The sequence below is a fragment of the Orbicella faveolata genome, unplaced genomic scaffold, assembly GCF_042242905.1.
Source record: "Orbicella faveolata isolate gen_17 unplaced genomic scaffold, um_ofav_v1 contig_48, whole genome shotgun sequence".
NCBI classification, from domain to species: domain Eukaryota; kingdom Metazoa; phylum Cnidaria; class Anthozoa; order Scleractinia; family Merulinidae; genus Orbicella; species Orbicella faveolata.
Genome location: NW_028301578.1, coordinates 1,308,547 through 1,451,588, shown reverse-complemented (window position 1 = coordinate 1,451,588; position 143,042 = coordinate 1,308,547). Strand labels below are relative to the sequence as shown.

Sequence of the window (143,042 nt, the reverse complement as noted above, 5' to 3'; positions counted from 1 at the left end):
ATTTCACCAATAAGCAAGAACTAATCTAAATATCAAATAGTCACGTCGAGTCACGTAATAGTGCGTTCTTATTCTGTTGCCAACTTTGGTGTTAACAATAAAATCATGTTAAACTAATACACAATGCTACTGAGTAATACAACTGAGGAGCATTTCAATGAGAAGTATTGAAGTTAGAGATCTTTACTTGACCGATATCATATCCAACATCGGTGAGTGAGTCACTTCATCGACTGATGAAATTAACTGCCAGTTTCAGTAAGTGCCACAGAGTCCATGGCAATAATTGCGAAGTTTCTTTTGTCACAAATTTCCTAGTTTTACATGTAACTAACGTGGGAAAGTCATGGCTGAATAAAAGAACTTTTGGCTCTCTTTCATATATAGAGAGGAAACAAACAAGCTGCTAAGGAGAAGCAATATGTTTCCATTCTTCACTTGAGCCTCGGCAAACACACAATAGTTATAAAACAGCAGATGACATTTCTTGAATTGAGAATTCCAGATGGTATGCAGTCACAGTTGCGTTCTTTGCACTAAAAGAAGGAGAACCGACATTAATTACCTGAAATATGGCTGCTATTCACAGCCAAAACGGGAGTATGTTATCTGACTCAATACAAAAAATATAAAAAAGCGTGCATCTGAACTAGAGAACAGAGTTTATCACACTAGTAATGCTAGAACGCATGCGTCTTACATGTTATTTTCTACCACAAGGAAAAGCACTCAATGTTCGTGGGTAGTCCTGTATGAAATGTATCTTTCACCTAACATAGAGTCGACTTTGACACTAACTTATCTGTGTATGCATTTGGAGCAAATTGCTTTTGTTATTAAGAGAATAGCACCACAAGAATAACATGAGATTTGCAAAACCATATATATATTTTTGTCCTGTTAGCATAGAAAGCATGTTAGCATGTTTTGTGTAAAGGACACAGGTACCTTTAGCCACCCCACCCAGCCCCCCTTCCCGCAAGGCTAATTGATTAATAATTAATTAAACAAACATTCAAGTTTACACCTTATGGCGTTATTACGTTATTGCGTTTATGTATTATATTGATAATAATGATAATTCCTCGTAGCATCATTTGCATCCTTTCTCCGCTCGAGCACAAATGATGCAACTTGGGCCACAAATAAACTGTGTGCCCTCCAAAAGTCATGCTATTGTCCTATTGTTTTGACTAATAGAGTCAGCTGTTGATAATGAAAACAAACATGTATATCGCAGACAAAACTTCCAGGTTTTCCAGTTGTGCAGTGGTGAGAGGGTTCGCCTCCCACCAGTGTGGCCCGGGTTCGATTCCTGCCTGGTGTCATATAAGCGTCGAGTTTGTTGTTGGTTCTGATCGCCTTGCTTCGAGGGTTTTTCTCTGGGTACTCTGGTTTTACTCCCTCCTGAAAAACCAACATTTCCAAATTCTAATTTGTTGAGCATAGAGAACCCGCATGAAAACCAGCTAGAGCTGATGTGGCTTCCTCTCTAAATATTATAATTTAATTATTATAATTTATTTACTTATTTATTTGTAAGCAGCAGTAAACAAGACTAAAAAATCAATGGAAACTTTGCTCTGCGTGTATTTGGAGTGGGCTACTTACAGTTACCAACATATTATTGAAAGGGAATCGCTCCTTTTTTTCAAAACAATCAGGGTTAAGTCAATGTGCAAGTTGTCTTTATTTAGGCAGGATAGCCCCCTCAGCCATAGGCTGGTATCAAAAGGGGCCCTGTACTTGTGAACACATGATGTAAGTTTTGCAATTTTCACTCATGGCTGTGAGAGCCACTTGTGGAGTGGAGTGCGATCTGTTCACATGAACAATTACTCACACCAGCAGGAATACCTGAAGTTTGCATTTTTACAGCGGGTTGTCTCGATGTAGCTTATGGTTAATGGTATGATCAGTCTAACGTAGCTTAGAATCAAATCTGTCAGTCAAAAAAACGTTAAGAAAATGAGATATCTGGGGGTAACCAGCTCAAAAGCCTGAATGGCTACTCTGGTCCTCCCCCTCCCCCCCCCCCCCCCCCAATTTATTTATTTTTTCTCCATAGCCATATGCAACATTTATTTCTTTTCCCATATATATTTTATAATCCTGATGCAAATTTTAAAATTCTGTCAATAGTGCACAGTATTTAAAAAATTAATAATTGATTGATTGAATTTGATTGATTGATTGAACAACATGTATGTGTTCACCAATTTTTTTGTCTAGCTAGAATATGTTTATCATTTCAATTTGCCAATAATTATAAACTTCACTCTGGTTAGATGCTAAGGTTTACAGTCAATGAGATCATCGCAAGAGTTATGATCTAATGATGATGATCTCACTGAATGAAAACCTGTAGTGTACATAATAAGTTTTAACAGTTTTTCCTCATAAATTTGCCCACTGCCAGGTAGATGATGGCTGGCTCTTCAGCATCATTTTCCTCCACTAAGGAAACCACAAACTATGCAAGACTTTGTCGTCTTCTGGTAGATGTCGGGTCTCAAGTATTAAGAGAAACATTTGACAAGATCCATCCTCCTGCTGGCCTTCACAATGTCCTAGTGAGAAATCATTCTGCTCTTCAGGTACTTCAAAAGAAGAGAGTTTTAAATGCAACACAGTGGGGAAAGTTGTACCCTGCAATACGTTCTTCAGTATCATCAAGGGATTTTGACATCACACTCCTGACGGTCCTCCTGAGGAACATATGCGGGTTAATCCCCCCAACAACTGGTTGGGATGCACTTCCTCCTGTCACTGACACAAGCGTGGTGGCAGACATTGCCCGTGTAAAGTATTTCAGAAATACTGTGTATGCTCATGCTGACCAAGCCTGTGTTGATGACACAGCATTTAATGCTTACTGGCAGGACATCCGGGATGCACTGGTGAGATTGGGAGGAGCCTGTTATGGAGTGGCAATTGATGATCTCAAGAATGAATGCATGGATCCTGAAATTGAGGACCACTATGAAGAGCTTTTAAAGCAATGGAAAAAAGATGATGACAACATAAAAGATATTCTTCAAGAAATTGACAGAAAGCTGGAAGAATTGAAGGCATCAGCCACTAGTGCGTCACAGGCTAAAGGTACATTTTTTAAAAATCATGTGTTAAATAAAATAAAATATAATTTATGGTCAATTAGTTGGTTGGTTGGTTAAGGTTACTTCCCATCTTCGCGGGTGTCCTTCGGGAAAAAATCACACGCGGGCCAGTTTCAATGAAACCCCAACAAACTACATATCAAAAGAAAGCTTAATAAATGTAGTTTACAATAAAAAATACAATTTAAGCAAGTTTTTCTTTTACGAAGTGTCAGGAGCGGGTAAGGCATGAAACGACCGAGGGTTCTTCTGTTGAATTTATCGGCTATCGGACACCGCTTGCACACGAGCAAAATGGCTGCACAGTCTTATTCACACGGCATCAATGAACAAAAGTGTGTCAGGCTTTTCCGCTATTCTGATTGGTTGTCTAGATATCTGCATCTAAAGTTGGAGTAGCTAAAAATATACAAGGCGTGTTGCGTAAATGGACGCCACAGGAAAAATATGTTAAATATCAAAATTTCCCGACACACTTTGGTTTGTCATTATCTCTGGAATGTTCTGGCGAAATTTCACTAATATCCATCAAATCTGCATACCCTATAAATTCGCTCAAAGTGGAGGTATTCCTCCCAAAATCAAATGCAAGATTTTAGCTCATAAAGATTCAAAAACAACTCGCGCCACGCCAGGAGATTATCTCAACTTATGAAACCGCAAACCAATGGAACAACAGGACCTCCTAGCATCAATGACAATGGATCAGGATTTCCCGGGAAAAGCATCGCATTGCAACCTGTTTTCTATCTCGCTGTCACATTGAAGAGAAAGAAACTAAAACGGGCGAAGTAGCCAAAGGCAAAAGAACAAATGCGCGATATAAACAATACCAAATAACATGAAATATGAGCTCCAAGATGAGCATTTGCCGCAAAACTTTCCCCTGGCAGTTGCGTCTATTTAGCGATTATGACACCTTCCTGGTTTATTAACTTTACTTGAAAATATGTTTTTTCTAAATAACTCGGCCGCTTTTTGAAATTTGTAATAGTTTTCTTTTGTAAAGTTCAGATAAAATGACTGACTCAAGTTTTGTCAAAGAAAAGAAAAAACAATTTTTCGTGCCCTTGAAGGTGGGAAGTAACCTTAATTGATTGTTTGATAGATTGGTGGGCAGTCAGTGTGTTGAGTAGGTGTGTGGATGGGTGCCTGGGTGGGTCAGTCCGTCCGTCTGTTGGTCCATGGATTGCTGGGTGAGTCGAATGGGAGGGTTGGTTGGTCCACTGCCTGATTTATTTGTTGACTCGACTCTGGGAGGAGTGGCTTGGATTCATAAGCCTGGCTGTGGCTACTCAACAGCCCTTGTACACGATACTCTAATATTTTCCAAGAAGAGTAAATAGGTACCAGCAAATTTTCCAGCATGGCAACCTCACTATAAAAATGCTTATTGATTACATGTACCTAAAATTGACTTGCATATCATCTGGTTAGAATAGTTTTGTCAGTAATACTCCTAGTTATTATTTTCATGCTAGATAACTTCCAGAGTGAAATGCCAGCCTTACTAAGCCAGCTATCCTTAATTAACTTCATCCATGACCTCAAAAAAAGAACCATAAATTTTAACCGCAGTATATTTGGGCTCTAGAGCCTTACTCTAAATTTTAAAAAAATAATGCATTAAAAAAAAAGTGATATAACTGTGAGTTGTTTCGAAATTTTATAATGGAATTCTTGGGTTGGCCCCAGGCTCAATAGAGAAGAATGCTTGTAAGGAGGAAAATGATTGTAAATATTATTCTCTAAATAGACAAGATTTGTAATTAAATATCTTCTGTGGATAGCCTTGGTTTTTGTAACCCCTGTCCTTCAGTCGTGATCTATTAGCTGTCGTTTGATTTGTTACTTCAGTGTGGTGGCTTGGCTAATGTTTAGTTTAACTTCAGCTGTAGAGAAGTTACTTTCAGGACAACTCGGATTAATATTAATCCGTGGATTATAATAATAATAGATTATAATAGTGTTATTATCTTATTGTAATCCAGTAATTACTAATAGATTATTATAGATTATTATAATCCAGTAATAGATTATTATATTTCAGTAATAGATTAAGGCACAGCAAAAAATTTGGAAGGATTAAATTATTATTAATAATATCATCCGGATTAATATTAATCTCTATTATAATCCAGATAAAGTTCCTGTGAATGTTCGGATAAAACAGATCTATATGACAGACACACTACAGACATAACACAGGACTGATAGGACATAACACTGATCACATCATTTACATGACAATCACTTGCATATGCTAGAGCTGGTAGATACCACAATGTTGACCCTAGAAGTAAATGAAAAGGAACAAGTGCCTCTGGGTCAGCGAATCTGTGCCGTGGGCATTTGCTTTTACAAAAGAGGGGACCTTGAGAAAGGGAATAACTACCAGCTGCATTAGAATAGCGACAATCCCAAAGACACTAACTGTCTGGAGGTTCGGAGCTGGCATGTCACGATGGCAACTATGAATCTGAATTTAAAGTGCCTATGAAGTAAAAAATAATCGCTGCTTATTTGAAAGGTTTTTCAAAGTAAAGAAGAATGGCGTTTTCCTTTTTGGAATATCTTTTTTCGTTTTAGAAATATTCACGTTTTTGTATTATGCAAATGAGGAAAGTGATGACGTCATAGGTGGTTCCACTAAAACAGCACAACACTTATTAAAATCGAGAATAACTCTAGAAATATTAAAGCAGTGTTTTTCAAACTTGGCACCAGCAATGTACAGAATGACACCTACGATGTTGTTGTCATGGCAACACTCTTGGCTCCAGTCTCTTTCTATGAAAAACCAAACATCCCCATTTGCAACCTTTTAAAGTGGGACAGAAGGTCTTGCTCGGAACACACAAGGTTCCCACATTGTCTTAACCCTCCCCATTAGATTGGTGGGAGTAAATGATCCTTGTTCAAGGTAAAATCTGGGAATTTTAGTCTTAATTAAAACAGAACCAGTGGCATAACTGTTGTCATGGCAACAGCATGACAGGTGTCATTATGTTTCTTTTGTGATGTACATTTCTGGTGCCAAGTTTAAAGAACACTGAGCTTTTAATATTTCTAGGGTTATCCTCGATTAAATGTTGTGCTGTCTTAGTGGAACCACCTATGACGTCATCACTTTCCTCAGTTGCATGATACAGAAACGTAAATATCCCTAAAACAAAAACAGATATTCCAAAAAGGGAAACGTCATTCTTCACTTTGAAAAGCCTTTCAAATAAGCAGCAATTATTTTTTACTTCATAGGCACTTTAATAGGTAGGTAGAAATAATAGGTAGGTAGGAATAATATTAGTGCTACATAGGATTAATAGCAATCCTATGTAGGATTAAAATTTATCAGATTAATATTAATCTAAGATTAATATTAATCCTAATTGATTAAGGCATGGCTCAAACCTCAGTAAAGGATAATAATCTATTTCTGGATTATAATAATCTATTACTGGATTATAATAATCATTAGGATTAATACTAATTCGATTAATATTAATCCGAGTTGTCCTGTACCTTCGAACAATTTTGTGAAGCTTTGAAAACAGTTAGCAGGCTATTTATACCTGATCGTACCCTTTTGGTATGCTTCAGTTGTATAATAGGCAAGTTTGGTTGATCATATGGGTTCATACTTAAGCTAGAAATACCCATATCAATACCAAATGAGCTTGATATGCCGCTGAAGCATACCAAAAAGTACAATCCTTAATATTTTCTTTATCCCACTTTGGCCATAAATTATCTATGTCAGGTCACGATAATTTGATTAAGGTGGTATGGTACCCTCAATATGGACCAAAAAGGTTGTTTAAATATGGTGAAGAAAGATCACTTGTGTGCTATTGCACTCAAGAAGAGAAATTAAATTTCTAGAGTTTTACTCAAAATGGTTGCTATGGAAACCAGCCACAGCCTTTTGAAGTAGTGTTTTATAGTATTGACACCAACACTTCCTGCTCTTTTACAAAACAAGAATTGACTGTCAAATAAGCATATCATGTAAGTTTCTGTTTTGTTCTGTGATATGAACCTAAGTTTTGACAGTTAACTCTTATTTTCAGTGCTTTTTACAGCTTTATTTGGAAATAACCTTATTTTTTTACCACACCCAGTGGACAAATCATCTCATGTCACGTGACAGACCTTAAAATGTTACGATTTTCTTGGTTTATATCATCACGACACTATTGGTCTTTATGAGTCCAAGTTTCAGAAATTCTACTTAAAAACCTTGCGAAGTAGAAATGTTGGCGCAAAGTCAGTCGGAACAAAAGTAAACTTTTGAGAAAACTGCACTTTAAGTTTCTTACACGAAGTATTAAGCATTTAACGAGCCACAAATAGTGGGGGGGGGGGGTGCAGATTGGATCTCGGGGGAGGGGGTGCAATGGTTGTTCTATTTTGTAAAAAGTTACCGCAGTTGTGGGAAATATTCCTTGTCATAAGGGAAATGAATGAGCCTGTGATGGCAATTTGAGGCAAAGCTTTTCACAAATAATTATACCAATCGAGTTGTGCATGTCTTAAAAGTTTTTTCTAAATGGTTTCGTTCATATGAGTTAAAAATAATCTATATTTTTGGTCACGTTCTTATAGTAAACAGTCGTTGCTATGGCTGTTGCCACGTGAAAAAACTTATACCACTGTGTACTTTCCTTAAATTTTGCACTCATCTGGAAGGAAATTCTGCAAGATCGTTTCAAAATGTTTTTGACAAGTCCTCAAGGGTCTTAAGTCTTGTATTTCCAAGAAATTGAATTTTTCATGAACATCGCCATATTTTAGGGTACCATACCCCCTTAAGGTAAAAGTCTGCATACAAGCCAAGTGTCCCATTATGCGATTACGTCGGCGCTTATCTCTGGTTTAAGCGACTGGGAGTATATTTCTAACTGTAAAGCGCTTTTGAACTTTTAGGATATTGGCGCTATATAAATATTTTATTATTATTATTATTATTTTCTTCTACTCCTTGAATAGGATGCTAGTCCATCGTAGGGTTATCCCCTGTAATGAAGTTGCTGGTACCGATTTATACACCTGGGTGGAGAGAGACACTGTGAGAGTCTGCCCAAGAACATAACGCTGACAACACAATGTTTCTGGCAGGGGCTAGAACCCTGATCACTCAATCCGGAGTTAAGCAAACTAACCACAAGAGCTCCGCACCTTCCGTGCATTAATTGCTAATTGCTAATTTATGTATGACAAATAAAGATTTTGTCAGAATTTATTCTGTCGTCAAATTTCTATAATAAATGCTTGTGTATCTTTTCCAGTTGTTGAAGAGCCAGCTGACCTTATAGAAAGAATTCGCCAACTCTACATAACCCGTGAAGGTAGGCTGTCATTGTTTCCTTGGTGTGAAGAGTTCAACTTTAGCCTGAACGAAATTTTTACAAGGTTGAAGATTGTCAACAGGGACAAAACAAGAAGAGTGACAACTGCGCAAATTACCAGCATGACGGAAATCTTCAAATCCCACAAAGAATGTCCCAAGCCCAGGACTGTCTTGATTGAGGGAGAACCGGGGATGGGGAAGACAACCTACTGTCAAAAGCTGGCGTATGATTGGGCTGAAGGCCAAGAAATGGATGCGACTTTCCCAGATATAAAATTACTTCTTTTTTTGAAATGTCGTGAAATGTCAGGCAACATTTGGGAAGCCATTGATGATCAACTTCTTCCAAAGGATATCGAAGAAGAAGCCAAGGAAAACTTCTTCAAGTACATCCATGCGAGCCAATCACAAGTGTTACTGGTGCTTGATGGATTGGACGAAGCCCCCTCAACTCCAAGGCAAATATTTTCTGACCTTGTTGAAAGTAGAGAGCTTCCTAAGTGCCATATCGTACTCACGTCCAGGCATGAGGGTGGAGTCAAGGTAAGCAAGTACTGTGACACCTTGCTAGAAATTGTAGGATTTGCTGAGGAAGACTCCAAGAGCTTCATCCTTCGATACTTTAAGGACATGGAAGCTCTAGGCCAAAACCTCTTGAGGGAAATAGAATGTAAAGAAGCACTCAAGGAACTAACAGTGAATCCTTTAACCACGGCACTTCTCTGTCTTCTTTGTGAGGATTTTAATGGCGATCTACCTTCTAACAGAACCCACCTGTACCTTGAAATAACAAACTGTGTTCTCAGGAGATTTCGCCGGAAAAAAGGATTACCTGATAAAAGTGAAAACCTCACTGAAGTCTACAAGGACGAATTAGAGCGACTGGGACGGATAGCCTTGAAAGGTTTGAAAGAAGATAAGATGTCCTTTGAGGAAAACGAACTTGGAGGTTTAGCAAGTGAGACACCTGTCTTTGAATTTTTGTCAGTCCAGACAGGAAGCAGCAAGAGAAGTCCCTTCATGTCTTATGGATTTTCACACAAGAGCTTTCAAGACTATTTTGCAGGTTTCTATCTCTCTAGCCAGATCTCAAAGGGAGAAATTGACTTTGAAAGTCTGCTTGCTGACGAAAAGGTCATTGGCAAGCTCGAACAAGCACTTTTGTTTGCAATTGGAATTACTGGCCTTCAACATGGGGAAGATGTGTTGTGTCTCTTGAAAACCGTTACCAAGAAAGCCAATCTTGCCTGCAACTCGATCCTTCAAAGTTTTTATCTGTGCTTTGCCTTCAAATGTGTTGGCGAATGTTCAACAACAAATTCAGGACTTCGAGCCCAAATGTTACACTTAATAGGCACTGGTCTAGAAGTTCAATGGTTGATCATTTCACACAACAGCTGTGACGTCCAGTTGCTTGCCGAGGCCCTTAAAGCCAACACCACAGTGACTAAGCTGGGAATGCCGTCACATGCTTTCGGTGACTTGTGTGCCACCTGTTTGGCTGGGACACTCTGTGTTAATAAGAAACTGACTGAGGTGGATATGTCAAACAACATTATCACTGCACGTGGAGCCAAGCATCTGGTGAACGCTCTTGTGGTAAATACAACTCTCCTTGGTTTGAATGTTTCGTTCAATTTTTTGCATGATGATGGAGCACGGATCTTTGCAGAGTTCCTTAAGGGCAGCAAAGCCTTGCCTGCCTTAAACTTGTCCACAAATGGCATTGGAAACCCAGGTGCCACTTCAATTGCCGAAAGCCTTCAGATGAATACCACTTTGAGGTTCTTAGACTTGTCAGGAAACCCTAACATTGGTAACCCTGGTGCTGTGTCACTGAGTGAAGCTCTAAAAGTGAACAGAACCTTGACTTGCTTAAATCTGTCAGGAATTGGTATTGGGGATAAAGCTATTCGTTCACTTTCTGAATCCCTAAAAGTTAATACCAGCCTAACCTCTCTGGCACTGTCAGATGTGAAGATTAGTGCTTACAGTGTCAGATCGATTGCTGAGGTCCTAAGAGTCAACTCCACCCTGAATTGTCTTGAGTTCTTAGGAAACAAGGTTAGTGTTGGTGGGGCTCGGTTAATAGCTGAAAGCCTCAAATTCAACACCACCCTTGAATATCTGAATCTGTCAAGGAACAACATAAGAGCGCCAGGGGCACAGTTCCTTTCCGAGGCCCTCAAAGTTAACTCGACGCTGGCCATTCTGGATTTATCACAGAACGCCCTTGGTGCTCGTGGTGCCCAGTTTCTTTCAGAAGGTCTAGGAGTCAGTACTTCTCTGACGCAACTGGATCTGTCAAGAAATGACATAGGTACTGCAGGTGCCCAATCAGTGGCTGAGGCCCTCAGAGATAATGGCCCATTGGCATGTCTTAACCTTTCAACCAACGTTATTGGTGACACTGGAGCCAAGTCACTCTCAGAGGCCCTTAAAGCAAACATCACTCTGACTAAATTGGATCTGTCAAGAAATTGCATAGGCGCTACAGGTGCCGAATCAATGGCTGAGGCCCTCAGAGATAACGCTCCATTGGCATATCTTAACCTTTCAACCAACGCCATTGGTGACACTGGAGCCAAGTCACTCGCAGAGGCCCTTAAAGCAAACACCACTCTGACTAACCTAGATTTGTCAGAGAATGGCATCCAAACCTCTGGTGTTCAGGCTTTCGCTGAGGTCAAGAAAAGTAATGATACGTTGAATTCTGTATTTTTTCTGTACAACGATATCGGTGATTTAGGTCTTCAAGCACTTTCCGATTCGGGTTGCCGAAATGTGTTTTTGCCTCCAATTTTCTTAGTTCCACTAAGATCTGGAGCCACTGAATTTGATTCGTCAAAGAGCGCCAAAAGATAACTTTTTTAAGAAAACACCGCATGATGGTGACGTTCAAGACTGAACAACAAAACACCACATGACGTTCGAGATTGAACGTAATTACATAGTTCACAGGGACATACTTAACGCTTTTTCGTTGTCAGTGTTTTTTCGGCAAGTTATTACAAAATTTATAGCCTTTTGCACTTGTTTGCCATGCTGGTTCCGCCACTGGACCACAGCTTGGAAATCTGCAAGATCGTAATTACGCAGTTTTGTAAACGTCATAATCATTGTAGATTTCGTTAGGGCCTTCCTTTAAGAATTAATTAGTAGATTCCGTTGAAGCTCTAGTGAATTATCGCAATATTCGTGCATTTAGTAATTTTTTAAAGATGTTGTTGGGAAATTCTCTCTCGAGTTGCGAAATTGAGGTTCCAATCCCGTCTGCCCCTGGTCAAGTGTTCCATCTCGGTCCATGTGGATTGTGCGTTCTGTTCTGTCTACTGAATGGTGCGTTCCATTTAACTTTTTAGGGGGAGAAGGAGATGATTGATTTGGTAGGGTTTTTTTTTTTAGCCCTTTCAAACAAGCACTTGGATTTTTTTTTTTTCACGAGACGTGTGTGTGCATGATATTTTTTTCTTCATGTAATATCCTTTTTTTTCGGCTCACTGAACGTGCGAGAAATCCTTTTTCCGGCAGTGGTTGTGTGCATGAATTTTGTCTTGTACAAGTATGCTTGCAGGAATTTGTTTTATCAAAATCTCCCACCCCCACCCCCTCAAAAGTCAATGGTCCGCCCTTAAGTTTTTCTCCAATCTTCTTGATGATAATTTGCAGACTGAGAAGAGGTAATGATATCTTCCGGTATTTCTTCCATGGAACTTCATAGCGTATTTGGGGAGAAACTTAAAAATATTTTAAAATTCCATAGGAACAGGACAGATGTTTGTATTTCTTAACTCCAAGTAGGTCCTACTGGAAGTGAGACCTCTAGCAAGTTTAATTTAATTTTAATTTTATTATGCACGACCCGATAAGCTACTCAGCTTTAATTTTAATCGTGCTTAAAATAATAAGGGTTGTCTGTCTGTAAATATGATTTTTTGGTGAAAACAGGAAATGGTGCAGTATTTTCAAACTAAGTTAAGTAGTTCATACTGATCCAAAGAGAGTGAACAATTGACAAATGGGTGTTCACGCATTTGCCATTGTTATCAAGGCAGTGTCCACATTGGATTTTTTCTCATCCGTCTACCAAACTGGGTTAAAAATAGTTTCTTAACGGATCTCGTTGCAGGACAAATTTTACAACTTATTAGCTTGTTTGTCGAAAGTAGACGAGCCAATCGCATCTTCCCACAGTTCACAGTTTAAGATTACTGGAAGTTCTATTAAGTCTGTAACACAATAGTTACAGATATCAGCTACTGACTAACGTAGCATTACTAAAGTCAAATGGGTAAGACTAGTGGCTAGAATTCCGAGAGATGACTGTAGTCTTAAATAAGGTTAACCTGTAAAAAATAGCTTGACCAAGTTGTTCAACGAGTAATACAAGCGCAAATACAATAGTCACAGGGCGTTTATGTATCCAGATCCAGTTCTGTATCGGTTCCCACTATTGTGAACCGATGTGAAAGGGGCGGAGATACTCTTCGTTTAGTGGAGGGCATTAAATTGCGGACGTAAATTTTACTGAAAGTGAAGAATGATCATCGCAGTAAATTTTCCAATTTACATTGGGAGCGAGGTCAATTCATTGACCTCGCTCCCAATGTGTGGCTTCATAGCTCAGTTGGTAGAGCATCGCACCGTTATCGCGGAGGTCACGGGTTCGCATCCCGTTGAAGCCCTGATTTTTTTCAGGCTTCTTCTTTCCAATTGCTTAAATTGGAAATTTACTGCGATGATCATTCTTCACTTTCATCTACAACCGCAGTTCAAATATGAATTGTTTCATATATACTTGACGTAAATTTTACTGTTGAACACAAAGAAAACATGTCATACTGTTTTGACGGTTGATATCGGTAAATTTCTTCATAAAAGAAAACAATCGAAGCCATGGTCTTTTGTGGCACTTTCAGGGCGTCATCATGTTCCCTTGTTCCCCGCTTGACATCCACTGGATGTTCAGATGAGACCCCCGCCCCCTGTCCGGCCCATGTCCCCACCCCCTCCCCTTATAGCTTAACTCGCCTCCCCAAGAGTCAGGGCCTTCCAGTCGCTTAAGTTTGGTTTTATAACATTTGCACACTTTTAGGCCTAAATAGCACTCTGGTTAGCTACGATATTTAGTTAAAACGTCTGTAGTCTGCAAATGTCATGACTGCCAATTCTTCCAATTCTGCAAATGTCATGACTGTTTTCAGCTGTCTCGTTCCTGTTTTCGTTGTGTACGATTCTCAACGTGAAATAAAACTTATTATCATCATCATTATTATTATTATTATTATTATTATTATTATTATTATTATTATTATTATTATTATCGTCCTCACGTAATGTTTGCTTAGAGTCCTTAGGGCCGAGACCAAACCATGGTCCTGGGGCACTAGGGGATAGCCAGTTTTTAGCTTGATAGCACCCTCCTCAAAATGTGTGCTGTACCTAGCAAGGTTATCTTTTGTAGTTCACTGATGCTTAATTGGCCGGGAATTCTTCCAAGATAAGTTCCTAGTCCCTTTTTGATAGCTCCAAGTGCTCCAATGATAACTGGTATCGTTTCCGTTCTCATGCCCCACATTCGGCTTGTTTCGATTTCCAAGTCCTTATATTTGGATAGTTTTTCACTGACTTTCACGGATGTGTTTCTGTCTGATAGTACTGCCATGTCAATAAATTTACAGGTTTTCGTTTTGTGGTCTTTAATCACTTTATTATTATTATTATTATTATTATTATTATTATTATTATTGTTATTATTATTATTAGGTACATCCAAACTAAATTGGCGTCCTTAGACCTTAATTATCACGGTTTTTGTAGCCATCTTGACATGTAGGCAACACAGGTCAGAAATTACAATGATGGCAAATAATTTTGATAAAAATTGAATTCTGAACAATTTATGAAGCAACACTAGGATATAAGACAAAGGATGGGATTCAGTTAACCAAATATGAGGGATTTAGCTGTGCTAGAAGGGATCCATTCGCGGTTTTTAATTTTCCTTACACTTGTCTATGATTTTTCATGGGGCGCTTCCGGGTCACGCAATGGAAGTCGTCTGTCACGCCAATCGCTGAGCGGGGTGTTGCCCCATCATAGCATATCTCTGTTTGTTGTTGATCAAAGCCAGTTCTAAAAGAATATTATTTAATTGGAAAAAAGAAAGGATAAGTTCACTTTTTCTAGCGCTTGGCTATCTATTGCCCGATATCCATCAGTTAACAATCGCTGATTTATTTCGTGAGCTTATTGTCCTATGCGCATGACAATCAGGCCGAGCTTAACCAGATGGTGGCATGGGTAGTTCGGGAATTTTTTTAATTAAACTCGCCATTACTTTATTTGAAACTCTTTCTTAATAAAATTTTTTCCTCTTAATCCATCACAAGTTGTTTAAATCGCTTACATGAAGAGTTATTTAAAAGTTATTTCTACTATTACAAATTTCAAATTTTATAATTTTTATATTTTCAGCTTCACAATCTAACCAAGTACTATTGACTATGCGTTTAAGGAAGAAAACTTTACAGTTTCTGCAGCTTTATTTAGCTCATAGTGACTACACCTTGCTTGACAATGTCTCTGGCACATGTTTAAGCCTAAGATCAATTCATTGTAAGCAAGCAATTTTTCTATGGCTGATTTTGTCTAGCATAAGTTAACATCTCTTTAAGTAGCTTCACTCTTATCCTTAACAAGATTGACATATGATATTCACACATAAAACACCACTGATCTATGTGGAGGGAACATGCCAAGCTACAGGAAGAAAATTTTTCTCGACTGTGACAGTCATAACTATTGAGCCGGTATGGACTGACCGTACTGGAGGCGCATTGGCCTCATGGTTAGTGCGCTCACCCCTGGATTGAGTGGTCCAGGTTCCAGCCCCAGCAGGGGACAATGTGCTGTGTTCTTCGCCAAATGCTTAACTCAATGGCACACCATTCTGTGTCATTGGGTAAAGTGGAGAGCCTCTCTCCTGAGCCAGGTGTATAAATGGGTACCAGCAAACTTAATGCTGGGGGTAACCCTGCAATAGACTAGCATTGCATCCAGGGGGGAGAAGAAATACTCCAAGTCACTTCATGCTACAGAAACTGAGATAAGTACTGGCCAGATGGGACACATGTCTGGTATACTGACTTTATCTTTACTTTTAGCTTTTATGGACAGACTGTAGCAAATGTGAAACTAAGTTAAACATAAACAGACAATGTAATGAGTTTAGGTAATCTGCCTATTCAAAGTTTAGTCCATTTCTGACTCTCCCTCTGTCACGCAATGCTACAGTGACCCTCTCTCTGGAGAGCATATCATTGCGTGATAGAGAGAGCTCCTTTGATCTGGACTTAAAGGGTCCTAGTCAGCCACACCTTTGTTCTTGTTTAAAAGCGAGAGTTTGGCTATTATATTTTTCTCGGCCCACGTTGAAATGAAAGAAATCGCTGTGAAACTAGTAAAGATAACTAAACATACTTTCAGAAACACAAATTTGGGATTTTGCTTCACCATGCAATATCAATAATTTCAATGGCATCAAAAATTACGGAAGCTGACCAGGGACCTTTAAGTTATGTGACGAGACCAAGTTACAATTTATCTTGAAATGAATCAGAGTCCTCGCGCTCAACCTCCCTTTGCATTGCTCTTCTTTGGAGCTTTACCTCTTCCCGGCGTTTTTCCCGTCTGCTGTTCTGGTTTTCTGAGGTACACGAGAAGGCTATTTGGCGAAACTTCCTGTTTAGTCCAATATACAACCACGGATTCATAGCACTGTTTCCCTGACTGAGTAAAAAGGAAATGTACTTTCCAAAGTTTGAGAACGACGTATCGCCTGTCATTCCTAGTTCCAACTGATACACGTTTGTAGGAAGCCAGCACAGTGCAAACACAGCAACAACTATGACCAGCATTCGAACCAATTGTTTCTTCTTCTGTTGTTCTTCTTGGTTGTTTCGTCCCTCTTCAGTGCTAAGGGCCTTGTAGGACCACAGTTTGTAAATTATAGCTCCGTACAGGACGGACATAATAACTAATGGGACCAGATAGTTCACGACGAAAAACAGGGTAAAAAAGCCTTTCATGCTCACCTTGGCCTCGCGGAAGTAATAGCTACACATAGTAATGTCCTCGTCCAGTATAATAAAAGTCACCGAGACAGACATCAGTGCCAAAGATACAATCCAAATGATTGGAGAGACGATCTGTGCTTTCCTGAACCAACCGATGCTGTGGAAAGGATAGAGAACCGCGAAAAACCGATCCACTGCTATGATGGTCAGGCACAGGATTGAAGCAGTTATTGAAGTGAACGTGGCGTAGTAGAAACATTTGCAAGTGATTGTCCCCGCTAGACCAGGAATCCAAGGAGCGTCCAATAAGAAGGATATTGTGATGGGCATTTGGAGTAGTGTTGTCAACAAGTCGGCCACTGCCATGTTCACAAACATGAAGCTTGTCAGCGTTCGTGTCTCGGGTTTTTTCCACACGATGTAGATTAACAGAGTGTTCCCCACCAATGCCACGAGCATTGTTACAACGAACGCTACGGTGAAACCCACTTCAGTGTCTCCCATCTTGTGTATTGCTGACAAACAAAGAAATTTCAGCGAGTAAGTCTTGTCACACTGAACTCAGGGCTGTGTGACGGCCTTATTGAATTTCAAATACGCGGTCAGTTAATGGGAGGTCTGGAACTGAGAAAGGTTTTTGGTTTTTGCGTGACTGTAGCCTTCAAGGCCAGGGGCGTCTCCGTAGGAGGCTAGCGTGATTGCGGTTTGCAGCAATTTCCGGACATGAACAAGGAGCATGCATTTTTTCTGGCTATCTTTAGAAGGAGGAACGGGGAATCGGAGAATCGGGGAATGGGAACGGGGAACGGGAACGGGGAACGGGGAACGGGGAACGGGGAACGGGGAACGGGGAACGGGGAACGGGGAACGGGGAACGGGGAACGGGGAACGGGGAACGGGGAACGGGGAATCTTTAAAATGGGGAATCTTTAAAAGCGGGAATCTTTAAAACGGGGAATCTTTAAAATGGGGAATCTTTAAAAGCGGGAATCTTTAAAAGCGGGAATCTTTAAAACGGGGAATCTTTAAAAGCGGGAATCTTTAAAAGCGGGAATCTTTAAAATGGGGAATCTTTAAAATGGGGAATCTTTAAAAGCGGGAATCTTTAAAAGCGGGAATCTTTAAAACGGGGAATCTTTAAAGTGGGGAATATTTAATAGCGTTAATCTTTACTGAAAAGTGAACGAGAATCTCTCAGCTTCCCACCGGAAGCTATTTATTCTGTCACATGTATCAACTCAACAGGTACAGAGACAGTTGTGGAATTTATTCATTGTAATTTTATTGCACGCTATTAAAGCACATCAGTTTAGCGGGATAGTGGAGCGGTTCAAATCTCGATTCTCACTCTTTGAGATCCGCTAGACCGACCAAAGAATCCAACCGCCTGGATTTATCCTAACTCCGGACTTTGACGTTTAGTTTTGCAGCGATGGATATTTGTCGTAGCCTTATCATGTGCTAATGGAAGGACTTGCGACTTAACGACAAATATGTAGCAGGGAAAACACGTTTTTGGTTGTTTAATCGATAAATCAAGAGTCCCCTAAATCTGGTTTTCACATGACGTCGCTAAAATTCAAACTACAAAACTATTAATCATCCTGAGATTTTACTTTCATGATGTGTAAGAGCAGCTGAAAACTAATAGTCATACAAATTTTTGCTCCAAGTGGGTTCTTGGTTTTGTAATAGACTACGCTTGAATTTCTAAGCTTTTGCGTGACGCGGCATTTACATGACGGGCAAGAAAGCTGTCATGTTGGTTAAAAGAGTGACTTATTTCGGGGAATTTGGCTATCTGAACAGTTCATGTATTAGAAAAAGTATTAATTTAAAATGTTTTTGAGTTCCTGAAGAGATAAATTCACGCGTTTGTAGCAAAACTCAGTGGCAGATGTTTCTGTTGGTTTCCGGCCGCCATCCGGATGGGCGCCAGCATGGCGTCTCCATCAAAATCTCTATAAATTTGGGTAAAAAAAATTCTCCGCATATCTTGCGTAAGAAACATTGCAGTGACCTGAATCTTGGCGAAAGTCTTTGCATTTTTACCTTCTTTCTCTTCAAGATTCTGGACTTTATCATTTGCACTGTTTTGATTTTTATTTTGATTTATTTTGAATGGCGTGACACTGAAAACCAGCAATAAAGTAATTCGATGATCGATGCCCGAACGATGTGACGGCGAATTTCGCGTATAATCCGTCATTTCGTGCTTAATGATACCTCTTTCTACGCCATGCAGTCATGCGAAGACAATTTCAAAGTGCTCATTGCATTCACTTTAAAGAAGAAAGAATCGGTCGCTTTGAAGGTGTTCCACAGTTTAAGTGGAATGATCTCGGCGAACAAGATGTGATAGGGGAAGGGTCGTTTGGAGCCGTTTTTATCACAAAAAACAGGAACAAGGACGGGAAGTCAAAACAGTGGTTGACAAGAAATCACCCGCTTTTAAAGATTCCCGCTTAAAAAAGATTCCCCATTTTAAAGATTCCCGCTTTTAAAGATTCCCCGTTTTAAAGATTCCCGCTTTTAAAGATTCCCCGTTTTAAAGATTCCCGCTTTTAAAGATTCCCCATTTTAAAGTTTCCCGCTTTTAAAGATTCCCCATTTTAAAGATTCCCGCTTTTAAAGATTCCGCATTTTAAAGATTCCCCGTTCCCCGTTCCCCGTTCCCCGTTCCCCGTTCCCCATTCCTATTTTCCGATTCTCCAATTCTCCGATTCCCCGATTCTCCGTTCCCCGTTTTAAAGATAGCCCATTTTTTCTGATTCCAGAACTCGCATTAGCCGACCCCACAAACATGAGAAAATATTTATCCCAGATAAGATCATGGTCTTAAATCCTGCTTTTGTTCATCTCAGGCCCTATCACCCTATCTCGGGAGACTAGTGCATGGTGAACAACCTTTGATAATGATAAATATAGCGATCTTTGACCATACAACCTCCTGGTTGTCGTTATTATTTTCAAAGTTAAAAAATGAGCCCGATGAAAAAATAAGATATAATCAGTAAAATAAATAGATAGATCAGTAGCGATTTTTACGATAACTGCGCAAATTCTCTTGCGCTCATTGGCTAATTTTCATTGTCAATAAGCGGACAGACACATGAATTTATAATCAATGCGATGCGTCAACGAGCGAGAGCGGACAGTCTGACAATTTGTTATCGTAAAAAACAAATTGACGTCAGTTTTTTATACATCTGTCCTGTTATTGACAATGAATTTCATCATAACATTGTCAAAAATAGTCTGCGGATCCACTCGGCTATCGCCTCGTGGATCCACAACTACTTTGACAATATTATGAAGACATTCATGATCAATAACAGGTCAGACGCATGATAAACTGACGTCAATTTGTTGAACTGAAATTAAAAAAAAAAAAAATAGAAAAAGAGCAAGGTAACTAGAAAGAAAAGTAAAATATATATGCTACAAAAACTGAAAGAAAACATGCTCGGCAGGAAACGTTTGTATGCGGTTGTAACCATAGAAACGACTGCAAATGCGACGTTTTTATAAAGCTTGCTTCTAGTTCCAAATTACAGAGTATACCGGTAGTCCCTGTCAATTATAATCCTATCCACATTTGAATTAAAGATTAATTGAAATGCTAATGGCGACTGAGATCAAAGTACACCAAAATAAATTGGCATTCTTTTCCTAAATATTTCTTGTAGTTTCTGGCCCGTGTTCAGGACTTTGTCGACTAACAACTAGCCTGTGTAGCCGGCGGTTTAGTTGGGTGAGCGCGCGAGCTAGCGGCGAGAGTGGCGCTGCTGCAGGGAGCCTAGTGGAGGCCACTCGCTTCCGCGGATCACGCTCTATATATATACGGTCCTAAACTCCAACCAACTAACTAGCAACTAGTTAAAACCCGAATTAATTGAAATAGTTTGACTTTACCGATCGAGTTACCTAGAAACTGACCAGGATATTCGATCCAAATAAATTGCGAATGATCAAATTGAGCTGCAATAAGGATTTGGTCACGAGAGCAGTATCACGCGTGTCGCGTGTGACACGTGAGGCTTCTCGCGGGCTGTTCGCTCGTCCCTCCACAACTGAACAATCGCTAGGTTGACAAAACATAAATTTCCCGTGAATTTCTATTATTTTTGCGAAGAATGATGACCACATTTTAATGCAAGAGACCGATTCGTCGATGCCATGTAGATTTTCCACAGACTCTTTCTACAAAGTACAACAATGAGGGAAGTTTACTTATCTTTTCAGATCACCCACTGCAGCCGACTGCTTGTCGGCTTGCAACCCAGTTAACAAATTAACTGTGGCTTGGGATCTTATGGGTAAATAGCGTACGGCTGGTGGGTATATATCCCGAATAATTTCATCTCCAATTTAAAACAACTGCTGCATCGAAGAAACGTTTTCAACTTTCGTGTACTGAAACCAAATCGTCGCCTCACGACCATCTGTTTTAAATACTGCCTCATTCTACGTAAGAAGTATCCCGTCACTCGGTCATTTTTTCCTCTACTGTGAACCAAGGCTGATCGCCACCGAACCAGCCAGAGCAGCTCAGATGAGATTCGTTTCGCTTGATGTTTTCTACTCTAACTCTGAAGAAATATTAGCGAGCTTAAGCAATGACGACGGCGACTTCGAGGACGAAACCTCAGGGCTACAGCCAGAAAAAAATTATGACCGAGGAAATGTCCATGAGAAAATTATGACCAAGGCAATTTCCATGAAAAATTATGCCGACTGAAGCAACGTTCATGGTTAGAATTGTCTAGGGTGTTAATGACGACTGAGCAAACAACAAAAGGAATGGAGGAATGCTTCGGTTTTCCTGTTGCCAGCTAAGACCCAGCGCCTATACATAGTACATTGGAATCGCAATTGTCTAGATCTGCGGCAGTGCACCTATCCATGGGTCTAAGAATATGAAATGCCAGCGTTCAGTTGCAAGTGTACATACGAAAAATTAGCCGCTTTCTTTCGCCTTCTCCAAACGCAGAACTTTTAACTGGTCATTTCACGTTGTTGTTTTGCAGGGGACGGCTAAGAAATATACAAAAACGACGGATGATCACGCTTAGTGTAGCGTATAGCCTATGTGAATAAATAAACATGCCTTGGCCTAAAGTATAAACATGTAAGCCAAAGGATAAATTCTTACCTCGCTGAAGTCTTAGCAAAGGATTTTGTTGCAATCCTGGTTTTCTTTAAATTTCTATGAGTAGAAACATCTGCGGCCGGAAAACCAATAAAGCTTGTGTAAGCAGTTAATGTCACTTGGCTACACATTTACTTCATTTCAATTTTTACTTAGTCGTTTGTGGTTGAATAGTAAGCAAACAGCCAATTTATCGGAAAAGACTTGTAATGCATACAATTCAACCATCTGTTAACCAGTCAATCGCAATGGATAGGTTTAATACAATATATTAAAGCTGCAAGACACAAAAATGTAAATTTACAAAAGCTTTTAATTTATATTTAAAAGGCAAAAACAGGTTTAGCCCCAATTTACATATAGCAATTTTCTTTTCGGCATTGCCGTTGATTGGCAATTTTTGTTTAAGTTTCAGATCTTACATTTAGCCCGTCGTTGTGAAAGCGCAAATTTCTCGTTAGTGGAATTAAATCTCATTTCAATTTTAAATTTTACCAATATAATGGCTAAGAGCTAATGCAGGTGTTAATAGCTGTTCTTGGTTTGAAACTAGCCCAGCACTTTTTCAGCAAAACCTCGTGATAACAAAAATAAAATAAAATAAAAGAATAGATAAATAAATAAATAAATTAGGCAAGCTGGCATTGGAGTGACACATTAAAAACTTCGCCCAAATGTTTCAAGATCCTCTGAATTTGCAATCAAAACTACACCAGTTCTGTTCAACTACACGTTTCTGCAGGAAATTATTGGGTTTTTTTTTTCAAGGTTCCTTCGATTTTTTAGAGATAAGTATCGCACAGCATAATCGTGACTTATATCATCTTTCAGTACTAAACTAAGGTTATGCTATAAATTATTCATCTGGAATTAGTCATGATAACACAAGCTATTGTAGCTTAGAAAAAATATCAATAAGCTCTTTAAAAAAATAATCGATCACGTACAGCCAGCCATAGTTTAAAGATAACTGGGAGCTCATGGGAAAAAAAAAATCGGATTTAAGGTTCTGTGGAAGCCCGACTTACAGCAGTCACAGCCATTTTCTATGTAAACTTGCCTAATAAATTGAAACTGACCATACCGCATTAGTTTTCACACACTAACGACTCCACAGCTGACTGCCCTAGTGTGCAGTACGGCAAGCCGCGGACCGTGGTGAATTGTTAGAGCAGCTTAAACCTCACTAACTCCGACCCACACATAACACACAGAAGACACTGTATATATAGATATATACATGAGTGAATTTATTACTTCTAAAGGCCTCTTTAATACGTCGAGCCAGTCGACCGAAACAGCTTAATTAAAAAAGTTTACTCAAATATCAGATCATGCGTGCATTGAATTAACAGAACTGTCTTTTGCGTTGTTCCTTTGCAGTATTTTATTCAGACAAGGCCAAATGTATTATTCGAATGCTTCTCTTTTGCGAATTTTTACTCGATTTCGACCACATTTCGAAGGTTAACTGAACAGAATTCAATTGCACAGTTCACTTAACTTTATTTTACAAAGGTGTTCGATCGTTTAAGTCGAAATCGACAACCGCCAATGGTCAGTTGAATGGTTTTCCACGAAACACCAAAATAAAAGCACCGACCGTGAGGGAATTGGAGAGGACTTTAAGAGCACCTGCTTACCGAAAAATGGTCCTGGTGGTTTTGCTCGCAGCTGTGTAAACAAAGATTAAACCTTTCATCGCAAAATAATTATTGACATATCAATCAAAAGAAGCGAAAGCCGAGCAGAACACGCTTTCATCACGCAATTCGTTCACAATATTACAAGAAAAGATGAAGATAAGAGAGTTCAACCCTGTTACCAATTAATCAAAACTATGACAAAATTCGAGAAACGAACAACCTTCGATTGAGCGCTGAACGATTAAACGTCGTTGTGAATGCTGAAAAACACAGCAGTTTACTCAACAAAGTGCAACGTAACAGCGCGCGCAAAATGAAGCGTACTGTCCAATTACAAGCATGACGCGTACACTGTCCAATAGGCCCTTTGCAGCTGGGGTCACATGACCAAATTTTTCCTGAAAAATTTTTGTATTATGGGCTATAACTTAAAGAATGCCAGAAATGGAAAGAGCGCATCGAAAATACCGAAATCGCCAAGATTGAGGCCCCAGGAATTAACGAGTAAGTTTATACCACAGTTTGAATTTTCGGAAAATTTAGAGGATTTGTATGGAAAATGTTGCTGGAGAGCAAGGTCTTGATCTCCAACAACTTTTTCCATACAAATCTTCTTATTCTTTTAAAAATTCAGACCGTCATAAAATCTCATTCTCTGATGATGGGGGCCTCAAACTTGGCCATTTTGATATTTTCGACATGCTTTAACCATTTCTGGCATTCGTTAAGTTACGGCCCATAAATTTTATGAAAAGTAGGTCACGTGATGGCTTAGCTACAAAGGCCTATTAAAGCTCAAATCGAGCTGCTTATAGCCAATCACGTTCGAGAATTTTGTTATAGTTTTGATTAAAGTAATTAATAAAAGATTTAATTAATGGCTCTGCGGTTAGACGGAAGGCTGTTCCACAAATGTGCCCTACTGTAGAAGAAACTACGAGGGAGAGAGAGAGTGTGTCCCATTTAAAAATGACAGGGGTGGTGGTGGTGCCTTTTAGGGGTTAAAAAGCGGTTTTGGTACCTCTTAGGGCATTGAACCGAAAAAAATATGACAGGAGATGATGTGTTGTTGTAGAATTAGTTCTTCTTATACGCAAAAATAATTTCAAGCCACGCTCATGAAACAGGATCTTGGTACCTCTTAGGAGTTGTTTTCAAAATTTCAAGCGAGCATCGTCGTCCTTTTTAAATGGGAGTCCCCTCCCCAGGATGCTCCACGAAATTAAAAGTTTTCGCCCCCTTGTAGAGCATAATAACCAGTACCAAACAAGCTCTTTACACCTTGATTTCAGAAGAAAGAGCATCGGAATGAAAAAAAAAGTTAGGTTTTATAAACGACTATGCTGAACCGAGATACCAACGAGGTAAAACAAAAAAACCTTGTAAATGATAAAGACACTTGAAATGACGATCACAAAAAAAAACCCACGCGTACATCCGGGACCACGGACCTTTTGCAAGTCTTCTAGCCTGTCACACGGCTGTGACACAGGCTACAAGTCTTCGTATTTCAGGAATAACACATTGGCCTCGTCTTGGTGTTGCCACCAGTTAATCTCGTGATCGTTCCATTTGTCGTACGTGTCTGCGTAAAAGAAACCCAAATAATGCATGCATGAAAATAAAATAAACTGCGCTTTCTCATTCACAAGAAAATAATACACTCGTTCCAGGCCTCCTATCCAATAGTCATTTAAGTGGCGTCACTAGGAAGAAATGTGCAGGAACGTTTCGACACCTTCATCACCATGTGAGGGGTCTCTCCTGAAACGTGGTTGTTACTTTTTAATCAAAAATCGCCACGAAATTTCATCAGGTCTTCAGCACATTACTCCTGCGATATCGCAGCGATAATTAAGAATTAGAAAACAGTCCTAAGAAAATACGCAAGCTTACTGGTTAAAAATCGTGTTTCTATAACTCGATGGAAACACAGAACGAGCACGAGCTGTTGACGTAATGATGGCGTGAGCAAAGTGAATTCACACTTTGATAAGTAATGGTAATAGGACTGAGTGGAGTCCAATTAGGCTTTGGTAGATTGTGCCCGAAAAAAAAGCATATTATGCTTTTAGCAGTGCTCATATGTTTTAGAAATTATGCCAAAATTATGCTACTTTCTGAAAATTATGCTCTCTGTCACCGAAATTATGCTACTTAGATTTTAAGGAAAATAAAGATCACCAGTAGCTTACCTCTGTCAATTGTGACTTTAATGAACATTCATATAGTCCACCTTCCAGTCTTTTAAGACTTTAAAAAGTCTTTTCCCCTGGGAATTCTTCGATTCGATCACGAGGACTCGTGTTCTTTGGAACTGAGTTACCTCTTTCCTTGTACTTTCCGGTATTACTTTTCGGAACACGTTCTCTAGAGATCGAAGCTCTCGGTACGGCACTGGAAGTGCTGAAAGGGCTGGAAGTGGATGTACTCGTGGGCGACGCCATCTTTGATCTGAGACATAAGGGGCCGAGCCGCCGAGCCATAAGCGTGGTGGCTTGAGAAGAGTCTCAGCCTCTCAGATATGCACAGGGTGACCTGGAGTCTGCCGGACCATATTTGACCATGGGCCTTAGCACAGACCTCAATATTTTCCAAAAACAATACAGAAATAAAATACAAACTGAGTTATTCTAGAATTATGATGGTTTTTTTTTGTTTTGTTTTGTTTTCAACGCATAAAAGCTCGGATTATGCTAGCAGTGCTAAACTGAAATAAAAGCTTAAAATAATGCTCGTTTTACTAAATTATGCTTAAAGTTATGCTAGCACAATCTACCAAAGCCTAAGTCCAATTCGGTCTGTTCTCAAAAGAGTGATAACAAAATCGGACGACCGCGCAGCGGGAGTCCGATTTGTTTATCACGAGTATGATTACAGACCAAATTGGACGACACGAAGTCTTGTTACCAATTAATCACAAAAATTGCAATTTTCGAGAAAAGAGGAATAGCCAAGTTATGAAAGAAAGGGAAAATTTGCATTAAAATACCTACAAAGGAGAGGTAAACATTCTAACTACTGGCAATTAGGCGCCAAAAACGCAAAAGCAAGCACCCGCACGCACGCACGTGACCACAACTTTGAATGTGATTGGTTGATTTAAACTACAACTTTGAATGTGATTGGCTTATTGAACTATCCGAGCGGCTGAACTATCCGATAACAAACCGTCAATAACAAACTGTCCGATAACAACTTGGCAAGTGAATTAGTGGAAAACGGGAGTTTTTTTTAACCAATCATAATCGAGGAAATTGAAATTTTTATGGTTATCAAAGTTAACAAGCTGTTTTCCCTTTTTTTCGTCGCGGTGTTTTCTAAATCACATTAGAATCGCAGCTGGTTTACACACATACAATTTTGAATTTACAATTTCGGGGTGGCAAAAGATGCATGAAGTTGCGAGACAAAAATCGCCTGTGTAAACGGGCCTTTACTCTTATTACAACAGTGGTGTATCTTTACCATTTTCATCAATGAACAACTTAACATAAAAATCGCAGGGTCCTCTATATTCTGAACGTGCCGCGATGGCGTTCAGATGGCGGTATTTAGACACTGCCACGTCTTTGGGGTTTCGGGCCACGTAAATATACCGTCTTCGCTTTCACTCTTAGGGATGACGTCATAGGCGAGGTGAGTCTTGATGAGGCGGGGACTGGGGAGAGACGGAAGCGTTGGTTGGTTTTCATTTCCAAAAAGAATGACACTCGCTCATCTAGGTCAAGGAGGCTGATATCTCTGCAGTTGAACAGCTGCCACAAGATTTCACTAACCCAGGTCGTTCCTTTTTAATGATGAAAACAATAAATGATACTGAAACTCCGCAAATTCTTTGTCAGACACGCTGTTTTTAGCTTCCATGAAGGGAGATTACATTGGGACTTTTATGACAATTTGAGAGATAAATAAATGGAACAACAATAACAACAATAATAATAACAAGAGGTCTAGAGGCCTTAACGCGGATGTTTTTTTAAGTTTGCAGTGATCATCGTTGGTTTCTGGGCGAAGAGTGAGGCCCGGTAACGAAATTAAGTGAAAATGGTGAATGTTTTTTTTCTAAAGGAAAGAGAAAACCTTAGTTGTTGTTATCCCCCCCCCCCCCCCCCCCCGCTCTAAGAAGGTGGGCTTATCAATCATGGACCTCGGGCCATTGAATTTTTGTGGCAAAAAGGCATTTTTCTGTGCAAAGATTTGTTGGGGGGAGATTTCCAAGCCGCCGCCGCCCCCCCCCCCCCCACCCCCACAACAAAGATTTGGCTTTTGTGACAGTTCCCTTTTCCTTTATGCTACGATGACATTTCCGACGACTCTTCTGCGACACCTTGCACGTGTTCAGAAGTGAAAAACAAACTTGCGGTCACACGATCTTAAAATATCAGGAAAAAAGACAAGTAAATACAAGAGTGAAGGAATTTCTCACATATAAAAAAGTTCCTGATGATGGCGAACAGCATTGGTAGTTGACAGCAAGCAGTCGCCATCTTTTGCGGTAGACCTGGGGCTTAACTCAAAGAGCCGTGCACAACAATCCTGTAGACTATTCAAGATAGAGGTAAGCAGTCCTGCATTCCGTTACCCCTTTCGTCTGATCATCGCCCACGTTGCTACGGTCTTTGGCGACATGTATTTTTCGACACGCGGCATAAGAACATCTATAGAGAAAAACATTTTTTTCGGATATCACAAAAAAAAGATTGAATCTCGATAACTGTTTTGCTATACATTCTGGTAAAAAAGAGCCGCATGTGGTCAACTCCCAAAGTCAAACTCTATTCCCGTTCCGCTGAGCTTGTCCATAACTTCTTCATCAAATCTTTTATTCAGTTCTGGAGTGAAGTAATTCTTCCAGTCACCGACCTCTCCCTTACGTAACAGTTTTAACCCCTTGGGTAGCCAGTAGTTTGACGCATTTTTCGTCATTCCCTCAAAGCTGCAATTTTCAGCAATCCTGTTTATGACGTCTGCTGTTAGTGGTTTGTCAAGGAACTCGGTAATCCTTCGAACATGGCTTGGTAAATCCTAAAAAAAAGTACACTAAATTATAGAGAGATCTTCCTTAAGGTTGGTTCTCATATAATTGTCCCGATCGTTTGCAACCGCCGAGACGACATGAAGCGTTCCAAGCGATTGGGAGCGATAAGGAGGTTCTCATTTAATCATCCCGAACGTCTGCTGTGATCAAGGCGCGTGGTCAAGGCCTGGGCCTAGGCATTTTGTCCAGAACTCGATGGGACACTCCTTCGTTTCTTCAAGTAACGACCGTACGAGGCGCGAATGTTTTTATATCTTTTCTCTGCCTCGGGGGCATCCAAACCAAACTTTTCTCTTATAGCTTTCCAATAGTTGAACCTAATATACTTATTTTTATATTCCCTAGAAAACTTGTTGTTTATACACTCGAATTTTTGGACTTCTTCAATGAACGCCTGATTTAACTCTACTGTTTTGGCGGCCATGTTGGTTGTGAGGCCGTGTTGAGTTCAGGTTGATATTGATGCACCATGGAACAGTTTGGATCGCTTCCATCGACTCCCGGTCAGAAAGTGGTTCTCATAAAATCGTTCACGATCGCCCCGGTCTGCGACCAATCGCCCGGATAGAACACGGACGATCCAAGCGATCGCGATCGTCCCAATCGCTACCGGCATTAACGATCGTCTGTATCGTAAGACCACTTTTTTAAGTGACAGCGGTGATTGAAACGATCGGGACGATTATATGAGAACCAACCCTTAACGTTACTATTCCATATATCGAGAGTTACAAAGGAAGTGTTCGTGAGGGGTCGACACCAGGACTATGTCCCCTCGTGGGATGTTCGCCCCCCCCCCCCCTCCCCCCCACTTATGAGAGGTACCCATTGTTCGTGTGGCCAGGACAACTTCCCTTTAAGTCTCTAGTCGCTAACCTCGCTACTTTTGGAATTACTTCCAAATGCCAGTCATAACATGGTTTGACCTGGGATTCATGTTAAATGTCTTAAGAGTCTAACAACCACTGGAGACCAGAGGAGTCAATGTGAGGCAGATCCCAATAATCAATTCACCTTTTTCAAATCTTCATACTTCAAAATTAACACATTAGGATCATCCTTATGTTTCCACCATCCTAACACATGATCAGTCCATAGTCCATAGGCCTCTGCAAAACAACCATTGCGTTTTACAATTCAAACTCTGCCAGATTAGAAAAGCAAAAGGCTATGCGAGCTTCGCCGTGAAGTTTTGACCTTTTTGTACAGTGAGACAATCAATCAATCAATCAATCAATCAATCAATCAATCAATCAATCAATCAAACAATCACTTTATTAATATCTCTACTTATTATATGGCTCTGTCTCACAAGGACTGGGAACTACCAAATTCATGAATCTGATTGGCTGAAATCGATATTGAATGCAGTCTGGATTTTCCCATCTAGGCCGACATCTAGACCGGTAATGTTTTGCAGTGAAAAAGTTGTTAACTAAAATTCAAAATCATTGATTATTTTCTTCTAACAATATTTATTTATCAGATAGAAGTGCCAAAAAGCCTCACTGCGTTCGGTCTGTACTCACGACCTCGGTCAAGATTCTCCCATACAGACCTCCTGCTCGGTTAATAAGAGCTAATTCTAGCTGGCGACTATTGTAAACATATTACTAAAGAAAACATTTGGCATGGTAAGTCATGATTATGAATTGACATCCGCGTCACAAGCAATCTTTGCCTTACGGTAGCGCGAGCTGAAGGATCATTGAAGCGTCGTTGAAGGGAAGGTGGGTGAGGAACCTTGTTAAACCCGAGAACTCCAGTGAGAAATGCAAGATTAGATAGACAGATATGCATCGTTATTACTCTCACCTTTTCCTTCTAGTAATAACCTTGCAAAAAACTCCCACGGGCCATTAAAACCTGAAACTGATGTAGAATCCTTAGGCTTCAAAAATTCATAAAATGATACAGCCACATCCTTAGGATTACGCATGACGTAAATGTACTTGCACTTTGTGTCTTCAGCCTTTCCTTTAGGGATGACGTCATAGGTGAGGTGAGTATGGAGAAGCCGTGGACTGGGCAAGGCTGTGACGTCAATGCGATCAGAGCTCGTTCCACGCTCCAACATTGGAACTCGATCAAAAATCTTCGTTGTGCTTTTTTCTCCATTGTTATACACTTGCCACAGAATTTCCTGAAGCCAAGTCGTCCCTTAAAAGAAAACATTCCTAGTTAGTGGGATAAATGGATTGTTACAGGGATGAATGGATTGTTGGGAAGTAAAAACCCGATGTAAAAACGTTTTTAAACTATTTTTTCACAGCCATAGGGTCTGGATAATTTGGGTTTTAGACAGCCTTTAGCTTAAATGAAACATTCACAGGTGTCTTCCTGTTTCTTTAATCACAGATTTTCACAGGTTCTCATCTAGAAGTGTAAAGCCACACCCACCTAGGTAATACAGACACATTTTCGCCTCCAAAACGGATAAAATGGTTGCGGCTGTCTCTAATCCGTATCATAACTATATTTCTTCGGCTTGACCTTCCGTCCTCACTAAAACGATCACAGAAACGCTCAAATGCACGGTTGAGCATGCGCAAATTCAACTTCTGACGCCGGCGTTTTCGAACAACTTCCTTTTTAGGGTGGGCAGTAGGCTACAACGGACAGAAAAATAGGTCTCCATATTTATCTAGATTTATAGTGTCAACGCGGCCTTAGGGAAAATCAACTGAAATCGGTGCAGTTGGGAAAAATTGGCCGAGTAGTGCCCTAGGTGTTCACAGAGTTTCAAAATTTCGCACTCTGTGGAAAACCTAATTTTCTACGTTTGTGATTAGGTCTTGAAAGACTGGCCCGTCCCGACAAGCACTACCTATCTGCATGCCAGTCTAACTATAAAATGTAAATTGAGGAACGAAAATAAAGATTGAAAGATTAACCGATGGACTGACTGTGTTGGAACTATTGTGAGAAATGGCTCATCTTGGCTGATTTCAATGAAAACGAAGGATTTTTGCGTATTGAACTTACTAAAATTGGAAACGTTTTCTAATAGGAACATTCAAATATAATTATTGAAACTGTTTTGATCCAGTTTGAAAACACCAAAAACACCTATTGATTCAAAAGAACACTTCTTTATGTAACACATTGTATATTAACAATAACAACAATAATAATAATAATAATAATAATAATAACAATAATAATAACAACAATAATAATAATAACAATAATAATAATAATAATTTATAAGGGTTGCAAAGAATGAGTGTAATTTGTAATTCGTTTGTAAGTTAGTATTTCCCTGACATACATATTGTCCTAAGAATTTTTACAGTTGTAATTTTTTATAAGTCACTAATAAACATTATTATTATTAAATATAATAATAATAGTAATAGTAATAATAATAATGGTTTATTTAACAGATCCACGAGGTGGCTCTTCTCTGTTAAATTACATTATTTACAACTGAAATAAATTACATTATTTACAATTAAAATAATAAGAGTGATGTGTGAAGATATGGGGTAATCCTAGAAAAAAAATACTGACAGATTTCAAGTATATTAACGAGCCCAAGTTTTTGTCTCGTTACGCCAAACCCATAGAATCCCTACTATACAAAATACTATCTATCATTTGGACTATTTTGGAAGGCACATCAATTTTCTAACAAGATCTTCAGACCTTGCCCTTCTCCGGCCCACTGCTCAATTTCTACTCAGGAATTGAAATCATGAAAAAGTGACTGATCCACAATCAATTTAGATGCATGTGTATAACTATTTTGCCAGTTTTTCAGGATTGTACTATTTTGATACACATGTACATGTAACAAACCTAAAGGTCTCATATAACTTAAGTATATGTATTCTGACACCAAAACAGATTGAACCAAATCTGTGTGTCAACAAAGGTAAAGGTAAGGTAAAGTCTGCATACAAGCCAAGTGGCCCACCAGGCCGGAGCTTATCCCAGTTTCTGTAGCATGAAGCAACTAGGAGTATTTCTACTCCCCCCTGGATAGGATGATAGTCCATTGCAGGGTTACCCCTGGCATTAAGTTTGCCAGTATCCATTTATACACCTGGGTGGAGAGAGGCACTGTGAGAGTAGAGAGTCTTGCCCAAGAACACAACACAACATCCCCGGCCAGGGCTAAAACCCGGACCGCTCGATCTGCAAACAAGCGCATTAACCATGACGCCACTGTGTGTGTCAACAAAGTGCATTATAAAATAAATATATTTTGCATTCACAGAATAAAAAATAATAACAAACACATTTATTAATTTAATAATGTGACATTCAGAGGACAACAGAACTGCAGCATGTTGACTCCATAATTGTGCATATACTGTAGCACCCAATGTTAGGCCCACTGCGCAGTCTGGGCATATTCTTTAAAGGCCTCTTATCAGGTCAAGGTGATCAAGCATTTATCCTGGTTTTTGTAGCATTTTTAAAAGCACCGCTGGAAGAGAACCTAAGAAAAACCTGTGACTTTAAAACTGTGATGTGCTCAGCCTGTAATAAAAATCTGTGAATTTTACTAGAAGTAATTTCTGTCTGTGAAAGTAATTTTGCCTGTAAAGAAACCTGTGATGTCAGCTCAGTCACCCTGAGAAAAAAAAGTGTGATTTTTGCACGAACTAAATTCTGTCTTAATTGGTGCAAATGAAAAAACCTGTGAAATTAGTTCAGATGGTTTAATTCACATGAAGTGTCCTGTCTGTCACTCAGACAGGACACACTCTTTTTTAACAGAGAGGACATATTCTTGAAAAGCCTCTATCAGGTCAAAGTGTTCCAGAGCCTATCCTGGTTTTTGAAGCATTTTTAAAAGCACTACTGGATGAGAACCCAATAAAAACCTGTGACTTTAAAACTGTGATGTGCTGTATGTTATTCACATGGTTTAATTCACATGACCTGTTTTCCCCAGGTTCTCATCCTGTTATAGTGACATGACTATAGCAAGTATTTCTGCTATCTCTGAATGAGATCCTAGTCCATTGTAGGACTTCACTGACAATAAATTTGCTGCTAACAATATATTTTACCCCAGTGGAGAGAGGCACTCTGAATGTTAAGTGTCTCACCCATTACATGCATGACACAACAGCCTCACTTGGGAATTGAAGTGGTCTTCCAGAACAGAGTATCTGATAATCTCTGAAAAGGCTGTTTTTCTATTAAATCTGTACATAACAATTCTGTATCTAAGAAGATCTAGATTTTCTGCAAATAACTATATTCACATCATAACTGTAATGATCTATCATGATTCACCATCTGCAGGTATAATTTAGGTTAAAGCCAAGTAGCTATTGGGGTTGATACATTATGCCAGCATAATTTCCAGCATAATAGTATTGGTGGAACTTTGAACATTAGATACCAGCATAGCAGTACCATTTTGCTGGCTTAATGGTTTCATTTTGCGATAAACAATCTTTTACTTTTTATACATGTTTTAGCTACAAGCAAATTGCGAGCCAAATTAAAGTTATAAGTAGTTTTTAGCTTGTTCACAGTGCAATTCTAGTTCTTTAAGTCTGGTTAGCTAAATTATGCCAGGCTCCTAAGGCCTATCCTATGATTCCTGCAATCCTGGCAGGAATTCTTTTTTGCACCCTCCAATAATTATTACTTGTAGTAAGTATAATAGATACTGTAGATGTCAAAGACAGTTTGGACCATAACAGTCCATTTTGGGAGGCAGCATAGTACTCCATTTTAAGAGCATAATGTGTCAACCCCAACTGATTGGTCCATCAGCCCGCCACTCATCTCTTGCTTTTGTATTGAAGTGACTAGGAGTATATACATCCCCCTGGATGGGATGCTGGTCCATTGCAGGGTCACCCCCGTCCCCCACCTCCAACAATAAATACACCAGTACTCATCTATATATCTGGGTGGAGACTAGATACTGCGAGAGAGAAGTGTCTTGCCCAAGAACACATTACAGAATGTTTTCACACACAAACCATCCTACCACTTTCAGCATATTCAGCATAAAATTTTAGCAACTTACATTAAATTACACTTACTTTACTTTCAGCCTCCTGGGACTAGGAAGGACAACCTTATAACACAGAATTTGGAATCCAGAATCCCGAATCCAGATGTCTGTAATCCAGAATTATTGAAATTGAGAATGAAGAGAGAAAAAATTCACTTTAGTCCGATAAATAATTAGAGGAAAAAATGTTATTGTTGTTGTTGCAATTCTCTTTGTACTGTAAAAATACAACTAGTTTTGAACAACTCCCCAGCTATTCAATCATGTGGCCAGGTTGTGCTGAAGGTGGATAAATCCATTGGATTAATCCTTATCCAGTCATGGTAAGTCAATATTCAGGTGGATAGATTTAGCCATCCTTTGATGACCTTAATTTGATCAACCTGGCTCCAACAAGAGCACACAAGAGTGCGATTCTTGCCAAGCTCACATTGCTCAGAGAAGAATCCATGCAAGGTGAGTAGCACAAAAGTCACAACATTGACATCAAAGCAATGCTTGCGTGTGATGAATCTTTCAACAAGGCAACCCCAAATGACAGAAACCGGAATCCCAGAATCCAGAATCCACAGATCAAAGAAAATGACATCTTCAAATACAAGAAAATTACATTGCATTGAATTTGTCTGTAAGAGTAAAAAGCCAATAAAAGGGCCTCAAACTTCACTTCTTTTGAAACGTGTGTTCTCTGCCAGTTGAAATTCATGTAACAGTTATCTCTACTGAAGGCTGTTAGGTTATAAGAATTTAAACAAATGTGTACCATACTTTAATCCTAAGCACCCTGAGAGTAAGCTTGCTGTTAATTGCCATTTTTTTAAAGTGATCTCCAATTTGCCGAAGATATGCCAAGTAGACACTGAACAAATTAGCAATGCCATAGAGAGCTGGGTTTCCACCAGTGGTAGCAAGCTATACGATATATATGCAAAGGTTATCTTAGTTCGTCCATTGTAAATAAGTTTCTTTTACCCAAATATATATATGAGATTAATTCTAGAACAGCACTATTTTCACAGTGATACTGTTGCAAATCACCACCAGATATTCTTATCCGCCATCATATTATAATAATTCCTAGAAACAGTTCCACACTTACTTCTGACTTTTCCTCGTTTGCGAACCGATCGGACCACATGCTGTTAAAAGATGCTTAAAGATTGCCAGAAACAAATTGCACGCAAACATTGCTTTGATGTCAGTGCTGTGAGAAGAGGTTTTTCTGCTATAGTGCTACTCACTAGTCCCCTCAAAGCAATATGATCTAGACAAGAATCGTGCTCCTGCCACGGCAAGTTTCAACTAAGGATGGGTCACTCTATCCACCCGAAAAATTAGTCACCCTGATTGAATGGCGATTTACCTAGTCATAGGAAATCCACCTCTTGAACAACTGGGCCACCTACCAGTACTCATGCATTTTAACAATATTACAGTTTGCGGTTGAGGCTGAAAGCATAGGAAAAAAAGACAAAATTGTTTTTCCCATATTGAACACTGGACATTGCTGAAGTGAATTATTTCTGTTGTCATTCTCAATATCAGTAATCCTGTTTTCGTATTCCCAGCCTATTCCAGGCATGGAGTTAGTTGGGGTGCAGCACAAAAAAATGGTGAGCAAAATCATAGGGAGATTAGTGGAGTGAGAGAAAGTGAAAGAATGCCTCTGGGCAAATTTAACAAAAGGTCGTTCCAGTATACCAGGATTTGGTATACCCTCTGATTAGGCAATTTTGACAGATTTTATCAACACTTGAGTGTTACTGACTGCAGATGAGAAATGTGATATGGCGGCAGTCAGTGTAAAATGGGGTTAACAGGGCTACACGACTCCTACAGACTAACAGTTCGTAAAATGAATTTGTACATTTATTTTGCATTCTATTTTTGGTGTTTCAACCTTTCTTTGCTTCACACATGTTTATGAAGGGCACTTTATGTTGTGTTATTAGGGCCCGGCTGTTTGATTTGAACAGTTTCCAAGTACAGTATGTTACTTCTTATCATGGATATCATATGGTACAAAAGCAAAATTGGACAAGATAAATATGGCAAATTTTGACATATTTATCTTCGTCCTATTTTTCTTCAGAGACTGCCATAGCTTTACTTCAAGAAAGAACACCGTGATTTTCCATTTGATTCCTGTCGATCTCCTGAGAAGGTGTTAGCACGCTTCGCGTATGGAGTATGTCTAGTTGGCAGTCTATTGTTCTTTCTACAATCCTGGAGAATTGTTTCTCAACCTATCTGCTGACAACTGAAAACCACAAGCTGGCGGTCATGTTACAGGTCCCGTAGGCCATTTATAAGTGGGTGGAAGGACCTTTTGTTAAGTTTGCCAACAGGCATTCTTTCGCTTTATCTTGCCGCACTTCCCCCCATTGTTTTGCTCGCCGTTTTTCACACTGTGCTCCAACTTACTGAACGCCTAGAAGAGGCTACCGTATTCGGGATTCCGGACTTCCGCTTCCACATTCCGGATTCCGAATTCCATGTTTCAGGGTCACTGTGCCGTCGCTACATTATTTAACGAAGCAGATACTGTGCCCCATGGTCGGCATTACACAGTTATCTGCAGTTGTATGGCTGCCACATGAGCTATTTAACAGCTTACCTGACTTGGGATAACTTACAACAAACACATCATCACCTCTCGTTTGAAAATTGACGATGTAATCGCGCAGTGCCGCAGGATTTGGCGTGAAGAAGTCATGAATTCGAATTCCTTCCAATAAAAAAGTCTTCGAAGATGTCCATTCTCCTTCTTGTTCTTGAAAAACTGGGAAACTACAACTGGACATCGCTATAGATATATATACAGAGTCCTGAATAGTGACAAAGTGTAAGCTAGTGTAAGCGTTGAAATTCAAAATCCCAAATAGAGTACTCGCCGTGTTGAGAAGAGTTGAATGCATAAATTATGTTCTGACGTAATAGCACTTGGCATCAATATTCCAGGGTCACTCTGACCAGGATTAGAAAAGAAACATGAAATAAACTACCCTTCGTAACAGCCGTTTCCTTTCCACCATTTTCCGAGGAGATCGAGCAAGTTATCGAGCAAACGAGCACGCCTGGGGTGAGAAAAAAATGGGGTGAGGAGGGGTGTGAGTGAGCACGCCCCCCTCCCCCTCCACATTCCGTTTCTTGTTTTTTCGCACTCGCTCACAGTTTAGTTCCCTTCGCGTGATTTTGGAAACTGAACAATAACAGCATGAAAGTAACAGAAGCATCATTCTCTAATTGAGGTTTGCTATTGAAACGAAAAGTTATTACTGTAGCGCCCCGAAACATTGAAATGAATGATTCTTTCTAGAGCAAGATCTGTTTCGGCGTAGCAAAGACTTTGCCTTGTTGTTGTACGGCTTTCTCCAAAGCCTCCACGGCCCCAAACGTGCCCACACTTTATGCCTCAGACCACGTGACCAGTCGTGGCTAAAGTACTGGGCAAGCCAAAACGTAAGTGACAACTCATCTTTTGACTTCTCGGGCCGCCATTTTAATGTCACGCAACGCTGAGTAACTACTGCTATCAAGTTTGTTTAGACAAGTACCTGAGCAGAGTCCCTTCATCTCATAGACTGTTTACAGCCTTACCGTGAGAGCAGCAGTGCCGGCCGCTCTACCCTTCCCGTCCAATTCTCTTGGGATTCTTTTCGTGAGTGTAACGAAAACAGAAAAAAAAAACGAGAAAATAGAGGATAGTATACATGCCTATTTTATTAAAACCTTCTCAAAATCTTAGTGAAGTTTTTCAGGAACAACATTATTTTATAATAATTTTTAATAATACATAAATAAGGAATAGCATCAGCAGAAATAAAGTATGATTCATTTCCGTTTATCGAAAACTAAAATTACCAATTTAGAGCACAGAAAACAGAGCTAACTGCAACAAGGTTATTTGAAAAGTAGAAGAAATAAGTAATACCCAAAAACCACTGAAAACTTTAGTTCTAACCTTCTGTCGTCTGCGGTCTGTTTTTTATGCATTATTAGCGAGTGACATACGAAAAGGTCAATAAATTATTTGTGTCTAACAAATATCACAGAAACATTAACTTAGTCCTTGTTCATTATCCTACTAACAAGTTCAAAAAATCTCATAAGTTCTTCTTGTCACAGTATTTTCGGCCATACGCCAAGGGACTAGCTGTAGCTTCTACCCGCGCCTGGAGTTTGTTGCCATATCTTGTCAATGTATATGTCTATATGTGTAAAGTCTTGTTCGTAATTTACCTCGGGTTCTTGCTCTTTCGTCGACAATGTTTTAACACTTCTATCTCATAAAATTAAATTATGATCAAAATATTACAACAGATGACTGTTGCTTCTGCATTCCTTGACAGAGGGGAAAAGGCAAACAGGTTCACTGTTTTTATCAACCAACAATTTTTCTAATTCTGCCAAGTTCATCGACCTCATGCCAACTCTTTCTCGGTCAAAGTCATTGTTTCCCATGACTGCAATAGACTGAGCTCTTTGTGTTTCACTCTCATCATTCCAAACACAGCATCCCGCTGTCCACATGGAATTGGGGCGCACGATGCGATCTTCTACATCGGCGCTTGGAAAGTAGTGAATCTGCAAGAAAGGGGGGAAAAAGGAAATTTTCTCTCAAGAAAATGCTATAACGTTTTTGTTTTCATGGCAGCACAGCCAGGGGCACAACCATTAAAGTGATTCCTTAGAAATAAAAGTTGTCGAACGATTATTTTGAAACTTTCTTTGAATGTTCCTTACCAAGCACTGTTTCGAAAAAATAGATTTAAAAGATAGATCACAATGCTCGGAAAAGAGCTATGATGGACCAGTCTTACCCCATTTATTAGCTAATTACGTGCGTTATTTCATCCGTTACATTTTGCAGTAGCTGAAAGCAAGCATATGGAAAAATGTAATAGATATGTTATGGAACAATCACAATTTTAAACGAAGACACTCTAAACGCTTCCCAAGTCGTTGCTCTCAAGGTCAAAATTTGCATCCTCGAGAAACGCTTTTGCCCATGCTTTTAGGTATATCTTTTTCTCCTTCGGAATTTGTTTTTTTAATTTTTAACCTAAAGAGGATAATCTGTACCGTGTATACAAAAATTATGTAATACAAAATATGGGTCACCGTGCTCGTTTAAGAGAAAACAAACATTTATTTCGCAGAGGAGCCTAGCTTGAGGAAAATCTCTAAATGCTGTGTATGTGCACGCGCTTTTGTGCGAGAGCTAATGACGCGAATCGAAAATTGTGCAGAGTAGGCATGCATAATGCAATTCTGAGGAATTACCTTAACTGAACAGTAATTTACGTTCAATGTTCTGATAACAATCTCACGAAATTAGCTTGCGAGCAAACTGTTAGGTTATTAGAAAATTGAAGATTATAGCTAAAAGAAGTGTGGCATAAAATTATAAGAAGCTCGATCACAATACGATTTTTACTTATACTGAAAGCAGAATTTTAATGCATACAGTTCAAACTAATGCGAATCAGTTGTTGTGTCTGTCTCACTAACTACACTATCGCTATTTGCAGTGTTCTAAAAAACTGGCAAATGAAATGAAAGCTCCACATCTTTTATTCAAACAGAAAGTCTTAGCAAACATATCAATTTTTTCATTGCACACTATATTATAATTCAATGTTCCAGTTTCTGCCTTCAAATATATATGCCTTCCTCAGAATCCTGGAATTTCCGATTGAGGCCAGAAAGGATAAAAGGGAAGAGAGGTAATCCGCATATAGGCCTTGTCCCTAAGTTAACCCCGCCAAAGTTATTTTCACCCCACCCCTAATCCTGGAAATCCCAGGAGGTTTTAGAAATAGCCAATCCTGTGACGCACATTTTACTCGCGTGGACAGCCCACGTAGTTTTATGCACATTTTCATCTTCCACAAAAATATTCACGCAAACGCGCATGCTAACAATATCGCGGGAAAACTTGGCACCATGTCTATAAATAACTTGAGAAGCATTACTTGTGGAATAAGGCCCCTATGAGGTATTAACTCTATTGCCCCATCCTTTCTTGGTTTTGTATTAATGGTTTAATGTTGATGCGATCACTTTTAATTATGGACCACAAAAGTTTTCACCGAAAAAGACCATCATTTTTGGGAAGATCAAATGTACTGTTTGTATGTAGCTGGGACTTTAACCAAGTCCCTGTTTACAGGAGTTGTACACCTAACAGGAGAGGACTGTTAGCGGAGATTCAACTACAATTAACAGTGGCGTTATTGAACGACAATAAACGTACCTCTATTGCTTCTTTGTCTTGAGTAGGCTTATTGGAGCCAACTTGTACACGAAATTTCGACGTTCCCGTCAGCAAATACATCACCGCTGATCGCCCGTGCTGCGCGGCGCACTGCGTCGTGACGTAATCCACAATTTTGTCTTCAAACCTTTTCCAGGGCCCGCGATTAAAGAAGCGATACTGCGGTACTGCATTACTGTAAGTGAAAGTGGCCAGCACGTGATCTTTGTTAAACGAGTTGATGTGAGCAGGATCTAGGTGACCTTTGTCAAATCCCTTGCGACCAGTTCCCAGGCCACTGTACATTTTGTTCGTGCCCTGTCTGGAGAGTGCTGGAATTTAAACAAAAAAAGCAATTTGATTAAATTTACGAAAATCAAGGGAAGAATGTTTATGTAATCTAATAACAAGGAAGAATAAAAAGAATTTCACTTTCGTGAAATAATTTCAGACGTGACGGTGGCTCATGAATTGACTAATCAACTGAACAACAACAACAAAAACAAAGATACAAATTGTTCTCACCTTTATTAGTTCGCCAGCTGTTTGAAACTGTTTGCCTTGGACAATCATTCATATATTGCGTCTGGTTGTAGGTGACGGTGTACGCTGACAATATAGCAATGCCGGCTTCATCGTCAAACAGAGTCGCGAAGAAGTCCGTATCTGGGGAGTCTGGAATCGATTGACAAATGAAGCGCTCTGATGAAGGATGGTCAACCAAAAGCCCCTGAGGGGGTGAATGGTGCAGAAAATACTTCATGTAGCACTCAGGGGGAGGTCCTTGGGCTGGAGATGACACTGATCTCCGTTCCTTATCTAATAAAAAGGAAGAAAAAAGTGTTTTCACTTTCGTGAAAGAATTTCATTCTCTAACGCCAAGTTCAATACAGTCACTGAATTTAAACTTCCTGCATGATTCACTTCTAATATCTTTCAGAAATCACTTTGTCTTCAGCTCTTATTAACCGAGGTCGTGAGTACGGACCGAACGCAGTGAGGTTTGTACACACGACCGAGGTCAAGATTCTCCCATACAGACCCCCTGCTCGGTTAATAAGATGTTTATTATATGGCAAACAAGAACAATTGAATTCGGTTAATGTAACTGGTTTGTACTAGCTGACATTTTGCTTGCGAACGGCGATGAGCCGAACTTAATTCTGCCAAAGTTTGCTCGTCCTCTTTACTTTTTTTCTCATCAGGCTTTTTGGCACTTCAGTAGATAAATATTGTGAGAAGAAAATAGTCAATATTTTTGCGTTTTAGTTAGCATTTTTTCACCGCAAAATGCAACCGGTCTAGATGCCGCTCTTGATGGGAAAATCTAGACCGCTGTCAATATCGATTTCAACCAATCAAATTCGTGAATTCGGTAGTTCCCAGTCCTTGTGAGACAGTTATATAATAAATACTGTTACTCCCTTCTTACAAGTAGTTTCTTTCTTTTTCGAACGTTCGATATGAGGTAAGAGCAAAGCAAACTCCTCGCTTTTACCTTGTCCGGCCAATCGTTGATTTGCATAACTATACCATAAATGAGAAAAGCCTCAACTCGCAATCCGTACATAGGAAAGTAACCTTTTCTTCTATTTATACTGCCTTTTAGAGCCTTAACTGCTAACTAACATTTGAAATAATTTATTAGAAGTATACATGAAAAGTTCCGCAAGCTTTTGACATAGACCATTATTTCATTTGACTACGGAAATAGAGAACATGCTTTGCGTTTAAACAGGTAATGTTTATCTTACGGGCAGATCTACGTTTACATCATAAATGCATCATAATGCATTATTTTATCCAGAACTGGGCTATAAGTTATGCATTCCGGCCTCTTTGTATAGAGTATGAAACGAAATCTCGTGAAATCATGAAGCCTATTTCTCCTATTTTAAACAACCTTGTCTATGACTGAGATGGATCCGTCCGAGTTCTCCATTTCTCTACCTCCCGCTCAATATCTACCAGTTAACGTCATTGAACTAAATTTCTCAAGTGTTACATGCATGACACATTAATATTTTCAGGCCCAGAAAGGACTTTCATGTTTGTTATATTTAAACTGATCCGCGTTTAGGAACAAATCATTCAACTTACGGTGCTGTCTTGCAGAAATTTTGGCGTAGATTTCCTCTGAAGAATTAATTGGAAAACACCATGTCTGCGTTAAAAGTACCAGCACTAGTACAATTTCGACGATACTATAAGCAGTTAAATTGGTCTTCTGAGAACTGTACATGACGAGAAGTGCAAGATGTCCTCTACTGATCTCAGTCGAGCGACTGAAGGCTTGTACTTAAAAACCCGATCTAAATATTTTGGTTTCGAAGGCTTTCGAAACCAAAATATAAACATATTGGTTGCGACAGAAGTTGCATAACACTGATAAACTTGCGGAAGAGACTTGTTGAAAGATTTACTTACTTCATTGGTAATTTCCAATAACTGAATTAATCCATTATTTTCGTACCTAGTCTGTCTATTCTAACTTCTGGTCGAGTTCTCATAAAAAATGAAAGAAACAAGGGTCGCTACTTTCAGACATTTACTAACTATAGAGTTGAAACTTAAAACATCTTTATTTTATTTTCTCCACTCGTTTTAGCATCGAGCTTTATAGAGACTCCTTTCTAACAAATGAACTGTTGAAAAAAGATGTAGCATTTGGAATATTTCTCCTATAAATGAATAGTCTTGAGGAATAGGAGGCTGAATGTCGTCAGCCGCAGGTGCAATTCAATTTACTAAGAACATAAAAGGCTACAGTCTTGATTCGAAACTTATTTCTTTTGATATACATACTGAAAATAGTGTTGAGGGTGTTTGTCATAGCTTTCAGAAATTAAAATTTTATATTTACAAGGTAACGTTCCTGGGGTTTTCCTGTTTCAAATTTCACAGTAGCTTCATTTTAAAAGCTGGTACCTCGTGAGGAACATAATTACGTCATTATTCAGAGTAAGCCGTTAAATATAAACATGAACTTATGACGGATCAGTTATCGGTCGAAGAAGGATTTGTCTGGGGCAAAGCTTTTCGTCTGGAAGCGTCACTCAACAAAAGCCATTAATATTAAAACCGTCTGCATTTGTTGTACCTCATAAAAGAAAAGTTTATTTTGAGCCAAGCTCAATTTTTCTTCTTGTTTTGTTTCATTGTTTTTTTCAGATATCTGAAGACAGGAATTCCACACAGTATATGGCAGAGTAGGGTAGCCGGTTCCTCTTTCTCGTCAGAGTTATTAATCTGCGTGTGACTGAATTTCAACGTTACACTTCGTCACTGTTCAGAACTCTGTTTATATATATAGCGATGTCCAGTTGTGGTTTTCCTGTTTTTCAAGAGCAAGAAGGAGAATAGACATCTTCGAAGACTTTTTTGATAAAAGTAATTCGAATTTATGACTACTACACGCCAAATCCTGCGGCACTGCGAGATTACATCGTCAATTTTCAAACGCGAGGGGATGATGTGTTTGTTGTAACTTATCCCAAGTCAGGTAAGCTGTTAAATAGCTCACGTGGCAGCCATAACTGCAGATAACTGTATAATACCGACACTGGGGCACTGTATTTGCTTGGTTGAATACTCTGCATACTCTAGTCCCTGGAGGCTGAAAGTAAAGTAAGCATAAAAGAAACTTGTTACTAAATTTTTTGAATGGTTCGTGTGTGGGGTCTTTGTGTAATGTATTCTTTGACTTGACACTTTACTCTCGCAGTGTCTCTCTCCACTCAGGTTATACGAATGAGTTCCTGTAAATTTATTGTTAGGGGGGAGGGGTAACACTGCGATGCACCACCATCCCATCCATAGGGATGTAGCCACTTCATGCTACTGATGGACCACTCAGTAGGGTTGACTCATTATGCTCGAGTGTTATGCAGCCTCCCAAAATGGACTATATGGTCCAAATTATCCAATTGACTCTGTAGCTATTATGTTTGTATTTATCGGCGAAACAATAACTCCTGCCAGGGTTGTAGGAATCATAGGATAAGCCTTAGGAGCCTGGCATAACGCAGGTAACCAGACTTAAAGAACTAGAATTACTTGAAGATGCACTGGCAGGCTCGATTACCAACTACCAACCGCTGTTCGGGAAAGGAGACACGAGAAAGCGGCGGAAATCGAGCCTAATGCACTGGGAACAAGTCAAAAACTACTTAGAGCTTTTTTAAATTGATTTGCAATTTGCTTGTAGCTAAAATAATAGCTAAAAAAAAAAATGAAAGATTGTTTTATCTCAAAATGAAACCACTACACTCGTTATTTTTTATAAGAATATTGTTTTTCCGACCGAGGCTCAATATTCTTATTTTTCTGCTGATTAAAGGCTGAAAATATTCAGTGAATATTCTTAGATTATAGCGAATGACATATTTGTTTCCGAATGTATCTGGTGTCTGGATAGTGCTGAAGTAATTTTGGAGCCAGCCTGCAGGCATTATCTTGTTATCAGGTATTTACAATTAATAGATAACTGTCAATACAATGTTGACGAAGTTAAGTTCTGCTTCGGTCGCCCTCGCGCCGAAACAATCAAGTTGTATAGTTTTCAATCACAAGAAACAATTCATGTTGTAGACTTGTCTTAAGCTTGAAATACATGGCAAAGTGTTTTTTAAAATAATTGCTTTCAGAACTAAAGTTATTTACAATACTGGCATTACCTACAATACTGACGTTATTTACAATACTAACTTTGCTTACACTACTAAACACTATATGCAAAAACTAAGATTACTAAAAATACTAATACCAATTACAGTGCTAACAATACTTACAATACTAACATTATCTGCAATACATGTACTAATATTACTTAATGCTAATTTAAATATTTTTCCTTTTATAAAATGGCAAAGGTGTACCGTCAAAATTGGCCCTAACAAAATGCACGCAACCTGGATACTATCAACCGTATTGTACATCGGTGTGCAATACGTAATATTTCTCAAACTCATTAATGATTCATCAAGTTAAAACAAAGAAAATCACAACCGTGAACGAGGTTTGGATACCCGGTCTTAATTAGCATAGATTTTGACGATTTTATCTCTCCATTTACTTCTTAGTTTTTGTTTCGATTGAGAAAATATATCAAACTCTCGAGACAGTGTTTCACCGGCTATCCAAACACCTCGAATGTAGTTAAAAATACTCCGCTGCGCGTCGTATTTTCGACTCTCTTCTCGGTGTCTGGATATCCCGATGAAACACTGTGTCTCGTGTTTGTATAGGTAATCATACGGTTTCGAGTTCAATTTGGAATTAATTTGCACGAGTGAGTTTTTCAAAAAGCTGAAATTGCACGAGCCGCTTCGGCGAGTGTAATTTCAGCTTTTTGAAAAACTCAGAAGTGCAAATTAACTCCAAATTGAACGAGAAAAACCGTATGATTACTTGTTAATAATATAAACATGACAAAAATCCCCGCGGAGGAAGTGCCGGAAGATCTTTCTTGGGACCATTTTTTTCTCATTTGAGAAAACTTTTTTCAAAGTTTCAACACAAAATTTTCGTCATCATTTTACCTGATATCATTTTCTTAGAAAAATTCCTATTATCTTTCAGTCAATCATAATCCAGAATTTTGATGTGTAATTTGCACTGGTGTTACACTTTTTGCACTGTGTTACACTTGAACTGCACTGCTCTTAGCCAATCAGAATCGAGTAATTTTTTCATGTGTATTATTAGATATGTTACATCAAACATGAAAGATCGTATTTGAACACATTTCCAAACACCGAGAAGAGAGTTGAAAATAAGACGCGTAGCGGAATATTTTTGACCAACTTCGAGGTGTTTGGAAATGTTATCAAACACGGTCTGGAGTGTTTGATATATCTTCTCAACCGAAACTAAAAACTAAGGAGAAAACAAAGAAACAAAATCGTAAAAATCTATGCTAATTAAGATCAGATATCCAAACACCGTCACGGTCATGATTTTCTTTATTTAACTTGATGAATTATTGATGAGTTTGAGAAAATTATTTCAATGATTCTATTCCAAATGTGGATCTGCCTTTGCATTGAAAATAATGAGATTTGGGGACATGAAAATTGAGGCGCAGAACGTGTACCACGTTGCTACAGATTAAACTACCATTCCAAATATTTGTGATGGTACAACTTTGTGACTTGCCACAAGCTCATGATAAATCTACGACATGCATATGTTTTAAAACTGTGCGACAAATTACGATTTATAGAGCAAACAAAGCGTCCTGAAATGGGCTAAAAATACAGTTCAAAAACTGTATTTGAATGATTCAAAAAAAGTTTATTCTAAGCCGAGCATAAAGATTATTGGAATTAGCTCCTAACTGCAAAATATATATATATATAGTTGCATATTGTTTTGTGTCTAAAGACCATCCGGCCGATAGAGTCTTTGAAATAGATATTTCTTGCTTGAGGGGGGTGGAGTGGGGGGAGGGGGGAGGTGTTTCCATTCAAGAGTGATATCTTAGGAGATGTCCCCAGGATAGGAAATCTCTTGACAAAAAAAGTTTTCTCATAGGATTCAGTATTTCTAACACTGTACCGCGCACCCAGTGGTTTGGTGTCAGGAATTTAGCTTCATTTCCCACACCATGGTTTTTAGTCCCTCAAACAATTCCTTTGCCGTGGGCTCTATAAGAGATGCTGGAAGAAGGAATCCGTAATGTCCATTGTCACGTAGCTCTACTGCAAACGCATATTTTACTCCCAATGAGCCGTACACATAATCCTGGAAGGTCCCAAAACATAAATCTGAAATAAGGAAGATGAAATAGTAGTATCAGGTGATTTGACTGTTACGTATTTATTTTTTCACTGTTCGCGCTAAACTACATTTTGGGTTAAGATGTTCATAATATAACTATGAGAGAATTTTTCAATGTGTACTAGGTTCTTTCCTCTGTATAGCAGGAATTCTTTCCGTTTTGTCAGATTGACCAGTTTGACTACCTGCTGTAAAATGAGACAACATTTTCCGATCAAACTGGGCCAAAGGAGAAGTGTGGCTACTGTTTTGTTTCCGGTGTTATTTATACAGTCGAACCCCTATTAAGCAGTCACCCTCTGGGAAATGGGAAGTGGCCGCTTAGGGAAAGTTCGTCAAATTTTTGCGCGAAACTTAGTTGAAACGTCAATTTATTCCATTACGCAAACATGCCTGCTGCACATGATAAAGACTACGTATCACTGTTTTCCTGAGACTTGTCACAAAAATACTATATTCTTTTTAAAGAAATCACGCGCTCTTCACTTCAGGTTAATTGCTTCGTGAACATGGAATCACGCGTCAAACAATCATAACAGACGTGTGTTTGAATGTTATAATCAGTGGTCACCTTCAATTTTGGATTCTTATCTGTCATCGCTTTTACCAAAACAAAACCAAACTACGTGTATAGATCGTTTTCACGTAATAATGTCATCATTTTCTAAAATCCAAAACTAAAGAGCCACCACAATTTTTATCCTCATCAGGCATAAGAGGGGGTAAATTTATATCTGTGTACAATTTTATAGCTCAATGGTGTGTTTCCTTTGGAAATCTGCGCATTTTGAATTTCAGAGTTATGGCGCTGCCCCGGATTAAAACAAGCTAGCGATAGTTACGAAGAAGAATGGCTCTTACTCTTTGTCATTCCTTACGCCGATTCCCCTCATAAGTCAAAATCTCCTCAAGAGAAGCAAGGCAGGGCAAACTTTCAATCGATGTTCATTTGTGCAAAACCTTTTTTTTAAGTTCCTTAATCAATAAACACTATCTGTATAGGCAGGGACTAGCAAGAAATAACAGATTACATGGGTATTAAAAAAAACAACTTAGGGTTAGCAGCCGGGGTTAGGGTTACCTCAAGTTAGGGTCAGAATTCTCGCCACTGAGAGGCTGAACTGAGGGAAATGATTCCCTTGTGCATCGACTATTTCGATGGGATAGGAGCGGGCAGGAGACGATGATCATCGTCTTTTGCAGCTTATTTGCTGTCTCTCAACGTGCGGCATTACAAATGCCTACTTACACAGCAACCTCGATGAAGGACCCAGTTTGTAGGTTGTGTTAAATTCCATTGATTTGATAGCATTCACTGACGCACTGCCAATCCTCATCTGCAACTCATGCAAATACACAATTAGGCTCCTCAGCCAATCTTAAACCGTAATAAAACAAAACCAAAACAAAGTAATTGCCTGATTACTTTTGAAAATTGAAAACCGCAAATTGAAAACCGCTGCAAATCGTGCATGTTCTATAAAGCAGTTACAAGGGAGTAGTTCAGTTTGTTGCACTAGCGTCTCTGGAGCTTTTATATTTGGGAAACACTTTTGTAAAACACTAAAAAAAACTTCGTAATACAAAGGCATAAATGGATTGTGGACCTATTTATTGCTTCTTATTAACATTAAGACCACTTCGTACACGATAGCATAGTATCTATACTACCATGGAAGCAGTACATACAAGTACTCATTGCGTTGCTCATTGTTTCAGCCTCTCGGGAATTCCGGGATTAATTTAACGAGGAATCAGTGTAACACCACTGTCATCCTCCCTGGCCGGCGACACTTGGCGGGTTACCCATGGAGTTTTGGCAACCAATTTAAAGCTTAAAGGAACAAATATTACATATTTTGAATTTGGTCATAATTTGTTATGGTCTCTGGCATTTTCAATCACTGTTCAGTACCGTCTCCAGAGAGTAAATTGGTCCGATATGTTTCAATGCCTTTCTGTTAACATGTAAGCACTCTATAATTTCTCGCGCCTGCTGAATGCTGATTGGTCAATTCAAATTTACAGGCACCGGCCGCATCAAAAGAGGTCCAGTCGCTGAAGTATTCCTTCCTTGCCCTATATAATTGTCGGGCCAATGTCACGGACCAAACTAACTATGATATACACCATAGCAAAAATCACAACACAAGAATCCCTTGTAGTCCGGACCCTGCAAACTTCTCAATCTGCAGTCCATTGCGAATACCAACAGAACTGAAACAGACCTTTCATGGGGCCCTTTATCTTTTACCACACTCAGCTGAGTTAAATGAGAAATAATAGATAGTGTATAGTAGAATTACTCACGAGTTCGTCATAGTCTTTAACATTTTCCTTGGCATATCCCCAAGGAATCATCCACATTTGACTGTAGTTATGCACATCAAGAAATCCCACAAGCCTTTTCTGCTCGGATTTCAAGAAACGATCCACGTTCTGAACCTCGTTTTCAGACATGACTGATGAGCCCTGGTAAACGCCATTGCATGGTTTATCAGACGCTCCTGGAGCTAAATACACATTAGCCCAACAATTAATCGAACTCTTATAAAAGAAATGTAAGACTAAATTTCTAAGGGTGTTCAACATGGTTTGTCTTCAGTTTCACAAACCCGCCAAGTATCAAGCAGATTAGAACAATGTTAATACGATCAAAATCGACTTCTACAGTCCAACCTTTACTTCAGACACGTCCATAATAAAGAAACTCAGCTTTGCCCATTTGGTGGCCGTATTAAAAAGTTCCAACTGTGCTTATCTATGCGAATAAAGAACGAGGTGTTGAGCGAGGGATCTTACTGCTTTAACAAAAAAAAAACTTAGTAACTGATCTATTAAACACAGTTTGAGTCCGTGAAATAAAACCATTGATTTAATGACGGTTTTATTTAATAGTTGTCGGCAAACCTATAAGAAAGACCTGCATGTAAGTTTCAAAGACGATAGTTTCTTAGCTAATCAGAGATTAGCTAAGAAAACGCAATGAAATGAAGGTTATATTATTGGTCGAAAATGACCGAGGGCGGATCTTGGATCTTAGATTCTCTTGGAGAGTGAGTTTAATCTAAGTTACCTCCCCATCCAACTTGCCAGTTTCTATTCAAATCTGTACCAAAACACGTAGATCCTTTGTTGGGGCTTCTGTTCTTTCGCCACAAACGGTCCTAGAATGTTAAAATATTAGGGGCGTTTAGATCGGTCTACGATTACGAGTTTTCATACATGGTCGTTATCCTTTCGACTATCAGGTTTCCATCGAAAAAAAGTCGACCTGATACTCTTCCATTCAGCTGAATCCAGCAACAGAGATAAGTGAGGCTTAATTTATTGGAGCGTATTTGAAAAGATAATTTGAAAGTCATACCTATATTCTCAATCTAGTTCTCCTACTGCTATCTAAAGATCCATATTGATTAGGTACTTTTTATTTCATTGCCTTTCTACTTCTTAATTTCTTCATCTCCTCAATTTTAGAGAGGATCATCTGGACTACCTGCGATAATTACTTCTATAGTTGCTACGCAAGCTAGCAGGCTTTTATCTAAGCCTACTTTTTTTTATTGAGTAAACACAGGAAATGAAGTGAAGATATTTGACAAGATGTTGTTTCCCCGATTCGCAAATATTTTGCGCTTTATTTAATTTTGATTCCATGAAGTCACAGACAGGCTAGTCAGGCCTCGTTAATAAATGTATGAGTTCAGATTAGCCTGAAAACGACACAAGATAGCCTAAAGGTAAAAAAAAAAAAGAAGTCTGCACACGAGACAAGTGGTCCATCAGACCGGAGCTTATCCCGCGGTTTCTGTAGCATGAAGCGAATAGGAGTATTTCAACTCCCCCCTGGATGGGATGCTAGTCCATTACAGGGTTATCCCCAGCATTAAGATCTCTTAGTGCTGACTAATTACGAAAGTATTTTGATGAAATACAAATCTTACTTTAGTCCAGGTGTAGGCGTAGCCGTCAACATTTAAGACAGGTAGAATAGCAAGGTCTATTTTATTCATCATGGCTGTCACATTAGGGTCCTTACCGTACAGGAAAACAATCTAAAAAAAACATTCTGCTGATGGTCGTCACCTGTTATCAAAAGTTCTCAACCTCATTAATAATTCATTAAGTTTAAACAATGGAAATCATGACCGTGACGGTGTTTGGATATCTGATCTTAATTAGCATAGATTTTTACGATTTTATTTCTCCGTTTTCTCCTCAGTTTTAGTCTTGATTGATATATATCAAACACTCAAGACAGTGTTCGACCACATTTCCAAACACCTCAAATTTCGTCAAAAATACTCCGCTGCGCGTCGTATTTTCAACTTTCTTCTCGGTGTTTGGAAATTTGGTCAAGCACGGTCTTTCGTTCTAATTTGAATAACAATACTTTATACATCCTTAGCCTCGTCCTAATGTTTCCAGACAAAGGATTTTTCACATGGTTGTGAGGCTTAGGATGTATAAGTATTGTTATTTAAATATCGCTGCCATTTGTGCAAAGGGTCTATTACTTCACTATCTCAAAACTCACATTCACACTATGGTTTACGTATGCAATAACATCGATCATGGGTGACAATATACTTTTTAATTTTGGCACCAAATTTCAGCGTTAATTTATAATTTCACGTGTGAAATGCAAAATTACCTTGGCAACGTTAGGTGCGAAATTTTTCGATTCAATGAGCAAGTCAAAAACCCACTGCTGTAAGCGTATTTTTCCAAACACGATATTAAGAGGTAATCAAATGGTATACTTGTGAAATTAGGAAATAATGTCACTTACGCTTTGCCAAAATTCTAATAATTTCCTTCGTCACCTAAAGGTTCGGGAAATTATAAGAATTTTGACAAAACCCGCATGAAATGTTTTCCTTATTTCACTTGTTACCATTTGATTACCCATATTAATCTACATCATTACGTTGGTAATCTCGCTTTCATGCATGGCTACAGCGCTGAGTAGAAGTAATTTCTCTTTCAGTAGCGAAATGCTAGTCTAACGTCAGGCTACCCTCAAGCATTTTTCCAGGCTGCATAATTAAAAGTTCCTCTCCACCCTTTTGTACACCTGAGTAGAGAGAGGCACTGTAAGAAAAAGGATTCTCGCCCAAGAGCACGACATAGTGAGTCCGGATTGTACTCCATCCTCCCGACCCACTAACCAACAGAGCTGTAAGTTTCCCTAACATCATCAAGCGACATTCAAGTTAAGTACCTGATGTGTGATGTACATACAAGATGCCGGAGAAACCCACTCTCGAGCGTGAATACCACAGTTTAGAAATACTAAAGGTTTTAACAGCTTTTTATCTGTCTGGATCTGGCGAAGGATTAAAACAAAACAGTTACAGAGTAATAAAGAAAACCATGTTGTTGTGTTTTATAGAACTGGCGCTTAACTGACTCATCGATCGGAAAGAACTTTAGGCTTATATGTTGGAAGTGATTTTCGTATGACGAGTTTTCAAACCAAGTTAGAAGACTACGTTATAACCCCGCGCTAAACTTATTCAGCCATATGAAAATCAAATCAAGTTCTACAAAGAACATTAATTGAAATATTGTTACCACCACCCCACATACAATGTTGAAAACTAGTACCTGCAATTTCTCATGCGTTTCAACATTGCATTGGGTGGGGAGGGGGGTGGGGGGGAGTGGACAGCACCGCATTGCCTTACATCACTGTCTTAAGGGATTTTGCCACACATTGCTGGTGAGTACTATATCAAATGACCTTTCCCATCCCAGATTGGAAGTACTGTATTTTTGACAGTGGGAGGAGTAGGTTTATTTCAAAGGAAAACTGATATTAGAATTTTACGGTGATGGCGTTGTACGTCTCCTCATGAATGAAGTGTTTTTATAACATTTTAACCCCATGCAAGTGTGGAAATCAAACTCAAATCGACAACATAAAACACACAGATGTTTGTGGTTTTCAGTTAGAGTTTACATGACCTTCCCATAAATGCAATTCCCTTGTTGATTTTGTAATTGTAGTTATAATAATCATACCTTTAATAAATATTGCTCCCTGTTTTCGTACGATTTACCAAGACTGTTCATGTACACTAGATTCGATGTTTGATTGATCGCTTTCATCCATGATACAATCTTAAAGAATTAACCGAAAAAATAGTAACATCAACGACAGTTATAAAAACAATAAAATTAAATGAATTTCAGGGGCAGCAGTTAATACTACACCTGTTGACTTATTCCTGACTACCCATACAAGTTATTTGCTAAAAAAAACAACACATATAATATTTATCTGCTTCCGACTCACCCTTCTCACAGTGCATTTCACCATAATAATAACAATGGCCTTAATGTAATGCATATGATATAGAATACTCACCTTTAATTTTATCCTGTGTTTTTTGTTACGTGGTAATAAAATAGTTACACAAGCTCTCTCAACGCTTCCTGAGAAATATTGCCCTAATCACCTGCATTTTGTTTGAATTAATGAAATACCATACATAAACTGTAACAAGCAAACAGTGAATAAGGCTTTCACTTCTTACAGACGATACAAAATTTGCTAAGCAGTTAACACAAACGCTTGACAACAGGACATACAGAACAATGTTATATTGTCCTAATCTATTTTACAGCAACAGATTCATTTACCCAATCATCCAGTCAATTGTAAGCCTGCTGATAGCTAAGATACACGTCCATGGAGGAACTTGACGCTTATTGATGTGCCATAAACATTTTAAATAAACACTTTACTGCCCAAATCATTTCATATCTAAAAGCGTGAATGAGTTGGCTCATAGAACTCTTTGATTCTGTAAATGGATGACGCTTACTTTCATTTATAATATAGATGGGACCATGCGCGCGCTCTGATTGGTCGAAACCCATGTTTTATCAGAGTATAAAACATAGAAAAAGCGTGTTTTATTGTTTTTCGTCACATTACCTCTATATCATAAAGTAAATGAAGAAGCCTAAGCCGTGTATCACACTCTGATAAAACACTCCGGACATTTGAGAGCACCGACTCAAGAAATGCTCTCAAATGCCCGTCGTGCTTAGGTTTCTTTATTTGTTAAATATTTCCGATTTAAGTGTAGAACTCTGTGGTTATTCATATTATAAATAACGCTGCGTGGTAATTCTGAATAAACAATAATAGAATGGTTAATATTATGACTGGGAAATATCGCATAATAAATACCTTATCTAAGGGGTGATATTCACTATACCAAGATGACGCTCGGCTGTGTACATCGTTTTGTCTGTTGATGACGGCTTGCAGATCAAATATCTGCACTATGTGACGAATCTTGTATTGATCTAATAATTTCGTAAGCTTTAGAAATTCGCGAGGGGAAACACGCATGTCTACTGTACTACCAGGATGTGATGGAGGTCGCCAAAAATCTGCCTGCAATATAGAAAATAGTTCAGCATTGCATAACCTGGGATAATCAATTGATAAGTCCGCAGTATGTTGATGCCACGTCCTACGGCAACGGCAACGAGAACGTCACCAAACTAAATAAATAAAGACACTGATTGCTATTCTGTGTCTTTAGTTTACCCTGCGTCTAGCTTAACCTGTATACCGGTTATATACATGTTTTCAAGAATTGTTGGGCTCATTCGAATTTTTCACTGCCCATAAAACAACAGAGCTATTTTTTAATCAGCTTCTTGATCTCTGGTTAGCGCTTAGAATAACAGTCGACAAAAAGGTCGTTATTGGGTGCGTGTGTAAACATCTTCGGTGGAGCTATCACTGCACCTCATTTAGTAGGTACGTAACGCCTGCACGAGTAGTGTACGTTGACCAGATAAGAAATGGCCAAATAAGAAAACGCGTCGCCGCTAAAATTTTTTTTATCGTTTCAGGAGAACAATCTGGTTATCTCCACTGTTCAACTGAATCATAGAAAGAATTAGCTTTATGGCTAATTCTGTTTAAAGACCTTATATTGTAAAATGTATAATTATAAGACACGAAAGGAATCGTGATACAATACCACTAAGAGCTCGGCATCTTGGAGGCGAGACAGTAATTTAACTTCGGCAAAGCTTGATGGAAAAGCCCTCACAATTTTATGGCTGAAAAGCAACCACAAAAGTCAGGACGTTAAGAAACCATGACAAGGACTCCGAAAGTCATCTTGGATTGGAAAATTAAAGTTATACCGGTTAAGTTGTTTCACTTAAACTGTAAAGTACGAGATCTTAAAGGGAGAAAACCCTTCATGCAGAAGGTCCCTTTTAATGGAATAGATTTGTTAGTATAAAGTAGTAATGACCTAGTGGCTTGATCGTTGCTAACAACCTTTATTCAGGAGGTGCGTTTCCTTGGGAATCGAATGTATTAATAAGCAATTTTAAAGAGAATTAGAACTTCTCTTGGAGGTGATATTGGAGTCCGTTGTTAGGTAGGTTATTCCTCTTCGATTCATAAATCGAAAGGGCGAAAAATCTGTCCGTAACGCGTAAGAGGTATATATTCCTGTTTGTAGGGTCAATTACAATGGTCTTGCAGAATTCGAAGAACATCAAAAGAGCATCTACCAGGTACAAGTATGGAATAGTACAAGTAGGTCAATAGTGACTTACCCGCGATACGCTGTTTCAGCTTTGGTTTCTTTCATTACAGTCATCATTAAAACTAAGGTCAGGAATGCGCCGAAGTTTGTCATCCCACTTGAGTTCTTGAAATGTATGCTACATAAAATGAAACCAATAATGAATTCAGAAAGTTTTTAGTGTCGAAAGCATTATATCTTTAACACTAGTTGTAAAGCAATTTATCTGCGCAACAGGACCTGTTGTAGCACGTGTAACGAAAATAACAATGAACGTATCTTGAGTGTTTGATAATGTCCCATAATAATATAAGTAGATGAACCAACAGACCTTCTATTTCCTCTAAATCACTCTGGGATAAACCTGATAAGGAGGCTTTCTAAACTTAAAATGACTATTCTTATTAATTGTGTATTCACTGCATGTTTTTATTTTCAATTTGATTCGTGTCTACATGCGATCTGACAAACTGTAAGCACGTTATAGACTGCCCCGGTAGAATTCTATCGTTTTACTTGTTTGATCTCATTTATAGAAGGCCTTCTCTGGGACCTTAAGTCGCCTAAAGTGTTATAAGCGCAAGTTCAAAATGTTAATTCTCCTTACTTGTAACTGTACATTTTATTGGTTGTAGTTAAGAGAATTAGGTGTTGCATAAAGACGATATTCCTTCTTTGTTGTTTTTTTTCTTATGCCCGTCACCTGTGCCCTTTCTTAATGATTCATTCACTCCTCTCGCAAATAAATTTAAATTGAAACATAAACAGTACAACTTGATGACCTTTTTGTTAGCTAAAAGCAATGTCAATTCTAACCAAACTAGCAAAGCGCCCATTTATAGAAACTCCATCGTCGATAGACATCCATGCACTGACGCGATCTTCAGCTGGCCTCGTGGATAACACTAATATCAGACTCCCCTGATATCATACTGACTAATATCACTGATAACCTGAGTTTTCAACACGACAGTCAAACTTGCAGTGAACGTTCTTTATTGCTTATCAGGGACGTTGGAATTTTTACAAATATCTACTCTTTGTAGCTTACCTTTTTACTTCTCAATCCAGTTTGTACCAACGTTTGAGTAAATTAATATATAAACACTGAACTGGTAGCTAGCACTTCTGGTGGTCTCAAAGGATTTACATAACAAACATCCTCGTTATCAGGTCTCTCCCAAAATAACCTCAACCGAAAATAGTCTGTTCCAGGATTTCGGTTTCAGGGGGCGAGCGAAAGAACAACCAAGACGAGGGCAAGAACAAGGGGGATCGGTAGATGAAAAATAGCGCCCCACTGAAGCTGCAAACTTTCTCGACTGTTCATAATTCCCTAGTTTCTCGTGTTTTGCTGTCGATCGTTGACAAGCTGTAAAAAGTCAACCATTCTCGCACTAACTGGATTTTCTCTCGGTAGTCTAGCCGGCTCATCCCTTTTGCGGCGTCGCTGTTCATTCAGGGCTGTCCGTAGCACACGGTAGCTGGTGATTTCTGGGATTTTGTTAACGTCATGGACTGTATTATAACCATCATTGTTCTACTTTTTCTCCACTTGCATTTTTTTGTACTTATATTTTTACGAGAACTTGACAAGAAGTCAGAATAGACAGACTGGGTATGAAAAGAATGGATTAATTTACTGGAAATTACCAATGAAGTAAGTAAATCTTTCAACAAGTCTCTTTTGCAAGTTTATCAGTGTTGTGCCAGTCTGCTCTCCCATCGCTTCTTTCGCAACCATTGAGTTTATATTTAACAAATTGACGTCAGTTTTTTATGCGTCTGTCCTCTTATTGATGATAAATTGCGTCATAACATTATCAAAGTGGCTGTGGAACTACGAGCCGCAGACGAGTGGTTCCGCAGTAAACTTTGACAATCTTATGACGAAATTTATCATCAATAAAAGGACAGACGTATAAAAAACTGACGTCAATTTGTTTTTTACAATAACAAGACCCCAGAATGGTCAAATATAAATGAGGGGAAAAGACGCCGTAAACTTGCCTTAAACAAAGATAACTGAACTTTATTCCAAATTACATTGTCACAGCATTGTCAATAGCTTTTCTCGCTTTTTGATTGGTTACTTAAAAAAGTTCATTAAATCTCATAAGTTAAAAAGTTGACAGTTTGACAGCTGAAAGTTGAACTTGAAAGCTTGCATAAGTTAAAATTTCATCCGTCCGTACTCTTATTGATAATAAAATGAGCCAATCCGCGCGTGAGAAATTAGACAGTTACTGTAAATTTGGTTTCGAAAGCCTTCGAAACCACAATATTTAAATCGGGATTTAATCACAAGCTTCGCTCGACTGAGATCAATAGAGGACATCTTGTACTTCTCGCCAAGTACACTTCTCAGAAGAACAATTTAACTGCTTATAGTATCGTCGAAATTGTACTAGTGCTGGTACTTTTAACACAGACATGGTGTTTTCCAATCAGTTCTTCAGAGGAAAACTACGCCAAAATTTGTGCAAGACGGCACCGTAAGTTAAAGGATTTGTTCCTAAACACAGACCAATTTTAATATAACTAACCTGAATGTCCTTTACTGCCCCTTAAAATATTGGTGTGTCAGGTACAATGTTTGTAGTACATGATATTAATGCAGTTCAATGACTTTTACGGGTAGATATACAGTGGAACCCCGCCCTACGGTCACCTCGTTTTACGGTCACCTCGCCACTTTTTTTGTTCCGGCGAAACGCCCATACATTTTCTTACAAGAAAACCCCGTTAATGCGGCTGCTCCGTTTGAAATCCCAACCTGTATAATCCTTTATAATTTTACCCCGTTAACGTTTATACGGTCATTCATGCTAGCTATGTTCATCTTTTCCTTTTTAACATTTTACACACTGGTTCAAGTTTCGTTTCTTTTAAACGTTATACTTGCGTTCCGGATGTTGTACAAGAACAGTTGTTTAGAAGTGCAACTGTGATATATCTCTTTAAGATGTCACTCTATTTACACGTAGTCTAGTCGTGAAGTTTGACCTTACCCCATTAATACGGCTAAATTTTCATGGCTCGTTGGTGACCGTAATAACGGGGTTTCACTGTATGATGTATAATTGAACGGGAGGTAGAGAAATGGAGAAGAAATCAGACGGCTCCATCTCAGTCATAGACAAAGTTTTGTTATACAGGAGAAAAGGGCTTCATGATTGCACGACATTTCGTTTCACTCTCCATACAAAGAGGTCGGACTGCATAACTTATAACCCAGGCCTTGATAAAATAATGCATCTATGATACATTTGTGGTGTTAACGTAGAACTTTCCGTAAGATAAATATTATCTGTCTAACCGCAAGGTATGCAAGTTCTCTATTTCCGTATCTAAAAGAAATGATGGTCTGTCAGAAGCATGTGTAAACTTTCATATATATATCTTTTTTTATTTTATCGGTCTTGTATGAAGATAAATTATTGCAAGTGTTATTTAGCAATAAAGGCTGGATAAGGCAATATAAACAGACAAGAAGGTTGCTTTACTGAGAACGGAATGGTAGTTGAGTCGCCCGGTTTTTTTCCATTCATCGTATAAATATGCAAATCAACGTCAGGACACGGTAAAAACCAAGGACTTGCTTTGCCCTTACCACATATCGAACGTTCAAAAAAGAAAGAAACTACTGCATTAAGGGAGTAACAGCATAGACAAAGTGATTTTTGCCGGTATTAATCACTTTAATCGTTGTGTCCTACATCCTGGCAATGCTGCAGTGAACAACAATAAATTTCTAGCATTTTCTTGAAAGAACACTTCCCCTTTTCCTGCTTTCTTGCAGATTCATTATCTTCCCAGCGCTGACGCAGAAGATCGCTTCGTGCGCCCCAATTCCATGTGGACAGCGAGATGCTGTGTTTGGAATGATGAGAGTGAAACACAAAGAGCCCAGTCCATCGCGGTCATGGGAAACAATGATTTTGACCGAGAAAGAGCTGGCATGAGAGCGATGAACTTGGCAGAATTATAAACAATTATTGGATGATGTTTCTGTGATATCCGGAATAATCAAGGTCGAGATAAAAGTTACCAGCCGAAGCCGAAGGCTGAGGCTGATAACACTAACCGAGACCTTGTTTATTTCGGATATCACAGAAACCGAATCTCATAATTGTTTTATTGTTTTAAAGAAAATAACGACCAACGCATTATCGCACCGAGCACAGTTTATTTTCGACAAGCCATGTTCTCACGTGAACTTGACGTGAACTCTTGGAAATCATGCATTGCGCGCGCAACCTACCGATTATTCACTAATCTGCTAGCAGATTAGTGAATAATCTGTAGGTTGCGCTGTTTCCCAGAATTAACAGTAGGCTTTTAGCCAATGAGAAGAAGATGGTGACTGCAATGTATAATAAGAAAAATTATTGGTTGATAAAAACAGTGAACCTGTTTTCCTTTTCCCCTCTGTCAGGGAATGCAGAAGCAACAGTTATCTGTTGTAATATTACATGATGATCATAATTTAATATTTATGAGTTAGAAGTGTTCAAGTATTGTCGATGAAACAACAAGAATCCGAGGTAAATTACGTACAAGACTTAACTCATGTAGACATATACATTTACAAGATGGTGGAAAACTCCAACCGCGGGAAGAAGCTAGAGCCAGTCCCTTGGCGTATGGCCGAGCATACTGTGACAAGAACTCGTAAGATTTATTGAACTTGTTGGTGGGATGATCAACAAGGACTAAGTTTATGTTTAATGTGGTGTTTGTTAGACTCAAATAATTTATTGACCTTTGTGTCTGTTACTTCACTCTAATAATGCATGAAAAAAAAAAAAAAAACAGACAGCAGACAACAGAAGGTTTAAAAATGTAATATTTCAGCGATGTGTTAGTATTACTTATTTCTTTAACTTTACAAATAACCTTATTACAGTTCGCTCTGTTTTCTGTGCTTTAAAACGGTCTGTTAAGTATTTTCAGTACTGTAAGTAATATTAGTATTGTAAGTAATCTTAGTTTTTGCATGTAATGTTAGTAGTGTAAGCAAAGTTGGTATTGTAAATAATGTCAGTATTGTAAACAATTTTAGTGTTGTAAGCAATTATTTAAAAAAATCTTTGCCTCGTGTTTCAAGCTTAGGACAAGTCTACAACATGAATCGTTTCTTGTGAGTGAAAATTACATCTTGATTGCTTGCGGTCATCGTGAACTACATACAAAAAATGTCAAAAATAGTTCGTCATTCATCCAACACCCGAGACTTGATACACGAGTGTTGAAAATCGTTACATTGACTTTACTATTAATCAACTATTAGAACTATTTAAAAATATATACAAGTGTACTTGATATTTCATAGATCCAAGATTTCTTGCTTGAAAAAAGACGACCGCGCGAAAGGGAAGCCCTCAGATTACAGTCTCAAGACAAGATAACGCTAAAAACATCCTTGATGGAAAAACAAACCCTTACTTAAAACCCTATGATATGATATGCTCTGAGCTTGACTTCTTGCACAATAACGACAAATTTTAGAAGTCAATATTGAGATTTCAAGTGTGTTATGTTACTGCTTGTAGAATTCTTTCTTCCTTAGCTTCAATTTGAATTATTAATGGTGAGAATGTTCTTCTTCGCTCTGGTTTTTATTTTCTGTTTTAAAAATGAGGACAAGATCTTTGCACGATGTGGACTTTGGACATAGATGACCCTGGCCGGTATCACGTGGTCTTCACACTGCAAAGTAAAAACAATCAATCACTGAATGATTTTTATGCGTTGGATTGATTTTTTCCCTCAAATTTTGATTTGATTTCCAACAACAACAGTAATTCATCGCACCCACTTTTCTGTTATTACTAAACCTGTTGTCATGCATGCTAAAAACACAGTAAAAATTAAATGGAAATGCATGTTAAAATATATAAGACACTCGCTTTTCCTAAAAATCATCGATTCCCATTTCCTTTTCAATTTTGGGGTTTTAATTCAGAAAGTTATAAGGCCATGAAAGCTTCGTTAAATTCAATGAAAATGAACGCGTAAAACAGTGCGGAAGACTCAGTCTACATATCGCTATTTTTCAATGTGGCGGTTTCAATTCATAAAAGGCTACCACCAATTCATCTGAGGTAGACGAATATTAGAGCTTGTAAAATACGATCCCAGTGGCTCTGTTCTGTATAGCATGAATTACCAGTTAATATATGAAGGGTTTGAAAAGAATGACAAATAATCCTGGTTAGTGAGAATGGTATGGGAAGCATGATGACCTAATGCAACAGGGTGCCGGACCCTGGATTGAGCCGTCCTGGTTTTAGCCCTGGCTTGGGACAATGTGTTTTGTTCTTGATGTGGTGGACATAACTTTACAGAAAATTTGAATTGCTATACGTGAGTCATGTGACTATGAACACTTGGCGGATTTTTGTTAAGTACAGAGTTTAAGGGTTGTAATTCTTCGTAGATTTTGCTGTTTCTAAGGTCAAGTCCGATTTAACGGTTTAACTCCAAACCAGGCAAGATACTTTACTGATCTCAAAGATAATGAATGAACATTGGCAACTTAGTACTAAAGACTGGGGGGGGGGGGGGGGAGCCCTGCAATGGACTGGCAATTCATACAAGTAAGGGAGATTAAAAACACGGAGAAAACGCGCAAGCCTGCTGGGCCACAAAGCTTGAACGCAGCCTTTTTTTTTTGAGAGGAAAACAATAGAGCACGGACCAAGCCGACCTATAGCAACTCCACCCTTTGTGAATGACATCATGTAAGCTTACCATCGCATCCAAATACCTCAAGCCTCAAACAAATGGCATTTTCCCATGACCTTGGGTTAATACGAAGATACCTTGTAACCAGAGGCTTTTCTAATTTGTTATGATGAACTGTGAACGAATCTTTGTTGGCTTCGAAAATCTACAAAGAAATGTGAATACGTGTAAATCATGTTATATTGTTTTAGGTAAAAAAAGTCATGCTGATTTCATGTGATTTTAAACATATCAAATCATTATTATCGTGAAATTTTCTATGTGATTATTACCGTAAAATCCCAATACAAGAAGTAAAGCCTGCCCTATCATGTTTATCTGTTTAAAAGACTCTTTCGATGGATTTATTTTAAGTGGTGGAGGGGGGGGGGGGGGCAGGGAGGCAGAAAGCTTTTAACATGGGGGTCGTATTATTGGAAGGAGCTTTGCGTTTCAAAACTGTTTTGGTATATATTTGGAAGAGAGGCTGAGTCTGTAATTTTTTTGGCGCTGTGAGTACGAGATCAGAATAACGAATAAAACTCTCTACACTTATGAGGGTATGAAACGCAAAATAAGTTCCATTCAATAGTCATTAATGATGAACATCAAAAGCTACATGTTAGTCTATGGGCACAAACCAAGCCCTGCAGGGGAAGTTCATAATCAGAGGAAGTTATATTTACCTTTAACAATAAATCTGAATTAAAACAGGAAGAGATAATTATGCGACAGACTTTGTGTCTGATATTTGGGAGGTTTATCCTTGAGGAGAGGGTCTCTCCGTTGGAATCTAGCGGCATTTAAAAAGTAGCTTCACCTTTTCCTTTCCTTTATTTCCGTATTGTTCCCATTTCTTTCCATCATCGCTGTACAATAACGCATAAGTTTTCACATGTCTGTCCTTACTACCAATCTGCCCTTGTGTGGCAATCTTTGTGACTTCAGTTTTTCTGGACAAATCCACTTGCAGATACTGGTTTTCGTCGTTTTTTGGCGGGCACCATGCGTCCGTAGACGTGAAATTTTTTAACATGCTGGAAGCTGCGATTTCGCCGTCGTTAAACTCGCCAGCTTGAATTCCAAGTGGCTCGAAACAACCTGGAGGGCAATATCAACACTAATAGATAAACAGTTAAGATGCAATGCCCACACGAAAAGCAAAGTAACACAAGTTCTTTGCATGGTATATTTTAACACTGTGTAAAAAAGCAACATAACCGAGATTCCTCTGTCTAGAAAGAACTTTCAATACGAGTTTTAAAAAAGCGTAATATTCTCTAGAGAATTGCTCTTCTATCCGTCTCAAAATTATTCATTCATATGCACGCGACTTTTTGAAAATTCTCAAGAGTATCGTCACCTGGTCTGAAATGGGGCAACAAACCACCCAAGCTTACAAGGTCTATGGTGTTTAACTGAAAGCTGAACACTATTGCAGCTGAGAAATGACTGGTTACGGTTTTGAAACTGATTGCTGAAATCTCAGAAATTTATAGGTCTCGATTTCCACCGCTCTTTCGAGTCTGGTCTACGTTCCTCTTCGGGGGGTAGGGGGAGGCTCTTTTCCAGAACAGCGGCTGATATTCGAGCCTCACTGATATCTGAAAAATCGCCGAAAATATAATTGAATCTCAGATTACATGACCTCCATCCGGAGCCTCTTGTTGGGTTGATATGATTAGTGATCACGGTATAAAGTTATCCGGCCGTGTTATTGATACGAAGCTGCTAAAGTAAATATTCCTTTAGTAAGATTTATTGACAGAGTTCTTCTGGAAGAGAATTTGCTCTCAAAGAGCCTTGTTATCCAGCAGTATAAATGCGCCCCAAAAAACCAGGGGCAACCGTAATGCGGTCCACTGACATCCCATACAGGGAAACTGAGAAACAATGCTCTTAATCGTTTCAAGTTAAGGCAACTCTATGTAATACTCCGATCCGTGTCTTTGGGCTATAAAACATTGGATATGCTTCGGCAGGGGAGTGAGAGATGGGGGAGGGGTGGGTATACCTTTCTGTTAGTGCAGGGTTTTTGCTTTAAATTGCCAGTCATCATACAACAACTGATTCATTTTGTATATCACAGAGTCTTACCATTGTCTTCGTCATCGCCCAATGCCCAGGAAACAACACACAGCAAACCAAACAAAAGCACTGGTAATGGTGGATGGCGAACCATGCCTGGAAAGGAAGAGATAAGACGGTGTTATTTCATAAGACTGTGGCATGATATGAAAAATATATACCGGTCTTATACCAATATTCTTTGAGTTATATGAATGAAATGCCGCATAACGAGAAATTCCAGCAACTTTAACGTTGAAACGCTACAAACCCGTCGGTAGAAATAGCGATGTATTGTCAAAGATGTCCAAAATTCAAAAACCGACTGGCATTTAAGTTATCAAACGATGATTTGAATTTGCTCAGTCGAAGCTCTCTAAACCGACAGCTCTATATGACAGACAGCTGACGTAATCCCAGAAAACCAGAATTCATATAATCTCTATCTCTCTATGGCCACCTCCATAATATGAAAAATCCACTCCACCCATTGGTGGTGTAAATATTAAAGAAGTTTGCAGGATTGTATACCTACCAGTTGGCTAGTGGGAGTTTAGTTAAGATAACTGAATTATCTGTGGAACTAAAATTTGTCCTGTCCGACTGAGAAAACGGATTTCAAGGTCACTTCTCCGGGGCAACCGGCCCGTTAAATATCCTCATTGCAAACAAATGACATAAGTAGGTTATTTCCCTCGGTGCCATGGCAAAACAAAAGACTGAACATAATAACATAATAGAAATACTGCGACCTTATTGTAGAATCATTGGGTTTAGTGCATGGTTCATTTGATAACTGCTTTGAAGCGAGTGAGCTTTGTCTTCTTAACCACAGGTGTGAGTTATTGTAACATAAACCTTGTTCATTATTAAATACTGCTTGTGTGGGGTTTCATTATGAACTGTTACGCATGGCATCTATCGAATTAACGATTATTTTGCGGATTGCATTGGTTTATCTTAAAATTGTTTTTTGAGCAGTTAGTGGTACATCAAGACAATAATTAAGTGGCAATACAAAGATCGCAATTTATAGACTTGATTTAAACGAGGTCTACGTTAGATTTAGTGGTGGAAATGAGTTTTGCGCTAGACTTCATAATGAACGAGACAGAGGTTAAATGGCATCACGTGATTGAAGTAATTGGTGTAATAATAAGCAACACTTTACGTAGACTGCAGTGTAATACGTGAAGCTTTTTGTTTAAACCTGCTTTAAATGTTGTCTAAATTTCGTTTACTGACTGGTAATCGACCCTTATTATATAACTAGCTCTGATGAACCAAATCCTATGTTGAGACTGAATTTAGGGTGTGGAAGATGGAGTTATCTAACTCACTAGAGATTCCCAGGGTACGTGTCAAAGACCTAGCCTCTTCTAGGGGTTCAGTTAGTTGGGAAGCATTTTAAAATTTTAGTCCTTTTTTGTCTCTCGCCGTTTTCGCGCTGATCACCAACTGATTTAATGCCTGTAACAGGTTAACAGAGACGAAGAACGAAAGCCAAAGGATAGGGTTGGACAAAACCCTTGCCGCGAAAATTTGAAGCGATTAATTCAAATCCCATAAGGTATCCCTAGGTTAACCGCCCAAATCCATTGCCAAGTTACACGACGTTTTGGATTTTACAATATCATCGTTTGTTTAAAATTGTCTCAGAAACAGACTTGCAGTATTTGTGGGCACCAATGACCATGCAATAGGTCACTGTCCGATATATTATTCAACAAATTAAACAATATTTCAAAAAAGGCTAAGTCTGAGAAAAGGTGAAGTCGGTCAGTGAGTCATGCTAACATCAGTAAACCGACAAACATGAGAACCAATCAAAACAACAAGCTCTCTAAATAATCATAAATAGTAAGTGACCTGTATTAATGGCTATATCGGATCATCTAATCGATAGAGCTGAAGTCTACCTACTTATTCTGATCCATTGATGCAAAACCTTCAACTTTCAAATATGACTGTTACCACGCAAGAGGGTCAAGCAAAATAATTGTTAGTCCTCGACATTTTGTTGGGTCGTAAAGCTCTGTGAGCAATCTATGTATCGTGCCAATTTTCAAAACGAAGTCTGTTCACCGAATTCAAGAAATCTTGTCTTACGAGAAGAAGAATCCGACAGTTCACTCTTTAAAGTTAGCAGATGCATGTGACGTTTCTTTAGTTTGCTCGATTATTGACTGGTTCAATATTTGTAAAGAATACGGCGCTCATTGACTTTCGTATCATTTTATAACCGAGGTATATTATATCATATAACTCGCGAAGAATTTGAAATTTGAGACCCATTTGAACTTTTTTTTGGCAGTTTTTATTTCACCACCAAGTCGATCAGTATAGCTCTAGTAAAAGAACTGGCGCTTAAAGATTAAATGATTTGTGATCGATCAAACGTCGAACTTTCCTGGAATATAATATTACACCCAGCCAAAATCAATATTCTATGTATGACCAACAAAGATACTTTTGCCTTACCTGATTTCAGCCGGACTTCAAAAACATTAACAGCAAAATTAAATTCCCTCTTGAAATTCCAACCGCGTGTAACTTAAAATCACAAACGGCTAGCCCGCTGAAAACAATGCATTAAAGATTTAAATAAGCAAGTAGTAGAAGCAGAGTCAGTTTTGATCTGTTTTGCTCAGCATTTGTTTAAATAGTCAGTGATAAGATAAGAGCTAAAGTATTGTTCAATTGCTAAAGTAACTGGTGCCTTATTGTTGATCCGTGGCTGACCTGCTGTTTTTGAAACTTGCTTGGCGCCTTTTCAGACAGCCGTTTGGCAGGTCTCATGACATTCTCAGGCAACTACACGACTTTTAGGAAAACAATATAGAATGGTGAACTAAGCATATAAGCTTCACGGAATTTACAAAGCGCTAAAACCACGCATTGGGAAACAGAAAAACTCTCACTTAATTAAATCTAATAATTCTCGATATCTATATTTCTCCAAATGTTCGCTTAAACTCACTGAGTATGGCGTGTTATTATCAATAGGGAGCGTCGCAGTTTTCGTTTCTGTTGCAAATATTTCCTTTTGGTCTTGAGGATGTGAACGATAGCTCACGTTGTTGTAGTAAACTTAAAAGCCACAAAGGCTGCAATATAACAGCCACCTTACTATTCACTCACGTGACGTTCGCTTGTCCTCCTCACCAACCCGTTTGGTCACGTGACGTCCTCGCTGTTTCCCGCGCTGTCCAAACACGGTTTACGCATATTGAAAAGTTTAGCCTCAATTTTTCAAATTCGTCGTTTGCAATCCGTGTCAATCTTCTCCATCCTTAGCCATCCTTGTTCCTTTGTGGTTTATCATTATCCCTTTGGTGTTTTTCTATCTTAATAAACTGTTATTTTCAGGTTTCTTACCATTTAAAGGTAATTTTGTATGTGGCCAAAATAACTCAAAATACAGTGACTGAGCTCCGTTAAAAAAAGACGCTCCCACTGGCCGAAATGGTATCTTCATATTACTACTTTCCTTTTTAGTATAAAGAGGATTTGATGTCTTCAGAGCACGTCAATGTTTTAGGCCGTTTTAAATGAGAATCGACGAGTGAGTCATCGTTTTTGCGGCCGTTGGGTTTTGTCTTGAAATCGCAAGCTCTTCTGATTGGCTCTTTTTGCATTGTGGGTTTCCCGTGCTGGGCCATGTGCCGTTCTTTCTTATGGTTCTGTCGCGGTAAGTAATGAGCTATAGTCTCAAACTGACTAGTCTGTAGTTCCAATACTCTTTGAATTGATTTAAGTTTTTAACAGTAGGAAATCATTTTTGTTTTGTAACATTTATCAGAGCATCCTCTAATATTACTCCAGTTACTTTCTTACGTGTCTATTGATCATTTGCTGTGTTACGCGACATACACTAGATATGCAACGCTTTCAAGCGGTGTTTATCGCTGATGAATACGTTCATTACATTCCCATACAGACCTTATTTTTACGTTATTCCGTAATTAATATATATTTGTTATTGACCAAGCCTGCTCAGTCAAGTGGCCAAGTTCTGTTTTTGTATGTTTATGGACCTCGACTCCGTCTCGGTCCATAAACACGCAAAAAAAGACGAGGCCAATATCCAGCCATCTTGACCGAACAAGCTTGGTCAATAAAGGATTTACGTGGCTCTCGCGGTAATTTTTCTTGCGGGACACAGCGGGTAGTCCCGGCGATAGGGCAAGATAGCGCCATCTTGCTAGCTCTGGTAGCCAATCACAGCGCAGGATTTGTTCACTTTGCCCGCTCACGGAGCTAGTCATATAATAACGTAACATAACGACGCTGACACGTTTGGGATACCTGTGGTAACCAATTAATTTACCAACCAACACACTAGCATCGGTAGCCGTCACGTCATCACTGTTTTTATTAAGCTTCCTCAGAAAGGACAACACATAGTACGTAATAACAATGGATTCTGATTCTACATCAATTATCGCTGTTTTTCCCCTTTCCTATCCGCTAACATCATACATGCCATGGGCTGACAAAGTTATATATCATACGTTGGTCAAAATAAATATATTATACAAATAGTACATAAAATACGGGTCAAGCTATGTATATCAGACGATTCTGCTTCATAAATGATATGGTGGTCTAAAATAAATACGAATACGCAAGGTAGACAGGAGTATACAAGGCAAGTACCGGTTGAGCTGTACTGGTAAACCTCACATCATGAATTTATATCTGCTGCGCCTACAGATATCTAGTTGAGTACTTCGTAACAATAAAAACATTATTTCATATTTTTTAGCCATGACTCTTTCATCATTGAAATAATATTAAATTTTATTAAATAAACGTGGACTAGCCGCTTCGTTTATCTGACTTGAACGTGATACAGTTGATCCCCGCTATTTTAAATTCTGAGGGTAAATAGAAAAAAAAGATCCAAACAGCGTGGGTTCTAAAATAGCCGATACTAAACGACCAAAAATAAAAATAAAAAAACAAAACCAGGGGACCAATCCATGGGAAAAGGGTTTGAGTTCGAATTAGCGGGGTCCAACTGTAATTGTATTTTTTTGGTTCCGATTTTTCATTGTTTGCCAATACACGTATCCGCATTCTTTCTCTTTACTTCTTCTCGAAGAGTTTTTAACTCCACGAAGAAGGGAATCTTGTCAGTCGCGCGAGGATATGTTTGTGTTCTGCCGGATGTGGAAGGCATCACATAAACAACCTGCAGATCAAAAATTATGTTTTAAATATTCTGTGCCTTGTGGTGACCTTGACAGCTGTTGTTCTAAGAAACAAGCCTCGAACAGCATTATATCTAGAGTCATATTTACCGTGTTAGTTCCAGGTATAGGATCTTTTTGACGACCAACTGTACACTTGGATCCAGAGAACAACTCGTAGATTACTGTTGAAAACAAGCATTTCAGTACATTACTTCTACCCAATAAGTAAAAAATGTGGGAGGCGAGGTGGCCTTGTGGTTAATGCGCTCGTCTCCGGAGCCGTGACAATGGCTCTCTCCACCCATGCAGAGCGATAACTCTGCGATGGACTAGCATCCCATCCAGGGGGGAGTAGAAGTACTCTTAGTCGCTCCATGCTACAGAAACCGGGATAAACTTCAGCTTGGCTCGTATGCAGACTAAACATACTGATCAGATAATGCCGAAACGTACCAAAACGTCAGCCTGCCAAAAAAGTATGATTAGGTATTTACCGTATCTACCCGTATCTACGTGGACATATCAGGTCAGTGGCGTGATATCGCAGGATATCATGACGAAAACACGGATAATTGCGAATTTGCACGATCATGCTACAAATATGAACATGCTGGAATTTTTCCAGTGTGACGCCATTTTACATTATGTCGATTTCGTGGCAATGTAAGTTTCAAAATGGTAACCTGCAGATAACCAAGACCCGAAATGGCAGACCTGTTTTTATTATTATTATTATTATTATTATTATTATTATTATTATTATTATTATTATTATTATTATTATTATTTTAACATTTTTTTTCACCAAAACCAAAGTAGTTGCCTTTTTTTCAATGGCTTTTTTGTTTCTACATCATGATTGTTTCAAATACTACCCGTGTGTTAAGTTAAATTTGATGTTTAAATGGCCAGACACAATCAAAAATGCTATCCCACAAGAGGAATATCTTGTCTGTTTGTTTGTTCTAAATTATGTGTACTTGGCGCTTCAACATCTTTTGTGTAATACAAACCTTTTCCATTGAAACAAACTATCAATGGCTTGTACTGCTCCACTTTTCGTATAAGTTCGTCCTTGCCATCTCTCATTTCCTGTCTATAAAATGACAGAAAAAACGTTATTCAGGGCGTATTGCGTAATGGATTGTTCATAACTTTCAGAGTTCTTCTGGCAATTGAGTGCAACGCAGCCTGTTTGCAGCGTGCTTTTGTCACTTTTTGATGGAAAGGGGAAGCTGAGGTGGGGTTAAAGGGGTCTTGTCAAGATTCAAATGTCGTTTTCACGATTCTCGAATTTACGCGTTTTACGGAGTACCCATCGATCACCACAGAAGTCGACTGCAACGCGTTTTAATCCACGGGTCACATTATGGCCAATCAGGAAGTCACAAATCTTGCCTTACACCCCTTCCTCATTTAGTTTGTTCAAGATTTGCATGCCGTGTTGCTTAATTAATCTCGGGTAACGTTTGCTATTTGGGTTCATTTTTGGTGTTTCACCTGGAAAGGTCTGCACTTCCTCTTGTTGTCCGTTCAACCATGTTTGTTAATCCTATTCCATAAGATGGACATCTTACATCGTCTAGATGGGTCAGTTTCTCTGGCACTAGGCCTGATTCATAAAGGCAGCGCCCTGTAAAACAAACATTTATAGGCAGCATATTTTGCGTTTTCAATTTTGCTTCCAGAACTGATTGTTTGTTGTTATACTTGTAGCAAGCTAGTTTATATACTTTTATTTACATTTTTATTTATGATCTTTTAAGCTAGAATAGTAAACAGCAAATGCAAACGAAATTAAAAATATAATTAAAACGTTTTACTTTCAGCTCCAGATCTCACGGACGGATGCGGCAACACGGACTTTTTAAGATCAGACAAACAATATAGGCGAAATCGTTGTGTTTAACAATAAGAAGACAAATTTCCCTGGTCTATTGATAGATCTTTGTAATACAGTCAAACCTCTCCACAACGGCCACCTTGGTGACAGAGGGAAGTGATCGTTATAGCCAGGTGGCCGTTATGGGGAGGTAGGTTGTTATTAATAACACCTGTCATTTTTCGGGGGATGCAACATTTTTGTCTTTTAAAAAATGCTTATTGTGGCATATAAGAATATAACACAAGCAAAATATTTTAATAGAACAAAAACTAAATAGAAACAGAGACAAGGTTCGTGACCTTTTACAATAAAAAATTGGGTTTTGTATACACTGTTCATCGGTTGTTAATTGACTGCTCATTGTCGAGAGGTTGTTTTAGCGATTAGGACGCGTTTTAGTGGCCGTTACCGTTGTGGCCATTAGAACAGGTTCGACTGTAGTTAATACCCTCCTTGCCAATCAACTGCTTGAATTAGGCAGTGACTTCAAAGACAATGGATGTTCACTTTATAATATCATGTAAAACATCGCCATCTATATAATTATGCCACAGTAAATAAATTTTGTCATAAATGTGTATGAAGCTAAACAGTTAGTTAAACTTTCACAAAGTAGCTGCAGAAGATTTCAATTAGACTGCCAAAAGAGGTTTTTCTTGAGTGTCAGTTGTGAAAGTTCATTGTTTCTAATGCAAAATAAATTTATTGTTTTTGTTGACATTAATGTTCATGATTCTGCTAAGATTTCATTCAAGATGTCTGGGAATGGAGAAGTTTATACGTGAGTTACAACTTACTGTAATTATCTATGGCAATTAACCTCAAAAGAAATTGTTAAATTTAATAATAAAGCAAGAAAGAAAATTACCCACAGAAATGATTATTTGCTCCAGCATAGTGATGTCCCTTATAAGCTGCCATCAATCCTGGATTTATTCCTACCTATATACAAAAATACCAAACTGCAAAATTTGACTGCTACACTTATCATAAAGTTAAAGGCAACAAGGTGTTTTACTCTTCAAACCAAACATCCTCAGGCCAGTTGTTCAAAGGCTGGATAACACAATCCACCAGAGAAATCACTATCCAGTGGATAAGTGTTGGTAAAATGAACTACATGTAGGCTATTCGATGGATAGCCATTTATCCGGTGGGTAGTATTGTCCACCGTTTGAACAACTGGGGCCTGGAAATTTTAATCTAGAGATTATATAACCTTCTTGCCTAAATTACATTTAGCTGCATGAAACTAAATTAAAATCCTGATGAAATGTATTTCTTTACATGTAGGATATACTGTGGACCAAGCAAACTCCCACCTGGTGTGATCAGTCCTAGATTCAGACGCTACAAATAACATTGAAAATGACAAGATAAATAATATAAATTTTCAAAGTTGTAATTTTCTTACAAATAAAATATCCAAATTGTAATCCAGATGTTCAGGTAGTTTCATTTTCAGTACATCTTCCTCAGACATTTCTCCAAATCTTTTTATTGCTCGCCTTGGTTTCTTAGGAGATTTTCCTGGCTGATTTTGCTTTTCTAAATTGATGGCATCACTACTACCTCCAGCTTCCTGATCACTCTGCTCCACTTGTGATTTCTTTATACTACACATCAATAATCAATTAGAAATAAATAATAAATATTTTTGAAGCAAGGTAAAAGTTTTTTCCCTAATGGTTAACCTATAATCTATTGATTAAAATACCCAAACTCTGAGCAACAGAGAAGACCCCTGACCATTGCTAACACTGGGCCGAAGCCGGCAGCAACCAAAAAAGCTGACTGCCCTTAGTGGTGAGATGGACCCTGAAGGGCCAATAATAGCAGTAACAATTAAATAATTGTGTACTGAGAAATGCCTGGATATCCGAACTGCTCGAAGCACTAACCACTAATGCCATAAAAAAGCCAAAATGCTTACAAAAGCCAAATGCTTCTTGCTCCCCATATCATTAAATAAATATTTTATAAAATTATTGACTATGTTAAAGTATTATATATAAATTATCACCGATAAATAACCATACATGACCTGCATAATGTTGTAATTCCCATCCTCACATAGTATGGCACAACAAGCACAAGCTCTTCGGGCACAAAAGTATTAATTTGATAAACAAGGTCTGGGCATTGCCGTATTTAAAATTAAAAAGAGGAGCTTCAATTGTGTCACCAAGGAGGGGACCTATAAGAGGAAGCCACAAACATGTCCATTTTGAGGTATAGTCGAATACAATTCCCACAGAAGGTCACATAGCTAGACGTGTTCTTGAGATGTTCAAAATTTTCTGGGGGTGCTTCAGGACCCCCCCACTCCCCCACCCCCTTTTTTTTTTTTTAGGAGTGTGGGGAGATATGCCCCCAGAGCCCTTTAGAGGCTTGTGCCTTCAGCACTCACACAACTTTCCTTGCCTGTGTTGAAAGTCTGGTGACTGTCTATATGCTTACTTCTGACAGTACTGTTTTCTGTAAAGCTAGCGCTGTTTATGTATGGTTTTGCTTTGAACTGTAAATAAGAAACCTTGATACTTTCTCTCTTCTCACTATTGTCTTTCAGAGTTCCAATTTTTCAGATAGCTGATCTATCTTAAAATTGGGGATAAATGTTGTTTAAAATATGTTGCAAAGCAAACTGATATTTTTCCTTTTTTATGTTAGGTTCATATCAGATTATATTGGTTCAGCTAGCATATTACATCTGTTATTTTCAAAATGTTTCGCATAATTACATGTACAACAAGTCAAGTTACGTTCAAGGTCGTTTCTTTCTGATCTTCGTTATTTTGACTTAATGGATTGATGCTTTTAATGTGATTTGAAGAAGTGGAAAATAAATAATATTAGTATGGGGTAAGTTGCTGCTATTCAGCTACTTTGTAAATATGAATGACCAGAGCACGTGAGGTTTCAGCAGTTACCTATTCAATAGGCTGTTTAATATGAGAATTTTAGCTCGATGAAGGTTTTGATGTCTAAGGTGAAAAATATTCCTAACATAAAGGCACATATAAAGAAACTTAACGACTAAAAATGATTCGTTAGTTTTCTTGAACCAGCCAGTGTCGTACACATCTTCATAGTTTAGTCATGATCGTTCATGAGTGATATTAGGTATAAATGTATCTATCTGATCCATATATCGACCAATAAGCGACCTCTGGAGTGAATATAATAAAATATATCTACATACATTTACATTCCACTTACAAGTATGGACTGTAACGAAGCGATTCTTCTTGATTCTGCATTCTGTATTATACGATTGAGGGTTCCTAGCCGGCTGGAGTGTTTACCTTGATGCAACCTCGTCCCCAGGGCCTTGTCCACTTTTCAAAATATCATCGAGGAGAAGGCCCTGGGGAAAAGGTTGTAAATTTTTGCGTCTGCAGTATTAAAGCCAGCGGTTACCAATTCAACATGGCGGACGAATGCTCCTGAAATATTACCAATTGCAAGAGTTTTGCTTTTGGAATGTGATGTTGTTCGAAAAACTAGCGGGGATTAAACGACGCCTTGGTGTATATAGGTTCTTGCCATTGTTTTTCTTCATTGGAGCCGGCATTGAACTCTTTATGATAAAAGTTCGCATAGGAAGAGAGACTTTCTGTAAGTTTTTTTTAGCAAACTTTATCATTATGCAAGCCTAATCGAGCTTAGCCTTGCTTATTCCTTTATCGTTAAATGCTCCGGTATTTTTGTCTGGGCATGATAGTTGTTCTCTTTCTATTTAATTTAACAGATGACGTTTATGTTAGAAAGGAGTCAGAAAGACAACTGCAACGAAGGGCACAAGAACAACAAGACAAGGAAAACGTAACAGCACAACAATAAACATTTGGAACTGTTTCATTACACACCATGCCCGCTGGAGTATCGTGGTCTAGATATTTGACATTCTTCGCAGCAAGCCTAGCTACAGGATTGGCAGGAAGTCAGGCAGTTCACTTGTACTACAAACCAAGTCTTGTAAGATTTATGTGTTTTTTATTGCTTGTCTTGTTTTTGGGCAGTTGTGAAATTAAAACTTCAAATAAAATCAGGATTTGAATACATACCTCCCTCCTCCACAGAGACTTCCCCTTTTCCCAAGTAGCCTCTGTGGAGGAGATACTGACCTCTGCGATACTGGTGCAGTCGTTTACCTAATCTTTTACCCAGATCTCACTCTTTTTGATCCTGAAAAGTGAAATAACCCTTCTGCTTGGCTGTGGAGGGTCTGGGTTTGAGATTACATGTATTCGTAGACCCAACTGAGCAGTCAAGCCAACTGGGAGCTGGTCATGTTGCAGGCCTTATTTTCATAGTTGTGTATGAAAGTGCAATCATCTTTAATATCTTGAAAGCTTGTCAAGCTAATGTTATGAAAGTTGTGTTTTGGAAAAACAGTAAAACCTATTTACCATGAGCATGGAAGGGCATGAGCTGGGAGTATCCATCTGATGATGTCTGTGTTATTGAGTTAGAGATTATTTGGATTCTAGATTCTAGATACATATTATGGAGGTGACCCTAAGGATCTGTGTTTCACTGTATGACATGTTAGTTCTTGAGGGGTGGGAGCTGGAGGACTCTCAATGCGACACTGATGTAGAATTGACTTGCATACCCAAAGTCTTTGTTTGGTTACCGTAAACGTCCAAAAGTAACAACCCACCTTACTTTCGGAATTAGCAGCTTTTAGGGCTGGTTACTTTCAGAGGGTTGTTACTTTCAAGGGGTCATTACTTTTGGGAAGCAATAAATTTGGTACAAATGAGCTGTTTTCTTACAAAATAAAAACAAAAAAACAAAGCAAAAAAAAGGGGAAATTCGTAAAAAACAGGTCTTCAAACATGAATTACAATTCTTCATGCCAATTTGCATCTATGTTGCTGCCATATGGGTGGGCACTTCATTTCTAGATCGTGTTGTCAGTGGTTGGCAAGGAAAGCTTGTCACATACCGTAAACTGTGTCTACTTCATGACGTACTGCTACATTTAGTAGTCTGCTGTAACAAATTATATGTGGGTATGCTGGGTGAGTTCTAATATGCTTCAGTCGAAAATGATGCTAATTTGAATCAAAGTTTCCTATAGTACATTCCTGTTACTTGTAGAAAATTCCATGGGTTCTGTTTCAACCCAGCACAACATTTACCGGTAAAGCAATAATTGGCATTTCACAATTCTTCATGATATAAGCAATACCTTCCCTTGTTGTAGATTGCCTTAAATCAAAAACAAAACCAAAACCAAACCAAAGACAAAACTTCAATTTGTCCAGCTTTCACTAGACTATTGATTTGAAAAATATATATTTACTACGAACCTTGGTTTCATTTTTCTTAACAAGGCAGCGGAGGGGTTGGAGTGGGCTCGCTACTTTTGGAGGCTTGGTACTTTCACAGGGGGTCACTCCTTTCAGGATTTTTTAGCGGCCACAATTTTTTGATGTTACTTTTGGGGGGAGTTGTTACTTTTGGAAGTTTACGGTATACTAGCAAATGTGGTGCAAATTGATTCTGGCTATAGAATACTACATGGAAAAGTAGTTATCTAACCAAACTGTAATGACTTTCAATAATTCTTCCTAATCAGGAAATTCCAGACGTTCCGCCTAATCCTAAAGACTTACCAGAACAAACAGGCTGGAGGAAATATATTTCAATAAAGAAGGACTAATAGATATCAATGGTAATATCTTGTCACCCACACTGCCATGGTATTTTGAGTTGGTTCCATGTGACACCAATAGCTGACTATCATGATTCTCTTCTATGAATTTTCAAAATAAAATCTTAATTCTACGTGCACTTTCTGTGCCAGGTCAAGGGAGAACTTAAATTGCTACCTTTTAAAAGATTCTCTATTATGTACATTTAGCTGCTGGAAGTGAATTCTAAGAGTGATAGAATTAATTTCAGTACATTGTATTTGGTTTCATGTGTCCTGTTGATTAATAAAAGACAGAATTGGAAATTCTGCTGACAGATCTGAGTGCTTCTACCTTTTGTTGGGTACTAAACAGTGTACTTTATGCAATATTACTAGGGTATCTAAAAGATAATAATGCTGCGGTACATTCTGTTGGGAGTGACATATTTTACACAGTGATTCTGTACTGATACGCATTAAATGTCTCATGTATGTTGCCAGATGTGTCGAGTACGCGTCCATCACGATGTGCGAAGATGATAAAGCTTTAGCTTAAATTCATGTTTGGATGAAAAGGAATAGATTGCAGCATATAGGACAGCAGCGTGTTCTACGGGTTTCGTTTGTTTTAATATTCTACAAGCTTTAGTAACGACGATTTCTCTTCATTTAAGAATTCGGCCAAGGAGGTGAGACTGCTAAGAAATGACATACAGTACTAAGTTTAAAATTAAGATGTCACAATTAATCGTCCAGATTTACAAACTTTCACATACTGCATTAAGAACAAAAGCAAGAGTTGTGAAAGCCGGGCACAATCTCCTTCACATCGTTTTACAGGCAAATCAAAGCAAAACATAACCACTAATCTTTCTCACTGGAATCCGCGCGAAAAGGGTGACGGCTCGGTCGAGCCGTAGACGTCCTCGTGTTGTTCGTGGCGCAACGCGGCACTCTGATAAAAAGTGGCGCAGTACACTCTGGTTAAATGCAATGAACTCTGGTAAAAAGTGATGAATTTGAGAATTCGTACCCCCTTCTATACATTCTTCTTAAATCCTGATTATGTTGCTGCTCGCTCGCTACGCTCGCTCCGCAGCAATAAGTCAAATTATTCTCTCATTTGGATTGGTCTCTTGGAGGACAGACGCATAGATAATGCCTTTAACATTATTTTTGATTCTTTATTGTATAAAACAAGTAGATTCCGTGTTGCTGTGCGTCTGTTCAGTAATAAATCACGGAAGACGTCAAAATGTGGTAAGAACGTCAGTGACACATTCGGCTATCTACTCATGCGCCATTTTTGTTTTGTTCATACCACATTTTGACGGAATTTGTGATCTATTACTGAGCAGATGCCCAACAAAATGGAATCTATTTGTTAACTAGAGGTCTAGAAAATAAAGGTGCTAGGGGATACAAAAGCCATTAGGCATGTGCATTCAGCTGAGAGTGTATACCTGAAATTGCCTGCATGTATTTGCTTAAGAATATAGGGTGGAAACTTCTCCTACAATTTTGATTGGAAAAGAACAAAGTGGAAACCCGTTAAAAACAGAACAGGATATCAAAGTTTGGTGGCAATAACACTGATTATGTCTTGAACCTGGGAGACCCTGCAGTTGTTGATGATCAGTAGCAAAACGAAATAGATGTCAGCAGTGAGTGTATCACCAGACGGGAAATATAGGTAGTACTGAAGAACATGAAGAACAGTAAAGCAGCTTGAATGGATACGCTCGCAACAGAGCTATTGAAGACTGACACTTAGACAACATCCCCCGTGGTGAGGGCACATCCTTATATAGGTTATATAGGTAGGTGTGGCCCCGAAGGGTATGGTTTTTCAGCCGTTTTCAAATTGGTAATAAATAGGGTATTGATTTTGGTCATTTTGGTCTCAAATAAGGTATCAGGTTTTTGCACTCTAGTCTTGAATTAGGTGTGTTTTTTTACGGGAAGCTATTTTTTCATTGTTATCGATTACACCTTTAATAAAAGCCCTTGGCAATGCCTTTAACATTGGCCTGAACTTGGTAACTAATTGTAAGGCAGGTCCGAAACAGGCCAGGGTATTGATTTAAGCGTCAGGTCATAAATAGGGAATCAAAGTTTTGGTCAGGTCTTAACTAGGGTAAGGAAAGTCACAGAGTTTGGTCATAAATAGAGTAAGGGTTTTGGGAAACGGACCGTATACATCACTTCCACCCAATTTTTCTAGGAGTAGCTATAGAAAAATTGGGTGAAGGTGAAGTGCACGGCCCGCTAAAATTTAAAGCTGTTTTTGTTGCCAAAATATTTCGTTCTGCGTTAATAGAAATCGTTCCCGAACCCCTCAGACACACAGTAGAGATATAATAAGTATCTTGCTAACCTGTTCTTCTCGTTCCGTTCTGTAAGTTACGGATCGTTTTCCCCCCTTCGATTTACGGCCCGAGCGCTTCATGCTCAAATTATTCACTTATCAAAGACAACAAAATGGTAAACTTCCTTTCTCAGATATTTTACTGAATCAATTCGTCCCCATTTTGCACCATGGATAATGGACATCTGTCACAAAAACACTATACTGGTCTTTGAAGTAATTAATAACTTTTTAAAATTCTTAGCTGATGGAGCGTTGAAAAACAATACAACCAGTTCCAGTTTTCGTACTATGAAGATCTTGATAACATTAGTTAAAAGTTAAAGTCTCTATACGAGCCAAGTGGTCCATCAGGCCGGAGCTTATCCCGCGGTTTCTATTGCATGAAGCGACTAGGAGTATTTCTACTCCCCCCTGGATGAGATGATAGTCAATCGCAGGGCTAACCACCAATGACATTCGCCGGTACCCAGTTTAAGACCTGGGTAGAGAGAGGCACTGTCAATCTTGCCCATGCAAGAACACAACACAATGGCCCTGGCCAGAGCTTGAATCGCCCAGACCGCTCGATCCGGAGACGAGCTCACTAAATATCAAGCCATCGCGCCTCCTTGAAGCCAGAAGACTATCCACTGGAGGTAACAGAGGAGAGCACCGTAAACAGTAATAAGACCATGCTCAGAACAAACTTTTGAAAATTTAAGGTGGCTCTGCCAAAAGTTGCGTCTTATCATGCTTAACAAAACTTGATAATGTAAAAAAATTCCACCGTGCCGTTTTTGAATTATAAGCACCTAAAGCTGTAATCATAATCAAGGGTGTTTTTAGCGGGTCGTACTGTTGCTATGGCAACCTATTGCGTCACGAAAATGATAACAAGGTGTTCACTAATAATTGGGCAGTTTTTTGATGCCATGATAGTAGCATGTTAAAGAGTGGTTATAATGACCCATCAAAAGCTAACTGCTGGAAACTATTTTGAGCTGGCTTGAAATCAATTTAATTTTAATTTTAGCATGTTCTTGAACGACCCCACAAGCAACTGAACTTTAATTTTTAACGTGCTTTCGTGCTTCAAATGTCATTGTTTATAGTGCTCAATGCGCTTATCCACACCTAGCTAGTTCACAGGCATGCCACTTAAACTGAAAGAAACAAATACATCGACTGTCTGTAAATATTGACCAAACAACGACACGAGTCGACAAAATTGATTTGTTAATTTTTTTGTCAATAGATTGGTCCTAGCTATAAATCAAATGGACCTTAGTTAGTTTCCACTAATACAGTTTTTTTTTGGAAGAAATTTGCGCAAAACGAAGTAACCCGATTGTGCTCAAAATCGACTTCCGGTTATGCTAAATTTTCTGAATATTTGATCGCATTACGCTCCGTACAGCAGCAGCTACTTGAGAATCTTTCAATGATTTTTATATTCAGCTCACGTCTTTATAGTGTGACTAATCGAAAACTAAAATGACTCGAAGTTAGTTTTGAGCCCGAACGAGACAGAACAGACACGCAAAATTTGGCAGTGTGTTGCAAACTAGCCTGTGAACAGGTTCTCTAATCGAGGATGGGGCGAAAAGAAAGCACGAAGAAAACGAATAGAAGAGAGAGAAGGGGAAAGGGAAAAGAGGGGTACGCCCCAACCTCCACCCTCATTCCCGCCTCGACCATTTCACTCTCAGCCAGTTCTTTTTCCCCTTCCAACCGGGGTCAGAACCTTCCAGCCGGAGCCTGACCACAATTACAGGCTAGTTGCAAGCTAATTATTGCACAGAATTATTGCTATATTTTTCTAGGGGCTACAATTTTAAATGCCTTAAAAATACTTTCCACGGGTTAAGTATAACACCCAGCTACTACGATATCCAAAAATATCTCTGGGGAAATTGCCTTGGCCTGTGTTTCTCATAAATTTTGCCTTAAATCCTCTGTTGGAGACGAATAAACAATTGCTTGACGCGGTCAGTCACCCTGAATATATTATGTTGTTTCCAACAAACCAGAGAAAGCTATCTTAGAACATTTGGTTGAAAAAAAGAAAAACAATATTCCGCTTTAGCCAAGCCTAAAAGCGGAGCTACCCATGTTCTTACTTATTAAAATAATCCAACATGTATATGAGGCAAATTTTGGACAACTTTGTTGTTTCAGCCCGAAATAACATCTGAGCAGAGCTGTATAGTAGTGAGATGATGGAAATAGAGCCATGACTGTCAAGGGCAGATTTCAGGAGAGCCACCGAGGTCGTCCAGGCTAACATGAGTTATCAGATTTAGGCTAAGCGGAGTGCAGACTTTCACTGCAATTGCTGGTTTTCAGTGTCACGCAATTCAAAATAGATCAAAATAAAAATTAAAATCGGTTCACAGATAAAGTCCAGAATCTGTGAAATGAAAGAAGGTAAATATGCAGAGACTCTCGCCAAAATTCTGGTCACAGCAATTTTTCTTATGCGAGATATGCGGAGAAATTTTTTACCCAAATTTATAGAGATTTGTATCGAGACGCCATGTTGGTGCCCAGTATGGGCACCAACATGGCGGCTGGAAACCAATAGAAACATCTGTCACTGAGTTTTGCTACAAAAGCGTGAATTTATCCCTCGAGGAACTCTAAAACATTAAAATAATACTTTTTCTAAGACATGAACTGCTCAGATAGCCGAGTTCCCCGAAATAAATCACTTTTTTAACCATCACGACAGCTCTCTAGGCCGTCATGTAAATGCCGCGTTACGCAAAAGCTTAGAAATTCAAGCGTAGTGTATCACAAAACCAATAACCCATTCGGAGCGAAAATTTGTATGAATATTAGTTTTCAGCTGCTATATATCATTTAAGTAAAATCTCAGGAAGATCAATAGTTTTGTAGTTCGAATTTTACTGACGTCATGTGAAAACCAGCTATTAGCCCGGATAACGCTGTTTACGTTTAGCACGCGATAAAGGAAAAAAAAAAAACACGATATATACATAAAAATTCTTTGGTCTGCAGTCTGCATTTCATCCTCTGTCAAAAAAAATTTAAAAAGGAACACCGCTGCTTCCTGTTGTAAAAGGCATCAAAGCTTGGCCAATAGGTGCAACCGCGAAACGAAGCTTTGTAATAAACATTTATTTACTTAGCATGCGTTATGGCACATTGTACACCGTGACTTTATCGATGATTTACCTGTAGAGTACGTATATGAAATGCCTTTTAAACCTTTTTATTAAACATTTGCGTAGTCTAAATATTATAGATACTTTGAGTTGAGGCGACCCGTTTGGCGAAACGACCTGTTACCTTTTCGTGACACGTCCGTCTACCACGAGCCCCCATCGCGCGCAGGCTATCCTTATCATGGATCAGGCCCTACTTGGATCGGCGAACAAGCTACTCCCTCCTAACCCCTCTGTTTCTAACCCTAATAACACTCAATTTTATTCCGTGGTAGAAATGCTGGACTTTACTTTCGAACTGATAAAGTCCCTGGGAACGAAGTTGTTGCATTACGGAGTAAGATTGGCACTAGTTTTGATTGCTATGGTTTCATGTTGATATAAAATGGCGGCTGGGACGATAATACGAAAGATCACCAATGTTTATTGCCTTTGAATCTGTGAAATGTCTAAATCACCGAAAGGAGAAGCTTCATCTGTTGCTTTGACAAATACCGAGCAGGCTCAGGAAGGAAACAATGAAAGGTTTGCCCATAAGTTTAGCAGTAATACAGCTGAGTAATAATTTGTACCTAAAAAGCGCTCTATCGACTAGCCAGCTATCGCTGCATCTTTTCATGGTGACATCAGTTTTTCCCTCGAAGGTTTTCAACAATCTCTCGTTGCATAATTCCCGAGGTTTATAGAATGCTTTATGTGCTGAATATGTTTTAGACCATCGTCAGAAACTCAGTCGATGGGATTCTAATTCGTTGTTATTAACCTTGAGCTAAGCTTGCCGTATTTCGATCAGTCCGTCACTTGTAAGCTTAGTTCAGATTTTGATTTAAGTTTCTATTATTAATGAAGGTTCGTTTTTTTTCTCCGTACTTCTACTGCAAATTTTCTTTAAAAGTAGTTCAAGTCATGAAGATCTAAGGTGTAAATAATTATTTTGAAACTTCAAACGGATGTCTCCTTGCATGATCAAGGCAATTTCTTAATAGAGTCAAGGTGGTAAATTTCTACAGCAGGGTTGTCACAGGCTTAAGGTCAGAAAATCGTCAGGGAAAAAAAATGGGTCAGTCTGAAACACAGACTGCAGACTGCAGACCAAGGGTAAAATACAGACTGCAGGCTGCAGACTTTTTCAGTGTATATTGTGTTGTTTCCAATATGAAGCACTAACCGTAAACTAACAGGTCACAGGTAAATTGGAGTCTGTGCTTTGGTTAGCCTGAATATCACTTAGGTTAGCCTGAGACACTCAGGTTAGCCTGTTTATGGTTAGTCGGTAGCTACATGTATCAATAATAGAAATGGTAACACAGTTCAGGTAAGTCTGCAGTCTGCATTTTATCCCTAGTCTGCAGTTTATCCCTGGCCTCAGTCTGCAGTCTGCATTTTACACTGTAGCCTGTTTACAGTTACAGGTAGCTATTGATAATAGAATTGGTAACACACTTCGTGTAAAGCTGCGGTCTGTATTTTACCCCCTGGTCTGCAGTCTGCGTTTTACACTGATCGAAAAAAAATTTCTTCAAGGTCAGGGAATAAAAAGTCAGGGAATTTTATTCTGAGTCAGGGAAAATTTAAATATTATATTGAGTTAACATGGCATGATTTACATATGATACCATTGAACCCTGGGAGAAATATATGAGGTCACATTGGTCCAAACAATATTTTGCCTTAATGAAGACGGAAAGTTTATTTGAAAACTTAACTCAGTCTTTATAAATGGATGGAAAGGATGCGGGCTAGAAGCTGCCACTACATGTGACATTATTTAATAATAATACTCCCTGTAGCTGCATGTTGTGCATGTACATCATGGACGTTTGATACACCTGGGACATTTAGAGAACATTCAAGGTGGAACCACAAGGAGTTACCAACTTGCTCTCAGCTGCACTTCAAGCAACTCTGCCTGTTTGTTGTAACTTGATAATACATGAATCAACTGTTCATATTGAGGGTGTGAAACCAATGTAATGTTGGAAAGGATTATAAAGAATTGTGTCCAAACCTGAGTAATACCCCAGGGGGACTGGGACTCCCAAATGAAAAGGACATGGGTGCTTGGCAGAAATTTTTAAAAGATATCCTAAGAGGTACCAAGATACTGTTTTGTGAGTATGGTTTGAAATTTTTTCACCCCTAAGAGGTAACAATTCAAAAACTACCCATTAACTGACACTGACTTTTTTTTTGCTCAGTTCTCTTGAAGGTACCACAAAATTAATGTCAAAAGCTCTGGCTGTGGACCTTTTGAGGCTGAACACTCTAAACTCTCTGAACTCTCTTGTAATGACAAGCACCCCATCCTATCAAGCCCTTCGTACAGCTGATTTAAAACAAATCTCAGCATCGTGTTCAGAACTGTTACTCTGTCGTTATTCTGAAATGAACAATAATTAACTTCAAATCCAAAGAGGTTCAACCGAGGGACAAAACAGTTGATTTAAATAAGCCAACTGATTTACATATGTAGAGTCGCTTACCGCCTCTTGAGGCGTGACTCGAAAATTTCTCTGTCTCCAAAAGTAAACCAGCAAGGTTGACATGTACATGTATTTGGAAAAATTAAACGCGAGTGATAAATTCTTTGTCTCCTCGACTCAAAACTCAAACGACTCAACACGAAACTCGAACGACTCCACTCGAAACTCGAACGACTCAACTCGAGACTCGATACTCAAAGATTTCGAGTTTTGAGGATCGAGGATTGAGTCAAGTCGTTCGAGTTTTGAGTGACTGTCAACTTACATTTGACCGGTACTGTACATGGGAGTCCCCCCTCCCCCCCCCCCCCACCCCCGAGGGTCAATGGCAGACATGTGGCTGTGGCATTAACCCTTCTTAGTTTCTGATTCAAAGTTTTTTACATCTCTTACATGATATGTTTCTTATCTGTATTAATTCAGGAAAGTTGATCCAAAGATGACAAACTACAATGGTGGTTTGAAGCTGGTTACCAGGCTTACAATGCATGACTTGAAGGCTGTCCAGGATGCATTTATGGTATCTACAAATGGTTCTACTTACATTATAATGTGGCAGCTCAAGAATTAAGTAATCATAACGCTTTTTAAATTTACAAGTAGTAATATCATTCTGAATTTACAAGCAGGGCACAATTTAAGGATACATGTACTACCTATTTTGATTTGCATTTTGTGGTCCTTAGACATGCTGTGATTGGTCAATTTAGCAGGCTGTTTTATATTGCAATTCTAGTGTAGGGCCTACTAAAATTTGAAGCTTTTACATAACGTGAAATGAATTCCTGAACCCATTCAAAACGCAATGAAAATAGGCGACAAATGTCTTAGTAACATCATATTGTCCATCTGTACTAATTGCACATCCTTTTCTTTTCCCCTTTGATTTATGGCCCTATACACTTTGCACATAGGTCTTAAATTGACAGGGGAAACTTGGTCCATATGACTTATTACAGACCTCAAACTTGGCTCATAACATTAATATCTACATATACATGTACATTGTGTATTCTTCACAATATTAATATGGTTGTATGTCTATAAATGCCAACTAGCCTCTGGTACAATGTACATGGAAGTTCTGAAGCAAAACTTTTTCCCTAAGAAATAATTATGCAATCAGAGACAGAGAGATAAGAAAACATTTGGAAATACAGTTGATTGCAAAAAGAAGCAAAACTAAACTATAATGTTTTGAAGTCATCTTTACTCTTGTTGAGAAAAGAAAATGATATATAATATGGAGTGAAGATGCAACTTCCAAACTTCATAGTTTATTTTTGCTTCTTTTTGTAATCAACTAAAATATTAATTTTGATTTTATTCAAAAAATGTTTCATTTTAAAGTTCAGGCAGTAGATTTGCAGGCCTTTCACAATAATATTAAGAAAGAGAATTTTTGATACTGACATTTTAGATGCTGGCCCTTTAAGTGTAAACTTGTAGCGTCCTTTTTCTTTTCTCTTTTCTTGAATAGTCCAGATCAAAACTGTTTTGTAGTGTTGACGTGTCTAATTAGAGTAAAATTATGGTAATGGTAACGTCTGATAGTATTAAAACTTGAATTGGACAGTTTTTCTTTTTTTTTTTTGCTTCTCTTCAGATAAATCAATCTGGTCATGAACGTGAGCTGAGCCTGGATGTTGACCAGTTCTGTGAAATTCTCTCCATTGTACTGAACAAAGGATCAAGAGAAGAATATGAAGATTTGTTTAACAGAGTTGATGTGGGTAAAGAGGGTTATGTTGACTGGGACAAATTCTGTTCTCATATGTTGCTAGAATACTATGAGAAGGATGACCGAATGAAAACCACTCAGGTAAGGGTACAGACATGTTAGTGCCGTGTAACTTTGATAACTGTCAGGTCCAAATTGCCAAGAAAGCTCTTGGGCTCTTGTGTGATCCCATAACAGGTTTGGGGAACTACATGCACATGTATTTAAGAATATCATAATCATGGCACAATGTAGTTCAAGAGTCAATGTAGTTCAAGAGGCTTATTGGAAAAGGGCTGCTTATTAGGGATTGGGCTCTTACATAGCCAAAGGCCTGGAGTGCTGTTGTACAGTGTAAGCCCCCCTTACTTCCAATAAATGCCCATCTCTATTCTTCTGTTGTCTTCTGATCTTTTTCTCCTCTCTAGTCCTTCTTCCTCCTTCTCCACTCTAATTCTCACCCCTCCCTCCTTCTCCACTGGCCTCCAATCCAAGTCTCGATCTCTAATTCTCCCTTTTCCTCCACTATTACTCCTCCCTTCTCCAGTATAATCCTTTCTTCTCCTCCACCTCCGCCTCCTCAATTTATCTCCTCCTCTTTTTTCTTCTTTCTCACCCACTCTCACCCACTCCGCTTTTCATTTTCCTCTTCTCTCTCCTATCCCTGCCTTTTCTCTCTTTCTTCCTCCCATATAATTTTACTCCTGCTCCCCCATCCACTGCCCTAATTCTCCATTCTTCTCCTCTGATCCACCAAATACACCAAGATGAACAGCATTCTGCATTTATTTTTCAAATCAAGCTTTTAAAATATAAACAGATTCAAGGATGAACATGAAGTACTCATTAGTTCGCACTGAGAGTAAAATATAAAGGTTTCCCCTGTCCCTTTTGTGTGTGCATCCAGGCTTCCTCTTAATGCTGCCACAACTGAATGTTACTTTTTCGTATACTATATCAATTATAATTTATATCAATTTTTTTATTGTTTCTACTGAAGGTTCCTCAGTGGCGAGAGCTTAGAAATATTGCATGGTAGGCTAATAGCTAGCATCCACCATGAACTTTGTAATTTTATACTTATGACATTTGATAGACGTCTACCTTATTTTGCCTGGCACTTTCATCCCCTCCCTTCCCCCTCCACACCCACCTCCAAACTCCTACCACGCTAAATACAATCAGGATTTAATAATCACATTTTCAGATCATAATGAATTAAAACTAGACAGTCTGATTTTTATTTTCCTTTGTTCTAGATTTCTCATCATACATGTAATCCTTAACCAAACTACAAATTAAACTTGCTTGAATTCATTTTGACATGAAATAAAACTGAAACATTTATTTCCATGGAGCGTATATACAGTAATTATATAGTAAACCAATACATTTTTTAGTATACATGATTGTATTAGGTATATAAGTTTCTAAAGGTCACTGTAAATTTCCAGTTGTAAATATTCACCAGATAAAACTGTACCATACAATAATGAGTCTATTAGACTTAATTAAGCAGTTATAATCAAAGATTTTGAGGTGCAGTGTGTTTGACACCTTCACTCTAAGTGAATTATTTCATTAGCTGACTTTTAACTCAAATCTAACTTTTTTAGACTCAAATCTTTAACTTTTAACTGAAATCAACACTTTTATATGAACAACAGATATAGCATAGTTTGACAAAGTCCAACTTATTTTCCTGTGGATTATGTTTCATTCTGATATCCTTGGTTTAATATTAAAACAAAATAATAAATAAAATAAATAAATTAAATATGATTACATGTAGCAAGTAGAGGTTTCTCAGTCTATAAACTATGATTGGTCGAATTGGTGCGTGACAGCACCCGTCCGGATTCTATCGACGCACAAGTTAATAGAAATAAAACATTTGCAAGCATTTGCCTTCAAATTTCATGCCAAACATTTTTACTTTTACTGCAAGCTAATTTGTAACTTTTTATAGGTATATAATCTCTTACATACAGTATTCTAACCCGGAAGCACAAATATTAGGTAACATATAATCGCATGCTCGTTAACTGAAAAAACTATATAGCCTGTGGGCAGGCTCAAGTTTTGCTTGTTGACTTGCTCTTCCCTCTCACATGACTCAAAGGTCTGTGCATTCTATAATTGTGTTAATAATATACAAGCAACAATTTCTGCAGTCGGATTGGCTGAGAACATGTCATTTAATCCCAAATCAGTGATCAGTGCAATTTCACCAGTACAAAAAAGTGAAATTGAGTGCAAAACGGCGAAATTGTGTGCAAAACGGTGAAATTAAAAATAATTGACAGCTCCGACAAAATTGAGCTAGGACAAACAAAATGGCGGACAAAAATGAGACGAGGCAGCAAAACCGCAAGGAGGTTTTCTTTTTCTTTTGGGTCAAGTTCTTCAATTCAACTGTGAAAAAAGACTGCTTTTCACAGTTAAAAGAAAGTGCTCAGTTTTTATACATGACTTGGAGAGAGTGAATGAATTTTTGCGCTTGAATTCACATGTCAAATTTTCATCCAATAAAGTTGAAGTAGCTTGACCCTTCATTTGTCATGTAAAATACTGAAGCATGACAGAAATTGTCACTTGTATATTATTAACAAGTAATCAAATGATTTTTCTCATGCAATTTGGAACAAATAAGCACTCGTAAATTTTTCAAAGACTACAAATTGCACTCGCCCTACAGGCTTGTGCAATTTTTTGTAGTCTTAGAAATATTTACTTGTGCTTATTTATTCCAAATTTGCACTCGAAATCATTTGATTACCTATACTAATTGAACATATACTGTATCTCGAGCACTTGTTTCCCAATAATGTACAAGTGTATACATTAACATTTACATTTACATGTAGCAAATACATAATTATACACCCAGAGAGCTGCACTGTCATTTCTATAGATTAGATGTACCTAATTTACATATTAATGTGTTACAAATTTGAAAAGTTGACCAAGTTAAGGGGAATTCTTGACTGTGTTAAAATTTCAGCCCCCATAAAGAGGCCATTGTTAGAATATCTCCTTTGATGAATCCATCAAGATACATTGCAGTTAGTAAGGTAACTAGTTAGCAGCTTATAATATATATGTAACTTCCAGTATCACTTCACTCTTCACTGCTTGTTCTGAAATGAAATATGCTAATTACTATCACTGCTACATTGTAGTCTGCAGCTATATTACTGTCTACCCACAGAAGTTCTAACTAAAGGGGAATTCGTATTGTATTACAAACTACCACTACCAGTCTGCCATTAGTGCTACTACTACAGCTGCCACTACCATTATGACTCGCACTAACACCGACACTACCACTATCCCTAACACTACCACTACCACTATCAATGCCACCACCACCACTATCACCACCACCTCTACCTGTATATTTGAATGCCACTGACACTGTACTAACACTAGCACTTCCACTACCACCACAGTATAAATGACTCCCACTGATACTACATTATTTTGTAACACTATCACTACCAGGGCTAGACTTACAGTGTACCACTACCTCTAGTAGTATCACTTCCATTTGAGGTAACACTGTTGTGGTTTTGTTGATAGTGGGAGGTTTTGGTACTGGTAATATAATTTTAATATGTTAACCCCATGACAACCCTAACCACTATCAGTCTACAACTGCCATTGCCATTTTGGCTGCCACTAGTGCTGAAGGTATCAAAACTGTATTACTAATAACTCAAATCTACCACTACCACAAACACTATGTGCAGTGCACTGAATCATTGCTATCCTACATATACTGGTCAATAAATCTGCAATTAGTAGTCCACCTCTATATTTATACATGTACTGTATACTGCTAACACTACCAGCTCAATGATCAGTCGACTTGTAACCTCCAGATGGCATTACCATTATCACCACTGGCCACAACCACTAGCAATAACACTGCCATTCTTCCAGTCTACCACCAGCATGCACAACTCCCATGATGACTACCACTTAGCCAGTTGCCACTACAACTTATAATTACCTGGCTAATATTTAATGCTGTCGTTACTTCAATTTGCATGTACTGTACTGATCTAAGATCTTTTGTCATTGTTTTATTTCAATTTTGTAGGAAGGGATAATCTCTCTTTGGTCATCAAACATGAAACCAATAAGAACAGTACAGGTAGGGAAACATTAAGATTCAGAATTTAATGTTCTTCCAGATAAATAAAATACAATTGTATCATTATTGGTTTCTGGTATGTGTGGGTTGGAACTTCACATGCTGAGGTCGTTGTATAATGTGTTGTTGGGCATTAGAAGTCTTGCTCTCACAGTACCAGCAAAATTAATTGTGTTGTTCCAGAAAATGTCCATACCCCTCCCGATGAGTTTTTTTTGGTTTGAACCCCCTCCCCCCATCCCTGTCCTTACTTTCCTTGCAAAATTTTGTTCGTTGCGATTGCCATTCCCTTCTTTGTGGGGCGTGGGAGCCTCATGGTTAGTGCGCTCATCTTTGGATCAAGTGGTCTGGGTTTGAGCCCTGGCCAGGGAGACTATGTTGTGTTCTTGGGCAAGACACTTAACTCTCACAGTGCCTCTCTCCACCCAGGAGTATAGATGGGTACAGGCGAATTGTTGGGGAAACCTAACAAATTGTGGGGGAGTGACCTGCAGTGGACTAGCCTCCCATCCAGGGGGAGTAGAAATACTCCTAGCTGCTTCATGCTTCAGAAACCGGGATAAGCTCAGGCATCTATGAGCCAGTTGGCTCCAAGGCTTCACTTTTTCAGCTACATGTATGGCTATTTACTGGAAAAATACTAATGTACAATCTGTCATTGCTCTAATTTGCAGCTCTTAACTAGTTTGCTTTACATGTCTTAAGGGGGCTAAAATATTTTCATTTAGTATAAATCTAGTAGCGATCTATCACAAATGCCGTTCTCTGATTGGCTACACTACTCACTATCTATTCTGAGATACATGTAGATAGTGAGTAGTGTGGCATTGTGCCCTTGTTAATAAAATGACAGCCCCTTCTTGGCATCTTTGAAGTGTCTGTGAAGAGGATTTAGATAAAGTTTTGAACAACAAGTAGATTTATACTAAAACAATTAGATTATTTGCTCTTGATTTTACATGCGTGATAGTTGGTGAGGGCGCAGCCCAAGTCAACTATCACGCATAGAAATCGAGAGCGAACAATCTAACTGCTTAGTAGAAGTGTATCATCAGCATGCTTAATCATCTTAAGCATCTACAGTGTAAGTTCCTTGAGGGGTCACATTATTTTAAAAGATTCTAGGCTTGCATTTAATTCAAACTTAAATAATGGTTGCAATCCTAACTACAGTGTATGTGTTGTTCTAGGTCCAAACAGATCAAGAGGAAGTTAAACAAAGGGATCTCTGGGTGACAGACTTTGTACCAATGCAAAATATCTACAAACTGGCACTTGCTCTAACTAGTAAAGAAATAGGTAAAGTAGATGTATATGTGGTACATGATCATATTGCTGGTTATATTTTAATAAATAACTTATTTAAACCTTCATTCTTTTACAATTCTGCCATGAGTTCCCAATTATTTGAGCTGTCAATGAAGTCCTGAACATCCTGGAACATCCCAGAACATTCTGGCACATTAAAAAATTATTAACTACATGTAAAGGTAATTATGAGAAAAATAATTATATGTAATTAAATCAAGAAATGAGCAAAAAAGAGTTCTGGTCAGTCTTCAAGGATGTTCTGGGATGTCCCTTGTTCTTGATTTGTCAACTCCCAGGCCAAATTTTTGTCCTTTTGTACTTGCTGCGTGACTGTCACTGGCCACTTTTCTGGTAAATTATACCCCATTCTAGATCAAAACTGTATGATTTCTCTTCCTATTTCTATGTGACACATACCCATAGAGCTTATTATTGGAGTACCCCCCCCCCCCCCACCCTCCAGACTGTAATCCAGATCCAGTCCTGGGCTCGAATTTCCCTCCAGCTTACACACTAGAATCATGTTCAGTAGTTCCAAATTCATCTCCTCTGGGCTTTAAGTGAATGGGTTACTGGTTATCCTCTCCCTTGTTGGAATTTTTTAACAAGCTTTCTGTTCTACTTACAATTTTATTATATTATTTGTTCAGTTTTGATTTTCTTTTCAGCTATATATGACTTGAGTTCCAAATCAGAGTTTAACTGCCAGTTTAGGATACAAGGTCTTCAACACACCCCTCTATGTATGGATTACTGGTATGTCCTGTACTTTAATTATACAGCAACACATGAAAAGCTGCTCTGATAATCTCTACTATGTAAATCTCTAACCTCTATGGAAACAGGGATAAAAAGTTCTCTACTTTTCGAACTAAAAGTGTACCATGTAAAATTTTCCCAATCTTCACTAAATTAATAAAAACAAAAGTGGCTTGTATTCACAAGGTTTGCTTCATTTCAGTAGCAAGTGCTGTCATTCCGCTCCAAGAATTTTTAAAAATATTTGGCCGCTCTTTTTTTGGCAGATGTGGTCATCTCTTCATCATGAATGTTGTGAACAAGTTTCGGTACCAGAAACACAAAAAATTTGGGATATCATTTTAGATTAAATATCATCTGGGTAGGAAAAAGCAAGTTTTGGAATCAATAGCTTCTAGTCAGAAAATCAATGGTATAATCAGGGTGATCCAAATAGCACACTGATATCCATTATTTTTTTTTAGCAACTACCTGCCAGATTGCTCATTGCAGCAGCTTAATCAAGTGCGAAAAGGGGGTAACCATACTTGCTTTGTTTTTCTTGCTTGCAATGAAGATTTGCTTTGAGCCTTTATAAACAGACACTTTTGGACCGCAAATATCTACTTTTAAACTTTGACATAAGTTTATTTCACTATTTTGTTTTACTTGGTCTAGTAAGTAAAAAGTGCTACAAATGGGTAACTATATTATCCTTTGAATGCTTCATGTTTTGATCCTTTAAAGTGCACCTAACCCCAAAAATTTTTTTTCGCTAAAACGAATCTCCTTGTTATTTGAAATAGTTCTGCGAAAAAATTTTTGGATTCCGTTAAATCCTCGATTTTCTGTGCCCCGACGAAATCTCGAAAATAGCTCCAAAACACCGCCATTTTGTTTCACGACCGAGTTTGAGGAGAATGGGTCTAGCGGCTCTTGTGACGTCTACCCAGGAAGGTTGGATATCTCACGTCCTCTCATTTCCTTCAGGATGGTGCAATACACATTGGAAAAGTGCGCAGAAACGCCTTCCAGAGGTGCTATCGGCTGTTGCAGCAATATTCCAGATTTAAAGAAAGATATACTGTACAATTAACTGACGATGATCGGCTAATGGTGCAACAAAGACGTAAACGATGGTTGATTTTGTCGAACCGAAACAAGCGAACTGAATCTGTGAGAACCATTGAAGAACTCTCACTGGAATTTGTTCCGCAGACTTTCGAACGCTATTTTCATAAATTTTCTGCTTAAAGCTAACCAGCAATTTGTAGAAATACTACCTACAACCCGCAACCCTTCCAATCCCGCAGTATTTATAACATACAAAGTTGTGTGATCCGATTATGATCAAGAAGCGTTATACTGATATGTAAATAGTCGCAACTGTACGCCGCTAACCAACACTTATTTCTCTTTCGATTTAGATGAAAGTCGAAGATTAATCCTTTAGAATTACATGACAACAAAATTGTTAGACTTACAGAGTTTTTCGAAGGTTTGGAAATCAGCAGTGCGACAAAGATTCTGTGATATAGCGTCGAAAATATGACCGCGTAACATGTGCGGACCGCTTAGGGAACACATCCTTTTCGCTTATCCGACGAATTTCGCTGCAAACTTTGAGAACAATTTACATTGGTTATTTGGAGTTACGACTTAAAACGTGTGACAATGTGAAATCGGTAATTGTATGAAATGTTTCCTTCCGCCTGGCTTCCCGCAGCTTCAAAAATACAGGTCCAAACAATACGATTTTCAATCGATCGAAGCCAATGTTTTGGAGGTCATCAAGTCTCGAAAACTGCGACACGTACGTCGCTCTTATAAACATGAAGCATTCAACTGAAAGTAAAACACAAGCTGGATTTAACAGAACAATCACACCTTGATCAAATACATTCTCGCTAAGGACAAATGTAAACGGGCTATAAACACGCATGGGAATCTTATGTTTAGTTGACGAAATTACCATCTAAAGCAGTCCTTGAGTTTTCTTTCCTGCTTTTCGTTTGCCTGCTCCTCCACTTCGTATCTAGCTTTCCATTCCTAATATACAAGCAGCTCGTCCGCAAAGAAGTCTTCCCCTTCGTCGCTTGAAATATTGTAAATTGCTCTCGAAGCTCTAAGCAGTGAGTTCACAGTTGTCGAACGTGCTCGATCGAAGTTTATTTCGGAGTCTTCCGAATCGAAACTTAACTCTGACTCCAGTGACGAAAAAGAAATGATTCTGAGACAAAACTTGGACGTTTTAGTCCCAAAATACATCGGAACGATTAGTTTTGTGTTCCATTTTCTCGAGCAAATACAGAGAGTTGACTGAGGCGCCATTGTGTTTGGTTCCTGGGTAGACGTCATCAGGTACCGCCGCCCCAGACTCCCTAAAACGCGGTCGTGAAACCTTCAAGCGCGACTTTGAAAGGGCATAGAAAATCGAGGATTCAACCAAATTCAAAAATTTCTTCGCCCAAATGCTTCGAATAAAGTCTAGATTCGTTTTAGCGAAAAAAAATTTTGGGGTTAGGTGCACTTTAAGGATTTCTTAAAAACCTTATAACATTACATGACTTTGATATAATAGTGAGTAAAAAGATTATTTCAGTCCTTCCTTATGGTTATGGACTTAGGTTTCTTTTTCTCCTTAGTCGGTCATTCTACTTTCATTCTTCCACCAGTTAGCTCTTCTTTATCTGGATGGTATATCTTATCCTAACAAAAGATAAAGATAGTGGAGTTAGCAAGTCTGAAAGTGGTTAAAATTGATAGAGCTAGCTAATAATGAGAGGCAGAGATGTCACCTAATTGCCTGGTGGGGGGGGGGGGGGGGGCTAGGGGTACTCTACAAAGTTTAAAATGGGCAGGCTCTCCTTTTGTATGCTTCTTTTAGGAAAAAGGTAGCCCTTACACATACCTACTACAGGGCACTGCATCCCTTTTCTTTAACAACCCTTGGAGTGAAGTCAATGAACAATAACAGGAGAGAACATCAAGTATTACCAGATACAGCCACAAGGTGCAACTGTTCAAAATAATTTAATAAAAGGCCCTTTTAAATACCTGAAGCCTGAAAAAGGTACCCCTTTCAGGCGGAGCCTCCCCTCCCTCCTCCCCCCCTCAGTATAGGCCATTATAGGGAGTATTCCCCCCCCCCCTGGCCTAAATGTTAGTGTGTTGGATTCCGGATTCTGCAGGCAGCATGTAAAGAAAGTCCACTCTGATAGCTCTGGACACTAGTAGTAGATTTTGCAGTTGCCAGGTGGATTCTTTTGTGCTTTTGCTCGCCAAATAGGCAAGTGAAGTCTTTTGGGAAAACTTTCCGTGAAATTCAATTTCAGTGACTTCAACACTAAACACATGACAGGCATTTTACAAAGAAAGATAACGCTAAGAAACGACCTGTTGATGCCATCTTGACATCATTATCAAGTTAGAAATATAATATTACTAAGTTTGTTTAAATATTTACAGGCAAGGTGTGAATGGTTTCATGCATAAGTTAAATAATGATAGATCAGAATAATTAGACTTCACAGGTGAAGGTTTGAGAAACAACACAACGTTTTTTGAAAACATGTTTCAACAGAATCTTCTGTCATCTTCAGTTTAAATTACAAAGTACAGAGCTCAATATATAGCGTAAGCAAAATGCTAAATGACTATAAGAACAAAAGGAAACATGACAATGTAAAGCATTACAAAGAAAGTTCTAAATTAACACGATAAAGTTGATGATTTAGTGTAGGTTTTTTCCATTGAATATGAATAGCTTCTTTTATCTTAAGCCAACAACGTGTTGTCTGGTCTGCAGTTTTAATCAGATACATATATAATATGTCAGATACACCTGCCGCCATCTCCATCAAACTATCAGTGACCACAAGTCATCTGCCACTAGCAAGTATTTACTAGAGAAGCATAACACTGGCATCACTGCATGGCCTTGGCAGCAAATTTTTAACCCAAAAGAGACGCAAAGGGAAGCTAAATTCTCTGATCTTTGAGATGCTGTGTACATGTATTTGTAAAAGAAGACCAGAAAAAAAAAGCCAATCAGACTCTATTCGTGTAAAGGCTTTGTTTGACATTTTCCCATGTTTTGTAATTAGCACCTGTAAAGTTCTGGATAGTAGCAGACATGCTAAAATTTTGAGAAATAACACAACGTTTTTTAAAAACATGTTTTAACAGAATCTTCTTTTTGTGTGCGGGCTGTAATGCCTGCTATGTCGGCAAAACCATCCGGAATTTTTCCATGCGCGTACGTGAGCACATGTTCAGTGATAGGACCTCTCACATTTTCAAACACTTACAAAATTCTCAGCAACGCCGCACGTCATGCTCCAATGACTGTTTCAGTATCCTAGATCACGCTTCCACCGCCTTCCAGCTTAAGATAAAAAACAAACAAACAAACAAACAAATACACAGCATCTCATAGATCAGAGAATTTAGCTTCCCTTTGCATCTCTTTTGGGTTAAAAATTTGCTGGCAAGGCCATTCAGTGATGCCAGTGTTACACTTCTCTAGTAAATGCTTCCCAGTGGCAGATGACTTGTGCTCATTGATAGTTTGATGTAGATGGCGGCAGGTGTATCTGATACATACCTACATACACTTTATTTCAACTCGAATTATCAGAGTAGCTCTATTGACCTAATATTTTCGAGAAAGAAGAAAATATATATTATATATGTATCTGATTAAAACTGCAGACACGTTGGCTCACCAAGTGTGGCTTTACCTCGCAAAGTTCGAGCATGCTGGCAATCTTTGGCCTGGTGTACACCAGTAGAAGGCTGATCCTGATTTTTCAAAGACATTCTGATTTCTCTTGTTGGTCACCTTATGAATCATGTGACTTTTCTTGCACTGCTGCACATTTTCCACGCGAATTTATTCGCAAATTAGAAGTCCTTTCGTAGCATTTTTGTGGGTACAGTGTACCTTTATCCTACTGGTTTGGTATTTACCAAAAAATTATTCCCCTCAACATCGGTGGCAAGTAATGAAATTGGAAAACTTATATAATGACGACGGTGACCCAGAGGACAACGCTTAGTAAAAAATGAATTTACATTTTACCTTCGAATTTCGCTATTGTCTAGATCTTTTCAGTGCGCCTATCGGGCTTATAACTTGCTCAAGCTAAATATGTAACGCCAGCGTTCAGTTCCAAATGAAAATACGAAAAATTAGTCGCTGTCGTTCGTGTTCTCCAAAATACGCAGAACTAAGTCATTTCACGTTGTTTTGCGTAGGATCGCAGAAATGTATAAATATTTACAACGCAGATGCACCGAGCCATTGTTCTACTCGTTAAACCTTTTGTTTGGTGGCGTTCTCGTTCCTGTTGCCGTCGAGGTTTACTTAAGCTATCTAATGTTGGCGTCGAAACGGCGGCTCGGTAGAAATCCACCACTAGCAGCCTCCACTTTAGGGAAAACATTGTTGAAACATTGAACACCGAAAAAGCTTACCGATACAATATCTCATTTCAAAGCCAGCTCAGTTCGCTAGATGTAAAGGTGGTACGAACCCATCAGCTTCACCCTCCACCATCGTGTTTTCCTCTGTACGACGAAGTGTTGGTAATCGACGATAGAGGAAGAAAAAATATACACCTTCACAAAAGAACAAAACTGTAGATATGAAACCACAGATCCCAGAAATTTCCAACGTGTCAACGTAGTATTGTTTCCCCTTGGCAAAGACTACAGCAGAACCGATGAGTAAGGCTAGGGCGGCCAGAAAACACCCACCCATACCAAGGATTGGATGCCTGAGCACTTCCGGGAGCTTCTCGAACACGTGGACTATGCGGAGGATGATGTGCAAGATCACAAAGATGAACGCTGCAGTCGCCACGAAGATCAAGTACTCGTATTCCGCTCTGGAGCTGCCAGGAAAACTCGACACAGTAACGAACGTTATGAAGGTCATGATTGCCTCAACAAGCTTAAGCCATCCCTCTATTGTAGTCACGATCCACTGCAAATCGCAGCAGCGGTTACCTGCTAGTTGTGGTGGATTCTCTTCATGATCAGCCATATTTGTAGTCTCCTTCGCAGCCGTTATTAGGGTCGTCACGCAACGCTTCTCCCCCGTGACGTGACGACCCTAATAACGGCTGCGAAGGAGACTACCATATTTGCTGAAGACGCTAAAGGCACATCTCCATGGTGAGGACGGGCGGGCCTTGAAACTACTTTCGATTCGGAACTCGTTGCTAACGTACTTCCAGGAGTGCAGGCCTACAATCGTGGACAAAAGGATGGACAAAAGACGAGGGACGAGGTGAGACAGGTGAAGTAGTGTTCGCGTCTGGCTTGTGCGCAAAAGCACAAATTTGTCTCAAGACTTTTGTCACTGATTGTAGGTCAGCACTTTGACTCTCCAGTCAATTGCTTTCATCACTTTTATTTTGAATTTCTTTGTCTTTCGTTGGTCAGTAAGCAACAAATATGAAATTGGATTGGAGAAATTTTGAGTGCAAACGTTTGGCATTCCCAGGTGGCTTCGAGCACTGGCGTCATGGTAAAATAGTACGAAGTGATGCTGTACATAACAGAACGAATTGAAATTCTTGAAATTCAGCAGGTCTATATCTTAATGAAATGACAAACTTACAGCTCTGATCACCTTCACCTACCTGTTTCGTGGCTAGGTGTCACATATAGCCTGTACAGAGCACTTCCATTCTTCTCCGAGGGTCTGACAGGGGTATTCTCGTGATGCGTGATTAGCTGATTTTATTTTCCGTGAAGCGTGAATTTAGGAAACTATTCCTCGTGATTCACTATAATAGTTAGCATTAAAAAACGACGTCAGTTTCGACCGTTCGACGGTCATTTTCAAGTTGACAGTAAAATTTTTGTACGCGCTCAAATATATACAATCGATTATAAGAATGCTAATGAGAAACTGACTAAAACTCTAAAATATTTACATAGAAAAAATGCAAGAAAATTGCGGCATGATTGATAAAGAAAACCCTAAGACGATAGAAACGATATAAAAAGTGAAATAATTAAGTAAATAGCTTCACGCGGATCGAGTCACTCTGTTCAGTTTTGGTTTCAGTTTACGAATAAAAAACATTTCAAAAATCAAACAGTCGAGTTTACTCTGACATTTTTTCAAAATCTTGAAATTGCTTCCAATGGTCTCCGGATCCTTTCCGTGCTCATCCTTTACGAGGTTGCCGATTGTTGATCGCTTATGTTCCTCCACACGTTGATATAGGTGTCGACTCGTGAAGCCGACATAGTCTGCATCACACAGATCACACTTGTAATGTTAAACAACGTTTTGTTGATTCACAATTGGAGGTTAATGTTCCTTTGGTTTGAAAATGACCGTCGAACGGTCGAAAGGTCGTTGTTTTTTAACATTAACTTTTATAGTGAAATCCGTTTCAAAAAACATGTTTATTCTTCGTGATCCGTGACTTAAAGGTTTTGCGTGACCCGTGAAGAACTTGAATTATTAAGTGATGTTCGTGATTTCATCACTCTATTCTACGTGATTAATACTAAGACCGATACTTAAGACCCATGTTTATTCGGGCAGTTGCTACTCGAAGTAGACGACTGGTTAGAGTCGTCCATCCAGAGTGAACCTTTTCTTGGCCTTTCACGATTTTGCTTTCTTCAAACTCTCTTTCTAGCGTAAGAGCAGGTTATTAAAAAGAGTACCTTACTTGCTTTTTTTTTCGCCCCCCCCCCCCCCCCCCCTAGGACGACCCTCTTTTGTGTCTGCGGCAGGACTCTGTACTTCTGTCCATGATTTCCAGCCTCCCCCATTCCTTTCTTTCTGTACTGTACGCCTCCAGGTGGTCTTTGGTCGTCCTCGATTTCCTCAGGTACCCTCCCATGATGTCAATATCTCTACTAGTCATTTCTCTTTCAGCCTGTAAAATTTTCTCACTCCTTTACAGTGCGCGTACGTTCCAGTTTCCAGTATTCACGATGTTTTTTAGGTGCACTAGTGGCCTATTTGGCTCAAGGGTGTCCTCTCAGCTTTGCCCCTCATGCGTCATGATCTCTCCGTTGAAGAGACTGTGCTCAAGACTCGAATTAGTTCTTTTTGTGGTTTCTGTAATAATGTTTTTTTTTTAAAGGAGAGCCCCCAGCCCAACTTCCAATCTGGAGGGCGCAAAACGAACTTTTGTTAAATAATAAAATTGAGTTTAATTATTAAACAGTATTGCAAAATTGACAACAATACTGTATAAATTGAAATGCAGCAGGACTCTTTAAAGTATAGGGCAATAATTAATTATGTTTAAAGAGTATTGCAATTTACAACAATACTGTATAAATTAAAATTTAAATTTAAATTTAAACTTTAACAAACCAAAGGTCGTTGAAATGCAGCCAGACTCTTCAAAGTATACCGCAATAACATAAACTAAAATTGCAAAAGATAATTGCGACGGAGGAAGATTTACAACAGATTTCGAAGTAGGAGACTGCATGACAGACTTGAGAATTTAGCCAGTTGTCTCAAGATGCGCCGTGTGTGACTCACAGTAGCTCCTTTAATTACTATCAGTTATGGCTGACAAAGAAACTTATCACATTTGGTATAAATCTACTAGCGTTCTACCCCGAATGCCGTTCTCTTGGTGGCTACGCTACTCTCTGTCTATTCTGTAGTAGATAGTGAGTAGCATAGCAGTGTGCAGTTTTAAACAAAATGACGGCCGCGTTTTCGAAGTATCTATGACGAGGATTTAGATAATTGTGTTTAAGTTCTGAATGACTAGTAGATTTATGCTAAAACAATTAGATTAGTCGCTCTCAATTTCTATGCGTGATAGTTGCGCGGCACTTAACTGTCCATAGAAATCTCGAGCTAATAATCTAACTGCTAAATATGTCTTTTTTCGTTAGGAGCAACCCCAATAAATTGAATGAAGCAATTCTTGTGTTTGGAGATTGTCATGGTCAGGTGAACGCTCTGCTGTTTTCAGCAGCAACAATGGCCTTGTTTGACCGACCATCCCAGCCTGCTGGCAGCAAACAAGGTGAAAATATATTCACTCTTATATGATTGTAAGCATTTTTACCTTTCTTCAGAGAACCAAGGAAAAGCAAAATTAGTCAGACATGATGTACCTACAGGTACTGATTGTTTTGTTTCTGATCACTATAAGTGCCGGCCATTGAAAATTAAGAGCCACTGTCTCTAAATATGGAGAATCCGACGATAAGTAGGAAAATTCGAATTTTCTCTTATTGCATCCAAAAGTCCCTTTTGGTGAACTATTTCAGAAATACACTTCAAAAGTTCCAGCGAGTTCACATTTTTGTGAAATTTAGAAAAGTTCGAAATACCGCTCAATCAATCAAGATGGCCGATGGAATTTATGCAAAATTGCGCATTTGCAACAGGCAACTACAGAAAGAAGGAAACTTGCCTTGAATTCAAATTCACACAGTTTGTAATTTACGCTTTGATCATTTCTCTGAGCTAAAAATCATCTTGAAGTAAATACGTTTTGTCGACTTCTTGGCCGTTTGGAAAATACAACTATCGCAATTTAAACACGGAGCGATCCGATATAACGAGGCTGAGGTGTTCAGCCTGCCAATCACAAATCCCGACGGACGACCAATGCTCCCATTTGATTGGCTTATTCACTCAGGTCTAATTTTAGCGCGTTGCCACAAAATTCTGGAGAGCGACGGGTGTAATCAGTTTCTGTTTTATTTTACAAGTAAGCAATGCCTTTTGAACTAAATGAACGATAGCTTCAGGAGAAGAGTTTACAAAGAAAATTGACTTTTTTAATTTCAGCTTCATAATTTTGTTCTTCCACTTGCGAAAGCCTATCGTGTGAATTCAAGCTGTTCACTCAAATTTAGAAAAAGGCCTTGTCTAGTGCTTTTGATGCTAGAGTGTCTTTGCTCCGAGGATTAACGCGGTTGAGAAATAAAGCTTGGAAACTAAAACTCGTAAAAACTTCAGATATAAGCAGACTGCGAAGGTAATATATTATATCTACGGTAATATGGTTATTCAGTCTTCAGCCAGTTACTAGTCTAAAAGAGATCCCCTAAGATGAACATTGGCTGCTGTTGTACTCTTGCTGCTAAAATTCAGTCGGCCTTTCACGAAAGCAATTTTTGTTTTTATTGCATTCAGCCATGAGCGTTCCTTCTCCTTTCTAACGTTAATATGCAGGCGAAATCTCACTTTGCCGTTTTTCAAGTTTTCTTGTTTCTTCGTAGTACTAATGAAAATAACACCGTGGTCATCACGTGTCGTGTCAGTCTTTAACAAAGTTGACCATGATTACCTTTTTTAACTATTGTCATCCAAGAATCTCAGTCTCCAGTTGTCCAAAAAATATGACCACTGAACAGAATGAGAAAAGGATTTTCTTAATTTCTTTCATTTGATTTTGCTTGACGTCACAAGTCAGTAACATGAACTTAGCACAGTGATACCTCGTTAATCTGCCAAGCGCTTTGGAAATATGACTGTACTATATTGGGTTACGTTCAAATGACCAAACTAGCAGTGAGCCCTTATGTTTTAAAATTAGCATTAGAAAGTCTTATCTTTTTCACTTATTTAAGTTAAGCTGCTTATAACTGATATAAGGTTGTCCTAACTGATAAACCATTAGCGATTGAGACGACACTAACGGGGTGGTCATAACATGCTGAGTTAAGGCAGTATTTTACATCTTTGATATAGCTAGCTCCTAACTCTGTGAGAGGGCAAGATGAACAAAATCCTGCACTGTGATTGACTACCCGTGCGGGCAAGATGGCGCCATCTTGCCCGCTCGGAACTACCCGCTATCTCCCGCTAGAGAAATTTTCCCGAAAGCCATATAATAAATCTTTTATTGACCAAACTTGTTCGGTCAAAATGACTGGATATTGGCCACGTTTATAGCTTCGACTTCGTCCCGGTCCATAAACACGCAAAAAAAGAACTTGACCTCACGCTTGGTCGGTAACCCATATATAGTACATCTAACTTCTGTTGTCATTTCTTTACTTGAGCAGATGTATGTTTAAACGTTAATATCCATGATGTTAACAACGGTAACTACAAGAATGCAAGATTTGTGAAGCACCAAGGACACACTGAATGGGCCAGACAAGGTGAGTGAACATTGTGATGAACTAAACTGTTGTATAGTGCAATGTGTTAAGAATAGAGTCTATAAGAGTAACGAGAAAAGAAAACCTGTTCACCATCTCTTAAGTTCCTCTTATGTGAACACCAAATGGTTGGAGAAGGGTTGTGGAGACAGAATGTCAGGTTCTAAACCTTAAAGGAGCTCAGTCAGGGTTTGTGCATATTGAAAAGTTTAGCCTCAATTTTTCAACTTCGTCGTTTGCAATCCGTGTTAATCTTCTCCATCTTTAGCCATCCTTGTTCCTTTATGGTTTATCATTATGTCTTTGGTGTTTTTCTATCTTATTAAACTGTTATTTTCAGGTTTCCTACCATTTAAAGGTAATTTTGTATGTGGCCAAAATAACTCAAAATACCGTGACTGAGCTCCTTTAACTGGGAGCAAGCCTCGCGGCTTGCAAAGGACTGACAGGAGTGTAGGAAGCTGGTCGATTCCCTATGCGCGACTTGGCGTCCAAAAGACCGATAACAATGAAACCCTGTTTAACAAAACTGTAACACAGTTAGAAATATTCCTGGAATGTGTGTTTTTACCAATTTGAGAAACTCTTATGGAACGAAATGAAACAATGAAACATAGTTCAAATTTTGCATATCCGTTTCAGTGGAATTGTTTACAGTTTTTTAGTTTCAAACATAACGACTTTAATGCAGGCACAATGTGTTCCATGGGAATAACGCATTAAGAAAATAAGTTTTTGTAGTGTTTAGTTTTGATCCGCAGAATATGCCACGCAATTTGTTGAGTTCATTCTTGGCTAGAACTTTTGAGGTCACTTGATCTTGCTTCTTGTAGTTTCATCTTTGCGAACCACTGATTTTAGAAATCGTTGCAAAAGAGCGATTTTCAATTGAGTGTGGTAAAGCCAAAACCGAGGTAATCACTCTAGCCAATCACAAAGGACACGGACAACACAATGAACCAATCAAAACTCGAAGCAATAGACCCTTTGCACGATCCGGTCATATGGTACGGAATTAAATACGCTGGGACGCAAGTTACGCAGTGGGACCTCCAAAACAAAGGAACTTGTACCAGTCCAGCCCGACTTTCCTTTGTTTTGGAAGTCCCACTGCGTAACTTGCGTCCCAGCGTAATTAATTCCATACCACGTGACCGGATCCTGCAAAGGGCCTGTGACATGTGCCTGACGCGAAGCGCGAGAAAACGAGTACGAGCGGGTCACGATTGGTTTTGGTTTTACTTCTGATTGGCTGAGAAAGTGGCGCAGGTTTTTTAAGCCAATCGTGTAGCGAAGTGATGCAAAACCAATTACCAAGTGAAACCAAGTGAAAACCGCGTCGTTATGTCTGTATGTGCATTGTAATTAGTGAGCTGTTATATTGTCCTGTCTTTACAGTCATGTACTCAGCCCATTTAGACTGTTTCATCTCATGCGCCACCAACTACAAGAACTCCTTGGTGCTAGGCTGGATAGAGAAATCCAAAATGAACATGAGAACGTAAGAACCTTTGTATTTTATTTCATAAACAAGAACGGAGCAAATTAAAAAAGATTGCTTAGAACTCGAACACATTACATGATTTACTCGTGCTGTGTGATGTCTGTCTGTCTGTCATGAATGTGAACAGCTATTTTTCTTTCCTTGCCGCTTCCTAATAGTTTATCTATTTCTCAGAGGTAACTGAATTAAAGGTGAACAACAAAAAAAATAAAGGTTACTGTGTGGGGGGTGATCTCCTTTTTTTGGCTATGGTCATTTTTCTTATTTTCGTATCTGTACAGAACACAGTTTAAGATTCCTCAAGGTGTGAATGCATTTGACTACAGCGAGAGAATCAATTTGATTGGTAAGTTTGATCTTAAATATTTACATGCAATAGATTAGCATATCTGCCAAATAATGTGTTTCTCATTTATTTCTTACATAAACATTTTGATGCTGTTGCTACGAGATGATGCGAGAAGAGACAATCAATGGATTTTGTTTACACTGTCCTCTCCTCACCCCACAACAAAATACAATCAAACAAGATCTTTCTTTTGTTCCAATACACTTGCATGGCTGCTGGCCACGTTATTTAAAACGCTCTATATGTACGTTACACTAGTTGTTCAATTATAGCTTTTTTGTTCAAAAAAAAAAGCTTTAATTCAGCTATTAAAATAGCTACAGAGGTGAAATCAAATGAAAGTGAAATTTGATCAATCTACACCACAATATATGAAACAGACAATGTTTTTTTTCCTTGTCAGCCACTGCAGGTGTTAATCATCATGTGTGTTTGTGGAATCCTTATGTCATCTCCAAACCAGTCGGGGTAAGGTCTCTGTGGTCTGCTTTTTTGTGAAATTTTTTATCATCAGGGTTGTTATGTTCTTTGTGGAAAAAAAGGCGGTGGACTTTACATAACCAAATACAGGCAAAAGTTCATCTTTACAACTGAGAACTTTTCTTAAAGACATTTCGTGGCCAGAGTTTGTTTCTTTTTTTTTTTAATATTTTTGTTGTTTTAGTAAATAAATGTTTTAGTCGACCTTTATTTCTACAAATTGGACAATATGCATGTATCATTCGGCTTTTCAGCCTGTTGTGGAAACGATGTTGAATAGGAATAGAAAGAAGCCCTTTCTTCTCTTCATAAACACCTTACAAGTTATCCAAGCACTGTTTAAAACGTTTTGAAACCTGATAGTGATAATGAGATAATAGTACTGAAAAGTAGTCTTTTGCACATCCTACGTAATATCTCTTTCCCTAGCATTCATCTAACTGCCCTTTGATGATGGACCTGTGAATTTTCATCGTAACCAGCTTCAAATAAGCACAATAATGAAGTTTCGATCTACAGAAGATGTTCATGTTATATTGCTGTGTTTTTAATGTTTTTTCTAGGTTCTCAGAGGCCATATGCAGAGCGTCATCTCAGTGCGATTCATTGAGTCTAGAGGCCAACTTATAAGCTTGTCAAAAGACAAAGTAAGCTGCTACTTTATAGCTATTGGCCACTTTACAAACGAGAAATCTGGGGCGAGTCTCTTCTCGCAGTGCCTTGTGGGATCGTTACTGGGGACAGTTTAACAAATTGACGTCAGTTTTTCATGCGTCTGTCCTGTTATTGATCATGAATTTCGTCATAACATTGTCAAAGTAGCTGTGGATCGCCGAGTGGATCCGCAGACTACAATATTGTCAAATTGTCCACTCTCGCTAGTTGACACATCGCATAAATTGTAAATTTCTGTGTCTGTCCGCTTATTGACAATAAAAATTAGCCAATGAGCGCGCGAGAATTTCTGCAGTTATCGTAAAAATGACATCTCGCCTTTTGTCGCCAGTAAAGATCCCACAAGGCACTGTGAGATGATCATGAGACTCGCCTCAGCTGTCTTCTCCTTTCTAAGGTGGCAAATATGTATCAATGAAATTAGAAAAAATTCAAAGAGCTCTTGGATGCTGGTCTGTGTAACGCCATTGATGAGGGAGCGTAAATCAACACGTTCTTTACCTTGCCATACTCCTGTTCTGTAATAGATTACAGATAGCATCAAAATGTTGTAAGAACAAAAAAGTGGCACACAGTGTGAAATTCGCTTTTTTTTTCTCTTTGAAGCCGACTTGTTCTTCCTGAAGTTTATCTCAAATGTCCCAACTGACTTTCACAGTGAGGACCCTCGAACCGTGAACATTTAACATTTTTGGTGTCTTTCTTCTGTGACTATCAAGAATAAGGGCTCTTCATATTAACAATAGCATTTAACATTTTTACCCTGTAAAAAAGCTAATCTTGTACATGATCTGAACAGCCTTCATTCTTTAGTCACCAAAATAACTGTTCAAAAAAAATATCAAGTATTCATAGTTGGAGTGTCCTTATTGTAACAACTTGGCGGTTTACTGGGAAAGTCGCAACAATTTCTCAAGTTTTCAAAACATTGTCTTCTTTTGCGTTACCAGCTATGTTACTTTTATGGTCTCCATAGCTCTCCACCAATGAGTGCGCGAGGATTCTCATCGTTATTGTAGAAACAACTAAGTGAAAGTCGACTTGTTTCAATGTGGCTTGTGCATTTAGAAGTATGTTTGTGTATAAATCAGGTTCTCCGGATCTGGGACACACACCTTCAAGTTTGTCTTCAGCGTCTGTCTGGGATGTTTCCAAAGGGTCCAGCTGAGGGTAAGACATAACACAAGGTACATGTGATCAAACATTACTGTCCTCCAGGTTACCAGGTTACCAGGTTACGACGTTACTGAATATCAATAAGTTACCATACACCCGGGCAGTACGCTCCTTACAAAATACTTAACATGCGCTTCTCACAATGTTACTCAATACACAGGCACCTTCTGACACTCAGTTAGGCGCCTAGTAATAATCAGTAAAGGAGAATGCATGGATCTTCAAAGATTTACACTGGTTGTGCAACGCTTTCGAGTGGAATACCATGAAATATCCCACGAGTCACTTGTATTTTCTCGGTGTACGTAAGAACCTTCAGGGGAGTGTGTATACAAGTGGCGAGTGAGATACGGTATATCACAAGAGAGCGTAGCATAACTATTTTATTTCATGCCATAGAAAATACAGTGACCAAAACAATCATTGCGACATACGCCCGGCGCATGATGGGAAGGTTGGATGTAATACCGTCGAGTATACAACGGATTTCCAGTATTCTGATTGGCTGCATGGCATGGTGAAAAACTCGTTAATTAACACACAGCGTTTCTGTTGTCAGAAAGTCTGTTTACCACATTTTCCTCAAAACCGTGCAACTTGGACAGACATAAATCCTAGCGAAATATTTCAACTGGTTACTGGTGTCCGAGATAAGCGGTACACAAGTGATGACCTACAATAAATTTGTATTAACTTTTGTTAATTTTGATATTTTATTTTGTGTCTTACTAGTATCGATCACCATGTATTACGATGAAGAGCACAGTAAACTGTTCACAGCCTTTAATCAGCAGGTAATGAGATGTTACGTTTTACTTTCTGGCGCCACACTATTCTGTTCACCTTTCACTCGCGCAGTTTATGTGAATTGTACGTTGTAAGCAGTATTTGTTTTTTAGCCACTCAGCTGTGCTCTTTTGGAAATCCGCGAATCTGATTGGTTCTGTCATCGTTTTCTATTCGTTGATAAACAACGATCGCGCGTGCTGTTCATGAAACTGAAGATTAGACCTAATTTTAAGCTTAAAAATACACAAAATTGTAGGTTTTGGGCTGTAATCCTTTAGAGTGTCTACTAAAACGCCGAGCAGACTATCGCTCATAGAAAACGAGGGCGAGTAGTATAATTGCTAAGTAGCCTCGACATCAATTTTTCATTTATATTACTGTATCTAGTGAGTCAAAAGTAATTATAGTCAACATTTTTACCTATATTAGGTAAGACTCCGTCAACACTAATGCTTTTTCTTTTGAAAACGCACACTTTTTGATGCGTTTTCCGACGCTACCGTCCACGTCCACACACACAAATTACGCTCATCGTTTTCAACGAAAACGCGTACACTTGAAAACGCCGTCCAGAATAGAGACATGTGAAAATGCATTTGAAATCGTATCAGTGTGGACAACAGAACCCTTCAAAAACGTTAACCTCATTCACATCACAGGTGACTCAGCAAAAGATGCTTATGGTGTTTTATTGTGTATCTACGTTTCTGAGCGCTTTGGTGTCAACAAGGAAGACGTCGCGAAAGACGGTCATGTAGACGTGAATCTTCCGACGCATTTTCGTTTCGTAAACGCATCGTTTCGAAAATGAATTATTGTGGACGAGGTCTAAATGTCCTACTTGGGGTAAATTTTACGAATGACTTCATCGTAAATCATTTATTGAATAATTGTGATATTCCATTCACTGTCAGCTGACCCTAATGGTAATGAAACCAGAGGTGAAAGACAGAATTATGAGCCATGAACATCCAGTCACAGCTGCCATTTATAACAGCAAGTTCAATCAGGTCAGTAAACAGACAAACGCTAACAAAGTATTTTAGAGCAAACTTTCTTGGTTCAGCCTTCAGCTGTTGTTGAGACATTTCAGAATGACCCCTTCATCGATCTTTGTTTTGCTACAACTGCTGAGGCACAAGGGTTAAGAGAAGATTGTAGCAAAGGTCAAACTGAAGAAACAGCCAAATTTGACAACTGTAGTCCTGGTTGATAGAGGGAAATGGTTGCCAAGCCCAAGGAAGTTCTTTGTTGTGTGTTTTTGTTCGATTTTTGGCCTTTCGTTCACAAGCCTCAATAGGTGTTTACTTCTGTCAGAGCAACTAACTAAACGTTTTGATTAGTAAACCCACGTATAGTGTGTGAGAGCAAAATAAAAGATTGTACAGATCGTGAACCTCCCAAAATAAATCTTGACAATTTTTTTTTCTTTTTCTTTCTTTGCTCCTTTAAAGGTTGCCAGGCTTCATAACCATTCGCCTGCATTATCTATACTCCACTTTCTTTCTTTTTTTTTTTTTACATTGAAACATTAAAAGAATCACATTACGAGATCATTTCTGACAGCTTCGGGAACTCGTATTTTTTTTCTTTGCGACCTCATACTCGTGACTAAGTAAAGAGATAAATATAACTCATCTGACCAAAGTCTGCATTTGTCATCCTTACACTGTTACGTTACGTTGTAGGTTGTGAGCGCTTGTACTGGATCTGTCATAACTATGTGGATGATAGAGACTGGGCAGAAGGTGAAACAGGTAAGACTATCAGAAACCTAGTAGCTACTTTCTTCAATGCCATGTTGAACCGAAAGTTGCAACTCCAGCATTTTTAAGAAGTCTGTTTCAGTCACTTGCAGCTATGTCATGTATCCATATTTTTCTGTCATGTATTTTCAGAAATTTATTTTTCTGTAATGTACTTTTGTTCTACCGCATTTAGCTTAACATGGTGGTAGCCAGCGCGAAAGCCAATGGCCACTCTGAGTACCACGCACATATCTTTTTAGTCTTCTCCTTAACCATATGCTACAAATATTCCTCGTTTTATTGATACTAACTAATATAAAATCTGTAAATACTGCGAAATAAAGAAGTCGAGTTGAGTTGAGTCCAGAAAACCATAACCATTTAGGATCGGAATTTACTGAGTTAGGTACTGACAAACACTAGGGAACATGTTGCGGGGACATGACGCGGGGACATGCTGCGGGGATATGACGCGGGGACATGACACGTGGACATGCTGCGGGGACATGCTGCAGGGGACATGCTGGGGGGACATGCTGCGGGGACATGCTGCAGGGACATGCTGCGGGAACATGCTGGAAGGACATGACGCGGAGACAAGCTGCGGGGACATGCTGGGCGGACATGACGCGGGGATATGATACGGGGGCATGCTGCGGGGACATGCTGGGCGGACATGACGCGGGGATATGACACGGAGACAAGCTGCTGGGACATGCTGGGAGGACATGACGAGGGGACATGTCCACTAGTGACGACCTTTACAGTTGACGCGAAAACGTTCCCATCAGTGTGACTGGCTCATATCAGACTGAAGAACGTCCAGTAGTTTTAAGAGGATTTGCAAAATACGGCACGTGCCGCCCTGATATAACAGTAAAGCATTACAATACCACACGATTGGCTTAAAAAAACCTCACGCCACTTTTTCATCCAATCAGAAGTAAAACCAAAAACAATCGTTTTACTTGCACACGTTTTCCCGCGCTTTAGTCAAGTACAGCATTTACTTCAAGTTTTGATTAGTTCACTAAATTGTCTGTGTCATTTATGATTGGCTCGAGTGATTACTTTAGTCTTGGTTTTACGACACTCAGTTGAAGACCGCTCTATGATGTAGTGTGTTATAAGTAACAACAGTTGTAAATTGCAACTGTACAAGCCGTGAAGATTTGATTAAAAACTGATCCTCCTTCATGTGTTATTGCTTTGTTTTATTTTTTGTACAGTTTGCTAATGCTCACGGGAACTCAGAAATAACTACCTTAGCCCAGGATGCCACAGAAACGAGGCTCTTTACAGCCAGTGCTGATGGGACAGTCAAGGTAGAGTTATTCCATTTTAGCTGTTTTTGTCGCTTTCCTTTTTCGCTGAATTTTTTTTGTTGCATTATTTGTTCCAGATCTGGGATTTTAATGGTCACTGTCACCATATCTTGATGGCTGGTAATGGCGACCCAGCAGAGATCAGCCAAGTGCTGTGTTTAAAAAGGATCATTATCGTTGTAGGATGGGACAGGTAAGAGATGATGATGATGATGACGACGACGACGATAGTGCCCTAGGGCTACACTCATGGTCGAAATATCAAGATAAATGTCCCCCGCCGCCTCCTCTTCTTACGCTAATCAATTACGACGTCGACCTAAGAATAATTACTGGGTAGTGGCGAGTTATCTGGACCAATTGCCAAGGAGTATTACTCCTGTTGTTGCGAAGTCCAGCGAAGTTTGTACCTTCTCCCTCCTCCGCCACTAGGCTTGCCCAGACGTTTACACGAATCAGTATACAATATGCCCTAAGGCAAGGAGTGAGGCTTTGTCGAAGAGTTCAAGCTAAGAGCAGGATAACAGTCTTCACTCTTGATTATGGAGTTACAGTGGAACCGCGATTTTTCGATCCCTCGATTGTTCGAACCTCTGGATAACTCGAACCAAAAGATATTTCTCTCCCCTCCTTCGAACACTGAAATGTTCTCCCCGATTTCTCGAACTACCCGAGTTTCTATCAGAGATTTAAAAACTGAATCCAGATTCCACTCTATACGCCGAAAGAGCTAGCCGCATTCCACGGTACCTCTCCTGTAAAACAAAACGGACTCTACCAAAAATAGAATTAATTTACTTTGTCAGTGAGTTTCCCAGCATCTCTCACTTCTCTCTAAGCAGTTTCGCTGGTTCCGTTAAAAGCTGCTGCAGTTCCAGCAGCAAGTCAAATTGAACTTGAATTATTTCCTTGCAGGACCATCTCTGTGTTCCGAGACAGTCAGCTGAACTCATTTTACGTCTACCCATCAGAGTGGAAAGGGAGACTGGTAAAAAGTTTGATGATTTGTTTTAAAATGACCAGAGTATATTTTGCATCAGGGCCATGTAAGGGTTTTTAAAACACTCTTATATTAAAAGAGCAGTCTAATGCACAATAGAATTGACAAATAACAGAACTACAAAATCAATTTTGAAATAAAGAATGGATTCAAGAAATTAGTGAGGTCCCAATGAGCCATTCCCCTGAGACTTGCGCGTAGGGAATCATAGTAGTTGTATTTATCGTGCACACGATTTCTTCGAGACATTGCATATAACCACCATGATTCACTGCGCACGCGTCTCATAGACGGAATGGGGTGTTGGAAGTTCTCTGAATTTTTGTCATCCAGTTATTTCTAACTTGGGCAGCACGTAGTTTTATTCCATTTAGGAAATAGCAAACATGATTATTGTTTCTATCGAGTTTTATAAATCTGCTAGCGTTCTATCACGAATGCCGTTCGCTGATTGGTTACGCTACTCACCATCTATTCTGTTGTAGATAGTTAGTAACGTAGCAGTGAGCGCTGGTTAACGAACTGGTGGCTGCTTCTTTAAGTTTTCGAAGTGTCTGTGAAGAGGATTTAGATAAAGTTTTGAACAACTAGTAGATTTATACTAAAACTCGCATAACCTTCTACAATGGGCTAGTGCTGCCACGCCTAGACTATGCTGACACAGTGTGGGGAGATGAACCCGGTCTAAGATCAGAAATGGAAAAATTGCAAAGTTTTCAGAACAGATTTGCGAAGAAAATTAAATTAGGGAAGATGTCTTCTTCAGAAGCTCTGAAGTGTCTGAATTGGCTCCCTCTGGCTGGAAGACGTTTTTCTCACCGATATACCGCCGTAGAAAATGCAATCAAACGAGACATTCCGCAACATTTTGAAAGTTTTAAATCGACACTAAGAAGTTCACATGGCTACAACACTAGACATGGCTACTTACCTAGATTGCCTAAACCTAAAACGGAATGCGGAAAGAGAGTGTCCTACTTTCGTTTTACAAATGACTGGATGTCTCTCCCAGTATTTTTAAGAAAGCCAATGCCATGCACAATTTTTAAGAAAAACCTTATAAGGTTCTTAATGGATAAACATTTTTAGAAAAAATGACAGTAGGTAGTTTTGGTAGTTTTAGTAGTTTTAATTATTGTATATTTTTTTATTTTAGATCTGTGATACTTGTATTTCTTATTTTAGATTTTAACACTTTTTATTTTATAGAGGACCTCCCTGAAAACCACGTATTTACGTGACAGGCGCTTCCTCTTTAAAGATTGTTTTTATTATTATTATTATTATTATTATTATTATTATTATTATTATTATTGTTGTTGTTGTTGTTGTTGTTATTAAACAATTAGATTATTCGCTCTCGATTTCTATGCGTGATAGAAATCTTGAACTCTTAATCTAATTGTTTAATAAAAACGCGATTTTAAACCAATCAGCGCGCATAATGTCTTTGGGCTATATTCCAAATATGAATAAGAAACTTGCATGGACGCGGTGCAAGCTAACACACAACCTTTCATTTGCACCGTTTGGCTGTATTCATCAGGAGCACCAGGATGATGTATTATCTGAAGCTTTCTGCCCTCCAACTACACTGGCCACGGCAAGCTATGACGGTGAAATAGTGCTCTGGAATTTGAACTCAGAACAAGCTTTCAGGCATCTTTCGTCACATGCTAAAAGGAAACCCACGCGTTCTTCTAGAAGATCGAAAAAGACGGTATGTAACGATTTATACATTTGGATGTTGGTTTTTTTAAAACAAAAACAGATAAACCCATACAGTTACTATAATTTCTATTTTTTAACAGTATAATGAATTGTAACGAAAGTTAGCTGGTACAGTTCAGACTATGCGAAGTTTTGATAAATGTTATTTCTTTTACTTTCTTTCGCTTGATATGGCCCATCAAAATTTAGAGCCCTGTTCAATTGTTTGAAACATTGTGATCCGACATCATCTGAAGTTCTTGGTGAAAGTGTTGGAACCGCTTAACCATCCTCTCCTAAAATGCTGGGCAAAAAATTGGTTCAAGATATTCCAAACATGTACAATGTATTGGAACGTATTGCGTTCGTTTGTCTGTAGAAGGGCTATCAACTTGAGAAGATGTTGACAAAACGTTTGAATCGTTGAAGCAAGATTTAGGAATTTGCTCATGGCAAACATAGCCTGACTTGTTAGGCCCTGTCATTTGGTCCAAACTCGACATATCTATTCGATCGTCTGAATCATTGGGCACTTTTAAAAAGCGCATCAAACTGGTTAATTTCACAAGCCTACTGGACAGTACTTGTAAAGACTGTTTTTTTTTTTTTAATGTAACAACTAACAATAGACTTTATTGCATGACTCATTGTTTGTTTTATATGTTTTTCAATACTTACACATGTACATAGTGGGAGGCGCGGTGGCCTCATGGTTAGTTCGCTCGTCTCCGGATCGAGCGGTCTGGGTTCGAGCCCTGGCCGGGGACATTGTGTTGTGTTTTTGGGCAAGACACTTTACTCTCACAGTGCCTCTCTCCACCCAGGTGTATAAATGGGTAACGGCGAACTTAATGCTGGGAGTAACCCTGCGATGGACTAGCATCCCATCTAGGGAGGAGTAGAAATACTCCCAGTTGCTTCATGCTACAGAAACCGGGATAAGCTCTGGCCTGATGGGCCACTTGGCTCGCATGCAGACTTCACCTTTTTTTACCTTTTACACATGTACACATATTTTATATTTTATTAGTTATAGATAAGTAATTGTAGTTAGGTGTCCCCAATTAGTGTACATTGTATGCTAGCGACTTCGACACACTAATAAAGTTCTTATCTTATCTTGCCTTATCTTATCGTCAGCATGACGTCGAAAACCGTGATAAGGTCTATTGTGGTTTGCTATCCATCTCAGTTGTCCTTAGTTGTCCTCAGTTGTAACTTTTGTTCTCGTTTGACCCATTATAGTGATTTTGTTTTTATTTCCTTGTTTTGCCAAATTGTTTACTGACTGCATTTGTCTCATAGCAGGAGATCACAAGTACTCGTTCAGTGGAAACAGAATCGTTTCTGAAGCCACCACAAGCAACGGATCGCTTAAGCTCTGCAACATCTGTCACGTCTGAACAGTCACGCAATGAACAGGTAAAGAAAGTGAAACTTAGGCGTTCCTAATATTCAAGATTTCGTATGATAAGATTCTATGATATGCAACATCTATGGAAACTAATTAACAATTATTAGACGAGGTTGAGCAAAATAGCGTGATTTGCCGTTGGTGACCAGATAAATTATTTGCCAAAGCCGAAGGCTGACGCAAAAATTGATGACTGAGCTCAATAATTCCAGGATGACCGAGAATTGATAACCGAGTTCAATAATTATTTATCATTCGATTGTCAAGTTTGTTTTCATATTTAAATAATTCTTTGACAGCCCAGTGAAGCAATCTTCCATTTTTCACTCAAGAGCTTGCTTTCATTTACGCATGAGCAGACATTTAGTCGTTCCTGCGCTTGAGCAGACCATTATTTGTATCCATTTTTCTGCAGGTCACATGGTGGGCTGTCAGCCAATGAAAAGGAAAAAAAAAATACATCGTATGATAATTAACAATTATTCCATGTGCGCGCGTTGGATGTGAACTGGCTATAATCAGTCATCTCCAACAAGCGCAAGTGGAATAATTTTTTTATTAAAGACGCCCCCAAAATATAGAAAGCTAAAGTAGGACAAAAATAAAAACGCCCCAAAAAATCACGCGTACGCTTTCTATATTTGTAGAGCATGGTATAATGGCTCATAACCCGTGATGGCTAAGCCAACTCTAGAATTGCATTATCCACTGATTCAGTTTTTAATAATGAGAATTATTTTTCGTTCTCTTTAACAGGATGATTTTGGTTATGCTGTGACCAAACTGATGTTTCTGAATGAGAGACCGATGTCGGCTTCCAGTGTAGGAGCCAATCTGGTGTCGTGTAACGCTAGTGGATGGGTAAGAATGTGTAGAGTCATTTGAGGGGAAAAGGGGTTCCCATATAATAGTGACAGGGCTGCTCAACATTGATGTAACATTCAGTCTCTAATGGGGATCAGAACCTCGTCTTATGGGTGCGGCTCCAAGCAGTGAACCTTCTTAGCGTCATACAGGAGACAGTGTGGCCGATTGGATAGGGTGCTGATGTTATTATCCAGAGGTCCTGGTTTCAAGTTCTGTACCCTAACCTCCTCTGTTATACCTTGCTATGGCCAAGATGTTAAGTTGCCTCTCTGTTGCGTTTTTTAACTATGTTGTGTTTGTGATTTAGATTTTTCTCGACACAACATGAGTAAGTAAATCATTTTTTTCCATACAGTGGAACCTCCACTATCGGCCACCTCTCTACAATGGCCACCTCCTTGCAACGGCCACGTCTCTTCAACAGCCACTTTTTCTCGGCGGACCGTCTATACATTCACCCTCATTTTAACCTATCTACAACGGTCACCTATCCACAAAGGCGACAGTCACTGGATAAAACACAGATAAAACACTTGGTCAAACGCGTCCGAACTGTAAATAACCTCTCGACAACTGCCAGTTAATCAATTAATGACGAACGGTGAATACAAAATCACCCTTTTTATTGGAAAAGGTCACCAAACTTGATCCCCACTACGCGTCGTTGGTCTTTGTTTCTATTTAGTTTTTGTTTTATTGACGCATTTTGATTGTGTTACGTATTTATAGGTTAAAATAAGCATTTTTGAGAAATATAAATGTTGCACCTGATATCACAATCCTACCTATCCATAAGGGTCACCTCTCTATAACGGCCACTTTCCTCTGTCCCCAAGGTGGCCGTTGTAGAGAGGTTCGACTGTATACCTTCTCCTTGTAGAAATGTACTGTTACAACAAACGCCCTAAAAAGTACTCGATAAATGCAGAACGTCAAGACCCTCTTTCACCATGGGGGATTTGGCAATTGAGTGGAAGTTGGTCCTGTAAAGGTTTAGTTGAATATTCCACTTTGAATGAAAAGTGCATCAGTGTGTTAATTGTGAACACAGGATTTACAAGGTTACTTGTCATAGCCCAGTGACTTTTGCTTCAAATTAGGGGAACATGGACCATCCCCATAATTTTCAGTACTTGGTGCGAGCGTTTGAGCGCCAGTGTCAACATACTAGTTCCCTTTCTGACCTCCATACATCTCTTATATTGCTTGCTGGCGACAGATGTGTAAGCTTCGGTAACACAGGGACATAAAGAACGAATAATGTAACATTTCCACAATCATTTTCTCTTCTTATTTTTCGCAGGTCCGATTTTGGAACACACAAAAATCAATGTGTGTGGGGCAGTTTTTAGCACATGAACACGGTGAGTACGGGGATCAGAACCACCTCAAAATTTCGAAGAGTTTAGGTGTATCTATGGACCCCGTCGGCAGAATTTTGAACTTTGGAAAACATTGTATCTGATCATGTCAATTTTCAACTTCACAATGCAGTGTGGGTTACTGAGCCGTGTTTGAGTTATAAGCGCTTAAAGCTAAAATTAAGGGTGTTTTTAACTGGTTATGCTGTTGCTATGGAAACCTATTATGACTTGAAGATAAGATAACCACAACCTATTCCCCAATGATCGGGCATTTGTGTGATAAAGCCAATGATTGGTAGTATCAATCCGTCAAAGAAAAAGTATCAGAAAACGCCGGACGCTATTGCGAGCTACTTTAACCCTTTGAATACCAAACTTTCGCCAAAACAATACCGTTTTTAACCGTTTAGCCAGGTTTTTTGGCTGCCCTGACGCTAAATAAGCCTAAGGTTTGCTGAAAGCTTTTTTTTGCCAAAAGGAGAGATTTTTCGAGGATTAGGTACAAAATTGAGCAATATTTCAATTTCGGGCATGCGCATAAGCCAAAATTTGGACTTTTTTGCCATTAACCATTCTCAATTTTGTTTGTTGCCTCTTTCCTTTCTTTTTTTTATCGGCCCTTTTACTCTGGCTACCTTTTGCGTTGCATGTTCTTTCTGGCTGCGGTGAAAAGTTGGATGTTAATTACGGGCGAGGCCAAGAAATGGACCTTGATCAATCCAATCTCGTTCCCAGAGTCTTCGTTCCGCTTGACCAGTGGTCGGAAAACGAGAGCTCTGGGAGCAACCATTTTGAAATAACCGAATAGACCAATTTCGATATATTAAAATTCAGCCTAACACAATAGACCTCAGAACGAGACTGTGGGGAATAAACCCCACAAACTCTGTATTTATCCCCCAGAGCCTCGTGCTGAGGTCTATTGTTTTAGGCTGAATTTTAATATATCAAAATTGGTCTATTCTGCCCATCCGTTTCACTACGCAGTCTGCATCTATGGCGCATGCCTAAGATGGTTGCTCCCAGAGCTCTCGTTTTCCGACCGTTGGTCAAGGGGAACGAAGACTCTGGGAACGAGATTGTGATCAATCATAGGCGTAGTGGACCATTTTACGACCGTTTTTGCACCAAAACTGATAACGTTTTTCGATTTGCGACGTCGGAATGTCGTCGATATCTACACCTGACCATTGTACGGAAAGGCCTAGCCTAGTACTACTATCTGCTGATCAAGAATATCTGATGACATTTAAATTGATGACGTCACAAGTGGCACAAAGAGAACGACCATTAATTACGCGTATGCGTAGTTGGGGCTCAAAGTGTTAAATAGATGTTTTTGAATCAAATCAAATCCAGTCTTTATTCACACTATGCTGATCACAGTGGAAGAAAAAAAATACAGAAAACAGTAGAAAAGAAAATAAGGATATTTAACCGAGAAATTTGTCAATTGTAAATACTTGCGGAGAAGCCAAAGTAGCAGACCTTTCAAGTTGGCTGCCAGCAGAGCTTTCATCAAAGACAAAGGGGAAGAAACGAAAAAGTGTGCAATAGGTAAATCTAAATTTCCCGTTATGTTTTTAGCCGGATTTCTAACAATGAGTGTAGATGAAACAAACTCGTACCTTGTAACTGGCGATGCAGAAGGAGTCATCAAAGTTTGGGACATCTCTGAGTATTGTGCTGCCTGTACAGCTGATGATGACAGCCCGCCACGTAAGTCTATATTTGATATTTAAGGTTTAATTTCGTAACAATCATTTGCTCATTGGACAAAAGCTCATTTCTTTGTGTAATGCCCTTTGTATGCTGCCCTATAGGAATTTTTCTATCTGGCGCCACTCGCATTGTCTCAAACGGGCAATGGCTGAGATTTTCGAACTCCCAAAAAGTGGATTTCTTAATATTTTGCTCATCTCGCTTATGAAACGAAGAAAACGTTGAAATTTTCAATTACGTTCAGCAATTCATAAGAGTCTAAACGCTTTGATTTTTATCATAATCTTTTAAATATTTGTTTGTAGAAGTATTCGTGTCGTTCTAAGTTATATTTTTAATGTAGGTGTAGGCCCCTAGATGAGCCCTTTGAGTTCTTGAGGCAAACATATATTTTAATAATACTTGTGAAAAAATAGTTCGTGGCAAGTCTGTCTTGGCGTTTTGTCTCGACCAAGAAACTTTTCAGAGACCTTTCAGAATTTAACAGCAAACTCGTTGAGCATCCCAATCAAAGTCCCGCGTCAGACTTGCCACGAACTAATTTTTCACAAGTATTATTAAAATATATGTTTGCCCCAAGAACTCAAAGGGCTCATCTAGGGGCCTACACCTACATTAAAAATATAACTTACACTAGAACGACATAAATACGTCTACAAAGATTATGGTAAAAATCAAAGCGTTTAGACTCTTATGAATTGCTGAACGTAATAGAAAATTTCAACCAACGTTTTCTTCGTTTCATAAGCGAGATGAGCAAAATATTAAGAAAATCATTTTTGGGGAGTTCATAACTCTCAGCCAAAGCCCGTTAGAGACAATGTTTGAATTAGAGAAAAAATCTTCAGTATAGCTATGGCATCGACGTTTAGTGAACGGTTGACTTGTAATACTTAAAGTAAGCCCTTCATTTTACCTCCTTTGTTCCAGCCCTTTTCAAACAGTTCCAACCACATACCGACACCATCAACAGCATTCAGTTGTTTACTCGCTCAGAGAGGCTGCTGGTACTTACGGCATCCAGCGACTGCGCCGTTGCAGTGTGGGATATAGAAGGCCGCCATATTGGAATATTTGGACAGGTAAACTGGTCTTGTCTTTGTTGCTTTTAACCGCTGACAATGAGTAATCTTTTCTTTACATGGTATAAATGTCAACAAATCCAAGGTTTGTAGAAATATGAGAGCCATCAAGCACTCCTTGGCACATTTTTTGGCTAAATATCTGAGTAACTTTGAAATGTTTCTCAATATGTACGTTTGCCTTACTTCCTAACCCATGTGGAAGTTTCGAAGAATGAGAACTAAATCTTGCCAAACAACAAAACGTGAGCAGCTAGCTGTAGCAAATATTAAGTAGTGGATGGCCAGACAAAATGTTCTCTGTTTCCTAAAAGAAATTCTTCCAAAGAACTACTTCTTCAGGTTGTTTAATATTTAAGCTGTTTAAGCCGTTTTCACCCAGTCAGTACAAAATAGTTTAGTTGTTCCTTTCACTGTGTTAGTGTACATTTTGTGGCATAGAGCGTCTTGCTAGTCTGCAATCCATTGCTTTAAAAACGGCAATTCACAGCTTTAAACGCAGATTGGGTAGTTCTGGGAGTAAAGAGGAATAAATCTAAGCTCAGTGCGTTGTTCTGTCACAGGAGGAGCACTGGAAAATCGAGCCCATCTCCAAGGAAGAAAGGGAGGCTGAACAAGCTAAGGAGGCGGAGAAGGTCATTGACAAATAGCTTCTACAACTAGCCGTGCTAATATATAGATTTAGGCCAGCCTAAAAGCGTAGCTCCTGGGCCGGGTTGTTCAAAGCCCGATTAAGCTAACCCAGAAAAAGGTAGAATTTTGATTTGAGTTTTGTAGCTTTGCGGTGAGGTTTTCTGTTTATTGTTTGGCCTTCTGTTTTGAGTTTTAATAATCACCATATACACAAAACAAAACAGCAAAAAACATTTGTATGTAAGAAAAAGTTATAATTCTGTTAACTTTTAATCCTGGGTTAGCGTTAACCGGCTTCCGAACAATCCTGCTCTGTTTCCAACAAGTTAACATAATATGAGCCCGCGATCTAATCGATAACCAGCACTTGGTCAGCGGTCAACTTCAAAAAACACGTGACCTCGAGAAGGTATAAGCTTGAGTCCGCGATATGGTCACATGATACTGGTCAGCGGATACCTTGTTTTGACAAGTGTCACTTGATCATAACATGGATGTGCAATATCAAGGAAGTACACGGTAACCCAAGGCTGCATGTCTCTGTCAACCTATTATTTGGAGTATGGCCGCCATGTTGGGCAACTCCGCCGCCGCCGCCGCCGCCGTCGTCGTCGTCGTGCGTACGCGCCCACGAGCAATACTGCTAGCCATGATAGCCATGAGAAAATCAACTCATGGGTTTCCTTTTCTTTCCTATATGAGTATGGGGCTCCGCTTGGCGGCCCTTCGGGCCGCCGGAACTCCGCTAATATACTGAGGGCTGCCTCAGGTCAGGAAATGGTCAGAGGAAAGTGAGGAAATTTAATGTCAGTCAGGGCAAATTGGCATTTTAAAACACGTTATGGATAATTAAGAATATAACACCGCTGAATTAACACCATTGAAGGCTAGAAAAAAGCATTTCTGGTATCTTTGGATCTCAACGATATTTCTCTTAATGAAGAAGGCGGAAACGTTTGAAAACTGATCAGTCTAAAATGTATGAGTGGAAAGGACGGCTATGATGGGAGGCTGGAGGCCGCTACTATATCAGACATTTCGTTTTTACTTGGTCAGGGTTATCTATGTTATTGGCCGGCTGGGAGGTCCGTATAGGGAAAAACTGTGACCGAGGTCTTGAAAATGCTGAGGTCCGAGCTCACAGTTCAGCCCGAGGTCACAGTTTTTCCCTATACGGACCGACCCTAAGCCGGACAATAACATGTATATCTTTTTTTCTTGCGGTAAATTGGCTTACAAGTGGGTTTGTTTACGCAACTTTGTCAATGAATTGGCTTACGCGCCGTCTACGGACTCTACAAACCATTGGTAAAAAATCTAACGAGCGAACGAGCGAGTAACTCAGATACTAGACAAAGAAAGATGTATTAAAGAACAGATTTATACCGAACTGCTTTATGTTAGTTGCATTTAGTTCACCATTGAAGTTCTCTAAAAGTGTTTTTCCGGTGTGAAATTTCGTGCAAAGTTTGAAGTTGTACTACAAAAACAATTTCTGTCAGTCGTTGCGAATCACTCGAAATCAGACTTTTCTACCGTAAATTGAGTGGCAGATAACGAGGAAATTCGTGAAGTGTACTCCACAGAAATTCTCTTAAATACGGCAACGATCGGTGAGGTAAACTCGACTGAAATTGACTCATTTTGTACTTAAAATTGTACAGAGAGAGACAGAGGATTACGCGCCATTACAGCGCCGAGCTACAAACAGCCAAAAAGACTCTCACAACTTCAAAAAAACTCAATTGAATTTACTTACAGTGACTTTCCTTGCCATTCAGAGGTGAATGGAAATAAACTTGCGTTGATTAATCGTCTATGGAAGTGTAAAAAGGGCGAAAGATGACGATTACCGCTAATTCGTTCACGAAAATAGATCAACGTTACGGATTCCGCCCGCTCCAGGAACCAATCAGACTGCAGGATTTGTTGAATTCCGCCCGCTCACGAGCCGAGAAAAAGATAAATTATATTATTATCAGGGAATATTAAGGGAATTTTAATCGCAATGTTTAGAGAGGAAGCCACATCAGCCGTAACTGGTTTTCATGTGGTTCCTCTATCCTAGTCGAATTGGAATTTGGTGATGCTGGGTTTTTTTGTGGAGGAGTCGAACCTGGGCCACATTGGTGGGAGGCGAGCGCTCTCACCACTGCGCCATCCCTGCTCCCCTAAATTTTGAAAAGTGATGTCTGTGGTAACCACGATAGTCTTCAATGCAAATATATGTGCTTCTTAACTTGAAACAGGAAGAGTCTGATAGCGAAAATGAAGAAGAACATCAGGAAGAAGAAGGCGAAGTAGATGATGTTCAGCTCTTTGCCGATGAAAAATTTGATCCTGAATTTAGGGTTTCTACATGGGAACAAACCATACTTGGTAAGTTGTTGAGATTTGGACTGTCTGCTTTTGACCTATGAGTGGGAACCAATCATACTGGGTAACTTGTTTTGACTTTTGCAAGCAGCTTTTGACATATGAGTGGTAAGCAAACGAGATGGCACATATTATGAGTATACGATTTGTTAGCGGTGAATGGTTCTGTGAAATGAGTACGATGCTTGTCGAAAAATTAACTATACTTGTTTGTTTTTAATCAGAAAGTTTGCTTTTTGAACTTAAGTCTTGACTTGTCACGGCCACTTTTGAGAAAACGTGTTCGTTTGCGGTTTTTTCTGTCATCATGTAAACAATACAACTCAACTAAAAATTGTCTGAAATCGTTTTCCGTTAAATGAAATTACATTTTAGTAAACGGTAAATAGTGATATTTGTCTGAAAACTTGAAACTTTTAACACATAAAGAAAAAGGTTTTCTTTCCTTGTTGCATTCATTTTCTTCGGTCTGTCGAATGGAATTATTTAGAAAAAGTTATTAATAACAGCATGGGGTTATAACTACATATATAACTCAGGAGTCTTGAAGAAAACCTCGTGTAGTTGCAGTTTCTTGTTCTGGGATGTAGGGAAATAGGTAAAATAGAAAATCAGTAAACACGCTCTCGTTTTGATTTAGGTAAGGCTTATCAGGAAAAGAGAATCGATAAACGAGAAAGGAGACAACCTCAAATCATTCCTGACCTTCCATATCTGAACTGGGAGAAGACAGGCCAGGCACCTGCGGGACCTTATGCGGTATGTAAGGATTTTATCCTACAGTTAACAACTGTTGTAGGTCCAAAGGACGTTTTCGAATTAGGTATACTGCGCAAGCGCGCTGAACAAAGTGTGAAGTCTGCGAGTGGAAATGACAGAACTATACTGGTACCTAGTTATAACGAAGGGCCAAAGGAGTAGCAAAATGTGCTTGCTATAACGAGGTTTCATTATACGTGGATTCTTTTCCATACATTTGACTATCACTGGGGCGAAGAATACGTTCGTTATGCCGAGGAAATCGTTATGAAAATGTTCGTTAAATCGAGGTTCCACTGACGTGGCTATGCTGTTTGTTAAAATCTGTGAAACGCCCTGTTTTACTACACCACTTGTTCTCACGTTGTTTCTTTGTCACTTAAGTAGAAAATGAACAATGTAAGAGATGTGAAGTAATAAATTGGCCATCTTGTATACCGTGTTCGGCCGAAGCAGAGAGGCCGAGAGTGTGGAAGGCGGGTCAGTAGTTTTTGTGCTCTTGCAAAGAGATGGAGAGATAAAGAGATGTTTTTAGAAGTTGTATTAAATACTACGGACAGAAAAGATCGCTTTTAAATCAATGGCATTCGTGAACTCTTATAAAGTTTCAAAAGATAACTTCTTTTGACAAACTGAACGAAAGCAGTCGCGAGTACCATTATAAATTAGGCTGTATCATCTAAGCACATTGTATATTTCAGTCATTAGAGACATCAGACTTGCAAGATGTAGGTGCCATTCAAAAGCCAGACTTTGTGGCCCATCCCGAAAAATATTTCAGCGAGAGATCGGCAGGAAAGCGTCGCAGCACAGATATCACATTGCCTACTTTACCCAGTGTAACTGATCGTAAGTAACATTTCTTCTTAATACGATATCATTATCCTGTTTGAGATTTAAGGTCGGGACACACTGGGAGACATGTTGAGGGTACATGAACCGGAGACATGTGGTAGCGACAATTTTTCTCGTGTGACCTGTCAGATTTTAAGAAAATGTTCTGTTGAGGGGGCAATAAGCCCTTATTGACTGGTCCCAAGGGAAAGAGTGAGTGTTGCTTTGAGCTGGAAGGTATAACAAAATGTTTTGTCCACACATTCCATGAAATTCAGTTGGCTTGAATTCGTACGTCATGAAGCACGGGCAAAATGACCTCAATTTTCAAAGTCGCGTCGTGTGCACTGCTCTTACAAACTGTCCCGGCAACAATACGTATTTATGCCTCATACCGCTTCGCTTGCACCAGCTTGAGTACTGTCGACCATGCAACATGCGTTCTATGCGTTGGGCTTGTTCCCGCGTCACGTCCCCGCAGCATGTCCCCTAGTGTGTACCGACTCTGGTTTCTTGCTTTACTACTACCGGACGTGTTGTTAAACTATGTTTAGCCTTGGGTATAAACTACGCGTTGTGCTGCAGTACAAGGTCTATAACTTAAATTCGTTATCGGGATATTTAGGTAAAAAATTTACGGGATACAGGATATTTGGGAAAAATTAATGGGATATTTAGATCATATCAGACGGGACATGGAGAAATCGTTGATTTTGCAATAGGAATTAACGGGATACGGGATGTTAAGGCCAAAAAATAACGGGATGTGCAGTGGAATACTCTGACCCCTCCCCCCCACCTTCCGCCCCCAACACCTAAGGGGGCCTCATTTTGGCGTCTCTTGGATAAAGAAAAGAAAGACAATATTGGGCCGTCATAGTGACTGGTTCTGATATTCTTCTTGTCAAATAATTGACATATTGTCCCCATTTAAATTCTTTAGATCTACAAATGCGTTACGACGAGAAAAGCCTTTTTCCAAAATACATCCTGGAAATGGAAGCCAAAATGAAAGCAACGCATGCGCTGGGACTACGCGTGTCACGTGGGGCACGTGCACGTGGTGATTCATTACAAACAAAGTCACGTGGGTCGCACGATACTCCTCAAGCCAATTCCAAGAAACTGGCAGGGTGGAGAGTTCTGTTGACCGGTAAAGGCAAGGATATGTAGCAGTGAAATTGCTCTTTTAACGATGGGATTGTCAATGGAAAGATTTCAATCAAGGGGAGATTTCTGCCATGTTTGCCACATCACAACACGAATACGCCAACAGACTACACCGAAATTGTTGTATTTACATCTATTCGTAGTTTGCTTCCCCATGTCAAGCTATGTTAACTCAATTTGCATTGATAATTTATTCCCTGGGGATTATGCAAATGACAGTATAGAAAAATTTACATTTGTTCCACCCCATGATCACTCTACTCGAGGCCTCGAAAGCTTTCTGCCTGGTATTAGGCTTGTCCCAAGCCTGAGCGATTCCCTATAACTTATTACCATGTCATGAATAACAATACACAATGTAAATACAGGTCGGTTCCAAACAAACAAAGAAATATCCCTGCCATGGGTCATGTTTTCCACGCAATCCAGATGCAAAGGATTATCATTGGCATAATTCTTTTCTCGTATACGAACCAATCAGCTTATGAACTTTATCTCTTGTTTTCAACCCCAACACCATAAGGTCATACACGGAATAACATTCAATATTGTAACGGTTTTCAGTAATCTTACCCTTGTACAACAGTATGCAATCATGCAATCCTTACGCAAGTGCAGAGACATAGTGCAAGGTTCATTTCTTCGTCCTCTCAAAATAATCTCGTGGTGGCAGAAACGAACGTTTCTCCTCGGATTTAGAAGCCTAGTAGCGGGGTGTAGCTATATTTTTTGAAATACAAGTATTGTAGGCAAAACATCACATTTTCTCAGCTTGTGAAAATTCCTTTGGGAGATTTTCAATTTATTTAATGAATGTTAAATAAGAGCTAATTGCTGATTCCTGAAATTACGGAGCTACGTCACGGTTTGCGCATCTTAAAAAAAATTAGCTTTCGTTCGTTGTTTATAATCTGTGTTAATCTTCTCTTTCCTTTATTAACCATCCTTGTTCCTTTATGGTTTGTTATTATCTCTGGAGTTTTTCTATCGTAGTAAACGTATATTTTCAGGTTTCCTTCAATGTAAAGATAATTTTGTACGTGGCCAAAATAACTCAAAATACGGTTACTGAGCTACTTTAAAACGTCATTAAAACAACTGCTGCTAAGTGGTTCCTCACGGAAAATCGGTCGTTCATTTTGGTCATGTAATGTTTGTATTGTTCAAGTTTCGCACATAATGATTCAAGACTTGAGCAAACAATAATTGAAGGAAGCAAAAAAATCTTGGAACATTTTGCATTTGAGTTTTTTTTTAAAACGAGGGCTCTTTTCTCCCTTAGAACTATAGTAAATTGGCCACCCAGCAAAAACTGCTTTAAAATCTGTTTTTATTCGCCGCTTGTCATCATTCCTATTATTACTTACATCAGCATGTTACAATACCTTTATTCGTACTTCTTTGTATTTAATCTACAAGCAAAGAACAATCTGAGCTGTAAATACACTGTATATAGAGACTATGAGAACATCTCGTTGTGTTCTGTAGACAGATAAGTTATACATGTAATTAAACTATCGTTCGTCATTTAATGACTGAATAAAACTTCTCAATCCACGTACATCGCGTTTTTCTGGAATGTCTCTGTTCTGTTTTAATGCCCGTGAACTGGCAGGCGCGGTGGCCTTACTGATGTACGTCTTGTCGATTCCCTGCAACTAACCCTTCCAATTTTTCTTTATAATCAACTATAACTAGGCTCTCAAACGAATTGGTACGCCTCAATTGGGCATTTGCTGGATAGTTTGAGCGTCATGCCTAGCAGACTCGTACCCAGTTGCTACTTACGTGTTTTTAGGGGAGAGAAGATTGGATACTAGAGTGGATGACCCTTCCCATGACACCTCGCGCGCCTTAATCCACCCTAGTATTTAATCTTCTCTTCTCCGTCCCCCCTCTCCCCCTCCTCCCCCCCAACCAAAAAAAAAAAAGAAAAGAAACACGTAAATAGCCACTGGGTACGAGTCTGTCATGCCTAGTGTTTCACTGAACAGTTTACTCGCTATGCTTCATGTTGTACAAAGGTGGCTGGCGCAATTTTGCGAGCGCTGTTATCAGACACTGAACTTGACTGGGTTTCTTCTCTCATTAGTTGTCAAGTTTATACACCAAAAGTTAGATGAGTTTTTTTTTTTTAGCAACAAACCTTCGTGCCATCCAATTCGTACTGTAATCTGCATACTCGTGGTTAAACAAATCGGACACCAACTTCGCAGACCGTCTGATTTTATTAATCACGGATATCATTACCAAAAACAAATATTCTAAAAAGCGCGCGTTCGCCCGCGAGCTCGACCGTTGTAATGTCAATGACGAAAACAATAGCACAGTTTGTTTTACGAGTGATGTCTGGTTTTGGCATCAGGAAATCTAAAACGGGAAGTATACAGTTGCTTGAGTTACACGTATCCGGTAAGTATCTTACAATTCATTTGCTTTTACTGTAGCTGTTTGCTTTTGCTCTTATTTTTTTACCCGATCAGTTTTTTTTTTTTTTTTTTTTTTTGTCGTTTTAAGATAACACCAAACTCAAGCTTAAAATTTGCACTGAAAAACGATTAATTTGAAATGAACGAAACAGAAACTTTCTTTAACTTTTATCGGACGTCGTTGTCATGTAAGCTGGGTTTGATCCAATGAAGTCGGCAGCTTTCATCGAAATGTCAAATTGTTGGAACCGATGCTAAAAGTTTGAGGTGGTTACTCGAAGATTAATTTTGTTATTTGAAACTTGAAAACATTTCGATCATAACCTTGGGTTGCTACGTTTTTTAGGTCTTAAGAGACCTTTACACGGTTTCTGATGCATCTTGTTTTGGGGGACAAACACGGCAAAAATTACAATAAATGTATGGCAAAAGTGGAGAAGCTAGTGTCTACCACTACTCTGAAAATTCGAGTTCTGAAATATGTTATGAATTGAACACTTAAGATACCAGGTAATTGAGATAGCCTCCCTAGAAAAGCCACAATAAATTAAGATTTTCATTTTTCCATACATAAATTTATGTTCTCAGAATTGGAGCAAAAACTTTTTACTGAGCATTCTTTCTTTTAACTCATGTATTCTTCAGAACATCGAACACTCTCAAATTATCGGGTATCGAACTTTTACAGAACGACTACTCTAACCAAGGCCACCCGACAAAATTTTTTTCAAATTTAACGAATAAAAATCGTGGGATTGACGAAAGTGTTCCAACAAATTATCCAAAATGACGACAATCTGTTGTTTTTGTAATGTACAGTTTGATTATGTGGATAATTTGTTGGAAGACTATTGTTAATCGCCAGAATTTTTATTCGTTAAATTTGTGGAAAATTTTGTCGGGTGGCCTTGGTTATAGAAGTCGCACCTTAACTATCACCACTAAACAGTTTACTGTAATTTTACCGTGTTTGCCCCCAAGGAAGATGGCATCAGAAACCGTGGAAAATATTACAAGCAAACGTGATCGATGATCCTGCTGGTATACTGTACGTTCAATAGTGATCTAATCGACTTCGCATATAAAATAAAGAATTGCTGGTTTTCAGTGTCACGCAATTCAAAATAGATCAAAATCAAAATCAAAACCGGTCAACAGATAAAGTCCAGAATCTGGGAAATGAAAGAAAGTAAATATGCAAAGACTCTCGCCGAAATTCTGGTCACAGTAATTTTTCTTATGCGAGATATGCAGAGAAATTTTTTACCCAAATTTATAGAGATTTGTATGGAGACGCCGTGCTGGGCACCAACATGGCGGCCGGAAACCAACAGAAACATCTGTCACTGAGTTTTGCTACAAAAACGTGAATTTATCCCTCGAGAAACTCTAAAACATTAAAATAATACTTTTTTCTAAGACATGAACTGTTCAGATAGACAAGTTCCCCGAAATAAGACATGTTTTTAACCATCATGACAGCTCTCTAGGCCGTCACGTAAATGCCGCGTCACGCAAAAGCGTAGAAATTCAAGCGTAGTGTATCACAAAACCAAAAACCCATTCGGAGCGAAAATTTGTATGAATATTAGTTTTCAGCTGCTCTTATACATCATTTAAGTAAAATCTCAGGAAGATCAATAGTTTAATGGTTCGAATTTTAGTGACGTCATGTGAAAAGCAGAGACCGATACAAACTCGGATTATTTTTTAAAGGTGTACTATATTTCGGCTGTCCAAACAAGGCTTCTTTAGGTAAAATGAAGAAAGTGTCATGCTCCTTAAAAGAATAATGCTAAGTTGTATCGATCTCTGCTTCACATCGTTCTTCTATTAACAGAACGTTGTTGCTCTCAGTCAAGAGAGGATCAATGTACATAAAGGCCTTATTCCCAAGGTAATCTCTCAGTCTCAATTTATTTTTAGAATGACCCCTTTCAGAAACCCCAGAAAGTTTGCCACGTGAACAGCTCGGGCGGCTTTACGTGCATTTTCCTCCCACGCAACGCGTGTGGTAACATTATCCACGAAAGAACTGGGGACCATAATTTAACAGGTGTTACCTTGGAAATAAGATTCATAGTGGGGACTAAATCTCTCACTCCTCATTCTCTCTTGTCTCAGTTCAGCACCCGATGTAAAAATGTGGACAAAAACAATCGGCAAAAACGATATGACGGCGCTACGAGATATCTCCGACGCAGCGATGGCTGAGTGGGTTGAGTTTGTTGTTGGTTCTCGCTTTGCTCCGAGGGTTTTTCTCCCAGTTCTCCGGTTTTCCTCCCTCCGCCAAAACCAACATCTCCCAATTTCAATTCGACCCGGATAGAAGACCAAACATTTGGGCAACAAAAACAGCTTTAAATTTTAACGGGCCGTACAGTTAGATTACGGCCCGCTAAATTGACCAATAACAGCGTGCGTACTAACTGAGAGATATAATAATGGTGCTTATCGCGTAACCGCGTTTAATTTAAAGTAGCGTGATCCCAAGGGTTGGCAGTTGTACGGAAACAACCAAGCTAACTAGTTTTCAGGTCAGGTTCTTCCTTCGTGTTGGCGTCTTTGGTCTTTTGTTCAACGGAATAATTATAACCCACGGGCAGAACTGAGACCCGGAGGTAAACACGAACAAATAATAATGATGGAAAAGATAATGCTTTAGCGAGGTCTAACCCTAATTAACCAGAACTTTCTTCAGGATCGGACCAAACTATGGTCTTGCCAAAAACACAACTATTGTGAGAACGATTGTTAAAAGCTGAAGAAGCTAAAATAGAATCAAGGTTCAACAATACTAACTGTAGGCAAAGCTATGTGTGAGCTGGTATTGACTGTAGAACAGCCATGGATGGATGATCACAAAACCAACAAAACGCAAACTATAGTAAATTTAGCCCCTCATCACTGACATTAAATTATTCACTTATCAAAAACAACTAAATGGTAAACTTCCTTTCTCAGCCATTTTATTGAATCAATTCGCTCCCATTTTGCAACATGGACATCTGTCACAAAAACACTTATACTGGTCTTTGAAGTAATTAAGAGGTTTTTAAAATTCTTAGCTGACGTAGCGCTGAAAAACAATACAAGCAATTCCGGTTTTCGTAAAGACCTTGATAACATTAGGTCAAAGTTAAAGACTGTATACGAGCCAAGTGGCCCATCAGGACGTTGGTTATCTCCGGTTTCTGGAGCAGGAAGCGACTAGGAGTATTTCTACTCCCCCCTGGATTGGATGATAGTCCATCGCATTGTTACCCACCAATAATAATTTTGCCGGTACCCAGTTTTACACCTGGGTAGAGGGAGGCACTGTGAGAAAACTGTCATGTCCAAGAACACAACACAATGTCCCCGGCCAGGGCTCGAACCCGGACCGCTCGATCCGGAGACGAGCGCACTAACCATGAGACCACCGCGCCTCCCTTAGTGGAACACTTAAGGTGGCTGAACACAGTTTTTGATACCTGTGTTTCATTCACCTTTTTCTGTAAAAACCCTTGATCCCTCGGTCGTCAAAAATGGTAGCAAGCAAGTTAACAGCACCAACTTTGGTTTTTTGATGGTTAAGCTGATGTATGTGCCGTTTCCATGGCAACACGAGCTAATATAAACAGGCCTTTAAACTCGGTTTTGTTTATTTGTAGAAAATCTAGTCATTAGATTTTCTTTATAATTTGCATGCACAAAGCTTGTAACGATTCTCACAAGTTAACACCATTTCGCTAATAATTTAACAGAGAGATCTATCCCTTGTTGAAGGTTCACTGGAATATCTAGAATTTCCTTTGTTAAAGTTCAGTTATATTCAATACTCCAGTTACTTATTTCCTAAAGTATTTTCGTGCCAAATTTCGTGAAATTCTAATGAGTGGTTCTCGAGAAATAGGCATATTTCCGAGAGTGCAATTTTTCATTCAATAGCAATTTGGTGACTTACTACGCATGCGCTGCATTTAACTGGGTTCTTTCGGTAACAAAGAAAAAGCTGAGAATTGCTGGGTTCTTTGCATCTTTACCTTTTCTAACATATCTTTGTAATAAAATACTAAGGCTATCAATACACTGCGTTCAGTTACACAGAAAAATAGCACAGATAATGCGGTTGTTGAGTAAACAAAATGATCGCTCTATTGACGGCATGTTTGTTTTTTGCAATCCTTTTGCGCGCGCTGAATTGCATCAGCAAAAGCGCGCGCGAAAACGGCTAGGTGGAAAACGCGGGGCCGGGGTCCCGGGGTACGGGGTACGGGGTCCCGGGCTACGGGGTCCCGGGGTGTAGAAAACGCGGGGTGTGGTGGAAAACGCGGGGTCTGGTGGAAAACAATTTTTTTCGCCAAAATGTGAATTTTCCTCACTAAAATGAGAAGCCTAAATTTTGTTAGCTTATATTGCGATGAATATCAATTCAGCATCTCGGCCTGAAACGCGTTGCTCGATCAAAAAAGCAAATTAAACATTTCGTGAGAAAGAAAACCATTCAAGAGCCAACGTGTCGTGCATTGGTTTTCTTTCGGGGCGTCTATTTTGTTTTGGGAAGAAAACAAAAACATTCCAAAGCCAACGTGTCGTGCATTGTAAGTGGGCGTCGTTTTGTTACGTGACACATTTTGGGACTTTCCATTTACGATCTGAAAAACTGTGTCTGCGTACTTTTGACCTGCTGTGAAAAGTGTATCGATTTGTTTTGTTTGAAATGAATATTGCATGTCCCATAAGATTTATGTCCCTAAATATTTGAATCTAAAACAGTCCAGAAAATGTTCTTTTCTCATACGGTTTTGCTTTTGGCTGTCTGCCGAAATGCTATCTCTGGGGGAGCACACCTCACTTTTCCGCCTCCCCGCGCTCACGATCGTGTCATTCCAATGCAAACCCCCTTCCAATTAAAAACACTCGTCACTGTTTGCAGAAGTAAAGAATAAAACATGTTACTTTATTTTATATGTTACTAAAATTAACGGAAGACGAAACAAAAATCACTTGGATGGTTTGTTTTCTCATTTCAGACCATCTGATATTCTTCAGAGAATTGTTCTTTTATCCAACTAAGGCATTCGTATACACGTGACTGAAAATTTGAAAGAAAGAATTCCCAAAAGTATCACAAGCTGGTCTGTAATAAACGAAGCAAAAAGAAAACCAGAAAGCGAGTAAGATATATAACAACACAACATATAGAGACCTCCAGGTTAGGAACATAGCTCAAAATTGTTCCGATTACAAACGTTCGAAGTCAATGGACCTTTTCGGCGATACGGAGGCCATTTTGAATTCTACTGTTTCAAATAGCTATTATGGAATGTTCAGTAGGCAAATAAATACTAATTTGCCCCCCCCCCCCTCCTTGAGCATCCCATAATAGCTATTTGAAACAATAGAATTCAAAATGGCCGCCGTATAACCGAAAAGGTCCATTATACCTACTTCCTTAAAATCGTTAATGTACTACAAGTTTCAACTGGAACGTCCGCCTTCAGTTTCCTATATCCCTCAACAATGCTAGTGTTTAATTTATTACTTAGTATAAACCCAGCACTTCTTTAATGTTCTGTTTCAAACGAAAATCATTCTAACTGAAAATAACGTGATTCAGAACATTCGCTTTAAATGAAGTAAGAAACAAGATAAAAGCACAAAGCAACGCGCCTGTGCACGGTATTCTGTAAAAAAATATCACCTAAGGAAATGTAATTACATATAATTATATCTTTTTTGGAAAAAATGCCAGCAAACAAAACGTTCCATAGCCCTTTTTTTTGGTCAAGCAGTGAGCGCAATAAATGTTTATAACACGAGCAAATGTGTGTAACAAGTTACGACTTACTCGATTAAACCCCGGTTACCCTGTAAGTAGGACTATAAGAAATGGCAACAAAAATTGCCATAGAATATAAGGAATAAACATCGAGCTTAGCTAAAACGTAGAAACAAAGTATGCCTGGCCCAGTCGGGTTTAAAGGGTTTAAAGAGTTTAAAGGGGGTTTAAAAGATTATAAATCGAGAAAATATAGTAATCTTGAAATGCCAGTTCGGTATAGTTGCTCGCGTTAGTTTCAGCGCGAATAATCTCCACTCTCGCGTATATGAATTTCGTTTTTGGTGTCTTCATACAGTTTACAAAACATTTCCTTCTAATAAAGTCAAAATGATATTCCCGTTACATCAGCTACCGACTGGGACCTCACTAGCGATATGCCACTCTCGTTTCAAAAATGATCGGACCAGCTCCAGGTTTACAATTACTTGTGACGTATTCCATGTAACTGTTGTATACATTAGTAGCACACTGAACGTTCAGGTCTGCAGTAAAAAGTGAATTTTCATGGTTAAGGATACTACGCAAAACAATCTTTAAAGCGCAGTAAGCTAGCAAAAGTAAAGGCGAATCCAGACAAGGTAGGGATCCTCAATAAAACCGCGTTTGGCCAGATTTAAAAAGGAAAACATTCTGGATTCTCTACAGCGATGAATGTTAATTAATCAAGACTGCTTCACAAATGTGACACAAATGTAGGGGAAAGCAAGTTTGACAAAGCAAACGTAGTAGGACTGTGGACAAGAAACCATTGTAATGTGGCTGATCTGGGCGTGGCACTAATTTTGCGTTTTCGGCATGCTTTCAATTTTTTCCGGTTAGCGTGCACGCCTTACGATGAGGAGAACTTGTAGATATTTTTGCTTGCATTACCGCTTGCTTTTGCGTCACACCTATGAAACACTGATTTACCTGTTAGGTTTTCGCCATCTTGTTTTCAAGGGATGTCTAAATACCCAGGTGATCTCTAATAAACTGCCTGTGGACATAAGTGAGAAGGGATTCTATATCTAAATTCACGAAACAAGACCTTCCATTAAAGTTTGGTTGTTTTCTTTGAACGCATGGAACGTTGCAGTGGAAGTATACATTCGAAGGCTTTCTGTAGAGACGGCCTTGGTAGGACCACTCTCTTGCCATTTTGGAGACGATCACGAGATCTCCTGGTGGAGCAGGAATGGTTGCATTAGGCTTCAGTGTATTGGCACAATCAAACCATACATTGGTCTGAGGAGGGTAGTATTGCAGAAGGTAAACAATAAATTGTCCTTGGCCAGGAGAGGGGAAACATGGGATGTTAAGCTGATGATGAGGCTGATTGGTTTGAAAAGACGTCTGAGGGGTCGACTGTGGCTGAAAAGACGTCTGAGGGGTGAACTGTGGCTGAAAAGACGTCTGAGGGGTGGACTGTGGCTGAAAAGACGTCTGAGGGGTGAACTGTGGCTGAAAAGACGTCTTAGGGGTGAACTGTGGCTGAAAAGACGTCTTAGGGGTGAACTGTGGCTGAAAAGACGTCTGAGGGGTGAACTGTGGCTGAAAAGACGTCTGAGGGGTGAACTGTGGCTGAAAAGACGTCTGAGGGGTGAACTGTGGCTGAAAAGACGTCTTAGGGGTCGACTGTGGCTGAAAAGACGTCTGAGGGGTGGACTGTGGCTGAAAAGACGTCTGAGGGGTGGACTGTGGCTGAAAAGACGTCTGAGGGGTGAACTGTGGCTGAAAAGACGTCTCAGGGGTCGACTGTGGCTAAAAAGACGTCTGAGGGGTCGGCTTTGGTTGAACGAAGAACTGGGTTTGTTGAGACTGGACTGGACTACATTGGTTGGACACAGTGGGGCCAACAATCAGCTGACTTGGGGGATATTGAGTCTGAACGGACTGGAAGAAGTTTGATGATTGCTGCGATAAAGCTTGCCCTTTGTGGGACACAGAGTGTGGCTGAAAACTATCGTTGCTGTTGTAGCCAAGTGCGACTCGAGACATCACCTTTGAGAATGAGTTTTTTGTTTCCAACAGAACGTTTCCTGGGAACACGTTCCCCTTTACGGCCCCTTCCTTTGGGCATGCCGTAAGCAACTGCCGCGGATAAATTGATCCCGCCCGAATTACGCTTAGTACTAACCAGCCAAAGAAGGAAATCTTTTAGACGATCTATGGCCAAACATGCAGCCAGGGTGTGGGCACAGATTGAAAATGCGGCAAATCCGGAACATTTTGCACATTCAGCTTTTCCGTTAGCAAACAGGTTTACCACGTGTGGATCTCTGGGATTTGACTTTGACGTCACAACGACTGTCTCATTGTTTCGCAGCATTACAGAATGATGTTCTTTATTCAGGGAATCCGCCTTATTCACCATTGCAGATAAAACGTCATGAGGTATCCAGTCGATTCCAATACTTTGAATTTCCTGCAAACGGGATGTGCTCCACTTCGAAGGGCAGTCGTGGCTTGGGTAACGCTTGACTGTTACATTTCATCATTGTTAGCCTCGTGAATTTTTGTAACACTGCTTTTCTCTGATCGTCGCGCATTCGGCTCCATTCGCTGGGGGCAACTTCAAGGTACCGGAATTCTTCTCTCAGTTTGTATTCCCCTCTTCCTACTACTGCTAGCTCGACATCTTCCTTTTGGATCTTGACCAACTTCTCAACAGATGATGCAAGGGAATACTCATCCACTTTCTTCTTTCCATGCGATTCACGTGACACGAAGTCCTGCAATACATTGTTGGTTGCCTCTGAGCGCTTGGTTGTGAACTTTTCGGGTGGACATTCCAGTCCGGCTCTTTGATGAACTGGACTAATAACACAGTTCACGAAATCAGCGCTCTCGTGATTATGAAACCATTTGAAGAAATTCCGCCCATTTTGGTGTAGTGCTGACCATGGTTCCTCCAGCTGGCCGAGCTGTTTGACAATATGTCTCTGCTCGAAGCATCTGCAAGCCCAGCTTCAAAGACAGTTCCTCTCTGTCTTCCAAATATGTCAGCGACAATAGTTTCCTTTACTTTGCCACTTATTCCAAATTCCTGGAGTTTGCTTTCGACGTTCGCCTTCAGGTGAAGATCACATAGCAGATTTGTGGCCCTTTCAAAGTTGTTTCTGAACGCAGTGACAAGAGCCTTCTCGCCATCAGTACCAAACGCTAAGACTTTGCCTAAGCCCGGGTTTAGTGATTTCAGGGTTCCGCTAAAAACTGAATATGTCTCTGTCATTTTCTTTTCGTGAATGAGGACAGGGCCTATCATTGAAGGGTGCTTGCCATCTTTTCTGTTTTCTAACAATAAGTGCTGGTACGTGATAGGCGTCACATTGAAGTCACCTATGTCGAATGTTGGGTCCACAGTGAAGGGTTTGAACTCGACTGGATTACAGCAAAATCTTACCATATCATTCAGTTGTCTGTCGGTTGTAAGGACACACATTGGCTCTGGGGCGACTCTTACGTCTCTTATGAATGCTGATTTCCGGTCGCTTGCTTGTTTTTTACAATCGCCGTGAAGACGAAACCACGGATCATCTTGTTTTCCTGCCCCAGAAATATTCATCACGGGAACACTCGTTTTGTCTCTGGGCTTTCGGCCAAAATCCTTTACTTGCTGTCTACCTCTGGGTAGTTGTCCTATGCCAGAACAGCCGGGCAGACCCCCAAGTCCTTCTTTGACTGTTTTGTAGACTACCTCCCTTGGCTTAGACTCTTCAGAAGCCGACTTCAGGAAAGACTTGGTACTGGTCCAAGTTCTCATGTATCCTGTCGACCGTGACTTGCAATTTCCATTTGGTCTGAGCTCAACTGAGTGTTCGGCGCCTCCTTTAAAGGAATACTGAACGAAAAAATATCGATGCATCATACCATCAGGCCCTATAATGTGATATGTTAATATCAGTGATGCTTCATTTGTTATAGGTTAGTGGCTTTTACTGCTAACAGTTGGTATTTTAGTTTTGAGGTTGTCGACAGTGGACAATTTTTTACATCTAACGGTTTAAGGACGTTCGCGCGAAAATGTTCTACTCGATAGAATTTCTTCAAACTTCTATTGCGGACAGATGAATTACTTGTTTCAGATATGAAAAAAAATTGGGGGTCACGGACTTCGTTTTGCCTTTAGCGCGCCCTCGATGCCGTGACGTGGCGTGTGAATTTGCGGGCGCAGTAAGGATGCGCAGAAACAATTAGCGCGAGCTGGTGTCCTTAAAAGCAAATTGAGCCCTTTCAACTCGGAATTTACTTCATTTTACTTCTCGACATTGAAGTTGACAAAAGTTGCGCGATATTGTAGCGTGACATACCCGTGATCAAAATCAAATTCTGTCCTGTCTCGGCCTATTGAGAAAAAATATAGAGATTTCCGCTTTCAAAGGCAAACGCAAATCTTCAAATATAATTTCTTTCTTTCTTTTATTTTATGTGATGGGCCTTTGCAACTGCACGGGTAATAACAGCTCCAAAATCTTCAGACTGCACTACAGTATAGAGCGATGCCGGTCACATGACAGTCATTGCTCTATTATAATTTCAGTTTTAAGCCAAAGGATCACATTTTTCGGCGTTTAACCGCTAACGGTTGATCCCCATTGAGACCCTCACATCGGATAGAAACCCCCGGAGAAACCCTTTATACGTAAACGTCAAAAGTAACCTACCATAAATCACATCAATCCTCCTCCTAAAGTCATTTAGAATCCCGTCTTTCAAGCAGAAGTACTCTCTCTTAAGCGTAAGAACAACAGCTGGGCCATTTATTTCTTTAATGACGTCTTTGGAGACATTTCTTCCCTTGTCAACAACAAAACGGAATTTCTTGTAACTGTTATTGAGCCAGCAGCCACAATCATCACACTTGAGATCCTCGATGGATTTCAATGCTTCGGTGTCTACAATGAAGGTTCTGCGGTGCTCGACATGGATAGGTCGTTGGATACAGGCGACGCTTATGGGAAGCGACGTTCCAACTGATCTAAGAAGATCTACAACTCTCAGGGGTCCAAGAACCTCTGTTTTCTTTGTATATGCAGGAAGTTTGGGGTTGCCTTTATACTACTCAGGGACACGAAATGCTTCATCCCCGCTGCTACTTTCACTTTCTTCGTCACTTGAGCATTTCCATTTACTGCAAATTACTGCAAAGGTAAGCGAGGAGCCCTTCTCCATTCATCAAACAGTTATTTAAGGACTCCCTAGCTAATACACAAAAGGCCACCAGAGAATATCCATCATCGTTCAAAGAATATTTGCCCCGCGGCATTAAGCAGCTTAATATAGACATTGTTGGTTGTAAATGAATGAAACACTATTGAAAGTTTCAGTTTTCGCTTTTTAGTATCCCACAGTAAAACCGTGAATGAAACAAATAACTATCAAACCTGTACTGACGTCCGCCGGAGAGCAAAGTGAATAGTTTTATATAAGAAACTGATTGCAAATATACCCTATTCATGCAGACTAGAATGTTTTACACTCAATGTTTATTAATGAGCTGAAATCAAACAACGCTGAAATGACTTCTCAGTTAAAAGAATGGTTTCATGGCTATTCAGAATAATTCTTGTATCTATCCGGTATTTATTCGGTTCACGAATCTGCCTCAGTCTTTACTTGAGCTTCTTGACATTATAAACGTTGAGATAGAATACCTTGTCTTTGGTGAAGGCATCTGTTGGTGTGCTGATGTGGGACTCTGGGACCCGGTAAGATCAACGACATCTTGAATCTTTGCGACAATGTCCCCGCTGTGTAACAAAACGTATATCGTATTTATTCGAAAGCATTACTATATCTGTCCTTTTTTGGAGTAATGCAGTCATTTTTTCAACAAACTAAAATCAAATTAAAATAACTGGAAAAATATAAACAAATACATCAAAAATTAAAGTAGATATCTGGCCTAACCTACATGTAATTATGCGTTGCCTTGCAATGTCTTACATGTAAAATCATGAATACAGAGTTGCCATATTAATTTACGCGATGAATGAATAAAGCTATGGAAAGTTTCAGCATCTTAGGATAAATACTCTTTTTAAGCCTGAGATTGAGCCTGATTGGTGGGTGGTATCCACTCCCTTGTTCATCAGAGGCCGGAAGTCAACAAATAAACTGCATCTGGGAGTTTCTTTTAAATATATAACATAAGGAAAAAGGCAATTAAATTATTAAGTTCATGAGATAACATAACATTCTGGCGAGGAAATACTTTGGTGCGCTGATGCAGAACTCAGGCAATGAGTAAGATCAGCGACATCTTCAATATCTTCAAAGCGGCTTCTGCATGAGAGAAGCAATTATAAAAGCAGTGTTTTCTTCTTAAACAATGAGTACTAACTCAATTTCTTCACATCAAAAAATAACACACTTTATAATTTCTGTTGTAACGGAGAAAGTGAACACCTTTGTTTATGTAAGGATATTCAGATACACTCGTATTTCTACCGACCTGTCTAAACTGCCATCATCTTTGTTTCTTGATCCCATCACATCCGCAAATTTGTTTTCTCTAGTTGCTAGGTCGTCCCTTAAAAATTAATTGCAACGAGTCTCAATTAGTGTCAGCCACCTTCATTATTTTCTCCTAATTAATCAATTAGAGCAAAATTTGAATATAGGTCTTTTTACATGGATAATGAGGGCCGAGGAAGCGTCGAAGGACAGTTGGACAGGACGGAAGGTCCCGCTTTTTGAAAGAACAATGTATGAGCTTAGAGTTTTCAATGTTGTACCTCCCCTTAAAGCAAAAGCAATCATTCTTACCTGTTTAAGCTGGCGTCACGAGCTTTTCTCTTTCTATGAGTCAGAGCGGATCCTGAAGCATTCTGAACTTCGTTCTCGTCAATCTTGGGGGAATAACTTAAAATAGTTGAGGTGAATTAGTGTCTATTTTCAATATACTTAGTGTTAGTATTAATTTATCGCTAAGGTAATCAAACATTTGAACTTTATATTTCAAAAGCCGTTCTAGAACTGCAGCATTGGAGTTCCAATTTGTGAAGCCCGATTTGCGCTCCCACCACTGACTGAAAGGGTTCCACTCCCCCCCTAACCTGCTAAAAGGGTTTTGAGAGGAAACAATTCTGCGCGAAGGTAAATACATTTTGGCGAGGGAACAGGGCTGAGTTTGACCTTGGGACGAACGGAGGGTGGGGGAGCTTTCCCCAGACCCATCATCAATACCTGTTGACATCGTGCACAGGTTTTCCCAAATTGTGACATGGTATAGATCCTGTACC

At 39.1% G+C, this 143,042-nt stretch overlaps 10 protein-coding genes and 1 pseudogene across 17 annotated transcripts in view; 3 read left to right on the top strand and 8 right to left on the bottom strand.

The window, feature by feature from the left end:
• Positions 1–13,362, top strand: part of LOC110045855 (uncharacterized) — an 18,294-nt gene extending 4,932 nt beyond the window's left edge. For all 3 annotated transcript variants that reach the window (XM_089281689.1, XM_089281688.1, XM_020751480.2), the window contains exons 2-3: positions 2,420–3,102; positions 8,408–13,362. In XM_089281689.1, coding sequence (XP_089137815.1) covers positions 2,424–3,102; positions 8,408–11,334 — 3,606 coding nt within the window. In that variant the 5' untranslated portion in view covers positions 2,420–2,423 and the 3' untranslated portion in view covers positions 11,335–13,362. The remainder of the gene's footprint in view (positions 1–2,419; positions 3,103–8,407) is intronic.
• Positions 13,363–14,784: 1,422 nt separating this feature from the next.
• On the bottom strand, positions 14,785–22,284 carry LOC110045875 (G protein-coupled receptor 83-like). The gene is made up of 2 exons (XM_020751504.2): positions 21,703–22,284; positions 14,785–17,062 (listed from the first exon to the last, which is right to left on the bottom strand). Exon 2 carries the CDS (start codon positions 17,049–17,051, stop codon positions 16,065–16,067), a length of 987 nt encoding a protein of 328 aa, XP_020607163.1. The 5' UTR covers positions 17,052–17,062; positions 21,703–22,284; the 3' UTR covers positions 14,785–16,064.
• Positions 22,285–27,612: 5,328 nt separating this feature from the next.
• LOC110045857 (sulfotransferase 1B1-like) lies at positions 27,613–37,448 on the bottom strand. 2 transcript variants are annotated; one of them, XM_089281708.1, is made up of 5 exons: positions 37,381–37,448; positions 36,993–37,203; positions 30,202–30,546; positions 29,401–29,495; positions 27,613–28,373 (listed from the first exon to the last, which is right to left on the bottom strand). In XM_089281708.1, exons 1-5 carry the CDS (start codon positions 37,408–37,410, stop codon positions 28,104–28,106), a joined length of 951 nt encoding a protein of 316 aa, XP_089137834.1. In that variant the 5' UTR covers positions 37,411–37,448; the 3' UTR covers positions 27,613–28,103. The 2 variants fall into 2 exon arrangements, with proteins under 2 accessions (XP_089137834.1, XP_089137833.1); XM_089281707.1 differs by having other exon boundaries at positions 36,993–37,439.
• Positions 37,449–38,073: 625 nt separating this feature from the next.
• On the bottom strand, positions 38,074–42,927 carry LOC110045856 (uncharacterized). Its single transcript, XM_020751481.2, has 4 exons — positions 42,735–42,927; positions 41,160–41,453; positions 40,635–40,966; positions 38,074–38,962 (listed from the first exon to the last, which is right to left on the bottom strand). The coding sequence occupies exons 1-4, from the start codon at positions 42,874–42,876 to the stop codon at positions 38,690–38,692; spliced, it is 1,041 nt and encodes a 346-aa protein (XP_020607140.2). The 5' UTR covers positions 42,877–42,927; the 3' UTR covers positions 38,074–38,689.
• Positions 42,928–45,753: 2,826 nt separating this feature from the next.
• Positions 45,754–56,156, bottom strand: LOC110045843 (carboxypeptidase A2-like). The gene is made up of 10 exons (XM_089281748.1): positions 56,019–56,156; positions 55,427–55,508; positions 54,619–54,828; positions 53,442–53,540; positions 52,639–52,743; positions 51,359–51,469; positions 50,491–50,581; positions 49,725–49,927; positions 48,664–48,751; positions 45,754–47,401 (listed from the first exon to the last, which is right to left on the bottom strand). The coding sequence occupies exons 1-10, from the start codon at positions 56,099–56,101 to the stop codon at positions 47,214–47,216; spliced, it is 1,260 nt and encodes a 419-aa protein (XP_089137874.1). The 5' UTR covers positions 56,102–56,156; the 3' UTR covers positions 45,754–47,213.
• Positions 56,157–60,817: 4,661 nt separating this feature from the next.
• Positions 60,818–67,660, bottom strand: LOC110045848 (lactadherin-like). 4 transcript variants are annotated; one of them, XM_020751472.2, is made up of 5 exons: positions 67,265–67,635; positions 64,814–64,900; positions 63,537–63,817; positions 62,744–62,882; positions 60,818–61,699 (listed from the first exon to the last, which is right to left on the bottom strand). In XM_020751472.2, exons 2-5 carry the CDS (start codon positions 64,896–64,898, stop codon positions 61,695–61,697), a joined length of 510 nt encoding a protein of 169 aa, XP_020607131.1. In that variant the 5' UTR covers positions 64,899–64,900; positions 67,265–67,635; the 3' UTR covers positions 60,818–61,694. The 4 variants fall into 4 exon arrangements, with proteins under 4 accessions (XP_020607131.1, XP_089137855.1, XP_020607132.2 ...); XM_089281729.1 differs by lacking the exon at positions 60,818–61,699 and having other exon boundaries at positions 62,730–62,882; positions 67,265–67,660; XM_020751473.2 differs by lacking the exons at positions 60,818–61,699; positions 67,265–67,635 and adding an exon at positions 65,319–65,600 and having other exon boundaries at positions 62,730–62,882.
• A 1,474-nt stretch (positions 67,661–69,134) lies between these two features.
• On the bottom strand, positions 69,135–75,207 carry LOC110045865 (G/T mismatch-specific thymine DNA glycosylase-like). The gene is made up of 7 exons (XM_089281721.1): positions 75,086–75,207; positions 73,281–73,482; positions 72,739–72,808; positions 71,482–71,614; positions 70,995–71,077; positions 70,090–70,163; positions 69,135–69,980 (listed from the first exon to the last, which is right to left on the bottom strand). Exons 1-7 carry the CDS (start codon positions 75,124–75,126, stop codon positions 69,837–69,839), a joined length of 747 nt encoding a protein of 248 aa, XP_089137847.1. The 5' UTR covers positions 75,127–75,207; the 3' UTR covers positions 69,135–69,836.
• Positions 75,208–75,268: 61 nt separating this feature from the next.
• On the top strand, positions 75,269–77,848 carry LOC149095884 (ubiquinol-cytochrome-c reductase complex assembly factor 6-like). Its single transcript, XM_089281744.1, has 3 exons — positions 75,269–75,484; positions 75,618–75,844; positions 77,457–77,848. Exons 2-3 carry the CDS (start codon positions 75,737–75,739, stop codon positions 77,538–77,540), a joined length of 192 nt encoding a protein of 63 aa, XP_089137870.1. The 5' UTR covers positions 75,269–75,484; positions 75,618–75,736; the 3' UTR covers positions 77,541–77,848.
• Positions 77,849–83,408: 5,560 nt separating this feature from the next.
• LOC110045842 (cilia- and flagella-associated protein 337-like) lies at positions 83,409–129,124 on the top strand. Of its 2 annotated transcripts, none has more exons than XM_089281691.1 (32): positions 83,409–83,576; positions 85,958–86,054; positions 87,141–87,356; positions 88,255–88,289; positions 90,259–90,328; positions 91,360–91,413; positions 92,604–92,712; positions 93,393–93,480; positions 102,358–102,491; positions 104,488–104,586; positions 105,985–106,087; positions 106,372–106,436; positions 106,843–106,907; positions 107,483–107,566; positions 108,686–108,764; positions 109,503–109,564; positions 110,474–110,569; positions 111,248–111,316; positions 112,537–112,632; positions 112,710–112,825; positions 113,548–113,620; positions 115,179–115,352; positions 116,651–116,764; positions 117,513–117,617; positions 118,927–118,987; positions 120,575–120,706; positions 121,640–121,791; positions 122,355–122,426; positions 124,674–124,803; positions 125,441–125,559; positions 126,261–126,408; positions 127,337–129,124. In XM_089281691.1, the coding sequence occupies exons 1-32, from the start codon at positions 83,497–83,499 to the stop codon at positions 127,564–127,566; spliced, it is 3,327 nt and encodes a 1,108-aa protein (XP_089137817.1). In that variant the 5' UTR covers positions 83,409–83,496; the 3' UTR covers positions 127,567–129,124. The 2 variants fall into 2 exon arrangements, with proteins under 2 accessions (XP_089137817.1, XP_089137816.1); XM_089281690.1 differs by having other exon boundaries at positions 116,648–116,764.
• LOC110045864 (uncharacterized) lies at positions 96,093–99,659 on the bottom strand. The gene is made up of 2 exons (XM_020751492.2): positions 98,941–99,659; positions 96,093–96,171 (listed from the first exon to the last, which is right to left on the bottom strand). The coding sequence occupies exon 1, from the start codon at positions 99,509–99,511 to the stop codon at positions 98,969–98,971; it is 543 nt and encodes a 180-aa protein (XP_020607151.2). The 5' UTR covers positions 99,512–99,659; the 3' UTR covers positions 96,093–96,171; positions 98,941–98,968.
• A 9,229-nt stretch (positions 129,125–138,353) lies between the features above and the next one.
• On the bottom strand, positions 138,354–139,670 carry LOC149095883 (uncharacterized; annotated as a pseudogene).
• Positions 139,671–143,042: the final 3,372 nt, after the last annotated feature.

Excerpts from the sequence above, each read along its gene's own strand:
- LOC110045857 (XM_089281707.1), bottom strand. The coding sequence starts at position 37,293 with ATGCATTCAACTCTTCTCAACACGGCGAGTACTCTATTTGGGATTTTG. Across the intron at positions 30,547-36,992 it reads TGTAAGTTATCCCAAGTCAG|GGACGACTTGGCTTCAGGAA; the intron begins GTAAGCTGTTAA and ends TTTTCTTTTAAG. Across the intron at positions 28,374-29,400 it reads AGTATGAAGATTTGAAAAAG|GATTTACCAAGCCATGTTCG; the intron begins GTGAATTGATTA and ends ACTTTTTTTTAG.
- LOC110045856 (XM_020751481.2), bottom strand. The coding sequence starts at position 42,876 with ATGTACAGTTCTCAGAAGACCAATTTAACTGCTTATAGTATCGTCGAA. Across the intron at positions 40,967-41,159 it reads CAGCTGGCGAACTAATAAAG|CACTCTCCAGACAGGGCACG; the intron begins GTGAGAACAATT and ends TTTAAATTCCAG. Across the intron at positions 38,963-40,634 it reads AAGACAAAGAAGCAATAGAG|ATTCACTACTTTCCAAGCGC; the intron begins GTACGTTTATTG and ends CCTTTCTTGCAG.
- LOC110045864 (XM_020751492.2), bottom strand. The coding sequence starts at position 99,511 with ATGGCTGATCATGAAGAGAATCCACCACAACTAGCAGGTAACCGCTGC.
- LOC110045848 (XM_089281729.1), bottom strand. The coding sequence starts at position 64,898 with ATGGTTCGCCATCCACCATTACCAGTGCTTTTGTTTGGTTTGCTGTGT. Across the intron at positions 63,818-64,813 it reads GGGCGATGACGAAGACAATG|GTTGTTTCGAGCCACTTGGA; the intron begins GTAAGACTCTGT and ends ATTGCCCTCCAG. Across the intron at positions 62,883-63,536 it reads GAAATAAAGGAAAGGAAAAG|ATTTTCGAAGCCAACAAAGA; the intron begins GTGAAGCTACTT and ends ATTTCTTTGTAG.
- LOC149095884 (XM_089281744.1), top strand. The coding sequence starts at position 75,737 with ATGCCCGCTGGAGTATCGTGGTCTAGATATTTGACATTCTTCGCAGCA. Across the intron at positions 75,845-77,456 it reads TGTACTACAAACCAAGTCTT|GAAATTCCAGACGTTCCGCC; the intron begins GTAAGATTTATG and ends CTTCCTAATCAG.
- LOC110045865 (XM_089281721.1), bottom strand. The coding sequence starts at position 75,126 with ATGCAGAATCAAGAAGAATCGCTTCGTTACAGTCCATACTT. Across the intron at positions 72,809-73,280 it reads ACAATTTGGATATTTTATTT|GTAGGAATAAATCCAGGATT; the intron begins GTAAGAAAATTA and ends TTTTGTATATAG. Across the intron at positions 71,078-71,481 it reads GGAAGTGCAGACCTTTCCAG|ACAGGAAATGAGAGATGGCA; the intron begins GTGAAACACCAA and ends GTCATTTTATAG.
- LOC110045842 (XM_089281690.1), top strand. The coding sequence starts at position 83,497 with ATGTCTAAATCACCGAAAGGAGAAGCTTCATCTGTTGCTTTGACAAAT. Across the intron at positions 92,713-93,392 it reads TCTAACTAGTAAAGAAATAG|CTATATATGACTTGAGTTCC; the intron begins GTAAAGTAGATG and ends TTTTCTTTTCAG. Across the intron at positions 112,633-112,709 it reads GTGCTGATGGGACAGTCAAG|ATCTGGGATTTTAATGGTCA; the intron begins GTAGAGTTATTC and ends TATTTGTTCCAG.
- LOC110045843 (XM_089281748.1), bottom strand. The coding sequence starts at position 56,101 with ATGACAAACTTCGGCGCATTCCTGACCTTAGTTTTAATGATGACTGTA. Across the intron at positions 54,829-55,426 it reads AAGATGCCGAGCTCTTAGTG|GCAGATTTTTGGCGACCTCC; the intron begins GTATTGTATCAC and ends TCTATATTGCAG. Across the intron at positions 50,582-51,358 it reads ACGCCTACACCTGGACTAAA|GACCGTTTGTGGCGAAAGAA; the intron begins GTAAGATTTGTA and ends TTAACATTCTAG.
- LOC110045875 (XM_020751504.2), bottom strand. The coding sequence starts at position 17,051 with ATGGGAGACACTGAAGTGGGTTTCACCGTAGCGTTCGTTGTAACAATG.